Raw genomic sequence first — 144,179 nt, 5'->3', positions numbered from 1 at the left:
GAAATTTAGGACCGTTTTTAAAGTATATGTTAAAATAGTTTATCAGGCCATTTCTAATATTTGCTAAAATCACTGTAAAAATATATTTGGACATTTGTCACTCAAAGAATTAAGCTAGACTCCATGGGTGGACTCAGGGGGCTGGTGACCCAGCCAGGTGCTTTTGGTAAAAGGGAGGTAACAATGTGTCTAGTACATACATATTGTGGGCACACTTCAGCTATTCAAACCCACAGAGGAAATGGGGGAATGGAGGCGGAGAAGGGATGGGGCTTACAAAATGAATAAAAGGAGAAAATGGCCCAAAACCCTGCTATGTCTCTTCATGTGATGAAAGCCTCCATTGTGTGAAGCTGTGAGTCAAAATAAGAAGCTTATTCAGCTATTGCAGACTGCATCTAAAATATGAAACAGTTCTATTCCAGCCATTTAGTTTCTCATACTACAAAAAAAAAAGTCCTCCTCATTAGCTACTACTTTTTTCTATGGCACAGCTTCATTTTATACTTTTAGGGGGAAAATTATTTTTTAGAAAACATCACTAACTTCAAGTGAATTTGCATGTTTCAGTGAATTGGGGTGAACATTTAGACCTAACTTTATGTTTCCCAAGGGTCCTCTGACCCTCTAATAAGTGTCCATGTATTATGTGGGGAGCAGCCCTCACCTCCCCTTCCCTTCTCTAAAACAGCTTCACTCTGCTTCCGTCCCCACCCCCCACCCCACCCCCAGTCCTTCACCACCATCTATTTTCCTTGGATGAGAGCCTTACAGTGAATAGGAAACATTTTTAAGAGAGGGGAGGAGGAGTTATGAAAGAGATTTAGAGGCCAAATGGGGTCCTTGGAGGAAAATGAATTCGGAATCGCTGATATAACTCAATGGCATTCAGTGTTGCAGAAAGTAATGAATGTTTTACTTAGTTAGCAGCAGTTCATCCAGTGTCCTAGACTAATTGGAGACCATTTTCCAAGAAGAAAAGAAGGGTATGTAGTTCACAGCCACACATCTGTGTGTAGTGCTGAGAGCCATCCATCTTTTCTTGTGTAGACTTTTGTGTAAGGAAAAGAGTCTTATCTTTGTTTCTCTGCCGGGTTTCTTGCGTGGCATTCTTTCACAGAAATAAACACAAGAGGAAATCAGAGAGTTAGTAGTCCACTTTAGAAAAGGTAAAATTTGTGCTATAACTTGATTATAATATTCTACATCCAAATATCCTCAGACCTCCGTGAGTGCATATAAAATATCTAAATATGGATCCTGAAACTGAGTCCTCTATCAAATTAGCTGAAAGTGGAATACGTTGAAAAACCATGGAGTCTCTTTTCTCATTTCTTCCAGATTAATATTAATGCTTGACCAGCAATAGTAATTTTCATTTGTTGTATGAAAATCTATAAATTATTTCTCCCCAGATATCGCCTTTGAATAGGAGGCACATTTCTTTCAGGGAAGGGTCAGCCACCAGAACATGCGTGCTGGAGGGTGACATTTGTGCTTCCTATTGTTCTTGTCTTCCATGGAACTAGATGTTATGTTGCTTTATACAGAGGGTGCCAAAAAATTATACACATTTTAAGAAAAGAAAAAACTATATTAAAACTGTAATACTCAATATATACTGATAACAAAAGATGAATACAAGTCATGTTTGACTTCTGCAATTATAAAAGGTGCTCAAAGTGGTTACCATCAGTGTAATATAATGCACTTTTTTCCTTTCTTAAAATGTGTATACATTTTCTTGGCACCCTTTGTATATTCAAAAGCAAAGTTATGAACTTATAGTTTTAATTTGGTTAGATTGCAGGACTTGAGATATCAAATTTCTTTTCTCTGTTTTTGGTCTCCCTCTTTTTGCTGGTATGAAGACTGTAACTGTGAGCAGTAGCTAATGATTTTGGTTTCTAGTTTGAACCATTTATAAGTAAAAAAATCAAAACTCTCTCCTTATTTAACTTCCTGACACATATTCTTGAAATAGTACTGTGAATTTTGACTGCAGCAGATAGCAATTAATCTAAGATCCTACTTGGGTTAAAATTCTATTCATTCATTGGCCATCAGGAAATTTCTCCCAATTCAGGAAATATTATAACTTGCTCATAGTAGGTGCCTAATAAATATTTATTAATTTGATTTAATCTAAGATGATATCTCTACGGACTATTTGGTAGCTAGATTCTTGAACATTCCTGCAATGTTTGTTCCTAATAGCTCAATTCTCAGAGGTGGAACTGAGATTGGCGAGTTTGAAGTGATTTCTGGCCCTGGATCCCTTTCCTATGATGTCGGAAACACAGCTTTCTGAGTTGACTTCAGGTCAGAGCCCTGGAGAGGCCCTTGCTCAATGAAGCCACCCTAAGAATCTGAAAGAATCTATTCAAGAATTCTTGGATGGCTCCTGATGGCTCAGCTGAGATTTATACCTCTGATTTCAGTGGGGCCCTAGGCGCCTTTTGGTCTTCCTCATCTCCATGCCATTGAAAAGTCACATAGTCTGGTTGGCATCTTTCCAGACAACTTCCTCTGGTGAGAAAAGAATAAGGAGACTTTATAACAAAGAAGAAAACATGCTGTCTGTCCTGCATCTCCAGCCTAGGCAAGAACAGTATCTAGATAGGTTCATTAAAGCCCAACAGGAGGATGTGGAGAGAAGCCTACGTGGGAAGAACAACAAGAAGCACTAATGTCCCCCATGTAAGTGAGTCTTCTTGCCCCAGTCAAGCCTATAGATGAAAGCATCATCATGATAGACTCTGAGTCAGAACTGCCCAGCTAAGCCATTTCTAAATCTCTGACCTACAGAAACTACGAGATAATAAATGTTTATATTATTTTGAACTTCTAGGTTTGGGGTAATTTGTTGTGTGTCAATAGATAACTAATACACAGTTTCTAAGTGTCAGAGCCAAGATACCAATCCAGGGGTCTGAAAGCAGAGCTCATAAGTAACTACTATAAAATTCTGTCTCTGCTGATACAAAGGATATTATTTGATGAGACTCAAATTCTGGGGGGAAAAAAGGGAGGTTCAAAAGTTATAAGGACTATTTCATTCAAGCTGCAGGAAATTCTGATGTGATTTTAAACACTGAGAAATCCAGTGACGGCGATGCATACTCCTTTCCTTGGATGTTTTGAATGAATGCAAGTTGAGGCCTTTTGCTCTATCCTAATTTTTCTCGACTCCAGGCAGACACTACCTTTCTATTAGCATGTTACTTCAGACAAGCCTGTTACAATATAATTAATCAGATTAGAGCTCCCTTCAGTGCCATTTGTATCCTGAGAATAAACCATAATCACCTTAGCAAAAGTGGGTATCTATCAAACCTGCTGACCTCATGTATTAGTCCTCATTTATAATCTATTATTTTTAGGCTGGGAGGAAAATATAAGCATCTCATCTCTCAGATAGGATCACTTCTGCAAGTGGTGATGGTTATTTACTGACAACTGTCTAACAATTTCCCATTATGTATTGATTAGGACTACTTAACTCTCAGAAGGTTGACTCTTTACTGCCACCTTGCTGATAGAATAAATGTTTATGCCCATAACAATAGACTTTGCGCAGAGTGGGTGCTCAGTGGTGTTTTTTTCTCTCTCCCATCATTCCTCACATATGCTGTTAAGAAAAAGTTAGTTCTCCTCAGAAATTGTTAGACAGCTGTCAGTAAATAACCATCACTTGACTTAACCCCACTGGCTGCAGTAAATATGGGTTCCCCCCTCCCACTTTTCAGTATCGAGGTACCTAGAACATCCATTCAGAGAGTCAGAGGTATTTGGTAAGTAACTTCCTAATTACTTAGTGTCAAGGGAGACAGATGGCCTTAAAGATATTCCAACCAAAAAGAGCTAAGCTGACCCTGGAATCCTGACACTCATTGTCTCGCATCTGGACAGATGCCATGGTCACAATCTCTGCCTCCATTCCTGTACGTTTCCTACATGGTAGCCATGGCAGTCCTCTGCTTAGGACCCAGAACAAAGTGCAAGTTTCCCACCAGGTAATACAGAACTTTTCAGTCTGACTCTGACCTACCTTATTCCCCAACAATCCTCATGTTTTTCAACTTAATAACATTGAACTGTATGTAATTTCTTGAGCAACCACCCTCTCAAACTCTACACCCCCCTTATAACTCCAAGGATTTGGCCTAGAGTTCATCTCATCTGGGATGTCATCTGCACAATCTCCCTGACCTCTTCCCTGGCACCTTCCTCTTCACTGCTGGAGTGGACCCTCGGCCTCCAATAACACTCCGAAGAGAGCCCAATGCACTGAGTACGTTATGTGGACATTATCTGTTTGAATGCTTGTCTCCCCCAGTACATTATAAGCTTTTTGACAACAATTGTAGGATCATATTTAACTTTGCATTCTTGGTGTCTGGCAAATAGTAGATGCTTAATAAATGAGGTAATGCATGTAAAGTATATAGCACAACACCTGACATAGTAAGTGATCCATTCACATTGTTATTGTTAACTTGTTGAATGAAACCAATGGTTACTGTTCACCTACCCACAAGAGAAAAAAAAAACGTTTTGCTCTCTTCCTGGCAACAACTAAAGAGAGGAAAGCCAAATAAAAAGGAACACAACACACATAGAAAACAATGACGCATCTAAAGACACTGAAGAAAAGCAATTAAATAAGCTGAATCAAATGAGATTAATTAGAAAATTAAGCCAAGCAAGGGGAATTTGACAAACTTTCCTAGCAGGCCAGATAGTCTTTACTAGGAAAGTAGCTTTGAGGGAAGTGGTAAATTTCCTATCACCTGAGTCACTACTAGACCAAACAAGCCACTTAGTAGTTAGTGTACAGTAGCAGACATTAGGGTACTGGCTGAGTTAGTGGGTTTTTTTCATCTTTAATTTCTCTGATTCAGGAAACATTCATAATAAGGCTGTAAAACATTTGTTATATCTTGTCCTATTTGTTCATCCTCATTTTTCTGAGGGAAAAGTGCACAATATTAATATTTACTTAATTGACATTACCAAGCAAGTTGACTGTGTAAGCCCAGAGTGGCTAATATTTAACAATAACATTGGAAAAGATAGAGACAGGAGTTTTACTGGAAAGTTTTTTTGACACAGCCTGATTATTTTGATTAGGTCTATGTTGGGGGGAAAAATTCTTGGGGCAGATTGCTACGGGTGTTTGTTGCTTTATTCTTTGAATAAAATTGGTCAGAATACATTTTCTTAAAATAACAACCATCCATGACATACAAATTGTACTTTATTTCTCTTCTTCCCTCACCGGCTCCTCTTCCTTCTCCTTCTGCTTTTGCCTCTGCGCCCTCCCCTCCCCTTTTTTTTCATCTAATAGTTCCTAGAAACAAAGCCAGGCACTAGAATGAAAGAGTTGATACTACTATTTACTTGTAGTTGTTTTCTTTAGCTTTTCAAATATAGCCGTATTTTTCCAACTCTTTGTTGGTCAAACTTTTGCCTAAAAACCATCTTTCAGAAGTAGCTCTGAAAGATTGTTTTAGAATATTTCCAGGTTTCACTTTAGCTGGCATTTGGACACCATATCTTATTTTGATGTATTAAAATGTGATACTACATTAAAAAATAACTCAGTAACTAGAGTTTTTGACACACTTGAGCACCATCTTAGGATGGTAGATGTGAATGCAAACAGGGAGCCTCTCATTCTCCTGACCTTCATCCCCAGATGTGAGGGTCACAAAGCGAGTGAGTCAAAGCCAGGATGGAACCCAGATGTCCTCATTCTTCACCTAGAATGTTTTCCATTATGACCAGGATTAAGTGGGTAGAGACAATTGATTTTCATCTTTTTCTTCTTTTTCTCCAGTCTAAATTTCAGCATTATAACTATAATGAAAATAAGAACTAATGAATGCTTATTTTGTGTCCTACATTATTCTACATTTTTTTTATGTATCTTAGCTTATAAGTCAGAAGATCATTATCCCCAACTTACAGGAAATTGAGCTACAAAAAGGCTATGTTACTGTTCCTGGGTAATCTACTTTAGATAACAGATGACAGACAGGATGGGACTCGAGGCCTGGGAGCCCGTACACCCACACATTATACCCAATAGCCTCTCAGCGAAGTAGACTTCATTAGGTCTGGGAGAGCAATGCAAATGCCTGTTCCTATGTTGCTATTTCTTTGATATTTCAATGTCATTCTTGTGCCTTTGCATTTTGATAGCCCCTACTTTAGATCATTATTAATAATTATTTGTGATCTCACTCCCTTGGCAGTTTCTGAATATAATCATATTGATTTCACAATAACGTGAAAATATAAACTTTGCAAATCTTTCACCTTTGTAAACTACCTAGATGTAAAAATATTAAAAAGTTTGCCTCAAACTATTGATAGAAGTAAAATAATTATATACAAGATTTACAAAGAAACCAGAGGTGAAAAGCAATTTCTTAATACCCAAAACCACAGATCAAATATCATAAAAGAGTTTTTGAGTGAAATGTTAAGTTGTACCAAACACTAAATATATTTTCAGATTTTTTTTCAAAACCATATGTAATGAGTATCTTCTATTTTGTTCTAAACACCAGAAACAACTGGCCTAACAATTTATTAAAAGAATTGTTTTCTATTATCAAAAGAAAGCCTTCAAAATGTACACCACATTTATAAAGTTTTAAAATTATATGAAGTTTGGGAAAGAATAGATAATACAGAAGACTTTAAAAGTCATGACTAAAGTTTCCTTTGGCAGATGACCTCGGGGCTTATTGGTGGACATTCTATAAATAGTGTGCTCTCATTTGCCCTGTTAATACAGTCAGGGAAGCAGTTGTCTGGGCCCTTTTGTGCAATTGGACAATCCCACTCTGTGACCCGGGGGACCTTAGAGCTTGTGCACTCAGCACATACATACACACATGGGTTTCCACCCAGCCATTTTACACTAATCTGCCCAAACTTCTTACAACCGTCATGTTCCTTTGTGTGATTAATTTTTAGATTCATTTCAACCAATAGTTAGATATTCTGGAGCAACCAGAAATGTCAATGGATTTATGATTTCCATTCCCATCTGGACTAATTAGCACAGCATGATGATTTTACACAGGCTAACATGGCATTTCTTATTCTAAGGAGTATATTTACTTTTAAATAATATGTGGTTGATTATTAGATGGATGGAACTCAAGTCATAGGAAAGAATTAACCTATTTCCATAAATCTACTAGCCTTAATAACTCCCTGATTGAAGTCAGGCCAGTGCAGAATTTCTACATTCCAGAGACTCCTCTACTCTGGATACTGATAAGTGACAGTGGCCCAGCTCTTTTACTGACTGAGCACTCTCTATCGAAAATCAGACAAACTTCAGTTCAGAGTTTCTGTTTTGTTTTCCTCCTGTTCTAATCAAAGCAGAGGTAGAAATAGATAAGCAGCTGCTAGTTATTGAAAATCATGGTGTCTTGGCTTCTTTTGTTGTTAGTGGAAAATGTATAAACGGCATAAAATCTCTTTCTTTTTGTCTATTAGAAGTCTCACAATCTCCAGTGCTCAAAGCTCTCACTGTTGAGGGAATCCAGATCACATGACAATCTTTCCCTTCAAACAGTCATGGAAGTCCACTTGGAAAGTGCTTTTTGCTGCTTTAATCCAGCCCTAAGCCTCTTCCCAAGAAACAAGGACAGTTGACCCTTGAACGACATGCGTTTGAAGTGCACAGGTCCACTTATCACAAATTATTTTTCAATCAATACATATAGTACTATAAATATATTTGTAAATGTACTGTAAATGATTTTCTTAATAACATTTTATTTTCTCTAGCTTACTTTATTGTAAGAATGTAATATACGGTACATATAATGTACAAATATCAATTGTTTACTCGCATGTTATTGGTAAGGCTTCTGGTTTACAGGAGGCTATTAGTAGTTAAGTTTGGGGAGAGTCAAAAGTTATACATGAATTTTTGACTGCACAGGGGTCAGCATCCCTAACCCCTGCATTGTTCAAGGGTCAACTGTATATGTAAATATCCCAAATGAGCTGTACCCTGGGGAGACCAGTCTCCTTCCTCTGGTTGCCTTGGAGATGGATATGCTATTTTTCCCTTCCTGGCATTAGGATGGAGGGAGAATGGAAAGGTAAGAGGAGCACAGAGTGCACCGAACTGGCTTTGATCCTGCTCTGCCACTGGAGAAAGTTCCTCAGTCTCTCAAACTTTCTGGATTCTCATCTGAAAATGCTAATGTCTGCCTTGTGGGGCTGATGTGAGGGCAAGACATAACATATACAAGGTGCCTGGCCCCAAATGGGTGATCCAAAATGGCAGGTGTATAGAAGGAAGAGAGTCCCTGAGACAGTAATGGAGTGAAAGGGGTCACCTGATAGTCACTGCTCTGCGACTAGAGCCTCTAGCTAGAGTATTTGAATGCTTTGGGAAACTCTTCAGCTCCTCAACAGAGGCAAGTGAGCTCAAGGTAATTGGAAGAGGGACATTTTTCTATTTTCTAAAGAGACCAGAAGGTGAATCAGGTACTTCTTTACCGATCCTTCCGTACAAGGTCAAGGATGCACTCTCTCATCAGGAAGGGGCATCTGAGAAGCGCCCAGGGCATAGGCGACAGGTGATGTGACAGCACAGTTCCAGGGATTAACTTTAGGAAAGTCTATTTCAGGTGTTTATTGAGAACACCTATAACTTTTAATGACTAAGTCAGTTCAACTAATATTCAGAGGCTGGTGTACCTGCAAAGAACACAAAGGCCCAGCTCCTGCCCTCACACAGTGGCGAGCCAAGGACATAATGACTACAATTTCCTCAAGGGCAGGAATCAAGTCTATAAGGCAAGAAAGGGCCAGAATTTACTCCCTCAAAGGAGCTAAGTTGGGGTGACATCATGACTGTCCTCCTGCAGAGACCAAAACCTGGACTAATGCACTTCCTCAACTCCATGCTCCAAGGTGCAGTCAGTCACAAGGTCACCGTGATGACCAAGTGAAAGGACAGGGCAGCAGGGCAGAGTCTCCCTGGGAAGACCTGGGCAAAGTTTGAGGCCCATCCCCACACTATAACTCCATTTAGGTGTCTCTGGAACAAATATATCTGGCTGTTCTTGTCTATCATAAAGTAGTGTGCAAAGAAATGCTTAGAAGTCTTGCAGTAGGACTTGAGTGGGGCAAGGGCCTTGCAGTATCTGTGGTAAATAAGCCAGAAAGATTGTTGGATCTATTGGGCCCATCACAGGATGGGCCCTGAGTTGCTGGGAATCAGGGTGGTTCTCACCCATCAGCCTTCTGCGGAATGACCTCAAGTAGTGGCAGCATTTTCTTCTTGTTGGCCTCGTGGGTGGTGGCACTGTGCAGTAGAGCCACATCTGTGCCTGCACCAATTGGAACAGCCACTACTTGACATGAGGAGCGGTTAATGAGAAGTAGCTAATGCTCGAGCCCCAGAGAATGCAGAATTTTTTTGTAGTGAAAGCAAACACTGAAAAGATCATTAATGTTATCAAGTGAGGTCTTATATGCAGTGGAAGCTCTTGTGAAAAAGCCTCCCAAACAATAAAGAGTACAGTAACTGCCCGCTTCAGTTGCTACGAAAGTTTTCAGTAATTAAACTTGATTGGGAGAAATTAAAGCCTGGGACTTAAGCCTTTCTCATTACAAAGAAGGCTTTCACAATTAATTCTTGAACTGTTCCTCTTCAAGCAAACATGACAGTGAACTTTGCTCAGTATTAGAACTAATGGCTGTAACCACCTCTGGAGACACAAATGGATTTCCTTCTATTTTTAATATAATCAAGTGGCTTATATTAAATAACATAGAAAGGAAAAACAAATAACCACATACTAGGGAGTATAATATAGTAAAATAGGATGAGGTAGTTGGGGGGAAAAATTGGATCTAGTGACAGACTTGGGTTTGAGTCAAGTTTGTGTCACTTACCTAAGACAAGTCACTTAATTTTTCTAATGCTCAGTTTTCTTATCTGTAAAAAATGGAAATAGAAATAATACTTAACTTTGAAGACCTTCATAAGGAGGCAAATATTGGATCACATGCTTTGTAAACGCCCATACTAATATTGCTGCCCTTAGCATCACTATTGGCTTTCTCTGAGGACAGCTCCATCAATATGAGAAAGCCTTGGTGTAGCTTGTGCCATCATACGGGGCACTGAGGACTGTGGCATTCCACCAGCAACCCAAAGAGAAGCCCAACTAACAAGCCTAAGATAACAGCAGCAGTGGTGGTATTAATTAGGTAAATTACCACCTGTGCTACAAACCAAAAAATGGTTATACCTTCTGGTATCTTATTAACCTCTCATTTTCTGTGCAGGACAGGTTTAAATTGTGGATGGTGCTAAGAAGCAAATGTCCTAAACAACAGCACAAGGAATTTGGGTGAGCTGCACTGGACCCTGGGCTGCTAGGAGATGCTGCACTTCCAGAAGGAAAGAGTTCACCAACATGATCACTAGAGATTAGGTATTGGACTCAAGTATTCCCCCCACTGTTAGCGCTGGTTTTCACATACAATAAGCCTTGTGAATAGTTATTGGACACTATTGTATGCCCAACACTGTGCTTAGGGCTTTGCATAAATAATTTTAATTCTCACAACAAACATATGTAATGAATAACATCTACTTTACAGATGTGAAAACTGAGGCTTAGAGAGAGCAACCAACTTTTTCAGGGTCCCACAGCCAAAACCTGGAATTCACATCTAAATAATGCTCTTAACCATTATGTCACCTTGGATAAAAACCTCTGTGGGAACTGGAAACTTGCAAAAGATACTGCCTGGCTGGAGGGCTATGAGTTGGTTCAGCCACTTCGGAAAACAATTTTGCACTCTCTTATACACTTTAACATTCTCATATTTTAGAACCCAGAAATTCCACTTTAAGGCAGAGAAATTCTCACGCGTTTGCACTAGTATGCGTGCACAGGGATGGTGTGGAAGCATTGTTCATAGTTCAAAACAAAAAGAAGAAAAAAAACCTAGAAAAGCCCAGAAGTTCATTTGACAGGAGGATACCACATAACAGGATATTATACATCGGAGAAAACAAATGCGTTACAACCCTACACATTTACAGAGATGGAAGTTTAACATTATACTGAGTGGAGAAGAGTAAGTTATAGAATGCTCCCTATAGAATGACACTTCAGTAAAACTCAAAGCAAGCGAAACTAACAAATAATGATAATAAATAGGGGTACAGACATATGTGATAAAACTTTTAAGAAATCAGGTGAAATGTAAGGACAAAATCCAAGCAAATGGCTCCCTCTCAGGGTATGCCAAGGTGGGATAAATAACCCACAGGCAGATGCAAAAATATTGGGAACATTATAAAGTTGGGTGGTAAGTCCATAGATGACTGATTTGTTATGCTTCGTGGCTACTGTATAAATCAGATATACTACTTAGAATGAAGTAGACATCTCATAATTAAAACTTTTTTTTTTTTTTTCCCCTCTTAAGTTACCATTAGGACTAAACTGCAAAGATAGGATGGGCGTACAGGAGCCTCTACCTCCCATCCCCACCCCTAGGCACCTAAAGCCTTGATGTCTAAAAAGAAAAAAATGTCAGACCAAGTTGCGTGGCTCTGATTATCCAATTTTATCTTTCTGGCCCCTTCAAACTAGATGGCTACCTGGGGCTCTGGGGCCCAGATAAACAACCCTGCCAGCACAGAAAAGCACATGAGAAAGATCTAGGCCACCCACACAGCAATCAAGAGCTTCATTGCCTGGGCCAGAAATTGCAATTGTCCCTGGCCTGTGGCAACACTAAGCCACCTGTGGAGCACAGCAGGGCCAGTAGGAGTGTCAGCATTTCAGTGTTCTGGTGCCTAGCAGCCCAGATGCCCCCGGGGGCCAGCAAGTGCGTGCCAGTGAGACATCAACACCAGGCACTCCAACTGAAGCAATTTAAGTGAGTGGATAATTGCACATAATAGAGTTAAAATATAATTGCCTCATTAAAATGGGCTACTAAATCTCACTGTGTGTGAGTGTGAAAGAGATAGAGATGTGTATTAAACTACAAGAAAACGAAATTGCATAAATAAGTGTGAGCAGGAGTGATCTGAGAGTGCCCAGCTGTATCACCTCCATAGAAGGAGACCCTGGTGACTAATGGAGGCTTCCAAACAACTTATGAAACCCACCACCTGTGGCTGCTCTCATGCAATAATGGCTCAGGGTTGGGACCGACTAATGGTAACCAGGTCTCAGTTCCAGCCAAGGGGTCTCCATTGTGGAAGTTAAAACTCTAGTTTTGTATGAGAAAGATCTTTTCTGTAGCTTTATCGTCTCCGGAGTTCATCCTGGCATGGCTATCCAAGCAAGCTTTACAATTGGCACTTTTCATGCCTGGTTGCCTTTATGGCAGAATTCAGAGTTGGAATTGGAGCTGTCTGCCTGTGGGACAGGGAAAGCTAAAAATCAGAGAATGACTACAAGGGGAATAGTCCCAAGCTGCAGCACACATTCTTGTCAACCTGAAAGGGAACCCATCCAAGTGACACCTTCCCCTGTTCTGTAGAAGTGTGCACACAACCATACTTATAGTTAGATTCAGTAGATGCTCTCACCACAAACACACAGAGAAATGATGCTTTTCTTTCTTCACAGGTGTGCATCAACTACACATCCTGCCACCTCTATTTTCACCCCACAAATCACCAATAAACCCACATAAGAGCTCCTAAAGGGAGAACATCCCAGCTTTAAGAAAAACCCCAGTTAAAAACAAACAAAAAAATCCCTGAGCCCTGATTACCCCAAGAGCCACAAGTGGCCATGCCTCACTTCATTCTCAAGTTTCTAACATGCACTAAACCTGGCAATTAGGATAACTTAGTCTGGAAGAAGCAAAGTTAAGTTTTGTCTCAGAATCCTCACACATTAAAATGTCAGAACTAATGAGTTATTTTCTTTTCAGTATTAGAAAGCAGATAAATGTTAACAATCTGGTGTCACTAACGAGACCCAAAACCTGCTTCAGAAGCCTGCATTCCAGGAGTATTTATTGTAGGCACAACTTAGGCAAGGAGTTGGAGACAAAAAAGAGAAGATGAAGAGGAGAGAGAAGAGGGTCACACGTCCCAGCCATAACCTGTGTATAGGACACTGATTGTGCCCCATCTCCCGGACCAGTTTGCATAACTCATCTCTGCTGGTAAGCCCCTGACTTCAAATGCAGATTTTCATTTATATGGACAGATTTGTTTCTATTAATGAATACATACCCTCCTGATTCCTCAGATAAGTTCAGAAGTGCAAAAAATGAGAAGGATACATTTTTAAATTACAAGCAATTCAGCCTGGCAAGTAGAACTCTCAACCTGTCCAAGTCTTGGACTTCTGAACTTGCCAAGATCCCCATCTGCTTCTTCTGTGGGGGCTTGGGGAGGGGGTGGTGATTCAAGTTCCCACAGAATTAGAAAATCTTGGACCCAATGCATAGTTCTAGCAAATAAAGAGCCTCAGTTCTGGATAAAAGTCAAGCTGTTAAGATATTCCACTGCTCTGGTGTTTTGTTTTGTTTGGTTTGGAGTGAGGGCAGGTTGTGGGATGGGGGTAGGGGAGGGAAATGACAGAACCAGATTTCAGCTCATCTTGATGAAATTTTGAAGTTATAAAGGCTACTGTTGTTCTCCCAGGTGTTTTTGGGTGCAGGCCAGGGGTGCCTGGATGTCCATAATCCCTTAAGTGGATCTCCCTATGCCACCCCCATGCCCAGTTTCCTTGTATGCCAGGAGACTCCAGAAGCCTCTGAATTGAGCCCCTGAAATGTTATGAAACAGGAATTGGCAACCCTTTCCTTTTACGCTGCCAAGATGAAGAAGAGGCTGCAGAGTGGAGGCACAGTAAAGGTGAACACAATGTGTCAGCTGGATGTCATGACTCAACTTGTACGGTGCCCCCGGTGGTGCACCCACCGCTCAAGGGGCAGGCAGATGAAGGGCAGGTGGGCAAGAGAGGTGGGGGCAGAGGCAGCAATGGGGAGAGGATCTAGACGCTAGCAGGGCCGGCTGGCAGCTGCTGAGTCTCAGCCAGGCTGGCAGAATATCAGGAAGCCTGGAGTGCCACCCTCTGGTAAGTGAGCCAGGGGTTGGTGGCTAAATCCTGTAACAGAACCCTTCCTACAGGCGCTTGGCATTTGAGCATTAATGGTTTTGGCACTTGGCCTAATTGCTCGGTTAGAGTAATTCCTTCATCATACTCAGTAAGTGTCTGCACACAGCACAGAAGCTGTGATCTTTTTTTTTTCCCAATAATTCATTTGTCAACCACCAAAATTCTATGAAAACTTCTCAGAAGCTATTGGATATAAACCTGAGTTTTACGTTAAGTTTATGCTTTAGATTGTGGATGGTTTTGTAAACAGCAGAATATCCACCAAGCAAGAAAATCGCCTTCTTATTCTGTTCAAGAAATTATCTAGAAGGAATGTTGCAACATTCAGTTATAAAAAGGATTCATATTCTACTATCTGGAAAAACTGGAACTTGGAAACCAATCTGACATACTTGCCTATACTTGTTAACGTGATTATGTACCATAACTTACTTTGAGTAAGGTCATTTCAGTTAATGAAATCAGATTACCTCTAGTATAGAAGATACCAAGATCTCCTAGATATTAAAGTTATATTATAGTAATTAAAAACCAGTCAGAGTGAACAGAATCAAAGTCACAACATCCAAGGTTTGAGAGAGCAGGATAGAAGTGATCGAAGTGAACAACATAAATGGTACTTCAACGTGCTGTGAGGATTTAGCTTAATTTATCTTGGAACCAAAGCAATTGGAGTTGCCAATAGCTCATACATCAGTGCTTGCTTAATTGGTAAATCTACAGTTTATTTTTATAACTGTGGAGTAGGAAAGAGAGAGAAAAAAAGAGAAAGAGACAGAGAAAATGAGAAAGAGAGAGAGACATCAAAGGGACACAGCAGAAGGAAATCTATCTTCATCACTGAGTATTCTGTTAAAGAAACAAATTTTATTTGCCTCATATCCTTGCTAAGAAGCGTAATAGATGAAATACAAATAAAATATTTCTAAATAACTAGTGCTCCGAAGAAAGTCACAATAGACATTTAAAATACCTAGAAATAGCCTCAAAATACATAAAGCAAAATCTGACAGAACTAAAAATAAATTTAAATAAATCCACAATCATAGTTAAAAATTTTAATGAATATCTTCAGTAGCTGATACAACATGCAGATCAAAAGCCAGAAGGGCTGTAGATGATTTGAACAAAATTTATCATCTTAACATATGTAGAACACAGCACTCAATAAGTATAGCAACACATTATTTTCAAGGATAAAGGAAACATCGTTTATAAAAATAGATCAGATGCTGGACTATAAAGTAAATATAACAAATATAAAGGGATTAGCATATATTTTCTGGCTACAGTGGAATTAAGCTTGAAGTCAATAATAAACATGATAACTAGAAAATCTTCATATTTGGAAATACATTTCTAAATAATCCATGTGTCAAGAATAACAATGAAAGTGAGAAAATACTTTGAAGTGAAATATAAGGAAAATATGACAAAAATACTTACAGATATAACCACGTCTGTGTTTAGATAGAAATACAGATGAACATATTAAATGAATATGTTACAAAAGAAGAAATCTGAACATCGATGATATAAGCTTCCAAATACCTACCTAGTGAAAGCTTTCTCTCCTTCCCCTACATTTTGGAAAAAAACAAGGGTGACCACTATTACCACGTTTCTTCAACACTGTAACATTACACGGGTTGAACGTTATATAGTGCCAGAAAGCCAGAAAGGGATAAAAGGAAGAAACAAAACTGTCAGACTACTTTGACTGAATCTATAGTTTAGAAAAGAATCTACATACAATGTTTAGAATTAATAAGTGAATTTGGCAAAGTCTTTAGTCAGTATACAAAAACAAAACTAAATCCAGTGATTTATATAAAAAGAGAAAATAATATGATCAATTTAGGATTATCCCAAGAATGCAAGAGGGGTTTACCATCAGAAAAAAACTGCATTAACAGGTTTACCATCCAAAAAAAAAAAAAAGAAATTAACAAGTAAAAGAGAAAAACCACATGATCATCTCTATAGATTCTGAAAGTCGTTTAATAAAATTTAACAATTATTTCTAATTAATAACTAAGAGTATATAAGAATAGAAAAAAACTTCCTTCTGCTAATTTACTGAAAACTTCTGCAAACATAGTTTTTAATGATGAGATATTGGGAATATTACCTTTAAAATCTGAAGTAAGAAAAGTGTTATCACTGTTGTTAGTAACATTTTGCTAAAGGTCCCAGCCAGAATATAAAGACAAGAAACAGAAATAAAGTGTATATAGATTGCAAAGAAACAAAACTGTTACCTAGTCTCAAATAATATAAATGTCTCTTTAGAAAAGCCAAAGCAAAATCATTGAAAATAATAAGTGAGTTAGAAAGGTGCTTGGATCTAATATAAAAGTCAATTCCATTTCTATATACAGGAACAAATAACTTCAAAATGTAATTTGAAAATAGATACCCTTTCACTAGGAACAAACTTAAACTTTCTTTGGAATAAATATACCAAACTTTTTTTTCAGATTTCTATGGAGAAAATTATAAAAATGTTTTGAAGGACATTACTACCTTAATTAAATAGGGAAGTTTTAACATGCTGATGATTTGAATTATTTAATATCATAAAGATATTAATTCTACACAAATTTACATGTAGACTCAAAATAATCCCAATCATAGTCCTAATTGCTGTTTGAGAAATATAAGTGATTCTAAAACCTAAGTGGAATAGCAAAAACCAAGAATGCTCAAGGTACTCCAGATGAAGAAAATAAAATGGAACATCCTACCAGATATCGAGACTTGTTATAAAGCTATAATAATTAAGACATCTGTTATTGGTGCAGGAATAAATAAACCTATGAAAAGAATACAAAAAAGATCCAGAAATGTATCCAAATATATGGAAAATTGATTTATGACAGAGATGGCACTAGCCTCACCCCATTATCACACACAGAAGGTAGGAAGCAGTATTAATTCTGCACCATCCCCAGAGACCTGCAGTTACCAAGATCCATACCATGCCTAATGATTTACCATTTGAGAGAATCTTTCAGTAAATCCTGAGTGTATTTGCACATTTTCTTGGTTTCCGCAAATTTCGTTATTGTTTATTATTATATGATTCATTACATTAGACCTGTTAATACTCAGTGGATAAGTAATTTTCTTCTTTGTAAGATTCAGGATAAAGGCAGGGTACTTTGATATGGTGTTTTGGGGTTTATTTTTGTTTGTAACAACAAGCATTTTGCCGTTGAATGCATGCTTTGTTTACACGTTTATGAAAAGAACTAATACAGTTTTTAAGCAGACAATTCCTGGTCTGCTATTAAATACATATCACGGAACACTAATCAAAGCTTAGGTTTCCTTTTTAAGACTTGGCTTCTAAGGCAAATGCATTTTTCTACTCCAGTTCAATCCTCATTACCATTTTATATCCCATCTGAGGCCTGGCTGGCAAACAGTAGGCAGCTCTTGTCTGAATTCTGCAAACTAGACTCATACAGATAATACCCTTAGAAAGGCTTGCGGAATCTCAACACAGGAGACCCAACCTTTGCTTGTGGCTTGCACAAGAAAAATCACTCTTGTTTCTTGTAATTTTGCTTTTAGCAGGAAAAACAACAACAAAAAACTAAAGCTTGCTCCAGTGGAATTTCAAATCTTGATATTGATGGAAATAGAATATTTAAGTCAATTAACTCCCTGGTAGCAAAGCTATAAACTTTGAAAATCCTAGATTGGCTTGGACTTTCACTGTTTAAAATATTCAATGACAAAACAATTTGTCAAAAAAATGACATATTCCCTAAAAGCAAGCAGATATTTCATATGGAAATTTTTGACCGTATCAAAAATTTTCCCTAATTCAGCTCATTTTTATCAGTTTAGTACCATTTACTTTTACTTAATAAATTACAGTGCTAGGAAAGTTTTTATTTTTAATACTCACTAGCATTAATGTTAGTTGATTTGATAGACTAGACTAGCATGATGTTATTAATGTGATTATTGTATTCATAGCTAATTTATAGTAATTTTACATTTGGATCTGTAGAAGTAAGTAATTATATTATCTATCTCCAAATGCACATTCTCTTTGAGGAGAAATGAATATGTATTTTCAAGATTGTTGTGCTACATAAAATTATAGCCTCAAAGTAACCATATGCAAACCTGTCTATAGTATTATTTAAACAGCATATTTAACTAAATATGAAAACTGACTTGCTTCCAAGTATTCAACATCAGTACGTGACTCTCTTTTTTACTTATATGTTTATTTTAAATACATATTTTATAAAATATGAAAATTGATTGCCTAATACAAGGGCACAAAGATTTACACTTTCATTTCCTCCTGAGAATTTTAGAGTTTAACTCTTATATTTAGATCTTTTATCCATTTTAAGTTGTTTTTTGTATATGGTGTAAGTATGGGTCCAACTTCAATCTTTTGCATGTGAATTTGTAGTTGTTCCAGCACCATTTGCTAAAATGACTATTCCTATCCCCATTAATGGTATTGGCAGCTTTGCAAAGAATCAACTGACAATAGATGTATGGGTTTATTTCTGAACTCTAAATTCTATCCCATTGAACTATATATTTATCCTTATGCCAGTGTCACACCATTTTGATTACTATGGCATTGTTACAAGTTTAGAAACTGGGAAGATTCAGGATTGTAGTCACTATTCATATTCCCCTATATGTCCATATTTACTTTAGAATCAGCTTGGTCATTTATGGAAAAAAAAGGCAGATGAAATATTGAATTTTGATAGAGATTGAATTGAATCTGTATATAAGTTTGGGGAGTATTGCCATCTTAGCAATATTACGTCTTTCAATCCATGACAATGGATTTCCTTAGTTTCTTTCACCAGTGTTTTTCAATAGGTTTCAGTGGATAAATATTTCACTTCCTTGGTAAAATCTGTTTCTAAGTATTTTATTCTCTGTGGTGCTCCTATAAGTGGAATTGTTTTCTTAATTTAATTTTCAGATTGTTCATCACTATTGTATGGAAGTACAACAGATTTTTGTACTCTGATCTTCTATACTGCATTGTTGCTACACTTGTTTATTGGTTCTAATAGTTTTTAAATTATTCTTTAGGATTTTGTATATGTTTGACCCTATTATCAGCAAATAGACGTAGTTTTACTTCTTTTCCAATTTGAGTGCCTTTTTTTTTCTTACCTCACTATCCTGACTAGAATTTCCAGAACAATATGGAATAGAAGTGGCAAGAGTGTACATCCTTATCTTGCATGTGATCTTTGGGGAAAAGCTTTCAGTCTTTCACCATTAAGAATAATGTTAGCTGTGGATTTTTCATAAATGTCTTTTAATAGTTTGAGTAAGTTCCCTTCTATTCCCTTATTTTAAAAGCTGGTAATAAGCAAAACACAAACAAACAAAAACACTAATAAATAACAACAGTTTGAAATAAAATACTTAGGGAGAATTCTGGAAAGATTAGTACCTGATGTTCCTGACCTCCTCACTTCGTCACCCTCCCAACTTGCTAAACTGACACAACCAATCAAATGTGTCATCTGGAAAAGCCTGAAGTAAATCCCACTGGGGCTGAGGCAGTAAGTTCTCCTGAAGAAAAAGCAGATCTGTGCCAATGGAGAGAATGGAGGACCCAGCAGGGTGTTGGTCAAAGATTTCAGGTTCAGGAACTGCCTAAGGAGACCCAGCTAGCAGAAATGACTTATATGTGCTCACCTGCTTTGTGCTGTCTTTGGGGAAGCCATCTAATGTTAATGGAAGCAGAAGCCACAGAAGGGTCCCACCCTGATGGGTTGAAGTATTCCCTAGTATTCCTTAGTAGAAAGGAGTCTGCTGCTCCCTTTCTCTTACCAGTACAGGCCTGCAAGTCTGGAGGTGTTCCTTCTATTTTACACCAGAAATTTCCCTCAGTTTTACTATTTTGTTTGTCAACAACACAGTACACTACTAACTGTGCTATTGCCGTCTGAATGCTTGCCATTGTCCAAGTAATTCCAATAGCTGTGCCCTCCCCATAAAAAAAACTGACAACTGATTTAAAAGAGGTCAGTAGGTTCTAAGAGGAAATCCATCTGAATAATCAGAACAGGTATGTTTTTCTGAGATAACAGTATTGAAAGACACAGAGTACTATTTTTTTCTTTTTCCAGTGAATGCCCAGGAAAGTACAATTGGAGTCCTTACTTCCTAGACTTACTAGTAGTCAAAACAAAACAAACAAGCAAACAAACAAAAAAAACAGACAAAGAAGAAGCAAGTTGTGCAAATGTAAACATTTAATGAAAAAGTTACTGATAAGAACCAAATTAGTATCTGAAAGGAAAAATGGAAGAAAACTAATACAGAAGAAACATCAGAGGAATAAAGTGAAAAGATTTTAAAAGAAATTAGAAGACAGATTCAGGAGATAAAGCCAACTAAGGACAGGAGCTTCAGAATTTAAAAAGTAATCAATGAAGAAGTAATAATTAAAGAAAATAGAAAACTTTACTGTGCAGAAGAAAGGGTTGACTCTTCAGATTGAAAGGGCTCTGAAAAGTCCAAGATGAAAATAATGGAAAAAGAAACATACCAAAAAAACATCTAGAGGAAATATCTGAACTCAAAGGAATATCCTTACAAGCTTCTAGATGAATAAAATAAGTTGCTACAAACAAAAGAGAATCAGACTAGTCGACTTCTTACTTGAAACACTGGAAGAAGCTAAGTAAGAGTGGAAGAAAATTAATAGGATTGATAAAAAAGGTCTGAAAATCAAGGATCTTTTATTCAAAAAGGTAAACTATTACTTAGTAAAAATTAATAAATATGTTAAAGGATTTTATTAATTCTATATAAAACAAAACATGTTATGCAAAAAAGGAAAATTGTACTTCATTTTATTTCTTTTTAAAAAAGGAATTAGAAATTAGAAAATATCACAAATTTAGACGTATCAAATCATTCCTTGGAAAACACCAACATTTTACAAATCGATTTTTACTATAGCTAATGTCACAGTGCTTATTGCTTGTGATAACACAGAACATTCAGAGTTTTTTAAAAATTATATCTACCAAAAATTACTATTTTAAAATTAGAACCCAAGTATCTGATAAATTTTATAAAAGGCTTTGTTTTAGCCATTTTACAAACACTTAAGTTATACCATTTGGTTTAAGGTCTAGAGTGATTGGTATAACAAATTGTAATGTTTTGCCTGACACTGGTTTACACATAGATAAAAATATATCTGTCCTCTGTAACACCTTCTCACTAGCTACACAGCTTGAAAAATATAACCTATTATTCACAGTTCAGAAACTGAAATCTACATACAGAATAATTGTTCAAATTAATCATAAAAACTTCATTCTACCATTACATACTATGGTTTAAATACAATATCTTACCCATTACATATTCTGACTTCTCCAAAACACAACTGACATATTGAATGTGTGTGTGTGTGTGTGTGTGTGTGTGTGTGTGTGGCCTTCCATAAGACTATAACAAGGGATTTACAGAAATTAGGTCATAAAGTCAGTAACTGAGATCACTTATAGAGAAGAGATTCCATCACAGTGAGCAATAATTTTATGGCAAAGTTAACTTGAAACTATAATATTTCCAGATATCTGTCAGTAAAGAGCTAATGTTATCTTCATCATATATAGTAAATTGACCATGAAAGTGGCCATGTTAGCTGTGCCTAAACTGCTTGCTGAAAGCATACATATCTGGAGGAGAGGATCCAAGACACCTGATAAAATCTATAAATGAAAAATAGAATTAAATGTATTCTTTATTTCCCAATCAGTGATACAGGTTTGGGTTAAAGGCACTTCAGAATGAATGCCAAACTAATTTGAAGGGAGCCAACTTACAGTATATGAAAAAGATTAAATGATGTAATAATGATTATAGTTTTTAAGATGAGCATCACTGAATAGATGCTTTTTAAATTAAAGAGAACTGACAATATTTGAAGGAAAAATTAATGAGAGGGATTGTCAAAATATGTGGGTCATAAAATGCCAGCATTTCAACAGAATGTACAATACAGGAGAAATAAGTTATAATTAAAATAAATTTACAACATACCTACACAAAATCAGCTTGATGGGCATCTAATGGTAGAACTGAAGAATCATAGATGACAAAACTTCATGCAACAAAATGAGTATCTGATTTAATGCAGAACTTGATCCAAGATCAGGTGATAGGATTTCAACCTAAAATCGAGTAGGTTTATCCACTGCCTATATTTTCCCACTAAATTTTAATGTATAAATAAATACCAGTTCACAGTAAAATAATACATACAAAAGATGTAAAGATTGGCTGACACATTAGAAAATCAATAATTTATCAATAGTTTATTTTATATTATACTAATTTGCACAGAAAGTGACAGAAAAGGTTTTTGTTAGATTAACTCAGAATTGATATATCACAATTAGAAGTAAAGAATTTGTAGTTCTAAAATTCAAAAAATTGTGAGGTAACTTAGTGGTCTTTGAATTGTAGAATTACAGTTTCATACAGATTTCAAATGGCCAACTTTTTTTTTTTTTTAGCCCAAGTCATAACAAAAAAGCAGTCCAGAGACCAGCACTTCCCCAGCTATAATATAATTAAGAATCATCACCCACCCTTAGGCTCAAATCTCAAAAATTTTGGTTCAATGTATACAGGTTGGAGGTCTAAGAATCCATCTTTCAACAAGCACCCCAGGTAATTTTCAGGAGATTTGTTCATGGGTCACACACTTCACAGAAATAGTATAACACTGCCACTAAAATCTTGGGTTATGGAGTTAAAGAGATTAATTTTACATTTTGGATTAATTTTACATTGATTTACTTCACAGACCTTCAGAAGAATTCTGTAAAGATTAAATGGGATTGTTGCATGTGAACTACTGAGTAGAGTACCTGGCACTAACTGGAATGTATGCCAAGTTCATTATCCTACTTGCTGGCATCATGATAGCCGAGAAGAGGTGGCATAAATTTTTCAAGAACATTTTTCATAGTGCTTATAACATTAATAAGTCAGATTTTGTACATGAAACAAAGTCTGGTACTTAGAAGTCTTTTGTCGGGTAGATAGAAAGGCTTAATAATTTTAAATTGTCAGGATTTATATTAAGAATATTTTATGTATAAAAGTTTATAATAAGTGACACCAGCAATAATAGCAAAGCACGGACCTCTGAAAATACTCCCTCCTTCATAAAACCAATGAAAACAAAAAGTTATGAGACATGCGAACAAACAAAAGTTATGGTCCCTACACAGAAAAAAGCAGTCAACAGGAAATCCCTGAGGGAGCTCAGACACTGGAATTACTAGACAAAGACTTTAAACAAGCTGTTTTAAATATGTTCAAAGAACAAAAAGGAACCATGTTAATGAACTAAAGTATGAGAACAATGACTCACCAAATAGAAAATATCAATAAAGAGATAGAAATCATAAAAATGGAATAATAATAACCAAATAGACATTTTAGAGTTGAAAAGCACAATAACTGAATTTAAAAAAAATCACTGTATGGAATCAATAGTAGATTTCAGCAAGCAGAATAGTCAGTGAACTTGAATATACGTCAATTAAGATTATCCAGTCTGAGAAACAGAAAGAAAAAAAAAAAGAAAGGTGACTAACAGAGCTTCAGAGACCTGTGGGACACCATTAACAACATTAGTGCAGTGGGGATCTCAGAAGGAGGGGGTGCAAAAAGAGTATTTGAAGAAATAATGGCAGAAGACTTCATTAATTTGATTTAAAAAGTCTATCTAAACATCCAAGAAGTTCATGAACTCTGAGTAGAATAAACTTAAATAGATCTACACTGAGATACATCATAATCAAACTGTCAAAAGACAAAGACAGAGAGAATCTGAAAGCAATAAGAGAGGGATAACTCATTACAAACAAAGTTTTCTCAAAGATTAATAATGGATTTCTCATTGGAAAAGATGGAGGCCTGAAAGCATTGGATGACATTGGATGATTTCTGAAAGAAATAGACTGTCTACCAAGAATTCTATATTCAGCAAAACTATTCTTCAAAAATGAAGGAGAAATTAACACACTCCAGTAAACAAAAACAAAAGTTCTTCACTAGGAAGACTGCTCTACAAAAAATATTAAGGGAATCCTTCAGGCTAAAATGAAGGAACATTAAACAGTATCTCAAATTCTCAAAAAGATATGACAATTATAAACATATCTGTGTCTAACAACAGAGCCCCAAATCACACGCTCAAACAGTACAATTAAATGGGCTTTGTTATTTAGACAATCTATAAAAAGTTGTAGCAATTGTTAAAAAACAAACCCCTATGAACTTCATGTATATCAAAAATCACGATACAAAAATTCCTATCAACTTTCATGTTTGCAGCAAATACCAATTTATTCACACTCTACTTTCTTGGAAACCAGTCAGCACCAGCAAGTGATTGGCAGATGCATCCTCAGAGTGATGTGAGTGGGAGAAAAGGGGTGTTAATATTATCACTGCTACTTGGGCCGGACTCCAGCTAGGTAATGATAGAAATTTTACACACTGGTGGAAAAAATTTGAAGAAAATCTGAACTTTTGCCCTACAAATAAAGATCTCCCTCTTATTTTACTCTATGTTTGATCTTTTCCTCTGCTTCTGTCATGATTTTCCTTTAACTCTCAGAAATCTTCACCTGGCCACACATGCCAAACACACATTGTTTTTGTTTGTTTTTCCTGGAACAATCTGTAAGGCATAATGTAAAATCTATGTATTTCTTTAGAACAGCACTTCTCAAACCTTAATTTGAATATGAATGGCCATGGAATCTTGCTAGATTGTATATTCTGTTTCAGTAGGTGTGGAGTGGAGCTTGAGATTTTTGCATGTGTAATAGGCTCCTACCTGATACCCAAGCTGCTGGTCCCTACGTGCTTTGAACAATATAAAGAGATTCTAAACAATAACCATATCCTATAATTTAAATCACAATTTATTTAAAGGACCATTTAGAGTTGTTTTATTTTTGTTTTGTTTTTTTCCAGAGGGCTGGGCAAATTAATCCTGTTATTAATTTGATATGGATTTCACATACCATATCTTTTAAATTAGAATTGTACTATTAATATAGTGAAAAGAAGTTTAGACAATATCTGTCTAGCTTAAAATGATATGGCATTGTGTCTTTTGCAGTATAGATACATTTCTCCTTAGCCTTTGCTGGATTTGTAGTTGTGAATGTTTCAGGAGAGGCTGACAAGGAAAGGCGTACACTTACTTGAAGAGTCAAGCGTTTCAAACTGCTTTGTTAGGGAAAAGGAGCATCTTTCAATAAAATCATGTCATTGAATTTTCATACTAGATAAAGAATTAGCTTCCAAAAAGTCTTTTTAAAAGCACAGAAGAAATAATATGACAAGAATTCATCTACGGTTATACCTTTATTTTAAAAGCTATTCTTCTTAATAATTATATTACCTATTAAATTTCTATTAACAAAAATTTCCACTTGGGTGCTTTCTAATGAAGACTATTCTTTAGTAAGCGTTTTTTTCATAAGACTAGAATCTCTTTTCTCAGAAGTGAATGGTTTATAAGATGCAGAATAAGAGAAAGATATAATTAATATAAAATATAGAACATTAAAATTTGATAATTCTTGGAAGAAACCTGAAATGCTTGTAGATATAAGCAACATGTAAACTGTAAACAGTATCATATTCCAATCTCAATTGAATGTTTAAAAAACTCCCTAATAAGGGCCCAATTCTTATCGGAGAAAAACACTTCAGGGCACAATTATTGATAATAACAACAGTAAACAATAAAAATAGTCAAAACCTATTTACTGCTATAAACTCACATAGACTGCAGTAACAATTGGTACTTAATATATTCAACTTGCAATTACTTTCTTTCCCTATTTTTACCTTATGCTGTTCTCGGTTTTAATTGGAAGATGACATCCTGAAAACCTGCCCTTTATTATCCATTATATTTTCCTATTTTCTTGCAAGTTTCATTTTAATTTTATAAGAGTAATAACATATATAGAACCTACGGGGATTTTTGTGCAAAAATAAAATAAAATAAATGGATAACCATTTGGGAAAAATAAATAAGATCCTTCCTTCCCAGCATAGACAAAAATAAACTTCATGCAGATTAAAGATTTGATATAAAAGTGAAACCACATAGTGGATAGGGGGCGGGGGGTTCACACAGTGTGAGGGATATAAATGATAAACGTCTAAGTTTTGCTTTGTCTTGTGCACCTGAAACTAATAAAATTAAAAACAAACAAACGTGAAACCACAGAAAGACCAAAGAACACAACTAAAATGAATTTATTAAATAATCTAACATTTTCCCACTGATAGCTGCTAACATGAGCATATATTAAATTCTAAATGTATTTTCTTGTTGTGGGGAAGTTTTCAAGTCTGACATGCTTCCAAGGGAGAAACAAAAAACAAACAAAAACATTAGAATTTATTATGTAAAAATTAAAAGTGGTACGTCAGAAAATACAATAGGCAAATTTAAAAGGCAAATAATGACCTAAAGAAAATAACTGTAATATATATGGCAGTTAATATACCTAATGTATAAAGAATATCAAAAAATGACAACAAGAAGATACAATCTAGTAGAAAAAATGGCAAAGAACACGAGCAAACGATTTACAAACAGCCAATAAACATGTTTTTAGTATATGTGCTGCCGAAGCAAGCACCAATAAACATGTTTTAAACATTCACTCTTATTAGAAGCTAAATCCAAATGAAAAAAAGTCCAAATTAAAAAAAAAACAATATACAACTTTTTTGCTCACCATATTGGCAAAGACATTTCAAAATGTCTACCACCCAATATAAGCAAAAGTTGGCACTTCTCGTAGGAGGTAGTACGGTAGAGTTGAGGAAATGGGTGAAAGGAAGTGCATGTAGGGCTGCTGGACATCATGGAGGCCTTTGCTGATGCTGGAGACAGTGAATTTTAGTGACTCTAGTCTATGTGGTTATATGATTTTCTTTAGCAGTGCTCAGCAGTCACAGTATACAAAGGAGAAATTGAAACGTTATGTTAATAAAAGGTGGTTTTGCAAATTAAGTATGATAAAATAACAAGGGCACAAGAGATTTAAAGGTAATGGCAAGATAATGATAAAGCATATGGTAACAGAAAATGAAGTCATTCATGTAACCAGTATTTATGGAGTCCCTTGTGAGCTGGATTGTAGGAAATTTATTTATTTAACCATCATAACCATTTTTAAGTGTACAGTTTAATGGCACTAAATACATTTAAAATGTTGTGCAACCACCACCACCATCCATCTCCAAACTCTTTTCATCTTATAAAGTGAAAGTCTATACCCATTAAACAATAACTCCCCCCACCTCCCTCCAAATTCCCAGTCTCTGGAAACCACCGTTTTACTTTCTCTCTAAGTATCTCATATAGGTGGAATCATGCAGTATGTCTTTTTGTGATTGGCTTATTTCACTTAACACAATAGCCTCAGAGTTTATTCATGTTAGAGCACATGTCAGATTTTCCTTTCTTTTTAAGGCTGACTAATATTCCACTATATACCATATTTTGCTTATCCATTCATCCATTGATGGCCACTTGGGTGGCTTCCACATTTTAGCTGTTGTGAATAATACTGCTATGACCATAGCTAAGCAAATATCTCTTTGAGACCCTGCTTTCAATTCTTTTAGATATAAACCCAGAAGAAGAATTTCTGGACCATAGAATATTCTAATTTTAATTTTTTGAGGAAACTCCATACTGTTTTGCACAGCAGCTATACTATTTTACATTCACCACCAACAGTGTACAAGTATTGCAATTTCTCCACATCCTTGCCAACATTTGTTATTTTATGTTTGTTGTTGTTTTTTTGTTTGTTTGTTTGTTTGTTTTGCTATTAGCCAGCCTAATGGGTGTCTTATTGTAGTTTTGATTTGCATTTACCTAATGATTAGTGATCTTAAGCATCTTCTCATGTGTTTATGGGCCATTTATATATCTTCTTTGGAGAAATGTCTATTCGAGTCCTTTGCCCATTTTTGAATCAGATTGTTTTGTTGTTGAATTTTAGGAGTTCTCTATATATTCTAGATATTAATTCCTTATCAGATATTAATTCCTTAACAATATTTTCTTCCATTCTGTGGGTGCCTGTTTATTCTGTTGATAATATCCTTAATGCACAAAATCTTTTAATTTTCATGAAGCTGGAATTGTCTACTTTTTCCTTTGTTGCCTGTGCCCAATCATCGCCAGATCCAATGTTGTGAAGTTTTGCCCCATATTTTCTTTTAAGAGTTTTACAATTTTAGGTCTACATTCAAGTCTCTGATCCATTGTGAGTTAATTTTTGTGTATGATGCTAGATAGGATCCAACTTCATTCTTTTGCATGTGGATATCCAGTTTTCCCAACACCATTTGTTGGAAAAAAAAAAAAGAAAGAAAACTGTCCTTTTCCCACTGAATGGTCTTGACACCCTTTCAAAAATCATTTGACTATATATAAAGGGTTTATTCCCAGACTTTCTATTTTATTCCATTGTTCTGTATGTCTGTCTTTATGCTGGTACCACACTGTTTTATTACTGTAGGTTTGTAGTAAGTTCTGAAATAGGGAAATGTCAGTCCTTCAGTTTTCTTCTTTATCATGATTGTTTTGGCTATTCAGGGTCTCTTAAGATTCCATATGAATTATAGGATGAGTTTTCCTATTTTTGCAAAAAACAGCAGTGACATTTTGATAGTAAGTGTACTGAATCTATAGATTGTTTTAGGCAGTATTGACAACTTAACATTAAGTCTTCCAATAGATGAACATATCTTTCTATTTATTTATGTCATCTTTAATTTCTTTCAAGCAATGTTTTGCAGTTCTCATGGCACAAGTCTTTCATCTCCTTAGTTAATTCCTAAGTATTTTAATCTTTTTGTTGCTATTGTAAATTGAATTGCTTTTTAAAATTTCTATTCGTGATGTTCATTGTTAGTGTATAAAAATGCAACAGATTTTTTGAGTGTTGACTTTGTATCCTTCTAATTTGTTAAATTTATTTATTAGTTTTAAGGGGATTTTTTTTTTTAGGGGGTGAAACCTTTAGGGTTTTCTAAATATAAGAGCACATCTGAAAACAGAGATAATTTCATTTTTTTCTTTTCCAATTTGGATGGCTTTTATTTTTCTTTCTTAACTAATTGCTCTGGCTACAACTTCCAGTTCTATGTTGAATACAAGTCGTGGAAATGGGCATCTTTGTCTTATCCCTGATTGTAAACGAAGTTTTCCACCTTATGCTGAGTGTGATGTTAGCTTTGGGTTTTTCATATATTGTGTTTATTATATTGAGGTAGTTTCCATCTATTTCCAGTTTGTTGAGTGTTTTTATCATGAAAGGGTGTTGAATTTTTTCAAATGCTCTTCTGCATCAATTGAGATGATAATGTGGCATTGTTCCTTTGTTCTGTTAATGTGCTAATTACATTAACTTTCATATGCTGAACTAACTTGTGTTCAGGAATAAGTCCCACTTGATCATGGTGTATAATTTTTTACTATGTTTCTTTATTTGGTTTGCTAGTATTTCGTTGATAATTATTTTCATTAATATTCATAAGGAATATTGGTTTTAGTCTCCTTTTCTTCTAGTGTCTTTTTCTAGTTTTGGTATCAGGGAAATGCTGGCTTCATAGAATGTTAATTTTTTGAAAAGGTTTGAGAAGGACTGATACTAATTTTTCTTTAAATGCTTGGTAGAATTCACCAGTGAAGCCATGAAGTCTAGAACTTTTATTTAGGGAAGATTTTTGATCACAGATTTAATCTCTCTAGTAGGTATAAGGCTATTCAACTCTTCTAATTATTCATTGCTTCTTTGGTTTTTGGAATTTCTCCATTTTATCTAGGTTGTCCAATTTGTTGGCAAAGAGTTGTTTAATAATACTCTCTTAAAATCCTTTTTATTTCTGCATAATTGATAGTAATGTCTCCTCTTTCCTTTCTGATTTTAGTAATTTGAGTCTCCTCTCTTTTTTTCTTACTCCATCGAGCTAAAGTTTGTTCATTTTGTTGATATTTCAAAGAACCATATTTTGGTTTCATTGGTTGTCTGCATTGTTTTTCTATTCACTAATTCATTTATCTCTATTCTAATTTTTATTATTTTCTTCCTTCTGCTAAATTTGGGTTTACTGTGTTCTCCTAGTTCCTTAATTTATAAAGTTAGATTGATTTGAGATTTGGCCTTATTTATTTATTTGTTTGTTTGTTTGACTTATTTGCTTCAGATCTGGAAATTTGAACTGCTTATTACACTTCTCCTTTTACCCCCTTTAAAAAATTTTCAATTACAGTTGACATTCAACAGTATTTTATACTAATTTCAGGTGCACAGCACAGTGCCCAGATATCCACACAATTTAAGAAGTGTGGTGATCAGACCAGCACCTACCCGGCACCATACATATCCATCACCATACCATCGACTATATTCCCTATGCCTCACTTTACATCCCCATGACTACTTTGTAACTATCAATTTGTAGTTTTTAATCCCATCTTTTCACTTTGTTCCCCAACGCCCTCCTGTCTGTCACCCAGATAAATCTAGTACCCATCTGACACCATACATAGTTATTACAATATCATTGACTATATTCTTTATGCTATGCCCTACACCGCCGTGACTACTATGTAACCTCCAATCTGTGCTTTTTGTCCCTTCCCATTTTTTACCTCCCAACCTCTCCCATCTGGAAACTATCAAAATGTTCTCTGTATCTATAAGTTTGTTCCTATTCGTTTGCTTATTTTGTTCTTTAGATTCCACATATAAGCGAAATCACATTGCATCTGCCTATCGCAGTCTGACATACTCCACTCAACATAATACCCTCCAGGTCCATCCATGCCACTGCAGATGGCAAGGACCCATTCCCTTCCATGGCCAAGCAATATTCCATTGTATATATGTACCACCTCTCTTTATCAATTCATCCATTGACAGATACCAAGGTCCCCTCCACATATTGGCCATTGTAAACAATGCTGCACTGAACATATTTGTATGGATGCACATGTCCCCTTGAGGCAGTGTTTTGGGTTTCTTCGGAAAAATACCCAGAAGTGTGATTACTGGGTCCTTCTTTGTCTCTTGTTACAGCCTTTGTTTTGCAGTCTATTTTTGTCTGGTAAAAGTACTACTACTCCAGCTTTTTTTATTTATTTCCATTTTCATGAAATATCTTTTTCCATCTCTTTACTTTCAGTCAGTGTGTGTTTTTTGATCTGAAGTGAGTCTCTTGCAGCAACATATATAAGGGTGTTGTTTTCTTATCTATTTAGCTACCCTATGTCTTTTGATTGAAGCATTGACTCTATATACATTTAAAGGGATTACTGATAGGCACATAGTTATTACCATTTTATTATTCATATTTATGTTCTTCCCCACCATCTTCTTAAAAAAGTTCCTTTAACATTCCTTATAATACTGGTTTGGTGGTGATGAATTCCTTTAGCTTTTTCTTGTCTGAGAAGCTCTTTATCTGTCCTTCAATTTTAAATGATAGCCTTACTGGGTACAATAGTCTTGCTTGTAGGTCCTTGCTTTTCATCACTTTGAATATTTTGTGCCAGTCCCTCTGGCCTGCAAAGTTTCTGTTGAAAAAACAGCTGACAGTCTTATGGGAACTCCCCTCTAAGTGATAAAATGCCTTTCTCTTTCTGTTTTTAAGGTCCTCTCTTCAACTTTAACCTTTGACATTTTAATTATAATGTGTCTTTGTGTGGGCCACTTTCGGTTCATCTTGTTTGGGACTCTCTGTGCTTCCTGGACTTGTATGCCTATTTCATTTGTCAGGTTAGGGAAGTTTTCAGTCATTATTTCTTCAAATATGTTCTCAATCCCTGTTCTCTCTCTTCTCCTGGTGGTATCCCATGATGTAAATGTTGGTACACTTGATGTTGTTCTAGAGGTTCTTTAAACTACTTTCATTTTTCTCAGATTTATTTTTCTTTTTGCTCTTCCAGTTGGATGTTTGCTGCTATCTTACCTTCTAAATTGCTGATTCAATCCTCTGCTTCATCTAATCTGCTGCTGATTCCTTCTAGTATATTCTTCATGTCAGTTATTGCATTCTCTATTTCTGACTGGTTCTTTTTTATGTTTACTATATCTTTGTTGAAGTTCTCACATCCTTATTCCAGTGTTTTGAACTCTGCATCTGGGAGATTGCTTGCCTCCATTTCATTTAGTTCTTTTTCTGGAGTTTTCTCCTCTTCTTTCTTTTGGGACATGCTTTTTTGTTTCCTCCTTTTGGCTGCTTCTCTGTGTTTGTTTCTATGTAGTAGGCAGGGCTGCTAAGTCTCCTGATTTTAGTAGAGAGGCCTTATATAGTAGGTGTCCTGTGGGACCCAGGGGTGCAGTGTCCCTCATTACCTGCACTGGGTGCTCCAGGTGTGTCCCTTGTGTGGGTTGTGTGTGCCCTCCTATTGTATTTGAACCTTGATTGCTGTTGGCACATTAGTAGGTGGGGTTAACCCTCAGGCTTACTGGCTATGAGGATTGGCCATGACCACAGAGTATGAGCTGCTGTGTAAGGTCTGATCACATGGAGCATGTTTCACCACAGTAGGCTCTGGTGCCTGCCAGGATGACCCTTTGGGTCTGCCACTTGTGGGGCTAATTGGATGTTGTTCTGTTGTGTTTTGAAGCTGGCCACTGGGTGCACTGGTTCTGGAAACTCTTGGGAAGGCCTCCTGTGATGGTCAAGGTCAGCTGCTGCCTGTGACTAATCCAGGGCTAGTTGATAGGAGATACAAAGAGAACTATAGTTTTTTTTTTTTTTTTTTTTTTTTTTTTTGCTGCTTTTGCTGGACCTGAAAGTGTGTGGGAGAGGCCATGCTGGAAACCGAGACTGGCCATCACCATCATTGAGCCTAGGGCAGGTCAGCAAAAGGCCCAGGCACTTTGAGGTCTGCTTATACCTGCCAGCTATCCTTAAAGCTCAAAGAGCCTCAGTGGTACAAGAGTTGGGTAGGCCAGGGTCTTAGGAAGTCACCAGCATGGAGCGAGTAGTGTTCAACAAGTAAATGAAGATTCAGATTTGACCCCAGTTCTGAGCCTGGGTCCTCTCCACAAACATCTTGAAGTACACCAAGGCTTGACACCACACATCTGAGGTCCATGGACCCTGGAGACTTGCCCAAGAAATACTGGACTACAGGCCAACACTGACTGCCTGCCAGCCATGAAAAAGCTCTGGATTTCACACGTTGGATGGGGCAGATTCCCAGGGAGTCACCAGGATGGAGTGAGTGGAATTTACCAGGCCAGTAAAAAATACAGATTTGGTCATGTGTGGGAGAGCTTAGCACAAGAACAATGGTGGCTTTCCCTTCAGTCGTCGCCCTGAAGTCACACAACTCAGTCTCTTCTTGTATATCTCTAGCACTTCCCAAGCTGTAGTCCCTCTGCCAGAGACCAGGGTGAGTACCTGAGAGTGAGAGCCTGTGTGTAGGCCCTTTAAGAAAATGCCTGAGTTTCCAGCTGCTTTCCATTTCACCTTGTTGGAAGAAATCCCCACTGATTTTCACAACCAGATACTATGGGGGCTTCCTCTTCCCAACCCCGTTGTTACATGCTGAGGAGTCTGGTGTAGAGCTGTGACCCCATGCTCTTCAGGAGAGACCTATACAGCCAAGATACCCATCCTGATTCTCTGCCAACACACGTGGGTGTGTGGCCATCCCATTTTGAATCTCCGCCCCTCCTACCAGTCTCAATGTGGCTTCTTCTTTATATCCTTAGTTATAGGACTTCTGTTCAGCTAGTCTTTGAATGGTTCTCTTCTAACCTTTTTTGACTTGACTGTATTTTGTCTGATATTAGTATAGCCATCTCTCTTCTCTTTTGGTTAGTATTTGTATGGAATATTTTTTTCCTTCCTTTCATTTTCAATCTATTTGTTTCTTTGGATATAAAGTGAGTCTCTTATAGACAGCCTATCCAGCCTGTAGTTGGATCATGTATTTTTATCTATTCTGCCAATTTATGACTTTTGATTGGAGAGTTTAATTTATTTACATTTGAAGTAAATACTGATAAGTAGGGATTTACTTTGTCATTTCCTATTTATTTTCTATATAGCCTTTTCTGTCCCTCATTTCCTGCATTATGGTCTCCTTTTAAGTTGACTTGTTTTGTATTGAGTGAAACACTTAAATTGCTTTTTCATTTCCTTTTACATATATTCTTTAGCTGTTTGTGGTTATCATGAGGATTCCATTAACATCCTAAAGTTATAACACTCTAATTTGAATTTATACCAACTAACTTCAATCACACACAAAAACTGCTCCTTTATAGCCTGTTCCCACTTTTGTTGGTTACTAATGTCACAAAATTATAACTTTACATACTGTGTGCTCAGAAATACAAACTATAATTCTTTAAAGGTATTAGTCTCTTAAATTATGTAGAAAACAAAATATGGAATTATAAACCAAAGTTCAACAATATTAACTTCTAGACTAATAATTTTTAAAAAATATATATTACCCTCTTAAATCATGTAAAAAAAAAAGTAGAATTACAGACATGTTACAATATTAGCTTTTAATTGCCTGTGTATTTCCCTTTAGTGAGATGTTTATTTCTTCATACAGCTTGAGTTATGGTCTACTGTCCTTTCATCACACCCTGCAGGACTCCCTTGAACAGTTCTTGCATGGCAGGTCTAATGGTAATATACTCCCACAGCTTTTGTTTGTCTGGGAATGTCATAATTTCCTCCTCATTCTTGAAAGAGAGTTTTACCAGATATAGAACTCTTGGTTGACAGATATTTTTCTCTCAGCACTTTGAATATACCTGCCACTGTTTTTTGGCTTCCAAAGTTTCTGATGAGAATCCTGCTGATAATCCTGCGTGATGAGTTGCTTTTCTCTTGCTGCTTTCAAGAATCTTTAACTTTGTCTTTCAAATTATAATGTGATTATGATTAAAATGTATGTTGGTGTGAGTCTCTGAGTTCATCTTATTTGGAATTCTTTGAGCTTTGGATGTTTATATATACTCATGTCTTTCCTTGAATTTGGGAATTTTTCATCTATTATTTCTTCAGAAATTCTCTCTTTCCCTAGTCATTAATGTCTGGCTCCAAAAAGGGAAAAAGAGACAAATTACAGAAGTGGAGAAAACACACTGGCTTTTGAAATTTTCAGGAAGACACTGTAGCCAAAGGGGAAAAGTGTTTGCAATAACAGGAGAAGTGAAAAACAATGATCACCCTCTTCTTCACATCTATACGATCAGAGCACAGATCCCCCTGAAGTTTAGAAAACAATGTCCTTTCTGTCCACCATGGCTCTACAAGCTGTGTGCAAGGTGTTCCAGGAACAACTGTACATCTATCTGCCTTGAGGCTGTGGTGGGGGGCAGGAGGGGAAATATGGGTAGTTTCTACTGTGCTGAGAGTTGAAATTGACCAAAATTGATTGCAATTAACTATGTAAGCCTTCCCTTAGAAATTTCAAGACTTCAATAGATTCTAGAGGTCCAAAATAGTTAAATTAGACAAATTCTGCCAGTGCAATTACTGTCTAGGTGGGAAGACAGTTTCTGGTGTTTCCTACTTTGCCATCTTTTCCCCTACATTATTTATTTTTGTATATTGATGTTGTCTCCAATCAGCTTTCTAAATCATTTACTAGTTCTACATTTAATTCTCTTGGGTTTTTGAAGTAGAAAATCATAGCATCCACAAATAATATAATGCCTCCTACTTCTAAATATTTGTCTCTCATTTCTTTATCTGGTCTTCCTATTATTCGAGGGTGCTATCAGCAAGCATTCTTGTCTTGTTCCTTCTTAAATAGAACATATCACGGAGGCTTCTATGGTAAACATGGTGTCGTCTTTTAGTGTTATTTATGTTTATATAGTTAAGGAAGTATTTTTACTGTCTTAATTATTCAGATCCCTGCCCCCTGCCAACAATTTAATCAAATATAATAAGAATATAACTTTTTTTATTTGAAAGTTTTAATATATTTCCTAACACTGGAACATTTGTGTATTCCTGGGAATAACCCATACTTGGTTTTAACATAATGCTGGATTTGAACTAATATTATTTTAACTTTTTTTAAAACTTAAACAGTGACTGGTTGGAGGTTTTAATTTTTGTACTGTCTTGAAAAAGCATTTTATATCAATGTTACACCAACTAAAAGTAACAGGGAATCTTTCCATATCATTCTGTATTCTGGAGAATCATCTGTTCTTCACAGATGTGAATGAAGCTATCTAAATAATCTGAAGTAGGCCTAGCAGCATATTCTTTAATAATTTTTCCTTCTTCCCTAGGTATAGTCAAGTTTTCCACTTCTTTTTAAGTCATTTTTGTTAATTTATATTGTCTTAAAATCATTCCTTTTAATCACATGTTCAGATTATGTTAGCATGATTGATAAATTTTAATATGGTATTCTGTGTTTTCATCCTCACCTCTAGTTATTATCGCTCATTTCTGATATTATAATTTAAAATTTTATTTTTTTCTTTGGTGAATGACTTGCTAGAAGTATCAATTCTGTTGATGTTTTTAACAAATAATCAATTTTGTTTTTCTGTTTTCTAATTTATCATAGAAATTTAATTCCAGCTTTCCTTCAACATTTGGTTTTATTATTCTCTTTCAAATTTCATAATAAGAATGCCTGCTACATTTTATTTTCAGTCTTTATCCTGTATGTTTTCCAATTGGTAAAGCTTTAGCTAGTATGCTCATCCATGTGCCTTTCAAATAAGCAATCTGACTCTTGTCCCCACTATACCTATGACTAAAATTGTTCTCAGTAAGTAATTGATCATCTGTATATTGACAAAGAAAGCATACCTGGTGTCCTTGTTTTACTACAACTCTTTATATAGCATCTGTCATTAACAATGTCCTCCTTTGTGAAACTGTTCTCTTGGCTTTTCTGATAAAAACCCTCTCATCGTTTTTCTCCTGCCTCTCCAGTCATTCTCATTCAGAATATCATGAATGAACTTCTTTTCTTCTCTTAAATGTCAGTGTTTCCCCAAACTCTGTGTTCTGGGGGCTCCACTCATATTAAACATGATTCATAGTGACCTCATACAAACCCATAGATTCAACTAGCTTTAATATGCAAAACTCTCTAAATCTAAATGTACAGCTTCCTACTACATTAGATCAATCACAGAGGAATAGCACACAAGCATTCTAACTTGTCTAACTTAAATAATATCATCATCTTTATGCCCCAATTTTACCCTCTGTCTGTATTTTAGATGTGTGTGATTTGTATCAATACTTCCAGATTGGCAACCTAGGAATAATTTTATCTGTTATTTACATTCCATCAGTCACCAAGTTTTGAAGATTTACCTTTAACCCTCAAGAATCTGTCCCTTTATGGCCCTTCCCATACTTTCTGCCTTAGACCGTGTATTTTTATGAAAACTACTTTGTTACTCCCCGAATTTTCCTATTTGCAACCTGACCTCTCTTCTATCTATATGCCACACAACTTTCCAAGTAATATTTTTAATAACAAAATTTGTTTATTGATAATTGACAGTTTGTCTTCTTGCATATTCTATTTGTTTCCTCTTCTCAGGATGACCTCGACCCAACCCCTTTTTTACATATCTAAATCCCCTACGAGTATGTCCTTTGTAGTTCAATTTTTGTATATCTCGCTCTGGAAAGCAGTATATGAAGGCTACTGCATACACTCGGCTACTACATATACTTCTTGTGTTGTGCTAGCATAGAATCTTGGGCACACATATTTTATAAAACATATGATTCTGTGGTAATCACTGATTTATTAGACTGTTTTCCACAAAAGGAGAAGAAACCTGAGACAACAGACCTTGATTGTTTGTTTTTGTACTCTCATCAGCTAGCACATATGTTCATGTTCAAAGTCTATATCATGTACAAATGATTGTTTCAAAATTGTGTCTAAACAAAAATGCATATAAACATATACATAACCAGAATTGACTGACTCTTAGTAAACTTCTGGTGCAAACAGAAATACATAAAACAGGAAAAAATAAGATAAATGCTCCAACTCCACAAATTCACGTTGTTTTTCCAAAAGACTTTGAGTCATGCATGGGGGTCAGAAAGCAAACTTCTATTAAGGCTTCTCTGAATTTAGGAATGACTGTAAAAATTGATCAGGTACTGTAGATGGGATTGTTGCTGACTGTTCTACACTATATTACAAAACCTGTGCCTAATATAACCAGACTGTTAGATACAGCAGTATGACAGAAGGAGGAAAAAGAAGGAGGAGGAGAAAGGGGGGGGGCGAAGAGAAAGGGGAGGAGGAGGAGGAGGGAGGAGGGGGAGGGGGAGGGAAAAAGAAGAGGAAGAGGAAGAGGAAGAAACCGCCAGCATGGTGACTGTGATGCATCCTTTAAAAACTTCAGTCCTTAATAACGAAACAAAAATAAAGAAGGATTTGATCATTATAAATCATTATTTTCAGTCCTGCCACAATCCATTGCTCAATTTATAATATTGGTTTCATAGGAATCTTTCAGGTTTTTGTTGTTGTTTTTGATTTGGTTTTATTGGGGGGGTGTTATCTTGTCTGCTTTCATAACTAATTATAGTTTTTAACTCAAAAGAGCATAAATGCATAAGGACAAAGCTGGAACATCAGAGAATAAAAATATAGGTAAGCTATTTAGAAAAAACATTTAGCAAGAGTTCCAGTTTTCCAATCTGTATGTATTTTAGCCCTAACCTAAATATAGTAAGGTTAATTTTGTTACAAATTTTTGGTTATAGAAAAACGATAGTGAAACTCAGTGTTGATAGTCTATCTCCAATTATGACTCAATGTTATACTGTTCCAGGAACACAGAATATAAACCTAGATCCAGTAAGCCAACTCAAAATGAATTTTATTGTTCATAGGAAGAATTCAAAAGAACATTGTATAGAATGGGACAAAACTGTCACCAGTGTAAAAACAGCAAAACAACATATTTAAATGTGAAAGCTATATATTTACATAGTTTAAGAAATACATTTTTCAAACATTTCTAGTCCAACAATTTACTTACATGAAGATTCAAGCTAGTGAAGAACATTTTTTGGTTTATCAAATGCATTTCTTCAACGGCAGTCAACAATGTAATTTTACTACGTCTTACAATGCCACTAAAAGGAAAGAATATTTCAGGTTGCAAAACAGAGTGAAACAATTCAGTTCTATAACTGAGTAAAATTTATTGAAAAGATCTAGATTTAAATAAAAATTTTTATATAGAATGTGTGTGAATTAAAAACAATTACTCTAGTTTCATATAAAAAATAACAGTTCTTTTTCCTTTTGAGTTAGGTAATGAACAAATGAAAACAAACTACTATGTTTTCAATTCTTCACAATCTCTTTTAGAAAAACAGTGAGTTAGAACAGAGGCTCATAGTATGCAACCCACATTTCTATTTTTCCTGTATTACAATAAATGCATGTCATGTTTATCAAAGAATATCTAATTTGAATTTTAAGGAAGGCATTCCATCAATAGCTCTACTGATAAAACATTTACATTTTATTAATAGTTATTCTTTTAATTGAAACTGTTATACCATACCAATAGCACACCTATAAATTATAAAGTTTCTCAATTTTTATACAGCTGTCTAAATAGCAATATTTTTAGACTGATTATGAAAAACCTGATAATATTTTGAAATAATTTTTAGCACATTCTGTAATTCTCAATTTGCTGTTTCAAGCATATTTCTTAGATCCATTCAATGAGGTTTCACATTTTTGCCAGGATGTAAGACAAGCATGTATATAAGATGATTCCCAGTTTTATTTTCCTAGTTCAGGTACTGAAAATGATTTGAAAACGCATTTTTAAGGGAAAAGGCTTTTGTCAATATGGAAATATAATGTAATCCATAGTAAATCATGATTTATAATAGCACAATAACATCTTACTTACTGTACCTAAATTTTTTTAAATTGCTGAAGATAAATATAAGGGTATTAATAAATAATGGTAAACAGTAAGCAAAAAATACAGCAAATTTACCAAAAATTGATATGTTACGTATTACATATTGTAAGAGCAAAAACAAATACTAAATACATCCTGACATGAAAAGATATTGGAATAAATTCTTATATTGTTAATACAGACAAAGCAAATTATCAATTTAAAAAAAATACATAAAGCAAACAGCAAAGCAACAGCAAATTCCTAAAAAGGGACCCATAATATTTGTATTTTCTTTAAGTATCTCAGTTAAAAATATTATAAAGTAAACACCAAAATAAATTGGAAGGAATTCCCAAACATGCCTATCTATACAATAAAATAAATATGCTTCTGAATAAAAGTACAAAACATCAAGCAATAGGGGAAGAAAACCAAATGAATATAAATAGAAACTGATATGTTAGTAAAATATTTGGATATCAAGATACATTTACATCGTTTTTAAAAATTTGAGTTATCAGCCATGTTTTGCAGTTATTCAGATCTAGAATTTACTGTTTACTGAGTACTTACAAGGTACCAATAACTGGGCTAGATACTTGTAGATACTTTTTCTTTTTGTTTATTCTTTAGGCTCCCTTCCTAATTTTTTTTTTTGGACCAAAACCCAATTTCCATTGAGCCCATTCTGGTTCCTTTAAAGTCATAGATACAAAGGCCAGTTCTTATCATCATTATGGCTCAATCATTATCTAGCTGGTTATATTCTGAAGATCATTTCCCAGTTCCTAGTTTGTTTTTCTTTTCATTTGTGTATTTATTTATTTATTTTAAAAGTATAGTTGACCTACAATATTATATAGTCCCAGCTGTAGAACATTGTGATTCAACATTTACATACCTTACCTTTTTGTATTTCACTTCATATTACTACCCAACTTGCTTATACTTCTATTACTTGATTTTTCAATTTTTGGTATTGTATATACAAATCCCTGACATTTAAAATGAGACTTTAACTCTCTTACACAGTGCTCCTCTCCCACCTCAATATATCAAACTTCATCTTCCCAGGCTTTCTAATAGTTATATCACAGGGTTCTGGTAAATAAACACATTATTTATTTCATCAATGTTTACATTATTATAAGCACGTATATAATATCCAGAGTTACCCAAGGAATCAGGGAATCCAAAACAAGGGAATGAGCAGGCCTGTGAAGAAAGCAAACCCCAGTGACAGCCTCACTGTAGTCTACAGAGCAACTAGTCTGGATTGGACGAGGGAAATGAAGGCTCTGAGGAAGGGAAGAAGGGAGAGCAGTTGGGAGGGATTACTTGATATGCTTGACTATTTGGTGAGAAAATATAGAGTCTACTTTACAGTTTCGGTCTGAAATAGTGATAAGAGTGTAGAAAAGTAAGCAAGTTCAAAAGCAAGCAGTTATTATTAATTACACAAAGAACAAGTTTTACAGGAAAGGAAATGCAGTCAAAGTATGCTGGAGTCCCTGTTTCCTGGATTCCACATCTTCCCTTTTTTGGATTACTACCGCATTTTTATGGAATCTATCCTCCAGCAGTTTTAATGTATAGGAGGCAAATATTTTTGAGAACTTGAGTATCTCCTATTTTTTCCAACTTCACTGGCTATTACTTCACTGGCTATTCAGTTTTCTTTGTGGAGTTTCTTCTCTTCTCAACCTCTAAATGTTGGAGCTTCTCAGTACTCAATCCTTGACACTATTGTTTATCTACCCTCACCTCCTAAGTGATCTTTCCTAGTCACGATGACTTCAAATATCAACTAAAAGTGCGAACTACCAAATTTATAGCTTTAGCCATGATTTCTCTGTATGATCTGCTCACCCAACATCTACTGTATGTTCACAGGTTTATCAAATTATACATGGCCCAACTGAACTGAATTCTTCACTACCCACCCACTCCCATCAACCTGGTCCTCTCCAGCATTCAGCATTTCAGCAAATGACAGTACCAGTCATCTACTTGTTCAAGCCAAAAGTCAAGAATTCATCCATGACTCCTTACATCTCACCCCCATCTAGTCCATATATACAAGGTCAGACAACTAAGTTCACGAACTCGTCCTAGAAAAAGTACTACATACTTCATTGCTGAATATCTCCATGGTCAGCTTCAAAGTACTCCCCTTGGGAAGCTATGCACCAATGCCAGAGCCTAGTCCACTTTTCAAAGCATTTTTGGAACTGTTTTTCTGGAATGGCCATCAGAGCTGCTGTATTACCTTTGATGTCGAAATGTCTTCCTTTCAATATTTCCTTTATCTTCGGGTAAAGAAAGAAGTCATTGGGGGCCAGATCAGGTGAGTAGGGAGGGTTTTCCAATACAATTATTTGTTTACTGGCTAAAAACTCCTTCACAGTCAGTGCCATGTGAGCTGGTGCCTTGTTGTAATGCAAGAGCCTTGAATTGTTGGTGAAAAGTTCAGGTCATCTGCCTTTTCATGCAGCCTTTTCAGCACTTCCAAATAGTAAGCTTGGTTAACTGTTTGTCCATTTGGTATAAATTCATAATGAATAATCTCTCTGATATCAAAAAAGGTTAGCAACATCGTTGCAGCAAGTTCGCAAACTTAATTGCCAGACCTCATATGTCCTATTGGCTATAACAAAAAATATCTCCAGAACCAACTACGTTTCACCACCTCCAAGAATATCCCCACCAGTCTAACTCATCGTCGTTTCTGTTCAGAACCACAAACTGCTTCCTAAATACCTTCTTTGCCCCCCTTTTGCCCCACTACATTACATTGTCCACATAGTACCCAGTGTCACCTTAATCATAAGTCATCTCAAGTCACTCAAAACCCTCCCACATCTTCCCCAACCCACTTAGTATAAAGTATAAATCCTCATCATGGCCTACAATGTCCTACATGATCTGGCCTCTGCCTACCTCTGCGATTTCATCTCCCCCTATTATACCTTCCAATTCATTCCACTCCAACCACTGGCCTTCCTTCTGGTGCTCTATGATGCAAGCTTTTCTTAGTCTCAGAGCCAGAGATTACCCCTACTTAGGACACTTTTCTCCAACATCTTTTCAATTCCAACTCCTTCACATTATTTAGGTCTCTGTTTAAATATCGCTTCCACCAAAAGCCTTTAAAAATAGTTGCACATATATACACCTACTCATTCGTGGTCACTCCCTATACTTTCTACATCCTTTCTCCTGCTTTATTTCTCCTTAGTGCCCTTATTGCTCTAAAATTATTTTATGCTTGTTTGTCTCCACATTGGAATGTAAGTTTAAGCTCTGTCTTGTTCACTGCCGTTTCCTAGAAGAGTGACATTTATTCTTAGAAGAGTGACATTTAAGAGTGACATTTAGTCAATTAAAAAGTTGACTGTACTTTTTAATAAGTACAGTCAACTTTTTAATTGACTAAATGAAAAAATGTGTGAATGAGTGGAAAATGTACATGCAAAAATGTATTAAAGGATCTTAATTGTCATCCTCAAAATTATCACCTTCAAAGATAGAAAGATTATAATTCTTGTATCCTAAAAAACCTACTATCATGTTCAGAATCGAAATGATTTTATTCTTAGCATTCTCTACATTAGAAACTGAATTATTGTCTCCAAATAATAAATTTCATACAGTACCATTATGGGCATTATTAAATAGATAACTTAAAAATTATTTTACCACTATCATTGCATAATAAAGTATTAACTATGTATGTGTTAGCTGCTTTCAGCTCTTGTGTTTTCTAAGTATGTGTCATTCTCTTATTTTAGGAAGCCTATATCATTACAACTGAAACAAATTTGTTTCTGAGTCATGGTAAGTGATAATAAATTTATATCTAAAATTTTAGAGGACTAACCCAAATCCTATCTCTGATTAGTTTTGTGGCTTCTTAGTTTTGCTTGAAAATCTACCAGTAGGATGTGAAATCCATCTCTTAGCTCTGAAGTTGTGAGTGGTTAATCTCAGCCACTAGGAGGTAGGTAAGTTCATTATCATAGTCTTTTGTGCTGTACAAACTTGTGATCCCTGCACCTCTCCCGGACCTGTTAGTTATAATCATTTTCTTGGATTTTAACAACTGGTCTTCTGTTCCTGATACTATCATATTGGATAAAAAGTAATTTTTAAATCATTTTTAACGGACTAATATGGAAACTATCAGAACCAAATCTTGAAGAAACATTGTTTTAACACAGCTACACATATAACATCATCTTATGGTGACATTTATAATATAGCTCAAGTGTATGCCAACCAGAGATATATGCAAAGTGAAAATGAATGCAAATTTGGAGTCAAAGATTATATTTTAAATAAGACAAGTGTTTCCTAATCAGACAAAGTAGCTTTTGTTTCAAGACACTAAAGTAGCTTTAATTTAGAGAAGATAAAGCTGTGGTGCTGTTTTGTCACTAACAGAAAACTAAGTGTTAAAGAAGAATTTATGTTATTGACATCCAGAATAGGACATTTCACTTATGATGCCTTATTCTGAGTATAATATATAGTTGCTTTAGATGCCATGGGTCTCTTTTACTAATACTTTGCTAATGCATTATAAACTTATATTGTTATATAAGTGTGTGTGTGCATATGTGGGTATGTGTGTGTACAGTTATGTTTGGAGAAGAAAGGCAAATGGAAAGGATGGACCTCAAAGAATAGTACATATAATACATATATAATGATTCATATGGTTCATTCATTCATGTAGAGGTTCTGCCAGTTATGCATAGTCATGCAAACAGTGACACCAAGCAAACAAAAAAATCTTACACTGGGTTCTAAAATGAGGTGTCACATAGAATTTAACAAGCACATTTAACCATTCCACTTACCTGATTGTATCATGGTAAAATTTAAGGAGGTTAGAAATTTTGTGTAATAAAACTGCCTCAGGTTCAGCAACTATTACTTGTTCAATTCAAGCTATTAAAACATGTGAGAAAAACATTAAACATTTGTTAAAAGCATAACTTTTCTTCATTAACCGGGTGTTATAAATAGCATTAAAACGATAAAAATTTTATTATTGAAGAAATCACAAAATTCCTTCTAAATAATTTCTGAATGTTAAATCATAGGGGATTATAAAACAACAGAAACATTTTAGCACACACATATACTCTACAGAAAAAAAAAGATCCATTACCTATAGAATTTGGCTCAAGGCAGTTGTTACCAGAAATAATATAACAATGAGATTGTTTTGAGGGTTTTTTTTACCAATGGATAATGGAATTTCATTCAGCACTAAATTGCAAAGCAATTGTTACATCCTTAAAAACAGATCAGTGAAAATGTACTGTACTTTCACTAAATATTCAGGAAAAAAATGAAAGAACATTTATCTTTAAACTATTATACCCAGTTTCTTTTTACAGTAATTAGAGAATAAGAAAGCAGACAAATCTTAAATTAGCACCAACATATTTGTCTAATTATAAGACTACTATGGCATTATCAGATCTAGTTCAAGATTAACTTGATCTGTCTCAAGATTAACTACTAGAAATCTTTTCTAGTTAAATTCCATCCCTCACTGACCTTTCTCTTATTTTATATTCCCTAATTAATGAATATAATCTAAACCACACAGATATGTGCTTATTTACACATTGTGTTATATCTATTCTTAAACTATTGCTTACATCATGTCTTATTTCCTAACTAGATTCTAAGCGCAGCCATTGTGTTTTCTGCTGCTTTGACGTCTCTGCGGTATCTGGCAGAACAGTCCATACACAACAGGTATTTAATAAACGCTTCTGAAATTTGAAGTACTTAGATTTTGGAATATGTCATAATGCCAACAAATGTGGCTTCCTAAAATAAGATTTCATAAGTGTTTGTATATGAATGAGCATACAAAACCCTCTTAGATTATAGAAATTAATTGACCTTTACATTAATATATTTATGAAGCTGATACATCTGTTGGCATAAGGTATTACTCCAGCTAACTATCACAATATTATCAATAATAAATAGTATTTGAATTTAAAAACCAGAATTTTCATATTATAATTTATTTCTAAATCTAAGGCTTCAGTAGGAATTTAATTATACATCATATAAGAAGTGATGGTCTCTGAATTTTAATAGATTTATTAGAGAAAAATATAAAGAATATTAATTGTAAACAGACAGCTCTTCCTTAGTAGATTTATAATACCACCTTAGCTATCTGGTAAACTGCCTTCCAGAATTTTCAAGCATCAGGAAAATACTCTTTATTCCAACTCCCTTGAGAAAGAAAGTGGGAAAGGAGGAGAGTGGGGTAAGAAGAAAGAAAAAAGAGGGAAAAGAGGGAGGAAAGAAGAAAGGGAAAAAAAACAACAACAGCATTCGTTTGTTTTCACACACACAAAGGTTTTCAGAAAAGTGGCCTTCTTTCAAGTTTCAACGAAAACAACAGAGAAAGGCTGAAAAATCAGGAGATTTATGTATGATACACCAAAATTGGTTATTTTGCCACACTGTCTTAGGAAGGTTAAATAAAGGCTAATCATATTCAGCAAAAGCCAATAGTCATAGGAAAAATAGCAGGAGATAAAAGGAACAAAAACAAGGAAGTAAAAAGGGTACAAGAGACTAAAGAAGTGCTGGCAGCAGCTGCTAACTGGGAATTATAATGGTGATGAGAGTGGAGAAAAAAATCATCAGCAGAGCTTGAAAATAGTGATGGGAGTAATGGCTCAGCTATAAAGGGCTTGGAACAGTCTCTGGCACATAATAAGCACTCAATAAATTGCAACTATAGTAAAAGTGGCATGGATGATAAAGGTAGAAATTAAAAGTAGCAAAATGGGCTGCAGGCAATCTGACAATAATCTCCAGAAAAGATAAAGGACACAACAGTGGCTCTCCATTCCAAAGTCAGAGAGAAACCTAGAGTAAAAGCAAGAGTGAGAGAGCACAAGAAAGAGGGAGAAATTGTGTTTCTAGGGATGGGTACAAGGGGAGAAGGGAGGTCTGAACGGGATAACGACAAACCTCTTTTACCTTATATTTCAGATAGCTGCTTAGGGTAGACATTTGTTCCCATGTATACATCAGCAACCTGAGGGCACTATGATTCGACCCTGCAATATAGCATTCAGCTCTATTTTCTATGCCATCTATCTAATAGGTATATACACCTATTTTCATAGAATCCACCATAATTTGAGAAGGTCGGCGCATGTAATACATTGAAGTTTTTATTAAAAGAGATACAATTTAAATATTGGCTGGTAATATCTCACCAATCTAGAGCATTCACATAAAAGAAGGATCATTTTATCTATGCACTTGAAAAACAAAGATTCATTTTATTAATTCTGATGTTTCTAGATACAGCTTTGGAGTAAAGATACCTGCAAAGCAATAGGCTTGACGCTGGTGACGTATAATGCCCTCTGCACAATATATGTAATTTTAACTTTAGAGCATCAATTTTTAAAACTGGAAATAACTTTAGAGATCATATCTTACTGCATACATTTACAAATATGTAGTCCACTGCCTATGAAGTTTCACTTTATTAACACAAAGAAAAATTGAAATACAGAGTAAAACAAATATATAGTTTCGCAAGGGTATTTCCTACTATCATTACAACATGTTCTTTATGCTTCTAAAAATCAAAATCTCTGCTTCCCTAAAAAAAGTAATTCCTACAAAGTAAAAACATCGAGGAACAGAAATTTAAACAAAACATCCAATATCTTATGCCATTATGAAAAGTTTAGCTGCCTGTCAATTAGGAGGAGAACTTTTTATATTAGTGGATCGTAAAAAGTGGATAGATCACTAAGAAAACCATTCCAAATTATAATTGCAAAAGAAAATAATAGTTTTTTTTCTCGACTAGAGATCAACTTGATCACTAAGAATATTAGGTAGCCAAATAAGGTAACATAAAAAGAGAATTCTTAAAACAATGTAACATTGTCTGTGAATACATAAAGGAAGGGAAGAGTTGTTGGATCATGTAAGACATCACCACCACACTAATTTGATGTTTTAAGAGGTGTTTACAAACACCTCTTAAGTATTCTCTGGAGTATGCAATGGATATTACTATCATATGAGTAAGATTTAAGGTTTCTGTTACTTATGAATCACAGGATTTCTGTTCACTTTACAACAAAAAGATATTTGCTTGTTTACTAATTTTCTTCTTCACCTTTTGATATCTTACATTAAAATTTCCCAGGAAATCACAATAATGGCCCATAATTGTTATAAACACCTCTCTGGGCATACAAATTTTAGAAAGATGAAATTAGAATTTCTAAGTACATTTTAAAACAAAGGCAGACTTCAGTATATAATTCCTTTATATAAGCAATGGGCATTATTTTAAACATAATATATTTCTTACTCAGACCAGGACAGGAAACAGTAAAGTCCAATCCTAGGATTTTAGAATTATATTTTATAGAGTTTACTTTTTGAAAAGGTATAATAAGGAACATAATACCATAAGTAAGGAGGGAGGAAGAAAAAAGTAAGGCATCCACCAAAGTGACTAGGAATTTCATTTAACTATATGTAGTTATAAAAATGTATGAAAAATGTATGCAACTAGGGCAGAGGCTGTGGATGATTCATACTTCTAATTGGGGGGAGGACTCATTTGGTCTTATAATATCGAGCCAACCAGTGACTATGGCTCTCGATCAGAATCAGATGGAATTTAGCATCTTTAGCCTTTCTGTTCCTCTCATGATGTTTTCGAAAGGCAACAGCTTTCTTAATTAAATGGTAGAGATCCTCAGGAAGATCAGAAGCAAGTCATTTGGACTTAAGAATTCTCAGGATTTTATTGCCTGTCACAAAATCTACTTGTGCAAAACCATGCGAATCTCTCGGGGATAAAATTATTGTTTTTTGTGGTTTTTTTTTAAAGTATGGAAATATAAAAAAAGAAAACATTTTTATTCTCCCTTTTCTTCTTTTATTTTTCCAATAACTGCTAGTATACAAAACAAGGAACATTTATATGAGTTTAAATGTCTGAAAGCCAAACTATGCCAAGTAAATTTTTCATTCTGGAGAAATAAGTAAAATAATTTCAAAATACTTTGCTATTTATTTACTGAATATGCAACCGAGCCCTAAGATAATTAAGTTATAGTAATAATTAAATTTCTAAATAATGATGACATTTACAATGGTAATAGCTAAAATTGTCACCAAGTGTGTCATCTGAGATTTCCTTGCCTGGGACAAAATACTAAAGAGAATCTTAGAAACAAACAAACAAAAGATTTAGTTTTAAAATTTAATTCTTTGCAAGAATAAGTCGTAAAACTTCTGAGTTTCATTTTCTATAGAGTAAATTGAAGTCAGTCAACAAAGAAAAGTAAACCAACAATTGCAAAGTATTCTGGAAACATAAATAAATAAAATAGCATCTGTTGCAGGCCTAGTAGATGCCAGAAACTATGTGCTTCATCTACACAGTTTTCTCAGTTAACCCCTATAACCCTTGATGGTAGGTATTTTTATGTACAGTTTCAACATGAGAAAATTAAGGTGCAGAAGAGTTAGGAATTTGAACATCTGAACACAATTAAGTGGCAAAGTGGGAATTCTAACACAATTTTGACTTCAAATTCTGTTCCCTGTGCTATAAATAGTGTCAATAATAACATATATAATTTTATCCTTGGATTTATCCCTATTGCTATATCAAAAATTTACTGTACTTGAAACAATAAAGTAAATGGAATATGTTCTTAGTAAATCTCTGTTAAGGGTTCATAGATTAGTTACTTCAGTTTAATAGACTTTTTCTCAACTGATTAACAAATTATTATGGGAAACAAAATAGGTAAAAAGTCAATATAGGCAAACTGAGAATATTTTAAATTTTCTTTCTTAGAGAGAAAATTGACAACAATTATTTTCAATGTGTCTTATTATCCTATAACAATGTGTTAATTTGACAAAATTACAGCTTTAATTCAAGCTGTTATTAGTGTCTTTAAATTCATAAGAAAAAGGCAGTAATTTAACCAGATACCATTTAACCTATATAAAAACAAAACATTTTACCTGTATTCCCACCCTCAGTGATATGCCCAACAACTTCTTGAATATTTTTTTCAGCACCTACAATTAATTATAACATAACTGAACATTTGTTTCCCATATTACACTTTGCTTTACAAACGTTCAAAAAACTAACAAACAATAATACATGATTAATGGCACTAATAACAAACATTTAAAATAACCTCAATAATATTTTATTAAGTTTAATATCTTTGAAGACATTACGAATTATGTTCATATCTGAATCCAGAGCCCTGTTAATTCATTTGACTGTTGATTAATAAAGTGAACATTATTCCTTTGTGAAAAAGTAAATATATGAGTCACAGGGAAATACATGGGTCATACCACCTTTTGCCTTTAAAGTGCCGTGGCATGGAAGACCTGAGATAATGTACGCTAAGGCACTCCAGAAATGCCGTAAAAGTGAAGCAGAGGAGGCCAGGCTTGGTATGGAAGCTAATAAGAGTTCACTATAAAAGTGTGAATAGTTATGGGACAGATGAAAGTGATGGAGAAGAAAGTGTGCAGAAAAAGGGGGAACCTGGAAGAGGAAAATGAATTAGGATGCTTATTGTACATTGTAGGTGTGAAGAGTTTATCTCCATGAAGAAGACAACAATAAGCATAGAAGCAAAGAAGCCTTGTATTATTTTCTACATTTAGGCATTAGCAATAACAATCAGGGGACCCACCTTGTGTACTTACATGCTTTAAGGGTGTTTCAAGGTGTTCTTTTCCAAAAGCAGTAGCTGGGGAGCCAAGCCAACATATCTCCTACATATCTAATTTTTTTAAAAAAACAAAAAAACTAAATGTTAATAAATATTTCCTTCAGAAAAACATCAAACACTCCAATATTGTCTGATTTCTATACCTCAGAGTACACTTCAATGGGTCTAGTTATACCTCCTGGGCCCCCTCTTGTAAGAGCATCAGTAAATACACAGTAGTTCTGTGTATTTACACATACTTACACATACACATACGTACATATTTACACTAAATACACATACTTCTTCTGGGTGTTCCAAATTCATCTAAGGTATATATAGAAGAAACAAGTTATATGAAAAATAGTTGTTTTTCTTCTTAATGGTTATATCAAACTATTTATGCAATTTCTAAGATAAAACATCTAAAAATTATTTTCACACTCTCTCAAGCAATAATGTTTTTAAACCAAAAAAAGTGAAATAAGTTATCACAATAAAAATTCAATCTAAAGATACATATTTTCACTCCTCATAAGAAAGAATACTGGGATTTGGGTTCAATCACAGGGGCAGTGGCAATAAAAAATTAAAAAGCAGTGGATTTGATAAAAGTAAAAATCAAGATAAGGAGGAAATCGTGGACTCTGCAGCTTTCAGTACCTACCTGGTCCAACACATGGTGCTCCACTAGTCACATAATGCCATAATATCTAGTTTTCAGAGGCTAATTACAACTCTGTAATCCAAAATATAAGAATTTTCTTTTCACATTAAAAAACTCTTCTTTAAACATATTATCACAATTTACCACCAAAATTTGCCCAAGACTTAGTATCCATATTTAAAAGTTTATTTTGACTCCAATGTTAGACATATCATGTTTCTTAAATTTATTGACCACCTAGGCATACAGAGCAAATAATTTTCTTTTACATATACTTAGATGTCAGCTGTGGTTTAAAAGAAGGGAAAAAGGCTTTCTAAGGTGAGGAAATCTTTAGGGAAAGGAAGCTTTGAACTGGGGGATCAGACAATTTGGGGTGAAATGATAAAATGCCTCGGAGTTGCCGCGAATGCCCATTTCTTTGACCAAAATCACCCTTTGTTTCCCATTATCGCCACTATTCCTTAAATCTGTTGGAAGTTCTTTCTGTTTTAAAGTACACAGGAAAACAAAATTGGAAATTTGTGAATTTTGTGGCAGCAGAATTCCAGTGGCAGCAGAATTCCAGTGGCAGCAGACTCTAGACCCATTAATTTTTAAATCTCTAAACAGTATTGTAATAGACTAAATATTAAGAATTATTTCATTGCTGTACATATAAATAAAAGTTACCAAAATTTCTCAAAGGTTTCCAAAGAAAAAATTTCTTAGGCTATACTGATTTCTTTAATATGCTACTGATTTTAATAAAAAATCCAGTTTTTAAAACACAAGCTGAAAGAGGATATATTTTTAAATAAAAGGGAAAGAGAAGTGACGTGGTCAATAGCTATACATTTTTAGGAATTTGACCTTCTTAAAGGACTGTTCGCTAGAAACCAGATTGTGGTTTTTTGTACGTGTTTTGTTTTCAGTTAAATGGAAATGATTTTGAAATTCCCTGCAGTGACATACTAGTAATATGGTAAGATGAAAGCACAATATCAAGCTAAGTTTTGCTAAACAGCACAATTGCCTTGCATTCACTTTCTATGTTTTTAAAATAAATTAGAACCAAAATGCTTACCCCTGTTTTATCCTTCGTGCTCTCAAATTATAAATGTTTAGTGTATAAAATGCCTTCCTTTAAATAATCACCAGTTCTATGAAATGACTTTTGATAAAATGACTACCACAGAACAAAATTCACAAATTTCCAATTTTTAAAATATGTAAAAGTAAACCTCACTGTCAGGACCAGACCCACCACAATAGACAGAAACAATGTAACTTCTGTTTCTAGAACTGTTCATTGTGACCAAAAGTTATATTAGAAACCACTGGCATTTTTAAATGGCAGGGTGGGGGAGCCTGGCAAACAGTGGAATTTAATTTGTATAATACTATGAAATACCAATAAACACTAGTATTAATATTAATCCTATTGCAATAACATGTAATTTGAAGCAAGAACAGTATGAGCTACAATAAACCTTCAATGAGATCTATAGACATGAAACATCTCTTCCCAGAGATAGAAGAAAATTTCTTTGACCAAAACCAGATTCTTTTCCAGCAAAGGTCAAAAATTCAAAATACAGGATGTTGAAATTATTTAAATATTCTAAAACGCCTCTAGTAAAATAAAAAATTAAAGTCCCCATGTTTTAATTACTTTTAGCTATAGTAAAAAAAAATATTCTGGTCAAAAATCAAATTAAAAGATGAAAAATTTGGGTCATAAACAATTTAAAATATAAAAAAATAGTGTAAAAGCCTCTCTAAGAAATTCAATGCATACATAAAGAATAAAGAAAAATTAGTATTGTACGAGGTAATACTACAACATTCTTTAATAATTTATATTCTGAATGTTTACCAAAGGAAAGAAAACATCATTTTTTTTTCATCTCCAATTATAAGTTTCTTTTAGAAGGAATTTCTATACTTGATTTATCAAAAGTTAATAATGCATTAGAATTCCAGTTGTATACTATCTAATAAAAACTGAGTATGACAACTTTCCCCAAAGACTTCAATAATCAACTTTTTTCTTGTACGTGATACTACACGTCTGAGACACAAGGAACAGTGAAGCTAGTCCACATTACTTAAATAAAGTTCATATAGTGCCATCTCGTGGTTAACATAATACATTAAGTTTTTGCTAAACATACGAAAAGCCACCCCTTTGAAAATAGATGATTACTTAATGAAAGTCCAATTTTCTCATTTTAAGCATTCATCTTATGCTAATCAGCTGGTCTTAAAATCCTCCTTTCTCACTCATCTTCCAAATGCCTCTGACAGTCGTCCAAACCACACTAATGACACCCTAATCCCTGGCATCTGCCTTTCAGAGATAACTCTTCTCTCCTTTGATTATAGTTGTAGTCTTTGTCTTTCAAGCTTTTGCCTGGCTATCATGCAGACCCTAAAGACATTCCTCTTTAGCTGACAATTCTCCAGCATATCTCTTTTCAAAATAAAAATAATAGTTAATATATAGCAACAACCAAAGCTTTGTGCTAAACACCTTATGGGAACTATCTAATTTAATCTTTACAAGAACCTGCAAGATAGGCACTATTTTTATGCTCATTTTACAGCTAAGGGAACAGAGCTTAGAACACCTTCTAAGTCATCATGCAATAGTGCTCCTTTCCAAGTGTTGATCAAAAAACAAAATTAGTGAAAATATATTTACATGGTAGAACTTAGTTGACCTTTTCAAATGTCCAAAACAGACAAAGGCATTGTTTTCAAAATAAGTTAACCTTGTGAATAAATATGAATCTGTGGACAATGTAACACTTTATTAAAATCAAATACCAAACGGTTTAAGTACAATAAGACTCTTATACCTTAATGTGCAGAGGCTAGGAAAGACATTTCTAAGTAGATTTACTCTGCTGAGCTCCTGGTCCATAGAGAATATTAGCTGATCATATGTACACGCACAACATGTAGTGCTATTGTCATCCGGTTCTTACTATTAACCCAATAGATTGCTCAAAGGCACATGTTCTCTCTCTCTCTCTCTCTCTCTCTTTAAATTAGTTTCAGGTGTACAAAGCAATGTGATAGTGAGACATTTACACCCCTCACAAAGTGATAACTCCCCCAATCTACTACCCCTCTCAGATCGTATATAGCTGTTACAATACCATTGACTCTATTCCCTATGCTGTACTCCACATCCGGTAGTCATATATATTCGTGTGTGTGTGTGTGTGTGTGTGTATTGAATCACAGTTGACATTCAATATTATTTCACTTCAGCTTCTGTTCTTTCTCAATCCACATCTTTGCAGCTGCTTTTCCCTCAACCTGGGATGTCCTCACCCCCCTTTCTTCCTAGAAAATGCCTATTCAACCTTCAGAACTCACCTACTTCCCAGAGGAAACTTTCCCTTATGATCATCCCTTTCCCTTACCATGGATACTTGAGCCACACAGCACCTGAGGCATGACCTCTAGAATAACAATTCATATACTCATTAAAATGGATCTGCTTATATCTGTTTCCATAAAACAAAGCAATTTGAGGGCAGTGTTATGTTGATGTTCTGTCTCTAGCTCTTATAACTCTGCTTAACACATAGTAAGTACTCAGTAAGTAGCACTAGAATGTTATTTCTACACAACTGTCTCAGCGTGTGTGTTCTAGAACATTGCTACACTAATGTTCCAATCAGAAAGCAGAGTAATGAGGAAATTCTCAAAAATATGAGTGGCATCTAGAAGACATAACTCAGAGGAAGATTCAATGCCTGCTTAGAAATATCCTGCCTTTCCATTACCCGAATTATGACACCCCACTTGGTCTCCCTATTTTCATATTTTTACAGGCATTAAAAAAATAAAAGAAAATATTTCTTTTGTATTTTATATGAGAAATAAAATAATAAAATTAAAATACAGAATAATAAAAAATATGTAAACAAGTTAATAATGCATAGATTCTTATCCAAAACATTATCACATATTTCTTGCTGGCATAACTTACAGGAACAAAGACGTAGACCTTTTCTTTCTTGAGTCTTATTAATAGAATACTGATTTAAAATTTTCTTTTTTCATCTCTGCGTAATTATATTTCTCAGTCCTCAGTCCTCCTTCCCACAAGGGAAGGGTTGCTATAGGCTTTCTACTTGTAATTCCAAGGTAGGTAGTAAGATGATAGATTGGGGAAAAACTTCTTAACCTCTACATAAGTTTAAGGGATAGTCTAGGAATTTTATGTAATATGCAAATCAATTGGTGGTAGCATTGATATAACATAACATGAGATGAAAATATCACTGTAAGTTGTTATAAATATCACTCAAACATCTGTGTTTCATAATACTGAACATTGACATAAAAAAGAAAAAGCAGGGTTTTTTTTTCAATTAAGAAAAAGTCACCAGTGCATATGAAAGAGGACTTTGCTACAGGGCTTCCATTGCCTTAGTTAATACTGAAGATATGTCGCATGATACTTGTGTCAGTATTCTGCATTTCCAGAAAAATAATTATCCTTATAACACCTATTAAACTGAAGTTAGGTTTTTATTATGTCCATTGTAAACTCACTGTCTAACTTCTATAGCACATATTGCAAACAAATGCTTGGAAAAACCAAGATATAATGCCAATCAAAAACTAGTTTGTATTATCAACCACACTAAAAATTTAAAGTTAAGTATTTACATAACTTGAAATGCCCACATATGCTGTTCAGTACATAACAAACTTCTATTGCACTATGAGAATTGTCTTGACAGCAGTCAGAGCTTTTCTTCTGTGACAGAATGAAAAGAGCCTGGGACTGACGTGGTATCTTTGACGGCATCACCAGTCATTCTCATATGGAGAGCTTGTAGGAGTTCAGTGCCCATATCTGTAAGAAGACACAGTACTTTTGTGTCTCTTGGGGTGGGATTCAGGAATCCTCACGTCTCTGACAACTCACCACAGAATCCAGTGTGGACCGAAGAGAGACTAGGGCAGTAGCCAAAGCTCTTCTCATTTCAACGTAGGTAAGATTCGTGAGCATATCGCCAATATGCATATATTGACTCAGTCCAGCTGGGTGCACCTCAGGTTCTGAATTTCTAATGAGCCAGCGGCCCTACCAAACTCCCCTGTACTCTCTGTTAAATAAGCTTTGAGGAATAACCATTGTTTTGAAAATGATCGGAAACGCCCACAAATGAAAACCATGCACACAACTGGTCAGATTTAGCAAATTTTTATTAATAAGAAAAGGAAATTATAAAACACAACTCCAATATGACATTTTATAACCAAAATGTACAAAGCCATGGAAAGACTGCCTGTTCTGATTTCCACCGAAATATCTCCACAGAAATAAACAGTCTCATCTCCGGACAGGCACTGCTGAAAGCAGATCACACAGGTGGGCCCTTACCCACTTGCCCCATAGTCAGACAATTGCACACCAAATACAGTCATTATGCAGCTTCTTATTGGCCTTAGAATTTAAAAGCTACTTCTGCAAATTGACTTAGTTTCCTATACGAAGGATTAAAGAACAAAACAAAACAAAAAATACTTCACATGCCAGTTCAGTAAGTCCAAACTTCAGTTTACTTAAAAAGTACTATTTGAAAGATAAAGTCCACTGACATCAGTAAAAAGTGCAGTGTTTGCTCATGTGTGTCCCCAAGCATAATCTGCAGTTCCCCCACTGGTACACCCACCACAGATGGGGAATTGCTGGTTCATCAGAAACAGCCTACTCCTAGTAAATTTCCCTCACCAGGTCAACAGTCACATCCAGGTCACCTCAGGCTGGAGGACAAGTCTTTGTTGTCTTGGGCTGACTCACTGACCATCACTCTCTTCAGAGGAAGAGGAAACCTGAAGGTCATCGTATAGGACACTCCAGGGGACACGGGTCCAATGACCCTCTGATTTCTCTGAGACGGGAGGGCTCTGACCAGGAGAACTTGACTTCTGAGCAGGAGAAAATGAGGGAGCTGTCATGAACCTGCAGCTCCACTGGCCTCGGCCTAATCTTGTGAAGACCATTCTGAGGGACTGGCCTGGAACCTGATCAGTGGGTGGTGGCTGGGGCATGACGCAGGCCTGGACAGTCTTCAGGAGAGAGCCGTTGCGTGGTGGCTGGAAGTCAATGCTGTGCTCTTGGGCAGGTGTCATCACGGTCACCTGAGGTGCCACTGCCGGTCTAGGTCTAGCTGGAGGATGGAGAGTCTGGAAAGCCCTCAGATCTGATCTCTCTGTGCTCTTCTGGGGTGTGTCCAAGGGGCCGATTCTGGGTATCTTTTGGGGGCTGTGGCACATCTCGATGGGGATCTGGGCTGCTCTCTTGCCTGGTGCCTTGACGCAGCGTTTGGAGTCATGGCCCCAACTTTGTGCCTCTCCATACCCGATGGTATGTGACTTCACTTCAGGAAACTTGGGCTGTGCCTGGGAGATAAGGGCATGGCCCAGGCCATGAGTCTTGGAGGCAGCCTGTGGATCACCAAGGGGGACCAAGTGGGGCCTGTTGTCTCTCTGCTGGACAATGTGGTGAGGATCCTGGAGAAAGTGTTTGTCTGCTGGGTGAGGCATGCCACTGAGAGGCACTCCCTGTCCTGTATACAGTCCTGGGCATGGCAAGATGCTCCGTTCAGGTTTTTTGGTGGGAGACGCCATGGAGGTCATGTCAGGTTTCCTGGTAGGTGGAGAGCTACTTGTGAGATCGGCATCCAGGACACCTTTCCTCTTTGTCGTGTGGACGGGCATTGGCCTGGTTGGATGCTGTGGGAGGACAGAACACAGAGATCACATGTTAGAATTTTCTCACCATCACATACACATTAGAGAGAAACAAAGAAAAAACATCTACAACCTTAAAACAAATTTAGAACTGTAAAAGACATACCAGCAATCAATTTTAAGATAATAAGGTGTTTGACCTCAGTGCTGATCAGCACAAAAGAAGTTGTAAAATCCCCTTGATATCTTTTTTGATGTCAGATAGAACAAAACAAAACAAAACAAAACCAGAAATATTCTTACAAAATGCCTCCTGTTAATGAAGTCGAATCAAGACCTTTCTTACACTCTTTGAGGAATGGATGCAAATCATGTACTTTGGAAAGCAGTTTGATGACTAACGAGTTTGGATGGGCAATTTGAAAGTGGGGTACTGAATTTCAAGATGGCTATTTTCCCCTATAGGACTCTACATTTGGAAGCATCAAATAAAATCCCTCCCACACCTTCCACCACTACATTGTGGGCACACATGCCCATATCGTGGAAAATCAATGACTCTGGGGGGAAATAGCATCTGAAAACCACAGTAACAGAAACCACATGGGCAAGAATAGAAGTTTTAGAATTCCCTCATGCAGAAAATCACTGAGGTAAGTCCCGGTTACCCCAAAGAGGAAAAAAGACTGGAAATGGGGGACACTCACCCTCACGTAGTCACAGTATTCTGTTGATTCCTTCCTGTTGTGCTGGGGCCTTCCTTGGCGACTCGTGGGAAATCTCTGGAGTCCAGCCTGTCCCTGCTGTTGCTCTCGCCTGCAGAAGAAAGCGTGAATTGGAAGTCACTACATTTCCCATCCCCAATGCAGACAAACCTTCTAGCGCCCAGCGCTTTCCCACTTTTGCTGTGATAGCAATAGTGAGTGAAGCCCTTTGCCTTTGCCAAATTGGCCTTTCCCTCATCTCAGATGCTTCCCCCACTCCAGGGAGCCCTCCAGGTTTTTCCAGGAGGGACTTCCATTTCCACTCCATTGCCTTTTCATGTCATTTGCGTAGTTGCAGAATGCTCCCTGGCCCACCTCCCCCACAGTGATTCTACAGGAGGAGAATGTTCTGAATGGGAGCCCTGGAGGACACTGCTCCTTTTTCTCTCTTCCCATGTCCCTGTCCTTGCCTAAAGATGGTGCTGCACACTATGCCAAGAAGGGGAAACAAAGGCTTCATAGATTTCAGCCCAAAGATTGACTCCAACCTCCCACAATAGTCACCTTGGATTTGGCTCGTTCAGTCTCTCAGCTCTGGTAAAGGACCCTGGGTTTCGCAGGTCCCGGGGAGTACACGGTTTCAGATTCTCCTTCATCTTGCTGGGGCCCAGGGGCTGGGGGACTAGAGCCCCTTGCCAGCACTTCATGGGGCATCTAAAGCTGCTCTCCCTGTGGCCAAAGGCTCCGCAGTCCTTGCACTTCACCTGTGGGGGGAGGGGGAAGAGGAGGTCAGTGAGTCAGCACAAATCCCAGGTGAACAGGAGGACAGATTCATGGATGTGGAGTATGGATTATGGAGAACGGACAGATACATGGGGCTTTCTATGTGCCAGGAGATTGATGATTGCCTGGTGTTTCCCAAAGCCCGGGTTAGTTTTGGGGGGATGCGGGAGAAAGGATTGGAGGCTGAAGTGTGAAAACAGAGACCCAGATGGAAAGATCTGGACACAAAACAGCCTGGACAGGACACTAACTAGCAAGTAAGTTGTTCCTCTGCATCTGAAGGGACAAGGCTGCCTGGTGAAGGAGTCCCAAGGCAGATGATGGGAAGGGACAACTGAGTTATGGACACAGAAGTGGCCCTGTCCAAACCCTGTCTCTGGAGTCAAACCACCCCCAGGTTTGGGACAAAGACAAGCCTCTACTTACCCTGGGATCCTCCTTCTCTGCTGGAAGAGCCCTGTGTGCCACTGGTGCCCTCTGTTGTTTCTTCCCTTTCTGGACTTTCAAGATTCCACAAGGCCCGCGCTGTCGTTCACGACCCGCCATCAGCCACACCTCCTGGGAGTTTCAGGTCCCTCTTTCTCAGCTATGGATTTGGGGAATACCTGAGGGAAAAGACAAAGGCATCTTTCAAATTCACACTCACATGAGAGTCCTCATGCACCTTCTTCTCCCAGGGGCTGTGTGGTGACCTAGTGACCAAACACAGAGTATGTCTGTACTAATTCTAAACAAATTCATTATTTCGGCTTTAAATGCCCTTAGCCAAACCCACCAAGTGGCCCTAACTCTTCACCCTCCAGCTCACACAAGTCACAGTGCTCGGGTCCATTTCCTTTGGAATCACTCTTGGAGCAACCATGAGCCTTTACTGAGATGGTCTGAGCTAGTCTGTCTCTCTGCTGAGATCCGCTGAGAAAGGGAAAGCCTCCCTCCCCCACTGCCTACCTCCACATCACTACCTAGACTTCCTAGTGTCTCCTTTGTCTGAGATTGAATCTAAGGACCAAGTTCAAAGGAAACTCACCTGAAACTTAGCTGTGCTCCTCCTGTATGTCAGCTGATTCTCAGGAAGGTTGGTGCTGGAGAAGCTCCACTGGACGGGATGCAGCTTCCAAGGCCACTGAGGAAGGGTCACTGAGGGACTTTCTGGTCCTCAGTGGGCTTTTATGCTGTTTCAAGGTCACATGACCTTTAGAATATAAACATCAAATTAGACAATCTCCATGGATTTGAAGCTTTGAAGGAATGTACTTCTCATTTTGCAGTTTTAGGGTTGCACATTATATTCACTGTGTAACAATACATTTTTTGACCTGTAAGAAAATTAATCATCTGTGTATTCCCATTTCCTTCTGCAATTTGCGGTTTTCTAATGCAGTGAGATGCATGAGATGAAATGTCATTTCCTAATGCTTTAGGGCATCCAGCACAGTCATACTGTTGAGCAACCATTACCATTGTCCTCCTTCCTGTTTTTTTTTTTTTTTTTAATTTTTTTTAATTTTTTTTTTTTTTTTTTTTTCCATTGGTGAAGGGGAACAGGACTTTATTGGCGAACAGTGTGTACTTCCAGGACTTTTTTTTTTTTTTTCCAAGTCAAGTTGTTGTCCTTTCAATCTTAGTTGTGGAGGGTGCCGTTCAGCTTCAAGTTGTTTTCCTGAAAGGAAGTTTTGGAGGACACAGTCTCAGTTCTCAGTTCCAGGTCAGTTTCAAGTTGTTTTCCTGAAAGTCTTAGTTGTGGAGGATGCAGCTCAGTCCCAGGTCCAGTTGCTCTTTTCTAGTTGCAGGGGGCACAGCCCACCATCCCTTTGTGGGACTTGAGGAGTTGAACCGGCAATCTTGTGGTTGAGAGCCCGCTGGCCCATGGGGGAATCCAACTGGCAGCCTTTGGAATTAGGAGCACGGAGCTCTAACCGCCTGAGCCACCAGGCGGGCCCAACCTTCCTGTTTTTAATTTTTCACTACTGCAACTCTGATTCCTCATATTAAACAGTAAGTCTTCTGCCGTTCCTCAGTGCAGAGCCTGTCCACCGCCCTTCTGTTTTCCGTCTCTGGAAGCCCACTGCTCTAGCAAACTCATTGGAAAGGAATCCCGTGATATTGGGCCCTTTGGGACTGGCTTATTTTGCACTTTGTCTCGTGCCTCAAGCGATTGTGCCTGAGACGTCTCCATATGGTCACCTGGAGCTGTATGTCATTTAGTGTCACAGTCCTTTCCTACGGGTCGATGTGGATGAACTGGGACTTCCTAGTTTAGCCTCTTCTCCTATTGCTGGATATTTGTATTCTTTCTACCGTTTCTCTTCCACTAGCCATCTGGCCATGGACACTTTGAGGCACATGTCCTTGTTTTTATTTAAAAACGTAGAGAATCAGAAATGCGAAACACCGCATTGGGGCATTTCCTACTTCAGTCCAGGGAACACCCTGTCCTCCAAAGCAATTCAACAAACAACCCGCGCTGGAATCACCTCTTCAATATTGGTGCTCACACAGGTGGGGAAATTCCATTTTTCAAATATGTTGCCCCTGTCGGTGGTTTGCTACAGTTTATGATTTGCATGTTTGAAATCCCAGTGCCGTTTTCATTTGCATCTCATTTATTATTGATGAACCCTCCCCCATGGCGAGCCTCGTCAGGGCCCTGTAGCTCTGGGCCCGCCCCGTCTGTTCTGGTCCTTCATCCCTGGGCAGCCAGGCACCACCGGGATTTCCCGCAGCTGCGTCGGGCCACAGCCTGGTCTCCCAGGCTCCCAGGGGCTGCCTACTCTCGGCTGGCTTCTCCTGCCGCTAAGGGCCCTTGCTCAGCCTTCTGCCTGGACCAGGCGGCACTCTGCACTCTCAGGACGACCCTCCCAAGGCCGAGTAATCTGTCCCCTGTCCGAATAAAAAAAATACCATTTTTCCGTGGTAATTCCATATGTTTTGGTCCCGTCGTTTTCATTCATATTCATTCTATTTTCTCCCCATCTTTTCAGATAAAATCTGTTGCAATTTTGAATGGTAATAAACGTGTGTTTTTTTCCATTTTTTTCCCCCAATTCTGGATATGTGTTAACTACCACTTACTGTTAGGTCATATCATTTCAATTTAGGGCATTTTAGGTGTTTTTCGTAAAACTCTATAAGTCTCTCATAGATTGACTATGACGAGCTATTTATTTGGGGGTGGGTGTATTGTCAGTAATCTCTTTTTTAATAATATGTGTGTGTGTATGTGAGTGTGTGTTTTCTATTTAGGTTGAATTGATACTCAATATAATATTAGTTATGTTAGTATCAGGTCAACAACATACTGATTTGACATTTTTATACCTCACAAGGCGATCGCCCCATTTACTCTAGTAATTATCTGTCTGTTAGCAAGTAGCACAATAGAATTGATTCCACTCTCTTTCCTTTGACCTTTTCACCCATCCTCCCACCCCTCCAAACTCTATTTCAATTTTTTTTAATAATATACTTGTATTTTGTTTGCGTTTTATTTTATTTAAGATTTTATTGGGGAAAGGGAACAGAACTTTATTGGGGAATGGTGTGTATTTCCAGGACTTTTTCCAAGTCAAGTTGTTGTCCTTTCAATCTTAGTTGTGGAGGGCGCCATTCAGCTCCATGTCCGCTTGCCATTGTTAGTTGCAGGAGACGCTGCCCACCATCCCTTGCGGAAGTCGAGGAGTTGAACAGGCAACCTTGTGGTTGAGAGCCCATTGGCCCAGGTGGGAATCGAACCAGCAGCCTTCAGAGTTAGGAGCACCGAGCTCCAACCGCCTGAGCCACTGGCCCGCCTCTATTTCAATTTATTGAAAGTGTGTAGGCTTGAAATATATTTTTGTGGCATTGTGTGCAGCAGGGTGTAGAAAAGAAGCAAGCAAGGGGCTCCTCATTTGTTCATCTTTAATGCACTGAAGTTTGTTTTAAGGCATCATGTCTGGTACAGAAATGTATAGTGACTTGAGGTCTGTATTTCTATTCTTTTCTTAGACATTATGGTTAACTTCATCAATTTATAAAATGTGGAAACTCTTAATTTCAACATATTTCCACTATAAATTCCTAGTAGTAAGACTTTCAGTCATGGACTTTCTAATATGGTGGGTAAAATTGGCTAATACAGTGAGTATGTATGTCTTATGATTTCCTGTCACACATAAACACAAAGGTGTGTGAGGGGATATGATGTGATGGAAGTGTTAATGGCCTTGATTATGGTGATCATTTCATAACAGATGTGTAGAGTGAATCACCAGATTGTGTACCTTAAGTGTATACAATTTTATTAATTAGTTATAATCTCAATTGACCTGGGAAACAGATTTTCTATTCTGGAAATATATCAAATGAGACAATAAGGGAATCAATAAGACATTCTTGCATTGCTTGCTAATTGTGTTTATAATGTTAACTTAAATCTACTTCTGTTTTCATTGAGATTGAAGATATCACGATTTGGTTCAGACATTCATAATTAAGATTGGATTATATATTTTATTTTAGGTGCACCTATCCTTGCACAGCTATTTCAGAGTTCCACCTATCCTTTCATAAGGGGGCAAGCATAAGACAGAAGTGTACCACTTAGGTACTGATTGTAAATTCTGGAAGTAATATAACGTACACTCCACTTTAAAACTGACATTTTCAGTCACTTTTTTAAGGATAACATTTTTATAAAGGAAGCTATCTTAAAATGATTTTTTAAAATTGGATTAGCTTCTGTGATTCTTTTTCTGGAGGTTTTAGAGAGAACTCAGTCTCAAGTAAAGTGGACGAAGAGGCTTGGTCCTTTGCAGATTCTGAAGTCGTGCTAGTTAGGCCCTGCTCCAAGGAAGGGCAGAGATTGAGGGGTCCTGAGAAGGTGCAGTTAGGCTGCTGAAGAATCAGAAATACAAGGCATGTTAGGAGGGTGAAGCGCTAAAGGCTTCTATTGCAACTTTGGGAGGGGGTTCTGGCCAACTGAGAGGAAGGGAATATGCAGAAATGTATAGGTGATATCAAAGCTTTGGAGGGGTTAGCCCATGGTAGGTTTACTGAGACAGGAAGAGTAGGGCCCTTTGGCAGGATTCAGGGGGCTTTGCCCTGGGCAGAGAACAGGAAGAGAGTCAAGAAATAGTGGGTAAAGGGAGGGTAAGTAAGGAAGAAAGAAGGGGCCTACAAGAGCACCTGGGACCAGACTTGATGTGAGGGGTGGGGGGAGGGGAAGGGGCAGGAGTAAAGGGACCTGTGCCTGGGTGTGAAGGAGGGAATATGGGGGTAACTGTTGGGAATGTGACCATGCCTATTGCCCAGTGGAGATCAAAGTCCAGCATTGGGCTGTGAGGATAGAGTGAACAGGAGTGGGGGAAAACCACTGCAGAGGAACCCACTGAAAGTGAAGTGGTCAAGAGAAAAGAGGGGGCCAGAAGCTGGGCTTGAGAAGAGAGATTTTCTACTCATCATCAGAAAACCAAACACCTCCGTACCAGAAAAGTCTATTCAAAATTTTACAACAACCACAAAGATAATTCCTAGCATAGTTATATCCCCCCAAAAAGAAGTGACAAGTAACCATCATAACAAACAGGAACAGAAATAAATAATTTTAATAATTATTGTAATAAACTCAGTAGATGTGAACTAGAATAGAAAACCCCCTAAGTGGATGAGAATGGCTCAGTAAGGTTCCTCGTGAGTTAGTTAGAATCAGTGGCCTAGGATGCACCATGTCCTGTGTTCTGTGATGGCAGCAGGAGAGAAGCAGCAAGAGGGAAGAATCTGGCCCTGGAGAACCTGTGTGATCAGGAAAAACCCTGTGTAAATCCTCTAGCAGATGTCTAGTGCGCAGAGGTGTGGGGATTCATTCCTGTCCTGCCTTCCACAGTACACCCAACAGTTTTTGGTAGTTCCCTAGCTGTGTCCTTAGGCAGGAATCCCTGCAAGGCAGGCAGGTCTCCTAAGCTATATCCCACCATAATCTCTGGACTCTGCAGTTCCCCCTGCATTGCTTATTAAGGGTCCAGAAGTACATCATCACTCACTGTCCAAGTGTTCTAACATCTGGTCCTCCTAAGGTCCTCATAGTCTTCTTGGTTCCCATATCTCAGCCAATTGCTATAGCATGTGGCATCTTCTGTGCTTCTGAGAGAGTGAGTACCAGTGGATCTGGGCCTTTTTTGGTGATGAAAGGAATGTCTGAGATTTTTCAGTGGGATTTACAATTGAGGAGATTAGCTTTCCATAGACAGCTGAGGGGATTGAGAAAATCCAGAGGTACAGACAGCCCTAGGACATCCTTTGTGCACATTATTTGCAAGAAATAGCAGCTCCTATGCACCTGAACTGATTTAGAACATTTTTGCAGGCCCTGGGGAAAAGTGAAGCCTTCCCCTGCTACTTTAGGTAGGGAAGATCAGTTCCTTCATCCCCAAGGTGTTTTAGAAACATGTCTGGAGACTCAGAAGGGCCACAGAAGCCATTCACAACAGCTCCAGGGTGGCCTGAATGATTTCCAGACCCCTGAGGCAGTTTTGGGAGGGAAAAAAAAAAAAAAAAAAAAAAAGGCCCTCAGCTGGTTTTGTAGGCCTCTATATATGAGTTCTGACAATTAAGCTCACGAACTCACCCTAGAGAAAGTGCTACATACCTCATTGCTGAATGTCACTATGGTCACCTTCGAAGTACTCCCCTTGGGAAGCTATGCACTGATGCCAGCACCTAGTCCACCCTTCAAAGCAATTTTGGAACTCTTTTTCTGGAATGGCCATCAGAGCTGTCCTCGTATTACCCTTGATGTCCTGAATGCCATCAAAATGTCTTCCTTTAATATTTCCTTAACCCAACCATATGCTGTCTCCAAGAGACACATCTCAGCTACAAGGACAAGCATAGACTCAAAGTGAAGGGATGGAAATTGGCACTCCAAGCAAATGGTACCCAGAGAAAATCAGGTGCAGCCATAATTATATCAGATGAAACATACTTCAGGGTGAAAAAGATAACAAGAGACAAAGATGGACATTTCATAATGGTAAAGGGGACTATACAACAAGAACACATAACAGTCATCAATATTTATGCCCCCAATCAGGGAGCACCGAAATATACCAAACAACTACTAACAGAACTAAAGGGAGAAATTGACCAAAACACAATTATACTAGGGGACTTAAATACATCATTGACAGCTATGGATAGATCATCCAAACAGAAAATAAATAACGAAATAGCAGCCCTAAATGACACATTAGATGAAATGGACATAATTGACATATATAGAGCACTTCATCCTAAAACATCAGACTATACATTCTTTTCTAGTGTACATGGAACATTCTCAAGGATAGACCATATATTGGGACACAAAATCAGCCTCAGCAAATTTAAGAAGATTGAAATCATACCAAGCATATTCTCTGATCACAAGGCTTTGAAATTGGATATCAACTGCAAAAAGAAAGCAGGAAAAAACACAAATACATGGAGATTAAACAACATACTTTTACAGAATGACTGGGTCAAAGAAGAAATTAGAGGAGAGATCAAAAGATACATAGAAACAAATGACAATGAAAATACATCTTACCAAAATTTTGAGGATGTAGCGAAAGCAATTTTAAGAGGGAAATTTATATCATTACAGGCCTATCTCAAGAAACAAGACAAATCGCAAATAAATAACCTCATGTTACACCTTAAAGAACTAGAAAAAGAAGAACAAGTGAAACCCTAGGTCAGCAGAAGAAAGGAAATAACAAAAATCAGAGCAGAACTAAATGAAATAGAGAACAAAACGACAATAGAAAAAATTAATGTGACAAAGAGCTGGTTCTTTGAAAAGATTAACAAAATTGACAAACCCTTGGCTAGACTCACTAAGATAAAAAGAGAGAAGACACTAATTAACAAAATCAGAAATGAAAAAGCGGAAGTTATCACGGACACCACAGAAATACAAAGGATCATCCAAGAATACTATGAAGGACTATATGCCACCAAATTCAATAACCTAGAAGAAATGGACAAGTTCTTAGAAACATATAGCCTTCCAAGGCTGAACCATGAAGAACTGGAAAATCTAAACAGACCGATCACCAGTAACGAAATTGAATCAGTCATCCAAAACCTTCCCAAAAGCAAAAGTCCGGGACCAGATGGCTTCACTAGTGAATTCTACCAAACCTTCAAAGAGGATCTAATACCAATCCTGCTCAAACTCTTCCAAAAAATTGAAGAAGAGACAGTACTCCCTAACTCATTTTATGAGGCCAACATTACCCTGATACCAAAACCTGGTAAGGACAACACAAAAAAAGAAAACTACAGACCAATATCTCTGATAAATACAGATGCAAAAATCCTAAACAAAATTCTAGCAAATCGAGTACAACAATGCATTAAAAAGATTATTCATCACAGCAAAGTGGGGCTCATCCCTGGGGCACAAGGATGGTTCAACATCCGCAAATCCATCAATGTGATACATCACATAAACAAAATAAAGGACAAAAATCATATGATTATATCAATTGATGCAGAAAAAGCATTTGACAAGATACAACATCCATTTATGATGAAAACACTTAATAAAATAGGTATAGAAGGAAAAATACCTTAACATAATAAAGGCCGTATATGACAAGCCCTCAGCTAATCTCAATAATTAATGGGGAAAAACCAAAGTCTTTTGCTCTTCGTTCAGGAACACAACAGGGCTGTCCCCTATCACCTCTGCTTTTCAACATAGTGTTGGAAGTCCTTGCCAGAGCAATCAAGCAACAGATAGAAATAAAAGGCATCCAAATTGGGAATGAAGAAGTTAAATTATCACTCTTTGCAGACGACATGATGCTATATACAGAAAACCCTAAAGACTCCACCAAAAAACTACTAGAAATAATCAACAAATACAGTAAATTTGCCAGCTACAAAATCAACGTAAAAAAGTCCATTGCATTCCTATATACTAACAATGAAATCTCAAAAAAAGAAATACAAAAAACAATTCCTTTTGCAATTGCAGCAAAAAGAATAAAATACCTCGGCATAAACTTAACCAAGGATGTGAAGGACCTACATGCTGAAAACTAAAAAAAAAAAAAAAAAAAGAAGAATATTTCCTTTATTTTTGGGTAAAGAAAGAAGTCATTGCGGGCCAGATCAGGTGAGTCAGGAGGGTGTTCCAACATAGTTATTTGTTTACTGGCTAAAAACTCACTTTGCTTTTGTTCATTGGTGAGCTCCTTTGGGACCATTTTTGCACACACCTTTCTCATGCCAAGATTTTCAGTTAAGATTTTCCTAACTGTTTCTCTCTCGATGTTTACTTGGTCTGCTATGCTTCTCACAGTCAGCCAATAATTCTGACACACAATTCGATGAATTTTTGCAATGTCTTCATCAGTTCTGTTCATTACTGGCTGCCCTGACCTCTCTTCATCAGTGACACATTCTCTCCTTTCAGAAAAACGTTTAATCCACTTGTACGCTGCCATTTTCTTCACGGTATTATCCCCATAAACTTGGACTAACATATCCCTGATTTCACTTCCACTCTTGCCAAGTTTAACAAGAAATGTAATGCTTGTTCGTTGCTCTAATTCAAGCTCAGACATTCTTGCAACGGCACACAAAAACACCCAACAACAATAATGAATGCCAATCAGCAAGACACTGCCACACGTCGACACGAACACAGCTGTGAGACACCGATATACCAAGATTATGAAACCTCACGGAGCTGTTTGTACAGTGCTGCCAATGTAAGTGCACGGTGGCAAGTTCACAAACTTCATTGCCGTACCTTGGTCCCTTCAGAGGGACCAAGATCTCGTGTTTAAAGTTTTTCCAGAGAATTTCAGGAAGCAACAAGAATATCCTGCCTGAGACTCCTGGGCCAGCACGATGTCACACTTGCATCCAGAGAAAATTTAGAACATTTCAGGCATGAGTTCTTCAGTCAGCCTCCAGGCAGAACAGTGCCAGTCTAGGACTTGCTGTGTTCATGTATGTGAAGAGGGGATCCCTCTTGATCATCCTCAGTATAACTGACACCCTTCATGAATAGAGAAAATCTACTTTATGTTATATAACACCAACCTCAAAAATGATCCATGAAAAGAAATGTAATAATAAATACAATGATGAATAACAATAGAGACAATGACATGTTCGTATCACATAAACAGAAATAATTTTAACAATGATACATACATTACACTAAGGGGATTAAGATTAGACCTGTATTCCAATGAAAACAGAGAAATGAAATCACACACTTTGATAGTTTTATATTAATTTGCTTCTGATTTTTGCAGATTATTGTTTTGATTGTAAGAATAAATGAGATATTCTTTACATAACTTAATTCTAAAGAGAAATGTATTATATCTGCACAGTTGTCAGCACCAGTATGCCATTCCCATCATAATTACTCAACACAATATACTGTGTACAGGAAGTTGCTGAAAGTAAATTTGTCAAAATTCAATTTCCCAAATGCAGCAAGCTTCCGCAATATCACGTACTACCAAACACTGATTTTTGTCATTGATAAATTAATTTTAAATCAATTTGTAATTGTAAGTGATAGCTATTATTTTTAAGTTCATTAAGGTTAGGACAGGATGGTTGACTAGTTTCCATTTTGTTTAATGAACAATTAGGTTATTATTTGTTATTGTTGGAATGGCTTATTATTCTAATGAAAACATATCTATCTATTAATGTTTACTTTGTTATTAGTAAACCAAATTTAATTAAACACTGAGGTGGCAAATGAGACAAAAGTTTAAAAAGGAACCACTTCAACTAAATCAAGCAAATTCTGGCCTGCTGGTTGGAAAAATAAGATAAGGAAAACTACATGGCCAATACTTGGCTATAACCAAGAAGAAAGGATCCCTTTACCAGTGAAACACCTATGAAAATATATGGTAATTATGAAACTAAGAAATTCTGAGTGATCAGAAACACTGATGGAGTCTTCAAAGAATTAAACCAAGGCAACATAGGATTCCAATGGACACATTGAATCTTTAGTCTCAAAGGGATATTACAGCTAAATGGTATTATAATATGGGAACCTATGTATCATTATGTTAAAATATTCACTAATGTGTATCTTGTTTTCATTAGAAAAAATGTTACATATTACAATCTCTTCATTTATAAGAACAACTCAGGAGATATACGCATGCTGCTTCTGATTGCAACCCTCTTCTTTCTAACCACTAATATCTAATCTTCTGTCTCCCATCTGCTGTCTCTGAGAAAAGCCCTCTTGCTCTTCAAGAATCACAGAAGCCATCCTTTATGTGATCAAAAATGGGATGAGATAATCCATATGGAAACTTAGAAACAAGTACATGAATCAATTTTTGTAACAGAAATTATAAATATATAAAATGCCTCCTGGTGATGAAAATCTTCTGAAGTAGATATCACACATGGAGAAATAATGGTATCTCTTAATATTTGTAAGTAAAAATAAATGTAAACAAAGTACAGGTACAGTCCATACTGGATTGGGGACAGGGGTGTAAAAAAGAAACTGAAGGCACTGTCCCTGAGGAAGTACAGTCATTAGAAGTAGGACAAAAAGGCTTTAAAACAACAATATCAATGTTCAAAAGACTAAAGGATATGATGGAAAAATAACTAAAAGAACCCAGGAGAACTACGTTTTACCAAATTAAGAGTTTCTCTAAAGAGATATAAATTATCAAATGGAATTCAATAGAAATTCTGGAGCTAAAAACCATAGTAACTGAAATGAAAAAAATATGTATATATAATAGAGGGCTTAACATCATATTAAATCAGGAAAAAAATAATCAGTGAACGTGAAGACATATTATTTATAATGATCAATCACAGTTTATAGTTGAGGCAAAGATGGCCCCACTTATTGGAGATGGCCTCACTTATTTACTTCACAGCAGACAGGGCCATCAGCTCAAAAGGCCATTGTCACCAAATGTCCATTTTTTTCCACACTGAATTGTTTTAAACACAACCTAAATTAATAAATTTTAAGCCATATATAGCCTGTTTACTTGGCATACCCTGTGAATCTTCACCCAAAATTTGCCAGCCATAAATAAGGTTAACTATGATTATAAATGCATTTAAGATCCTGCTTTCCATTTGCAATTCTCTGACCTCAGAGACTCTTTATCTTGGTGTTGAGAGATCATTTCCACAATTGAACCCCACCCCAAACCCTCTCCTCTTACAAGTTTCTTTGCCGTCCTAGCTTGCTAGGTGGTAGCCCCACATTGTTGCCACTGGAAGGCATCATCCCGTGAGGGACTTTTCCACTCAGTCAAGCTGTCACTGTGCCATCCAAATAAAGCTTGCTATGAGATTCTGCCACCCTGTGCTCACATACTCATATCTGGCCAGACTGAAATCCCATCGTCGCATTACACATGCCTGACATACATGCCTAGGCTGATGTAGACAAATCCCAGTGAAACCCAAGCTCCTCTGAGAAGGGACTGTGTATGTCAATCTAGGGAGAACCAGCTCCAGCATGGGCACTACCCCCAGCAGACGTCAGGACCTGTTCCTTCTCTCCTGGAGACAGATTAGGGCAGAGGAGGTGATTCCTGCCTAAACCACCAGAATAGATCTCATATAATTCTGGTTGCTCAGAATTACAGCTCAATTCAACCACTGCTGGGGCATAAAGCATGCATTGCCTTAGGCAGACAAAAATTAGTTGCTCATCATCCTCTTACATGACTTGATAATTTTCCACCCTGACTCTACTATAGAATCACTTAGGGAGATTAAAAAATTAATAATGGTATATTCATTTTAACCAGGGATATATTCACTTATTTGGTCTCAGCCGCATGGTTTGTGAACTAAGCTAGTTTGGCAAGAGCACAAGTCAGCCCAGTGGGTCTCCTGGAAGCATTTCCCCTTGATGTTTAGGTTCAATATCGGTGTTCAATATTGAAGGACAACATTTCCATCGCTGGGGACAAAATTCCCTTTGTGAGCACCTTCATTTTGCTTGGGGAAAGCAGATTGCATTAATTATAAAAAACAGCCTATGTGGTGGCTGATAGGGTTAGGGATTTTGTCTTACTGCAGCTTTATTTTGGGGGCCGCTGTGAGGAAAGAACAGCTATGGTCCAATCTGGGGTGACTCGTGGGTGCATAAATCAGGAATTATCTAAATAAGATGGTAATGAAATTCACTTTTCCCCCATGTAGCTCAATTCAGAGATTTTGGGACAAAATTCAAGATTTCTGTGGTCCAGGTGGGCAGAGTTACCCATCTCCCGGGCCCCTGGTTGCTTGCAGTGGCAGAGACATAGGCCAAGGGGCCCGTGGAAGAGTCTAGACCAGATGTCTTTGATACTGCCCCCATGACCTTGCCTGAGCAGGGTAATGACACTCTGAGACATCTGGCAAGTGGGGCTGAACATGCAATTGTGTCATCACCAGGGCTTGAAGAGAGATGGGTGGAATGAGGGGAGCTAAGGTATGTACACAGAGCTGTTAAGGAAAATATTGTGCGTACCTCAGGTCTGGATATCTGGCCACGTACCGAAGAGTGCAGACATGAACTTATGTGTTCAAAACTACATACAACATTTAGCTTTTTCAGCAACAGGTTTTATTGTTTCAGTATCTGCCGTCACTGATATATTTTTAAAGTTTAATTCCTTACAAAATTCTACATTCAATTTTGCTAGATCATTTTTTTCTCCACATTTCATGCCACAGCTTTTGTAAATAGGTATCTCCTCAAGTTAATTATTTGATGAAGTGTGTGATAAAGGATTCTTTTACAAGTTTACACACATGCACGCACGCACACTCACACTCGTTTTCTGATATAATATCTAGCTGATCTTTTCTCCACATTGATTTTAGGATTACTAGCTCCTCCATGTGAGAATCTTCAGGTTGACTAAGAAATAAGGGATCAACGCAGGACTTCCCTTTCTGACACAGAGTGTTTTGTGCAGTCTGAATCCACACCAATATGGCAAGTATTGCTCTGCAAATAAAGGATTTCTCATGATTTTGAATAACTTGGCTGCGATGAATAATTTGTAAAAAGTATTTGGCATTCATCAAGAGACTTCATCTTCTGATTTCCTGTTCTAGTGTTTATTCTTTCAACAAGTTTTCTTCTGCACACCAAGCCTGGTACTTGGCTGAATGTTTGTTCAAAGTGATTAAAGACCTAGGGGTTCTCCCATATGAAGTATGTTCATTTTACCAATAATTATAAGTGAAGAATTATGGGTTACCCTCTGCACACATCATACAGTGTCTTTAAAGTTTAGAGCTGTTGCTGAAAACATCTGTGTGAAATCTCCCATGTGACCGAAGATTAGGCCAACGACTAAAGGCTTTGATGTATAGATACCATACACATGGATCCACTCATAGAAAATGCTTTTCTGGACTGAGGAATATGATGGAAAGATCATCCATACTGCTTACGTGTATAATGCCACATCATCTCAGAAGAGAATATTTACTGAAGGCATTCATGATTTTCTCTTTAGTGTTGGGTTTCCTCATGTCGTTTAAGGGAAGAACGATGACTGAAGGCTTTCCCACATAGCTGACATGTGTATGGCTGCTCTCCAGTGTGGGTTCTCTCATGTCGTCTAAGATTAGCATATTGACTGAAGGCATTTCCACACTGGTGACATTCGTATGGTTTCCTTCTAGTGTGTATTCTGTTATGCCGTGTAAGTTCAGAACTTTGACTGAAAGCCTTCCCACATACAAGACATACATGTGGTTTCTCTCCCGTGTGGATTCTCTTGTGCTGGCTAAGGCCAGAGCTTTGACTAAAAGCTTTCCCACATTGATGACATTCATAACGTTTCTCTCCAGCATGGATTTTCTCATGTTGTTTAAGGTAAAGACATTGACTGAAGACTTTACCACACAGATGACATTCATATGGTTTCTCTCCAGTGTGGATTTGATTGTGATTTCTAAGGTCAGAGCTTTGCAGAAAGCCATTGCCACATAGATGACATTTAAATGGTTTCTCTCCGGTGTGAGTCGTCTTGTGCTGTCTAAGGCTAACGCAATTACCGAAGGCTCTCCAACATAGATGACAGTCACATAATTTACGCCCAGTGTGCATTTCATTATGTCCACTAAGGGATGAATCTGTACTAAGTGGTTTTCCACAATGTTGACTCATAGTAGGCTTCTTTCCCATGTGAATTAACAGATGTTGAGTCAGTGCAGATGTATGAGTAAATTCATCTCCCAAATCAATATGTTCAATGGGATCCTCTGGAGGGCAACATTTCTGCTTTGTGGAAGGAGATCAAAAGTGGTTAACGGTTTGCTCACATACATCCATACATTCATATCTCGACATATAAATCCTAGAATATCAGTCAGTAATAGGCTCCTATGAAAACATTTCCAATGTTAGTTATATACACATGTGATGCTACTCCCCTGCAGGCACAAGTATTTTCTCTTTCATAGTAGCCCAACTACAGAGTATCAGACTAATTTTGAAGACTTTAGTATGTTTCAACGACCAAGTAATGAGTAAATTTTACGATATTATCTTTTTTAAAAAAGATCTCAGGTGATTGTTTTGGCTCCTGTGAATGTCTTTACTAATTTCAAAGTATCCAAAATTTTTGTTTGGAAAGGACTTAATCCCAACTTAATTACATAATTACACTCAGGAGATTGTGCTCCATTACTGTCTTATCTCATTGCCAGGTATTTAATTTGGATGACTAGTGTTCACACCCATGAAACTTACTATTGGCTTGGTGAGGGGTATGCCCTTCTTGGCCATCTGTTGCATTAATATTATTTCTTGTTTTTTAAGGTGACTTCTCACGCCTAAAGTGATTGAAAAAGTATAAATTGTTAGAATGGCATTAGAAGAATGAAAACGTAGAATAGCACAAAGAGCCCTACGAGTATGTTTTAAAATCTGGCACTTAGATAGGGAAAGCTTATCAAATGAAATATTTTAGGTAGTAGAAAAACTTTACAGGGTATTGCCAAATAGGAAAAATATCGGGGCTGAAATATTGAAAATGTAAATTGGTGAAGAGATATTGGGTCAGCATATGGTGGAAAAACCTTTCAATGGGATGATCAGGAGACAGAACACTATGTGAGAGTTTAACTGCAGTAAGTACACAAATATCCTTTTCCTAAAAGGGAAAGAAAATGGCAGGAGGACACATGACTTGTGATTGACATATGCAAAGAATGATAACAGCATGAAGGATTTTGCCATAGTGTCCTCACATTTTAGAATATATCATGCCCTTCACAATATCTTCACTTGGGATTTCTAAGGATGTACTCAGTCACTGACCAAGCACCTCCTCATATTGAAGCACTGACCCCTGCCTCTTACCTGGACTCTGGTCTTGCAGAAATACAGTTGCTTCACTCCACAGCTCTTTTCCTTGCTCCAACTGGAAAATCACATCTGACTTGCAGATCTGATACCCTGGTTGTGGAAGAAAGGAATGTGTAATTTGAGTTCTGTTCAATTAACCTTTGCTATTACCAAATCCAGGGTAGATTACTGAGGAGGAATAAAGAGATGATTGAAGGTCGGCCCAGTCATCAATACCTTCAACAGAGAACATTGAAGGTCCTTCATCAGACCAGGAGGAAATTTAGACCTGTGGCAAAAACAGTGAGGACTGCTAGATGCAGATGCCCAGGAGTGAGTTAAAAGATGCAATGCAGAATACTCAGATTTTGTTTTTTGTTGGGAAAGATTGATGTCTCCACTGTGGGTTGAATATTGTTTTCAAACAAAATCCACACAACACAAGCTCCAAAAGCATAATAAAAATTATCTTATTTTTACTACTCTTGTCTTAAGCCTCCAAGTAATGACTGAAACAGAAAAAGTATTTTAAAATATTTCATCAATTATTTATGGATTAATATCCCATTAATTTCACCATTCTGTTCTGCATGTTGGAGACTGAATAACAAGAAAGATATTAAATATTCATCAAGATTACATTCTAGTATGATGATGAAAATAAAATGTAAAGAAATATCTTTTAAATAACTATGAAGATTATGAAAAAATCAGGGTGGCGACTTCAGTGGGATAGTGTAATCTGTTCTATATACCTGCTCAATGAGTGAACGAATGAATACATACATACATACATACATACATACATACTTACATACGTACATACACACATACATAGACACATACATGTTTTAAAACTCACCTACAGAGACCAAATGATCGATAGTTTCCAGCATCACATCTCTGAACAGTTTTCTCTGGAATGTGTCCAGCAGGGCCCACTCTTCCTGGGTGAAGTCTATTGCTATATCCTTGAAGGTCACCGATTCCTAAAACGTCATGGACATTCCAGGTTAAACAGATCAATGTCTGCCCATGTTTAGCATAGGAGAGTTGAGATGACAGCACTGAGGAAATGATGGGGTGCTGGGTATATAGAAAGATCAATCTGTGTTTGGGGTTCCACTCAGTTCACTGTCAGTACTGACCTGATATCAGCCTTTCAGATATATTCAGAGAAACATACACACTCTGATTTCATAATTTATTATAAAGAAATATCACATGAAGTGTGGTATAACACAACTAGAAGTTTTTCAGTAGCCTTAAAGTTAGTATTTCCAGACAAGTGATTATAAATATTCACTTGAAAATTCATAACAAAAGAAACACTATAGATTCGTCAGAAGACACACAATAATCACGATGTGATACTTTTAAAACATGGCCATTGGCTTAGATTATTTCCCTAGGTGCAACTCTGATTCCTCATCTATGAACTGGTTTAACATTTTGTTGTGAGTGTTGGAAAATCCAATGTACTAATGTATGAAGGGTTTCCCATCTAGCAAAGCTGCATTAAATATAAGACATTACTCTATAAATCATTAAAATGTCAGAGAACCTTAAATGAATCTCCAGCATTCCTCAGAACTCAACAAGATCTACACAAAACTTGATACCAGTAGGCGTTGTCTGTCTTAATGCTACAGGACTCAGGTGTTTGTAACAAACTCCCAGGTCAGAAGGTTCATTTTTTCTCAAGATTGCTTTGGCTATTTGGTTTTTGTTTGTTTGTTTGTTTGTTTGTTTTTGGTTCCATACAAATCTGCTGATCTTTTTTGTTCTATTTCTTTAAAAAATGCCTTTGGTATTAAGATGGGGATTGCATTAAATCTGTATATTGCTTTGGGTAATATGGCCATTTTAACTATGTTGATTCTTCCAATCCATGAGCATGGAATATCTTTTCATTTCTTTGGGTCTTCTTCAATTTCTTTTTAAAATGTCTTACAGTTTTCAGCATATAGGTCTTTCACATCCTTGGTGAAGTTTATTCCTAGGTATTTTATTCTTTTTGTTGCAATTGCAAAAGGAATTTTTTTTTTAATTTCTTTTTCTGAGATTTCATTGTTAGTGTATAGGAATGGGTAGTGAACACAAAATGTGAGATATAGATAATCTATTACGAATTGTACACCTGAAATCTATAATTGTCACCAATAAACTTTAATAAAAATAAAAAAAGAAGGTTCAGCAGCACAGGCCAGGGCCCTCTGACAGGGCTGTACTGAAGGACAGTGCTAGCCTGACCTTGCCTGTCAGGAGGATGACGCCTCCCATTCCCAATTGTCTCTGGGACCTCAAACCAGTTATCTCTGTTTCTCTTGTAGCTTTTCCTTGTCTCCACGCTAAAGGATAAAAGAAGCCTCATTATTGGTTTTGGTTTATCTAGTTTTTCAAATATTTACACAGGACCCTACTTTTACCCTACTGTATTCCTTCACCTTTATGTGCAGCACAGCTAAGAAAATACTACTCCCTACACTTTCCTTTCCTAAGAGGTAATAAGTGTGATTGGGGGCAAGATAGATAATGATAATTTTGGTTATATATTTTAGAAATTTTCAAAAGTGCAAATATATTCTAACAATTGTAAGAGATTTATAATTGGGGACAATGACATTTCATTCCTCCTTCTTACTAAACCTCTCTCCTGTTCCTTTCCACACTGAACCCTCATGCAGGTCTTGTAATAGTAGGTTCTTTGTGCTCACGTGCTAAATCTGCTGCCTCCCTGATGGGCAGTGATGCCCTGCTCCTCGCTCAGCTGTATCATAAGCAATCACCATCATCCTAAACCCATTAAACCCACAAATAGTTAGTGTGTCATTTATGGGTCAATGAGACCATGGCTGGATGAGAGAGAAAACTCTTGTCTTTTCTGTAAATCAGTAAGGTTAATGGAGGCTATCATAAATCTGTGCAGCTTTAGGAAGGAGATTAGTTATTGATGAGTTCCTGACCCATAACTGTCCCAGAGTTCTGCACAAACTTAATTGGAGCTCAGATGCCTGAACACCACCTGATTGCACTTAAAACATCCATGCCGATAGGAAAAAATTTGCCCATTTAAAAGCTCTAGGGGTGTCATTTCAGTAGAAAGACATATTCCCCACTCACCGGTGGCTGCATTGTTAATAACTCAGTTGCCAGCTGTCTTTCTCTGGTTTTCAGTCACAGGCAGTCCAAGCACTAACCAGGCAAAGCTGGGGACAGAGAAAGAAGCCATGAGACTCCAGTCTTGTGCACAATTTTCAGTCCCACCTGTCATGAAGCCCCAAAGTTCCCCTGGCTCTGTCCTCCCCCCACACCAAACTGAAACAAGTGGTATACCCTAAAAATAATATGCAGAAGTCTCTCCCCTCCCAGGGTCAAATGCCAGAAGGACGTAGCTGTGATTGCTAATAAAGAAGGTCAAAATACAGATATCTCACAAATAAGAACATGATAAGTATTGTGTTTCCTATGTGAACGAGCCTGTAGCATCTACAATTATTTAATTGCCTTCCTGATTTCCAAGCATAACAATCTCTGACTCATGCCACATGTAGATTTTGGTTTCCACCTACACATAAATACTGTGGAATTTCTCAGGTTTCATTACTCTTGCCTTGTGCACTAGCTGTGGTTCTCCATCATCCAAGGAGCCCTGTGGACTCTTTCACCCTTCCTGCTCTCAAGTCCTCGTCGACTTGGATAGCAAGCAACTAAAGAATCTATTTTATGATGGGAGTTAATCAATTAAATGACTTACTCCATCTAGAGGGGTTAATGTCAGTGTGGTCCTTAAAATCTCCTGCATCAGAAAGTAGCAGGAGTACATATGTGAGTCACAATGTTACTGTCATGTACTACCTCAATCCTCTAGGTCAAGGATGCCCAGAGAACACACTCATAGAATGACTGAGGGTTAGGAGGAAATCTGGTGGTTCCGTATGATACCTTAGTCAAGTGGTAGCTGAAATTTTCCAAATCCTGTTTTATATTAATCCTTATTAGCCACAACATTCCCTTTTCACTGTATATACATACATGTATTTATGTCCATGCAGATACGGGTATGTACATATGTGTCTGTGAGACACAAAGCATTTGCAAACTATAATTTCTTCCCTAATATATCAATAATAATTAAATGTATTGCATGGACAAATAATGAAAATGTATCATACAGAGATAATTAGTTCCCCGATTTGTACCTGAGGTCTGGGGTGGGGGAATTAAATTCGTATTAAATATGACTGTATGTACAGATTTATATATATCTGCTTATTTAATTTCTACAGTAACCAGGCTAATTGTAGTTTATTTACCAATTTAACAGATGACATAAACAGAGATTACACAGCTAGAAAATGGAACAGATGTCATTTAATTTTGCTCAGTCTGTGTCTTATGCTCAAATTCTTTAGGGTAACACAGCACAGCTAGCGTTTATTTGGAATAGTTCCTCTAACATAAATAATCAGAAGAAGCACCCTGTTACTAAAACGTCTTTTCTTCTTACATTTTCACAAAATTACTCCTACTCAGGTTTTCTACCACATGGGAACCTCCAGTGTATCGACCCCACTTCCCAAACGTCATAATCTTTCTTCATTTTATTGTTCAGTTCAATCTACACTCCCTCCTTTCAACACACATTTACCAAGACCAGCATGTTTTCTTATCCCTTGGACTATTTGTCACATACGTTCGTTAAGACCCCAATAGCAGCTGAAAGTACATGACTGAGATGTTGATCTCAGTCTCAACACGTAATCAGTACTCCAAGTGTCTTTCAGTGATATGTGAATATCATACTATGTTCTGCTAAAAAAAAAAAGAAATTGGCGGCCGGCCCGGTGGCTCAGGCAGTTAGAGCTCCATGCTCCTAACTCCAAAGGCTGCCGGTTCGATTCCCACATGGGCCAGTGGGCTCTCAACCACAAGGTTTCCGGTTCAACTCCCACCAAGGGATGGTGGGCTGCAACCCTGCAACTAGATTGAAGGACAACTACTTGGTGCCCTGGAGAAACACACTATTCCCAAATATTCCCCAATAAAAAAAAAAGTTTAAAAAAATTATTCCAATATTAGTTACTCTGACTTAAATGACAAAAAATTATTTTCTCATTATTCTCTAGGCTTGGAAGCCTGGGCTCAGATATAAACAGGGTTGGGTTTTTTTCTGAGACCCCACTCCTTGGCTTGTACTTGGCCATCTTACTCCTGTGTCTTCACATGGCCTTCCCTGTATATGTTTGTGTCCTGATTTCCTCTTATAAGGACACCAGTCATATTGGATTATGGCCCTCCCTAATTACCTCTTTTTTAATTAATTATCTTTCTAGTGACCTTATCTCAGAATAAAGTTCCATGCTGATGTACTAGGGTAAGGATTACAACATATGAATTTGGAGGGCCCACAATTCAGCCCATAACACAGATGAATTATATAATATAACAAAGTAACTCAGTTTACCACTACAATATCTGCAAATATTCCTGCATTCATACCTAGTGGTTACCCCTTTTCTCCTAGTCAATTCAATAGTCAAGCTATTCCTGGCTAAGTCCAATGTCTACAGTTGAATTCCTTTCTCTCCATTTTTGTTGGGAACTATGTTGATTTGAATTAAATCTCTTTTAAGAGAAACTACTCTATATATTCACAATCAATCCCTTCATTATGTCTTTTCTATCTTGAAACAGAAATCTCTTCTGAAGATATTTTCCCTGAAGTTTCTGTTCTCCTTCACAATCAAACTAAAAGGTCAGTTATCAGTTTCAATCAGATATAAAACAGAAACCCCACATTAATGCAGGATCTGCTAATTTCATGAATGTATCCAGTACCCAGGAAAATTCACAATGCCCAAGGACATGCAATTGATACAGTTTAGTGATTGAATTATCCAGAGCATATGGGAGTATCGAAAATGGGAAGGAAGAACTAGGAAAGTTCATCAGGAATTGGCCATGGGATTATGTTTTGTTTTGACTTTACGGTAAATTCAGATTAAAATGAAACGTTATTATTTACCCTTAGTTTTCTTCTGTACAAAGATAGGAATATGTAAATCTCTGGATATTTGATATCCAGAGAACACTTTAAACGCATGCAACAGGAGGGGCCTATGAGTAGAAAGCAAGATTAGACCCAGGCATCCCTGTGCTCTGTTTCCCTATACGTAGAAGGCGTGGAAGGAGGTCACTGAGTGGGTGACATCTGGTTGAAAAGATCAGGCCCTCAGGAGCTGGTCTTCCTTAGATTATGGAAAATCCCAAACATGTCCCCCATACTCTTCATAATCCATGTATAGCTATATAGCCATTATTTTGAAAAAGGGACATTTTCTGCTACTATGGACACGTGTTTACCTCCAAAGTAAGACCATGAATCTATGTTGTTTATGGAGAATTAACCTCTGTGATAATGACTTGACATAAAAATCATTGCAATAAACTACTAATAAGGATAAAATATAAAATAGGTAGGAGTGAAAAGTAATCGAAGATTGGTATTCAAAGGACTCTTTGCCATTGATCAGAATTATCCAATAATTTTAGGAATGAATTGATTACAAATTACTGAAAATATTAATTAAACAGCCTTTAAAGCTGAGTAATAAGAATGAAAGTGGGATGTTAAGGGAAAAAAATGAAAGTAAGAGATTTTAAGATAAGAGAAATAAGAAGAATAACTTGGCAAAGCTCCAAACTTTCTAGAGTAAAATGAAATTATTTAAGAGAAGAAACCATACTAGGAAACAAAGAAGGAAACAGGCACTGCTCAAATGTTACATCTATGAATGACAAGCTTCAAGAGACGGGGAAAAAAATTTTAAAGGGTAAAAATTATGAAAGATTAGAGAGAAAATGAATGCTATGAATGACAAGTCCATAACCTACAAAACCCATGTTGCTTCTATAACAAAGGAAATGATATGAAATAATTATATTATTTAATTCAATAAAGAAATAACACAAAATATGAAACAGAATTTTAGATTTAGTGAGGATCTATTAAATGTTTGTAAGAATATATATAAAACAATAAAAATTAACAAAGCTCCCCACCCAACCTCGTAGAGTCTGTAATTCAGAGGTGAAAAATAATTTGAAGATCATCATACAAATGAAAGCATAATATGGGATGAGATTCACCCAACAAAATGGGGTATTGAAGAATGCTTACAAAGCCTTCAGGGAAAACAGCTGTGACCCTTTACCTTATAATCCAGTAAACCCTTTCTCAAATTTTATCACAACAAGAGAGACTTAGAGAAGACATATATATATATAAACAATAATTTGAAGACTCACATAGAAACTGTGCCAGGAACGTAAAAGGACACATATTATGAGAAGGAAGTCAAACCAAACCTATTTTATGATAGACTCCTGTGTGGAATCACTGGAAACTACCTCAGGAAATGGAATTAAATTTATTTTAAAATCATAGCTACACGAACAATCTTTTGAAGAACTAACCAAACTAGTTTAATGGTTCTAGACTATTCATTAATTCAGGCAAAAAATATTCTGACTGGCTTCTCCCTAAAGTGGGAAGAGGGACTTACGTCTTTGGCAACTTTAGGGTGAGTGATTGTACATAGGTCCTTCCCCCTGCAGATCTCTTAAAGAGCCAAGTGCAAGGAAGTACTTGCTTCCTCAATATCATCTTCATGTTTCCGGGGCTTGGCTAACCTTTAAGAGGCAGACTTTTAATTTTCCTGCCGTCCCAGAGCCATTTGGACATAGCTGCTTCGTTCTGACACGCAGTTTTAAGGACCTTCATCCATCCACATCAAAACTATGTTTTCTAACAGATCTGTCCATAAAAATAACTGATATCCATTCACCTGACCTTTCCTTTCCTTTCAATTCAGAACTACAGTCTGCAAAAGTGATATTATTAAGTAAGGTCTCTCAAATTTCCACACTAATGATGGCTAGGCACTCTTCCAGGTGTTAAGGATAGAGCAGTTGACAAAACTGAGATAGCTTTGCCTTCTTGCCTCTTACTGTTTATCAAGGCACAGATAGGAAAGGAAAGACAAATCATGGAGTACAAGAAAAGAGCCTTATATATGAAATATGAAATCCAAACCAATTGACATGAAATTAATACTGAAAATGGAAAAATATGTTGTCTCAAACAGGATTTCAAATCAAAGCTCAACTTTTTGTGACTTTCAACATCCAATATATCCAAAGCAATTCAGGAACAGTGAAATTAGAATTAAGTTTACAGTTAGTCTAGAATTTTATGTATGAAAGCACCATAACCTGAAACAGAAAATCTATTTGTAAAGTGCATAATGAACCCTGCATATGAATGGTCTGTGCACCAAGGATGCAGGAAAATCTTATTAAAAAAAATAGGCAACAGTCTTATAAACAATGAACTGAAACCAGAAAATAATGACAACCGTAGAAGACACAATCTGTCAACTAAAAATTAATGGGTAAAAATGGTCTTTTAATAATGTTGGCACACATTTTTAAGTACATTATGAAAAATAGCATTTTAATATACAGTTATCTTACATTTAAGTACAAATGGAACAAAGCTAAAACAATATTCACAGGAAATTATTTGCCTTAAATATATATCAATTTGTAAATAATTAAAATAAATATAAGCACCTATCTCAAGATATTTAAGAAATAAAATGAAGAAAATCACTTAGTGAAACACATAAAGGGAAATTAATTCAGAGAAGCAGAAAATGAAGTATTTACAATCACAAAAACATAATAAAAAGCATAACCTCCATATCAAAATGCCAATAACTTTCCAAGATGAAGAAAACGATCTCTGTCTGCATTGTAAGAAATAGTCACTGCCAGATACATGCGATTACAGAACACTGGGGATTTGAATAGTGCTACTGAGGATATGAGGTTTAGCTATTTAATTTCATTACCCGAAGTTTTATAGTCACATGTGTCCGGCAGTTACTGTATGGAACGGTACAGATCTAGGATCTTAGGTTAAGCAGTTAAAATTACAAATAGTTTCAAGACAAAAATGGAAAAGAAACAGAAATCCTCAAATATTAAAAATGACAGTTGTGAAATAAACGTTGACACAATAAAATATAAAGATTACCAGAACTGCTTTGCTATGACAAATGTCTAAAAGAGATAGAATTTATATAACTTGAAGCGAATGAGGCCAGCTCACATCTCACTGTGTAGAGAACTCACCAGAACCCCAAACTAGAGGAGATGGTGAAGCCAAATGGATTCTAAGGCTGGTTTCACAGGAAGAAGCCAATGCTTCTTCCAATGTCCTGAACCCTTCAATTTCTTCTTCTAGGGGCAAATGCATCCATCCTGGGTTTGACTTCCTTTACCCTGGAAGACAGTTTGTAAATCTAATCAGGGCTACATTCCAAGGACACACCCTGATTGTATAGACACTAATTAAACTAAACAGAGCTTCAGTCTGTGGGACACACCCTGTTCAATTTGATTGGATTTGCAGATTAATGGAAAGTCATGCCAATTTGCAACACAAAGAGGCTAGGACATTGTGAAGGGATATTAAGAAGATCCATTCAATCCTTTATTCACTTACAGGTATTTCACTTACATGCATTCTATGTACAGGAAACATTCAATGTCTTGGATATAAAACAGGGCGGCAGACACAATGGGATTCTATGGACATGGAGCTAGAATTCCCTGTAGGAAATGTGGACTTAAAAATAAAATGAAAGATGAAGAAATCTGAAAATACAAATAATGTTGGGACAAATAAGACATATTAGTGGGATGGAGAATTTGAGTGTAAAGAGAACTGGCCACATAATAATACTTTCAAAAACATGTTAAGAATTTATTAACTATCCGTAAAAAATGAGAAGATGATTTTATATTTTATTTCTTGGTTAGTGGGGAAATCTCAATGTTACATAGTAAAATATAGTACATAATTTTACTTCCATGTCATTCACAGTTAATTTATACATTTGAAAGAAATTCTTATGGTTGTGGGGATAGGTAGTTCTGGCTTAAAATTCCTGGATCCCAAGAGGAAATCGTTAAACCAGGGGATATACTAGTAAGTATTGCATTGTATGAGAGGACACACTTCTCCAAAAATGCCTGGCAGTTCTGTTAGGTTAGGCATGTCAATTCCTTCTCCCACACTCATTAAAGAGCGTTTCAAACCTTTGACATTAGCATCCATTCTTCAGAGAGTCCTCTTTTCTCTCACATTCGTCAGATGGTTTATAAATGAAATACATCACAAATGAAATACATAATTTTGGATGTAGATACTTTCAACCATGAGATTTCGCATATTTCTGCACTCTTATTCATTGTTTATGCCATCTCCCTCATTATAGAAAAGGAATTACTTTTAATCTCAGCCAAGTTATTTATTTCTACATTTGAGTTTGGTTCCTATTCTCTCCTACATATCATGAATTTTATGTTATATTTTAACATGTATACACTTTATCTTAAAGTTCTTCCTCTCAATCTGATCCATCGTCTTAACATGTATTCGTCTTAGGGCATAACCCAACCTGAAACTGGAATTTAAAAATTTTAATCCCTTTGTACTTCCTTTATTTCCAGTTTCCAGTTGCTGCCCTCTCACTTCCTTTGTTTAACATTCAAGTTGAGGGTACAGTCTATTCATCAACATTTCTCTGTATCCCACACCAATCTGATGTTTTGTCCCCATTAATTCATGACATTATTCTGGCTGACGATGATAATGTTCTAAGCAACACCAAAAAATCTCATGAGATTTATATTACCTTGAACCTCAGCTGAATTAGAGTCCTTCTGCTTTGAGCCCTATTTTCCCTGGAATCTATTTATGGTTGTCACAGTTTTGATTCCCAAACAGCAGACAAGATTTGGTGGAAATTTATTAGTGAGTTATGTGCAATCATGAAATTTTCTAAGTCTTCTAGGGATCCCAGGAACCACTCTGTAGGTCATGCCCTTTCTGCTGTTAAGAGAACATTAAGGGTGACACCCTCCTATGGCCGAGGACCACCTGATCCTCTGCAAATATTTTAAGTGACATTAGAGATGTGAACTCCAGGGGTCTGAGTGGAAAAGATGCAGGAGGGATGTGGGCAGTGGGGACTGAGATAGTGATGGTGACTTGACTGTCCATCCTAGGCTGGGCCTGACTCTGCCAGGTGTAGACATGGAATCCTGCTTTGTATGTACGAGGCCAAACTCTTGAAATCCGGTGTGTGTCCCTGTTGCCGGCAGGCCCCTGACCAGGCTCCCACTCCCTCTGCTCCACAGGCCTGTACTCTGTGGGTTCGCACACAATTTTCCAAGTTGTTCCAGATCCTCCCCAGGCTGTTTGTTTTTTTCTTTTCTTTTCTTGTTCATTTTTGCCTTATGTAACATATTTCATGTGCAAACCTAGGGCTCTAGCCCCAATCTACTCCATAAGGCCTGATAGAGTGACCTCATCATTCACTTAGGGTATTCTGTACTCTAACTTTATTATTTATTATTATTTTCAATATTAATATTAGTAGAATTGATATCATCATTATCAGTGACCACTGTTTTAATTCATAATTTTTCTAGTGCATTTCTTATCATGAATTATTTTTGTTGATTTCATACAGTATTAAATAGTTTCCCTTTTATGAAGTGGGTCAGATTTCCTGGAGGTGATGATGGAAGAGTCCCCAACAGACATATTGTCACACACTCATTCTCATGTCTCCACAATACGAGTCGGAGTCTGTTCTTCAGAGGATCCTCCCGAAATATTGCAAGTCCCTCCCTAGAGCTATTGACAGGTCTGTGATGATAGGGGAGCCCTGAAGAGGGTTTCTTTTGCCAGCCAGATCCTCTAGTAAATTGTCTATCTGTTTCGGATGATTTCTTTGACAAAATGGCATCATTCAGTGGAAGTAGTGGACTTGCCTCATCTTCTTTCCTCTTCTCCCCCTTCTCCATTTCATCTGGGCTAACAATTTGTTGTCATGCATGTAGGTGGAGAGTTCCAGTCATCACTGTTTAACAACCCTCTATCCCTTTCAAAACTTCAATACATATGATGTTTCTTAGTTAAAACCACAGGCTAGAGATAAACTGATAAGCAAAAGGTGGTGTAAACATGCAATGGAATGTTATTCAGCCTTAAAAAGGAAGAAAACTTTGACACATGCTACAACCTGGAAGAACCCGGAGGACCTAAAGCTAAGTGTAATAAGCCAGTCACAAAAAGACAAATAATGTATGGTTCCACTTATGTGAGGTACCTAGAGTAGCCATCTTTATTGAGACAGTGTCCCCACACGTGGCATGGCTGAGTGTGGATTACGGATTGCAGAGAGGCAGACTGCAGTTTGCAAGTGAGGTTGGTTGACAGAGACAAGTGGATGGTAGGTTGCGGATCGTGTGGCTTCTGCCTCCTATGCCGCCAGTGAGACAATAATGGTATGACTCCCCGACCTATTTCTCCATGGGTGTTCCTTTTCGGCCTCACCATATCCTGCATTCCTATCTGGGGAGTGGGACCAGAGACCCCGCATGACATCCCGCATGACATCCCAGAACTGGGGAATCACAGCTCCTGCCTTCCTGTGTGGCCCCCTGTGGGGACAGTGTCCCAGAAACCAGTTTCCAGGCTCTCAGCCTCATGTGGAAAGGTGCTGGCTCTGTTATTAGATGGCCATCAGCTGTAATCAGATGGCCATCAGCTGTGGCTGGGTCACCATCAGCTGTTACTGGTTAGACATTAGCCACAAATATAACTGTTGTGGCTATGCTAGGGGGTTGGTTGGTTGGTTGGTTGGTTGGTTAACAGAGAAGCGGAAGGCAGATTGTGGATTGTGTGACTCCTGCTTCCTGTGTCTCCAACCCAGCCGCAGCGAGAATATAGTGGTATGACCCACCCCCATCCGTGGTTCCGTGGGTGTTCCTTTTTGGCCTCACCACATCCTGCGTTCCTGTGCGGGGAGCGGGAGCTGAGTCCCTGCATTACACCTCCCCTAATGGAATGGAAACACCAGGCTGGCAGAAAGTGACCAATTCTGTAACCTGCCAACAACCCCAGGCTCAGAAGCAGAATTGCCTAAGTCCTGATCTGAAAGAGATAGGAAAGAATGAAAGAAAGAAAGGACAGCATGGAAGTAGTGCTGAAAAAGTACTGTAGCCTTGATGTTAAGTACAGGCGGAGCTTCAGAGGGTGGAGAGCAACGTGATCTCTCTGTGTGTGACCTTCTTTTAAGGAAACCCATCACCCTGAATGACACACATATGCTCCTAACTGAACTACTATTAGGAGCTGTCCTTTAATGACAGATGGTTTTCCAGATGTATTTTCATGTCCTATCACTATTTCCTCATCACTATTTCATGTGTTATTTTGGAACAAATAACATATATAAATAGAAATCTATTTATTTTCAAATAAAATGCAGAAAAGAAGAGTTTTCTACATTAAATTTGATAGTTCCCTGATATCACTCAGCCAGTTTGACAGAAAGCAGGAGTGCAATGTGAATTAGAGCTGCCCATAAATCCATGTTTCTAATGTATGCTGCTAAATAAGATATTAATATTGTCTAGCAGAGTTTTTATGACTCATCATAAACTTTAAAAGTTATTTTTCATAAATGTTGATTTTTCATAATATCTCAGGTAAGATATTAAGCATTTCACAAATATCATCTCTTGAAGAGGAACCCTATAAAGTTGGTATTTTATTTAAAGATATCACAAAGTCATTAGTGAGGTTAAATATTTACCAAATGTACACCAAAAAACATTAAAAGAAGAACAATGGATATTAAACATTCGTAGCAAAAATTAAACTAAAAATAGAATATTCACAAATTTGTATGTAGCTAAAAATTTTACAGTGTAAGATACAGTGTAAATAGAACCACAGAAATTGAGAAATTGCTAAATCCATACATTTGAATGGGAGATTTAGTTAACAAAGCGCTTTGCAATAATTATGTCTATAATATAATATGCACTAAATATAAAAATATATGCAACCAAGTAAACACAAATTGAACCTTTATCCTAAATGTAAAGACAATTTATTCTGCTTCAGCACACCCATGGATCTATCAACTCTGACTGGATAGTTGGCCAGAGAGAAACTTTCAGCTAATTGCAAAGATTAAATCCCATAGGCCAGAGATGTTCACAACAGTAAAATCAAAATGAAACTAAACGATAACCAGGTAGTGCAAACAATATTAAATAATATGAATTGAAAACAATGTGGTTACAATATATTCAAAGGAGCATTGCCAATTAGAGTCACAAACACAATGAAAAATGAAAGTCACCAAACCATGGGGTAGGGACACAAGTGTTATCTCAAGGAAATGTGTAACTTTAAAAACATTTATTTGAAAACACAGGGCTTGAAAAGAATGAACCAAAGTTATAGACTGAATTGTATCCCCCACGTGCAAATTCGAGTGTGGAAGCACTCACGTTGAATACAGCATAATATGACTTTATTAGGAGATAAGGCAATTAAAGCAGGGATTAAGTTACAGTGAAGCCGTTGAGGATGGCCCTAATCCAATCTGACTGGTACCCTTAGAAGAAGAAGCAACAAGAAAATGCCATGTGAGGGCACAGAAAGAAAGCAGCCATTGGCAAGCCAAGCAAAGAGCCCTCAGTAGAAACCAAACCTACTAACACTTGATCTTGGAACTTCTAGACTCTAGAATTGTAAAAAAGTAAATTTCTGTTGTTTAAGCTACCCACTGAGTGGTGTTTTGTTATGGCTGCCCTAGAAACCTAACACACTGATTTAGCAACTTTATAAACAAAGAGAAATGAGTAGAAAACTGGAATAAATTGACACCATAAATTGTTACAAATTAATTAAATGTATTAATAAAATTAATAAAAATTAATTAAGTTAATAGAAATAAGGGTAAAATATTAAAGACTGGCAAGATGCTTTTTATTTGATAGGTAAGTCAGGACATGGTACATCGTCATAAAGTGGAACTTATTCCAAAAATGAAACGGTGATTCAACACTGGAAATCTTTTTACTTTTTATACAATAATTTGATGTTTAAAAATCATTCAAAATCTTTAAAAAGCATGCCAAATGATAGAAAGAGTCTTTTTAATCAAAATTTCGGTAACCATACTCAGCAGTAAACAGCAGAAGCATTTCCACTACATAAGTCTGACAAACACCAGGGCCCCCAACCCCTCCTCAATTTTACCCTCTCTCTCCCTGACTCTGTCTCTTTGGTTCTCTCTTTATCTTTTTTTTCCCTCTTCATCCACCTCACCTCATAATCACAAAAACAGAATGAAGATGCCGGCTGCCCAGGAAGAGCATTTTCCAGTGGGACATTGGGAATGTAAACACAGCCTGACACGCACATCCAATGGGATGGGATTTGGGACACAGGGTGTCACAGAAACTCCCTAGGTGAAATTCCCCTGCACGGAGGTCCTGGCATCCCTAAGGCAGTGATGTGAAGGGAAGGCTTAAAGATGGCAGGGCCAAGGCTCCAGATGTCCCAATGATGGAGAGAGGGTCTCAGGAGAGGACAGGGTCGGAGTGCCAGGGCCAGGACCAGGGTGCAGAGACACTGTGCTACCTACAGGGGGAGAGAAGGTCCAGAATCCCCTTCCCCAATGGGGACTGGACCTGGTGTGTGGTGTAGAGGGAACAACACTCTGTGGAAAGAAAAAGGCAGAAAGCCTAGTGTGGAAAGCAGCTCGGACAGAGTTTAAACTCCAATAATGACCATGATGAGAAAAATATAGAATTTTAATAGCAATATTATAATTAAACTATGTAGGTGGAAATTAGATTGGAAAACCCCCTAAGTGGTAATGGCCCAGTAAGATGCCTCCTGAGTTAGTTGGAATCAGTGTCCTAGGATAGCACCATGGCCTGTGTTGCATGGTGGCAAAGAGAGGCAGCAGGAGGGAAGAATCAAAGTCCTGAAGAACCTGTGTGGTCAGGGCCAGTGCTGTGCAAATTACATTAGCTAAGTTCTAGTGGCCACAGGTGTGCGGACTCATTCGTCCCTGTCCTGCCTACCATAAGACACTCCACAGTTTCAGCATTTCATCCAGACGGCTAGTTGGGCCGGTTTCAAACAGGTGAGCAGAACCCCACAGCCATGCTGGAGACACCCCCTGGGGCTCAGGAGCCCCGATTGTATGGAACACACTGTTTCTGCTCTGCTTCAGCCCACACAGCCAGGCTGCCCACCTGCCATCTGTTTCTGCTACCTACTAAACCTTGAAACTCTAACTTCCCACATCTCCTCCCAGGGTTCAGTTCAGGCTGAGTCTATTGATGTCTGTGCCCAGAATTGACTTCAATAACTTTGTATTGGACAGGTGTATCACAGGTATATTGCCCTTTAGTTACAGGCTTGAATGTTTCATTTCTAGAATCATGAGTGCACTTCTAGATTTTTCCACATGCTCAGAAATGGAGACGATACCCACCTCAAATCTTCCAAGCAAGGCTGCGAGAGTCCCTGCTCCAGATGACACATGGAAACACCAGAAGAAGATCAACCAGGAATAAAAGACCATGTGTTCTATCATCTCCCTGGGACTGGCTGTGTCTATGTGTGTCTGTAGGTCAAACCTCCAAATCATTGTCATGAAATCAGACACCCTTTAAGAATGCAGATACAACACTGAGTGACAACCACCACCACCATTATCCATGACAAGAAGGACAATAATCATCAAAATCATGATGGAGAGTAAGCATGATCAAAATGATAATCATAATGACATAAACACTGAGAAGCGTAGTAGTGATAGTCATTACTACCTCAAGAGATGTCCATTAATGTACAGATTCCCCTAAGTGTGCAAAAATGCAGCCTTCTGGATATTCTTGGGGATGTTGAAGTCAATGTCCCAGGGTTGTACCAGGAAATGTTTCCCTGAGGGTAGGAGGATGGAGCTGTTCTGTGCTCTTTCTGAGCAAATCCTCTCTACAGAGCTCTAGGATTTGTCTTCACACTAGTCAGAGCTTTCCCACCCTTAGAGATACCTCAAGCATGTGACTGAGGTCATATCTTTGACTCACATCTCCAGTGGCTTACAAACATGGCGGCGTGTTATGATCACCTGGAGAGCTCAGAGGAGCCTGATGCCCAGACTCCAGGAACACACAGTACTTTGTGTCTCTTGGAGGGAGAATCAGGAATCCTCATGTCTCTGAAAAGACACCTCTGAATCCACTGTGGACCGAAGAGAGACTAGGCCAATATACAAAGCTCATTTCAACCCACGTAAGATTCGTGGGCATATCGCCAATATGTATATATTGACTCAGTCCAGCTGGGTGCGCCTCAGGTTCTGAATTTCTAATGAGCCAGCGGCCCTACCAAACTCCCCTGTACTCTCTGTTAAGTAAGCTTTGAGGAATAACCATTGTTTTGAAAATGATTGGAAACGCCCACAAATGAAAACCATGCACACAACTGGTCAGATTTAGCAAATTTTTATTAATAAGAAAAGGAAATTATAAAACACAACTCCAATATGACATTTTATAACCAAAATGTACAAAGCCATGGAAAGACTGCCTGTTCTGATTTCCACCGAAATATCTCCACAGAAATAAACAGTCTCATCTCCGGACAGGCACTGCTGAAAGCAGATCACACAGGTGGGCCCTTACCCACTTGCCCCATAGTCAGACAATTGCACACCAAATACAGTCATTATGTAGCTTCTTATTGGCCTTCTAAAAGCTACTGCAAATTGACTTAGTATCCTATACGATGGATTAAAAAAAAAAAAAAAAAAAAAGAACTTTACATGCCAGTTCAGTAAATCCAAACTTCAGTTTACTTAAAAAGTACTATTTGAAAGATAAAGTCCACTGACATCAGTAAAAAGTGCAGTGTTTGCTCATGTGTGTCCCCAAGCATAATCTGCAGTTGCCCCACTGGTACACCCACCACAGACGGGGAATTGCTGGTTCATCAGAAACAGCCTACTCCTAGTAAATTTCTCTCACCAGGTAAACAGTCACCTCCAGGTCACCTCAGGCTGGAGGACAAGTCTTTGTCGTCTTGGGCTGATTCACTGACCATCACTCTCTTCAGAGGAAGAGGAAACCTGAAGGTCATCGTAGAGGACACTCCAGGGGACACGGGTCCAATGACCCTCTGATTTCTCTGAGACGGGAGGGCTCTGACCAGGAGAACGTGACTTCTGAGCAGGAGGGAAGGAGGGAGCTGTCATGAACCTGGAGCTCCACTGGCCTCGGCCTAATCTCGTGAAGACCATTCTGAGGGACTGGCCTGGAACCTGATCAGTTGGTGGCGGCTGGGGCATGAGGCAGGCCTGGACAGTCTTCAGGAGAGAGCTGTTGCGTGGTGGCTGGAAGTCAATGCTGTGCTCTTGGGCAGGTGTCATCACGGTCACCTGAGGTGCCACTGCCGGTCTAGGTCTAGCTGGAGGATGGAGAGTCTGGAAAGCCCTCAGATCTGATCTCTCTGTGCTCTTCTGGGGTGTGTCCAAGGTGCCGATTCTGGGTATCTTTCGGGGGCTGTGGCACATCTCAATGGGGATCTGGGCAGCTCTCTTTCTTGGTGCCTTGACGCTGCGTTTGGAGTCGTGGCCCCAACTTTGTGCCTCTCCATACCCGATGGTATGTGATTTCACTTCAGGAAATCTGGCCTGTGGCTGGGAGATGAGGGCATGGCCCAGGCCATGAGTCTTGGAGGCAGCCTGTGGATCACCAAGGGGGACCAAGTGGGGCCTGTTCTCTCTCTGCTGGATAATGTGGTGAGGATCCTGGAGAAAGTGTTTGCGTGCTAGGTGAGGCATGCCACTGAGAGGCACTCCCTGTCCTGTATACAGTCCTGGGCATGGCAAGATGCTCCGTTCAGGTTTTTTGGTGGGAGACGCCATGGAGGTCATGTCAGGTTTCCTGGTAGGTGGAGAGCTACTTGTGAGATCGGCATCCAGGACACCTTTCCTCTTTGTCGTGTGGACGGGCATCGGCCTGTTTGGATGCTGTGGGAGGACAGAACACAGAGATCACATGTTAGAATTTTCTCACCATCACATACACATTAGAGAGAAACAAAGAAAAAAATCTTCAACCATAAAACAAATTCTGAACAGTAAAAGATATCCCAGCTATCAATTTCAAGATGATAAGGTGCTTAGCACAAAAGAAGTTACGAAATCCCCTGGATATCTTTTTTAATGTCAGATAGAACAAAACAAAACAAAAACAGAAATGTTCTTACAAAAAGCCGCCTATTAATGAAGAGGAATCAAAACCTTTCTTATACTCTTTTGAGGAATGGATTCAAATCATGTAATTTGGAAAGCAGTTTCACAACTAATTTGAATGGGCAATTTGGAAGTAGGGTTCCTATTAGACTCCTATTTTCCCCTATAGGACTCTACATTTGGAAGCATCAAACAGGATCCCATCCAGACCCTCCATCGGCACATTGGGGGCACACATGCCCATATCATGGAAAATCAAAGACTCCTGGGGAAAATCGCAGCTGAAAACCACAGTAACAGAAACCACGTCGGCAAGAATAGAAGTTTTAGAATTCCCTCATGCAGAAAATCACTGAAGTAAGTCCCGGTTACCCCAAAGAGGAAAAAAGACTGGAAATGGGGGACACTCACCCTCACATAGTCACAGGATTCTGTTGATTCCTTCCAATTGTGCTGGGGCCTCCCTTGGCGACTCGTGGGAAATCTCTGGAGTCCAGCCTGTCCCTGCTGTTGCTCTCGCCTGCAGAAGAAAACGTGAATTGGAAGTCACTACATTTCCCATCCCCAATGCAGACAAACCTTCTAGCACCCCAGCGCTTTCCCACTTTTGCTGTGATAGCAATAGGGAGTGAGGCCCTTTGCCTTTGCCAAACTGGCCTTTCCCTCATCTCAGATCCTTCCCCCACTTCAGGGAGCCCTCCAGGTTTTTCCAGGAGGGACTTCCATTTCCACTCCATTGCCTTTTCATGTTATTTGCATAGTTTCAGGATACTCCCTGGCCCATTTCCCCCACCTCCCCCACAGTGATTCTACAGGAGGAGAATGTTCTGAATGGGAGCCCTGAAGGACACTGGGCTCCTTTCTCTATCTTCCCATATCCCTGTCCTTAACTAAAGATGGCACTGCACACAATACCGAGATGGGGAAACAAAGGCTTCATAGATTTCAGCCCAAAGATTGTTTCCCATCTCTCACAACACTCACCTTGGATTTGGCTCGTTCTGTCTCTCAGCTCTGGTAAAGGGCCCTGGGTTTCGCAGGTCCCGGGGAGTCCATGGTTTCAGGTTCTCCTTCATCTTGCTGGGGCCCAGGGGCTGGGGGATTAGAGCCCCTTGCCAGCGCTTCATGGGGCATCTGACACTGCTCACCTTGTGGCCAAAGGCTCCGCAGTCCTTGCACTTCACCTGTGGGGGGAGGGGGAAGAGGAGGTCAGTGAGTCAGCACAAATCCCAGGTGAACAGGACAGATTCATGGATGTGGAGTATGGATTATGGAGAACGGACAGATACATGGGGCTTGCTATGTGCCAGGAGATTGATGATTGCCTGGTGTTTCCAAAAGCCCGGGTTAGTTAAGGGGGATGCGGGAGAAAGGATTGGAGGTTGAAATGTGAAAACAGAGACGCAAATGGAAAGATCTGGACACAAAACAGGCTGGACAGAACACTAACTAGCAAGTGAGTTGTTCCTCTGCGTCTGAAGGGACCAGGCTGCCTGGTGAAGGAGGCCCAAGGCAGATGATGGGAAGGGACAACTGAGTTATGGACACAGAAGTGGCCCTGTCCAAACCCTGTCTCTGCAGTCAAACCCGCCCCCAGGTTCGGGACAAAAACAAGCCTCTACTTACCCTGGGATCCTCCTTCTCTGCTGGAAGAGCCCTGTGTGCCACTGGTGCCCTCTGTTGTTTCTTCCCTTTCTGGACTTTCAAGATTCCACAAGGCCCGCGCTGTCGGTCACGACCCGCCATCAGCCACACCTCCTGGGAGTTTCAGGTCCCTCTTTCTCAGCTATGGATTTGGGGAATACCTGAGGGAAAAGACAAAGGCATCTTTCAAATTCACACTCACATGAGAGTCCTCATGCACCTTCTTCTCCCAGGGGCTGTGTGGTGATCTAGTGACCAAACACAGAGTATGTCTGTACTAATTCTAAACAAATTCATTATTTCTGCTTTAAATGTCCTTAGCCAAACCCACCAAGTGGCCCTAACTCTTCACTCACCAGCCCACCAACCCACACAAGTCACAGTGCTCGGGTCCATTTCCTTTGGAATCACTCTTGGAGTAACCATGAGCCTTTACTGAGATGGTCTGAGCTAGTCTGTCTCTCTGCTGAGATCCGCTGAGAAAGGGAAAGCCTCCCTCCCCCACTGCCTACCTCCACATCACTACCTAGACTTCCTAGTGTCTCCTTTGTCTGAGATTGAATCTAAGGACCAAGTTCAAAGGAAACTCACCTGAAACTTAGCTGTGCTCCTCCTGTATGTCAGCTGATTCTCAGGAAGGTTGGTGCTGGAGAAGCTCCACTGGACGGGATGCAGCTTCCAAGGCCACTGAGGAAGGGTCACTGAGGGACTTTCTGGTCCTCAGTGGGCTTTTATGCTGCTTCAAGGTCACATGACCTTTAGAAGGTAAACATCTAATTAGCATAATCCCCATGGATGGTAGCAAGCTTTGAAGGAATGTACTTCTCATTTAGCAGTTTTATGTGTTTTCACATTATAGGAAACCATGTGAAAACACATTTTATGAACATGTATTTTCTGTAAGAAAAATAATCATCTGTGTGTGTGCCCGTTTCCATCTGCACTTTGTGGTTTTCCAATGTGGTAAGATGCATGTGAGATGAAATGTCGTTTCCTAATGCATTGATTTATATAGCTTTTGGGCATCCAACATTCATACTGTTGGGCAACCATCACTACTGTCCACCTTTCGTGCTTCTTATTTTTCACTACTGCAACTCTGATTCCTAATATTAAACAGTAAGTCTTCTGCCGTTCCTCAGTGCAGAGCCTGTCCACCGCCCTTCTGTTTTCCTCTCTGGAAGCCCACTGCTCTAGCAAACTCATTGGAAAGGAATCCCGTGATATTGGGCCCTTTGGGACTGGCTTATTTTGCACTTTGTCTCGTGCCTCAAGCGATTGTGCCTGAGACGTCTCCATATGGTCACCTGGAGCTGTATGTCATTTAGTGTCACAGTCCTTTCCTACGGGTCGATGTGGATGAACTGGGACTTCCTAGTTTAGCCTCTTCTCCTATTGCTGGATATTTGTATTCTTTCTACCGTTTCTCTTCCACTAGCCATCTGGCCATGGACACTTTGAGGCACATGTCCTTGTTTTTATTTAAAAACGTAGAGAATCAGAAATGCGAAACACCGCATTGGGGCATTTCCTACTTCAGTCCAGGGAACACCCTGTCCTCCAAAGCAATTCAACAAACAACCCGCGCTGGAATCACGTCTTCAATATTGGTGCTCACACAGGTGGGGAAATTCCATTTTTCAAATATGTTGCCCCTGTCGGTGGTTTTCTACAGTTTATGATTTGCATATGTTTGAAATCCCAGTGCCGTTTTCATTTGCATCTCATTTATTATTGATGAACCCTCCCCCATGGTGAGCCTGGTCAGGGCCCTGTATCCCTGGCCCCGCCCCGTCTGTTCTGGTCCTTCATCCCTGGGCAGCCAGGCGTCACCGGGATTTCCCGCAGCTGCGTCAGGCCTCAGCCTGGTCTCCCAGGCTCCCAGGGGCTGCCTACTCTCGGCTGGCTTCTCCTGCCGCTAATGGCCCTTGTTCAGCCTTCTGCCTGGACCAGGCGGCACTCTGCACTCTCAGGACGACCCTTCCAAGGCCGACCCTCCCAATAAAAAAAAATGGTATTTTTTTCATTCGGACAGGGAACAGATTACTCAGCCTTGGGAGGGTAATTCCATAAATTTTCGTTCATCATGCACCATCTTTGTTCCGTTTTTTCAATTATAAATTGTTCTGTTTTCTCTCCATCTTTTAGATAAAATCTTTTGGGATTTTGAATGGTATTAAAATTTTTGTTTTTGCGAATTTTTCCCCAACTTTGGGTGTGTGTTAGCTACCACTTAGTGATGGGTGACATCGTTTCAATTAAGGGTATTTAGATGTTTTTCATAAAACTCTGTAAGTCCCTCCTAGATGGAATATGACAAATTATTTGGATGTTGGGTATTGTCAGTAGTCCCTTTTTAAGTTATATATGAGTAGGTAGATAGATAGATAGATAGATAGATAGATAGATAGATAGATAGATTCTATGTAAGTTGAGTTGATATTCAATATGTTCAATATGATATTACTTACGTTAGTATCAGGTCTACAACATAGTGATTCAACATTTTTATACCTTACAAGACGATCACCCCATTTATTCTAGTAATCATCTCTCACTTTACAAATAGCACAATACTATTGACTCTCTTCCCTTTGACCTTTTCACCCATCTTCCCACCCCCTAAATTCTATTTTAATTTATTGAAATTATGTAGGATTGCAATATATTTTGGTAGATTCATCAGAGATCCAGTTTTTTGTTTGTTTGTTTGTTTGTTTGTTTTGCTTGTTTGTTTGTGTTTGCAGCTGTGAGTTTGAAGAGTTCTTTTCTTTTTTCCATTTTGAATGGATTTGCTATGTATACAATCATATCACCAGCCAGAACAACAACAAAATGTCAGGGTGTATTTCTGGTTGTGCTCAGCGCAGTCAATTCTCTGGCTTCAGAGCCCTGGCGTTTTATACAGCACATTGTTGAAAAGAAGCAGGCATGGGGGCTCCCCATCTGCTTAACTGTCTTTAGAGCACTGCCATTTATCTTAAAGCATCATGTCTGGTACAGAAATGTATAGTGATTTGGGGTCTGTATTTCTGTTCTTTATTCGTAATTATGGCTAACTTCATCAATTTATAAAATGTGGCATCTCTTAATTTCAACATATTTCCCCTATAAATTGCTATTACTGTGAATTACAGTCATAGATTTTTAATCCTATGCTTAAAATTGGCTAATAAAGTATGTCTTGCGATTTCCCGCCACATACAAACACAAAGGTGTGTGAGGTGATGTGATGTGATAGATGTGTTAACAGCCTCGATTGTGGTGATCATTTCACAATGATGTGTAGAGCAAATCACCCTATTTTATGTACCTTAAGTATAGACAACTTTATTGGTCAGTTAGAATCTCAGCTAACCTGGAAAAAAGTTTCTCTAATTTATAAAGTATACCAAATGAGACAATAAGGGAATCAATAAAGCATTCTTGAATTACTACCTAACTGAAGATTGCATGATTATGTTCAGACATCCATAATTAAGATTGGATTATCTATTTTATTTTAGCTGCGCCTACTTTTGAGCATCTATTTCATTGTTCCATCTCTCCTTTCACAAAGGGACAGACATATGACAGAAGTGCTCCTCTGGGTACTGGTTTTAAATTCTGGAGGTAATATAAACTACACTTCATTTTGAAACACATTTTTCATTCACTTTTTTAAGGATGACATTTCTAAAGGAAGCTAACTTAAAATGGATTGATTGATTGATTCATTCATTCATTCATTCATTCATTCATTCATTGATTTTTAGTTGGATTAGCCTCTTTGATTCTTTTTCTGGAGCTTTTAGAGAGCCCTCAGTCTCAAGTAATGGTAGAGGAACAGGCTTGATCCTTTGCAGATTCTGAAGTCCTGCTAGTTAGGCCCTCCTCCAAGGAAGGGCAGAGATTGAGGGGTCCTGAGAAGGTGCAGTTAGGCTGCTGAAGAATCAGAAATACGAGGCATGTTAGGAGGGTGAAGCGCTAAAGGCTTCTATTGCAACTTTGGGAGGGGGTTCTGGCCAACTGAGAGGAAGGGAATATGCAGAAATGTATAGGTGATGTCAAAGCTTTGGAGGGGTTAGCCCAGGGTAGGTTTACTGAGACAGGAAGAGTAGGGCCCTTTGGCAGGATTCAGGGGGCTTTGCCCTGGGCAGAGAACAGGAAGAGAGTCAAGAAATAGTGGGAAAAGGGAGGGTAAGAAAGGAAGGAAGAAGGGGCCTACAAGAGCACCTGGGGCCAAACTTGATGTGAGGGGTGGGGGGAGGGGAAGGGGCAGGAGTAAAGGGACCTGTGCCTGGGTGTGAAGGAGGGAATATGGGGGTAACTGTTGGGAATGTGACCATGCCTATTGCCCAGTGGAGATCAAAGTCCAGCATTGGGCTGTGAGAATAGTGTAGACAGGAGTGGGGCAAAACCACTGCAGAGGAAACAAGGAACCTGAGGGTGAAGTGACCAAGAGAAAAGAGGGGACCAGAAGCTGGGTTTGAGAAGAGAGATTTTCTACTTATCATCAGAGTAAAAAGTCTGTACCAGAAAAGTTTATTCAAAGTTTTTTCTATGTACCAGAAAAATTTGATTCAAAGTTTTACAACAACCACAAAAATAGTTCCTAAGCACAGGTATTTTCCCAAAAAGTGATAAGTAACCATCATAACAACCATGAACAGAAATAAATAATTTTAATATGATTATAATAGGAAACTCAGTAGATGGAAATTAGATTAGAAAACCCCCTAAGTGGATGGCAATGGCCCAGTAAGGTGCCTCTTGAGTTAACTAGAGTCAGTGTTCTAGGATTGCACCAGATCCTGTGTTCTGTGATGGCAAAGAGAAGCAGCAGGATGGGAAAGTCAAGTCCCTGGAGAACCTGTGTGATCAGGGCAAGTCTTGTGCAAATTCCCCCAGCAGAGGCCTAGTGGGCAGAGATATGGAGACTCATCCCTGCGCTGCCTTCCACAGGACACTCAACAGTTTCAACATTTACACCAAATGGCTGCCTGGGAGAGTTCCCTGCAAGAGGAAAGGATCCCCCAGAATCACACCAGGGCCTGCCCCTGGGGCTCAGGAGCCCTGATTATATGGAACATACTGCTCCAGTTCTCCACCAGCTCTTACAGCCAGGCTGCTAGGCATGCCCGGTCACTTAGGGAAATCTCCCTGGGGTGTTTCTGCTCAGGGCTGTGGGAGGGCCTTGTCTTTGTGCTACCAGCCAGCAGATGGCACCATGGCTGCAGCTCTCATTGGTGGCTGTGGAAACTGGAGGATGCTGGGGAGGCAACGGGTGGGGATGACTGCTCCGTGTTTATGGATAGCTCCAGCCTTCCTTAGCCTGAAAAGGTATACCAAGTGTAGACTATGACACCTTAAATTATTAGCATCCTGCAAATGTGCATGACTGGAAGTACTTATAAACCACCCCCACACAAGCACACACATACACCCACACATTCTATATATCCCCGGATTTGTCTGTGTCTCTCTTTTGGAAAGGCCAAGACACATGTATCTCCATCATTCCAACTAATTTCCGTTATCAGCTCGTTTAAGTACCATGCTAACAAAGAAGTTCCTGGTGTTCTAGAAATACACAGTATTGAAAGGTGTCCGTTGGTCTCTCTAAGGAATAACAGTGACCACACCCTAATCCGTAATTGAATCAAGCCCTTGGAGTTGATTGGATAGTGGAGGTGGACTAGTTTTTAGTCACGTGGGTTGTTGCGTGGGCTATAAAAATGCGGATGAGATCGCCAATCCCGTCATTTGGAGACCTTCTCAGTCTGGAAGCGTCGTTCTGCAACTTGAACTTTGGTATACTAAATCTCATGAAAGTTATTTCTGGAGACATGGAGGCTACTTCTCTCCACTGGGAAAATGAGTCTCGTTTCAATGTCTCTCCGAAACTAAAAACGGCTTGGTCCAATGATCGTTTGTCTCCTGTGGCAGCAGAGCCGGCTCCCACAAAGAACCTTCGGAGTTGGAAGAGACCCTCTGTGGTTGGGGCAGGGCTTCAGAATATGGGCAACACCTGCTACATGAATGCAGCCCTGCAGTGCCTGACGTACACCCCGCCCCTTGCCAGCTTTATGTTGTCCCGATGGCACTCAGAAACCTGTCAGATGCAGACATCCTGCATCCTGTGTACGATGCAAGCTCACGTCGTCCGGGCCCTCCTTAGTCCTGGAGATGTTATCCAGCCTTTGAAGGAACTGGTTACTGGCTTCCACAGACACAAGCAGGAAGATGCCCATGAATTTCTAATGTTCACTGTGGATGCCATGCATCAAGCATGTCTGCGTGGGTACAAGCAGCTAGACCGGCACTCTGAAGACACCACCTTAATCCGTCAAATATTTGGAGGGTACTGGCAATCTCAAATCAAGTGTCTCTACTGCCACAACGTTTCCAATACGCTTGACCCTTACCTGGACATTACCCTGGATATCCAGGAGGCTCAGAGTGTGACCCATGCTTTGGAACTGTTGGTGAAGCCTGAAAACTTGGATGGTGAAAATTTGTATCATTGTAGTTTTTGTCTCAAGAAGGTGTCAGCTTCCAAGACACTTACTTTGCACACTTCCTCGAAAGTCCTTATCCTTTTATTGAAACGGTTCTCAGATTTTACAGGCAACAAAGTGGAGAAGGCAGTGCAATATCCTGAGCATCTCGACATGCAACAGTACCTGTCTCAGCAGAATGCAGGACCGCTTGTGTATTCGCTCTATGCTGTGCTGGTCCATGCTGGTTGGAGTTGTCACAGCGGACATTACTTCTGTTACATCAAAGCCGGGAATGGCCAGTGGTTCAAAATGGATGACGCTAAGGTAACCACCTGTGATGTTTCTTCTGCCCTGAGCCAACAAGCTTACGTTCTCTTTTACATCCAAAAGAGTGAATTGGAAAGAGACAGTGGGAGTGTGTCCCTAGGTGGGGAGCTGAGATGCCTCAAGGCTGAGCACCGAGACATGAGAGCAACCCAACAGGAGCCTGAGAGACACTCCAACAACCAGGGTCCTGAGTCACAGGTGCCTGAGCAAGAGACATCAGTCAAGCAGATCACCTTTGAGCAGTGGAAATTGCTCCAGGAACAATCCCGACCTAAGCCCGAGTTCCACCTCAGGAAAATCGAATGTGCCCTGCCTGCCAATGCAGTCGTGATTCACCAGTCCAAATACAGAGATGGGCTGAAGAAGAATCATCCAGAACAGGAAAACTACCTGCTCAACAATCCAGCCAGGGATATCCCCCCTCAGGGGGCAGAGAACATTTGCCATGTCTCTTATCCTAAAAGGAGAGCCAGAGCTACCAAGAGGAAGAAGAAGGGGCAGAGGTCCCAGGATGTAATCTCAGCATAAGCATAGCTGCACTGCCTGCATACTCTCACTCTCTCACATGTAACTCACTGTCACTTACAAATACAGTGTCATACATAGGAAATGTGTTGTGTGGTGCGTGTAAGGGATCTCGATATGGGAAGGGACTATCTCTCTGCATGTGACCATGGTATATGGCATTCAGTATGAACTTGAGAATGCTGATTTTGAGGGGTAGCTGTCCATGGTGAGGTTACTGGAGAGCATCAGATTGATGACTGGGTCTGAGAACTTTCCAGTGAGCTGTGTATGTGACCTGTGCAGAGAACGGGAAGAGAATCAGGGGAGGGCAGTAATTAGAGGGGAGGAAAGAAAGAAGGGGTGCTGGGCTTACAAGGGGTCCTGTGGCTAGACTTAGTGAGATGTGGGGAGAAGGTCAGAGGGATCTTGAGCTTGGGTGTGGAGGAGGGAAATGGGGGTAACTCATGGGAAGGTGACTATTCCTACTGCCCAAGGGAGATAAAAGTCCATCATTGGGCTGTGAGGATCGTGTGGACAGGGGTGTGTGTGTGTGTGTGTGTGTGTGTGTGTGTGTGTAGGGAACCAGTGCAGGGGAAACTAGGGACCTGGCTAAAGAGGCCAAGAAAATGGAGGGACAAGAAGCTGGGGCTGAAAAGAGAGAACCACAGAATGACTGAGGCCAAGCAGGGCCCCAGGAAGCAGGCTCCTGCTTTTAAAGCCGACCGGATAGCAGAGGCAGCCCGGATTCAGCTGCATGCGGTTTGCCTGTATGGGAAACTTCGAATCATTGTCAGAAAAATCAAACACCTCTCTCCCAGAAAAGTCTATTCAAAACTTTATAACAACAACCACAAAAAATGATTCTTAACACAATAATCATCAAAATAATGATTAGTAAACAAAATAATGACCATGGTGAGAGAAATAAATAATTTGAATAGTGATATTAAAATTAAACTAACTAGATGGAAACTAGAATAGCTAACCCCCTAAGTGGATGGCAATGGCCCAGTAAGGTGCTTCCTAAGTTAGTTGGAGTCAGTGTCCTAAGATGGCACTCTGTCCAGGAGGGAATAATCAGGCCCTGGAGAACCTGTGTGATCAGGGCAAGTGCTGTGCAAATTACTCCAGCAGGGGTCTAGTTAGTGGGTGGAAGCGTGGGGACTCATCCCTGTCCTGCCTTCCACAGGACCCGCCACAGTTTCAGCATTTCCAGCAGATGGCTGGTTGGGCAGCTTCCTTGTAGGACGGTAGTACCTCAGAACCACACCAGGGTCTCCCCATGAGGCTCCGCCTGATTGCATGGAAAATGCGGCACCAGCTGTCCGTCAGCCATCACAACCCAGCTGCCCGCCTGCCATCTGATTGCCTGGAGTCCTCATATGGAGACTTGTCTTTGAGTGTGTTTCCACTCCAGGCTGTGGGAATGCCTCATACTCTTGCTCCCAGCCGGGAGGGCACACCATGGTTTTCATTTCCCTTTGAAGACTAGGAGGTTCCTGAGGATGCTCTGTTTCAGGAGAGCACTCAGCCCCTTCCTCCATGTACATTGTTTGCTGGAACTGATGGGCCTAAAGGGACATAGAACATTTTTGAAGGGGAAGCCCTCCACTGCCATTCCAGGTAGAAAGAACCGATTTCTTATCACCTGAGGTAATTAGAAAAAACACAGTCTCAGGAAGACCAAGGACACCATTTGTGACCCCCTCCAAACCAGGAGGAGCAGTTTTTGGGCTTGAAAATTTTGTATTAAACAGGGGGTCCTCTCTTTGGCAGCGGAGCCTGCACATATGTTAGTTAGGGACAGGAGCAAGCTTCAAAATTTTTTCTTGGGCTCAAGAAGGGGCAGGATCTCCTCCCCAAATCTCCTTAGCAAACAAGGGGTAGTTCTTGCCTCCAGAGGGGACTTAGAAATGTCCAGAGAAACAATCTTCAAAGGACACCATTAGTATAGTGACACTTGGGACTATCTGTGTATTTGTGTCATTAAATGAATCTTCCTAATCAACTTTATGAAATTGGACACCCTTAGTGAGTAGAGAAACAGATCAATGTTGCATAATAACCACAAAAATTATCCATGATAAGAACAACAATACAAATAATGAAGAATAGAAAAAATAACAATCATGTTCATGATATAAGTAGTAATAATTTTTTAACAGTGATATTAATATTGTCCTAAGAGGATAAATTCGTGTGCAGATTCCCCTAAATGTATGAAAATGTACTCGTATTGGGCCTCATGAGGTAGTTTGCAGTAACTTACTGGGATTGTTGTACCATGAAATGTTTTCATAAATCATGAACAGCAGTAAGGGAAGAGGAAAACAAGGCACAGGAGAGCCTGGGTTAACATGGGTTCTTGTGTGTGAACCCGTCTCGGAGGATAGTACTGGCAGGAGAAAGAGTCTCCAACGTGAGCCTTCCCTGCAACGGGACACTCTATAGCTTTCTCTGGTTCAGGCAGATGACTGGTTGAGCTGGGACCCTCTGCAACAAAGACAAGTCTCTCTAGCCACACCCGCCCCTCCCCCTGGGGTTCAGAAGCCTTGCCTGCACGGAACATCAAGCATCAAGCACCTCAGTCCTCATGGTCCAGTTGCCCTTCTGACAGAGGGTTTTTCAGGGCCCCTAATATTTGGGGCTTCGTGGTTTCCATAAATCCTTCCAGGACTGTGGGAGAGCATCATGCTCATTGCTCTTTGGACAACATATGTTGAAAGGGGACGGTACATGCAGATGCCCTAGAGCAGCTCTGTACTCAGATATGTCACCAAGGTGTCTGAATCTCAGGGGTGGGAAAAGCAGATTGGCCTGTTGTTAGAGAACATGATTAAAAAACAAAACAAAACCGAAAAAACCTCATTAATCTGAATGTGCTCATTGCTATAGGGGAATGCTTTTTTCTTGGCCTCTCAGCTGATAGTGTGAGGAAATTTATGTGGATCTTAACCTGTGTACATTCACCTCAGTAGCATCTATTTACCTATCTATCCATCCATTGATCAATATATATAAACATAGATTACATTTCTGTAAGGAACAATCCTCAGTTGTATGAAGGTAAACATAGCTTAATAGGCCATATCGATGTCTCCAACTCTAAGCCATTACCCCATGGGTCATTCTAGCCCTGTCCCCTCACTTAGCTCTTCTCTCTCACTCCAACTGTGAGGGCCTGTAAGGGCCTCATGCCCTCCAGGAAATAGCAAACCCTGAGTGCCCTGCACTGCACTCAGACCACTGACAGAGAGCACCCCAACCCACCTCTTCTCGCCTAATGCCTCAGACCCACGTGGAGCGCATGTGTGTCCCGCCCTGACTTGGACGCTGTGTCTGGAGTGAGAACAGGAGCCTCGTTTTCTCAGGACGGACGGAAGCAACTCCGTGGTTTGGGGACAACCAGGCCGCATCTACTGTGAGTAAATCCTTGTGGCCAGACGAGGGAGATTTGCCAGAATTCTCCCAGATATTTTTCTTAACTAGAGAGAAAGAACTTCATTTTCTAGACTGTCCCCACATGTTTTATTCTTTACTTTCTCGTGCAATATTTTAACCAGACTTATTTTACAGAATTAACTACTTATTGGGGTAGAACCATAGCATGTTGTAGTATGCATATATTTTATTTTACAGATTCAAGATTGTTTCTGGGGAGAAGTCCTGATGCAAATTCATAGAGAGGGAACCGCATAGACATTCTTTTCAGGAATGTACAAAATGCCGGGCGTTGATCAGTGGAAGGAAATGTCCATCAGGGGGCGCAGGAAGGTCCTGGTCAGGACACATCCAGTCCCCAGGCAAAGGCAGAATGTTTGCAACTCCATAAGTGGTTTTAGTGATGGTTAGTGGGTAATTTTTCTCAGAAAGTGAAAGTAATTGAACAAATACTGAAAAGCTGAATAGTAGGTGTATGAAAACTCACAACAACGGTTTAAATGCCAATATTTTATTTAAATTCAAACTCGAATTTATTATAATTTAAGTTTTGTAGTTGTAAAGGAAATTGCCTCATCTATAATACATTTAAAGTAATGCTCCTCAGCTTATCTCATTTTCAAATCGAAGTATTATCATGATTAATATTTTCTCATGACTCAGTGACAGCCTTAGATAATTTTACATTAATTTAAGCTTCCTGAAATATCTTTTGCAGAACCTCACTTTGACAGGTATTATTAAAATAAATAAATCTAGGACACATCCAAATTTATTAAATTGTTGTAAAAAGACAAAGGAGGAATGCTGAATTTGAAACAAAAGCTTAAAGTAAAAATTAAAGTATATTAACATTTCTTCAGAATTATTTATTCTTCTTTTGCAGAGATATCCTGAGGTATCTAAATTCTGAATTTTATTTTCAAAAAATAAGTTAAAATACATTTTACTTATACTCAAATCATTTATAAATTGTGGTTCAACTATTCTGAGAGGTCCTAATATTTGTAAATAATTTTGTAGTAGTGATTTACAAATTTAGGACATCGCTAAATATCCTTGGAGAGACACAGACTGGGTTGGTTTCCTCTTCCTTTTTATTAAAATAAGCACACTCCAGAACCTCAAAATGTTTTGCTTCGTGACAATATCATGTATATGAGAACAAACATCTCTTCTTCTCCAATGCCACTTTTTTATTATTATTATTACTTTTATTTTGGAAGTGTCACCAGGATGTTTCTATCTAAAATGTTTTTTAACAAGTTCAAATTGGGCAACTGCAGACGAGCTAAAGGCTCAGGGGTGCTATATAAAGACTAAATTTTTGTTTTACTTTTTAAAGGTACATCTTACCTTGTTTAACATCATGTGGGGTGACGCTCAATGGGGGTATTGAGATAGGAAGGAAGTTAGGAGTAGCTTATTGAATTAGCTCAGTTTTCACAATAGTGTTTGAATTAGCCAGTCACCCTCCTAAGCCCAGAATACGGGGAAGAATTGGTCCTCAAGTGCCAATGACAGCCAAGAAAGGTCTGCAGTATGAATTTTGAGGTGAAAAGGGGGCTTTACAGGCTTGGAAAAAAAGAAAAAAGAAAAAAAATTGACCTGTTCTGACCCGTAAGGGGAAAAGTTAAGATTCACTCTGGGAATTTAACTGAGGAACTTAGGAATTTAACTGAGACCAAAGAACTAGTTAGAGATGAACTAAAACTAGAACTCAGTTTTAGCCTCCCTCTCAGACTTGCTTTTCCTAAAAAAATTAGTATAATAGTTTAATTTTTATTGAGGTATAATTGACATATAACATTGTATTAGTTCCTGGGATACAACATAATGAGTTGATATTTATATATATTGCAAAATGATCACCACAATAAGTCTAGTTAATACCCATGACCACATAGCTACATTTTTTTTTTCTTGTGACGAGAAGTTTTAAGATCTACTCTCTTAGTAACTTCCAAATATATACAATACAGTATCATTAGTATAGTCACCATACTGTATATTATATCCCCATGACTTACTTATTTTATAACTGGAAGTGTGGACCTTTTGACCACCTTGACACATTTCTCCCATTCCCTTTTATTTCCCTGAAGGTCTATTCATGTTGTCTCAAATGGCAGGATTTCATTCTTTTTATGGCTGAATAATATTCCTCTGTGTGTGTATCCCACATTTTGTTTATCCTAAACAAACATTTAGGTTGTTTCCTTATCTTGACTACTGTAAATAATGCTGCAATGAATGTGGCATACAGATATCCCCTTCTAGATAATGATTTCCTTTCCATTAGATAAATACTCAGAAGTGGAATTGTCACATTGAAGACCACAGCCTGAGAATATTTTGGTAGCATAAACCCATTAAAAAATGAAGACTGATTATCTTGCTGCAATTCCCCTGCAGTGCTTCCCAGAACAGGACAAACCCCATAAAATAGTCAGGCTTTTGGATATTTTGGGAAGACCATGTATGTCTGTCCTTAGAGAGGATGACGCTCTGAGTTCATATGTGTGGTGACTGCACACACAGGGACACACAGTGTCACAGGTTTTTCATCTACTTAGGTTCTGGTGAGTAGTGGAGAGTTTCCCCAGTCAGACGACGAAAAAAGGAAGAAAAAGGTGAGCATTTGTGAGATTTGATAGGCACAAGGAATGGTAAAATATTTATGATGCATGACAGAATCGTTCTATTATTAAGCTATAGTAGGATGTCAGATATTTAGGGAAAGCCTTTGGGAGATTTGTGACACCATAATTAGACCAGCTCAAAACCTAATCCTGAGCTGTGACAGATGCAGCTATGCAAACGGGAGATATTTCGAGTCATCTGGGATGGGTCTCTTCATCAGCACATATAGGGAAAGTGTAAAGGGCATGACAGTTGTTGGTCTTGTATGTATATTTTTAAAAGAGTGGCTGTGTATCACTGACCAACAAAAACAAGGAGAAGTGAGGAATGTTTTTGGAAATTGGGGTCGATGAACTGGAGGTTCCCACGTACAGTAATAGAAGAACTTGGGCATGGGGAGTAATTTTGTGAAGAGGCTGAAAGGAGGAGGCTTTTGAGAGAGAAAACTCTGGTCAGTGATCTGACAGGTCACATACAGGTAAAAACCGGGTTCTGGTGTCCGCCTCTAAAGATGAGAATGTTTAGTTGACATTCAGTGATAGGCAGAGCTAAGTTTAAATTCTAGCTCTTTCAATTTCTAGCCATGCAATTTTGTCATATAAATAAAGCTTTCTGAACCAAGTGTACATCACTTGTTAAATGTGTAACTGATCTATAAAGGCAGGGTCATTGTGGGTGTTCAATGCAATATATATACATATATATGCACATATGTGTAAATTCCACCCACAGAGTCTCAGTTAATATTAGCAGAATTTTTTCTCTTTCCAGGTTGTCCAGGGACCAAGGATTTTAATCATATTCTGCTCTTGACACATTATCATTGTTTTTTGATGCAGAATATTTCGTTATAAACATTGTTTTAGGTAGTAGTTTAACATTGACAAATTATGTCATATACTTAACTTGTGAAACGCAGAGATAATCATATTGACAAAAATAACTAGAACTCCGAGCATCATTTCATTGAGATATACTAAGTAGTCAGTACATTTCCTCTAAAACTAAGCCCTTTTGGTCTATATTTTAGGAGCCTGTCGCCCTGTGGGGATTGTGTAACACGTGTTCAGTGACTCTCGTCAGGCAACCCCTTGCACAGGAAAGAAGCCTGTGATAGTGCTACAGTTGTGTTGGGTCTTTGAATTGCTCCAGCCCAATGTTAAAGAAATTCCAAAGTTTCTTGGCCACATCTAAGGCCGTGAGGTTTACAGGTAGGGTTGAGGCACAAACATGGCCTGGATCCCACATGTGGAGGAGCTGAGATGACTCAGGGCAAGAGTATGTTGAGGGAGGGTACGGGGCATTATTGCGCTGAGATGGGTGTTGGAAAACAATGCTAGTGGACCTCACCAAGAATTATAAAACTAGAAATTCCAGAATAGTATCCTGGGTTATGGACACAAGAATCTCCATGTGATAGGGTCAGATTCTCCTAGGATTCGGGGCCAAGGAGTGGAGCTGTGGAGGGAAGGAAAAGAATTTCCCCAAGGCCTGAGTCCACGTGCGCTCCAGGCCCAGTTGTGCTCAGCACCAGGAAGGTCCTGATCCTGGGAGAGCAAGACCTGGCAAATGTCAGCTGCAGATTTACTTGAGTGAATCATGTTTTCAGAAAAGTAGTGGCCGCTGGGGCCTGTGTTCTGTCTTGTGTATTTTCTTTTGGCCTCAGTAAAGGAATGTTCACCTTGTGTTGGAGATAAAGTTTTGCGTAGTGTCCTTTGTCCTGTTTCCTTCCCTTTGAGAATTGTTCTTCTCTTTACCTTACCAACAACCATTCTTGATTTCATTTTTTTCTCTTATTTCAATCCTGAAAATACTTTCTAGTTTTCAGTTTCCTGAAATGTGTTTCAACTCACTGATATATACCTCCTTTTCACATTGTTTCTCTGTGTAAGGGTATTTGAAACATACTCACAGAGGCCTTGCATGCTTTCAACATTTTTCACACTAGCAGTTTATTTCTTTACATGTTTTAGATGAAACATTGGCCTTATTAGACAAGAAATAATATTCATACAAGATATCTGCAGAAAGGACCTATTTAATTGCATGTCAGTGGTAAATTTCAAGGGGGTGAACCCTCTCTTCCACATTAAAGATGTGGGAACTGAAAGATTTTATAATGCAGCACATGACTGTTACTTGAGTTGAGCATAAATGCTGCCCCAGCAAAAGGTTTTGGGTAAATTTGAATTTAGGGGAAAAAATTAATGTGTGCTCAAAACCATAACTTATAAAAGTCATATAAAGGACAATTACATAAACATCACTCATACATCTAATCTTTAAAAGCAATGAAATCTTTAAAAGTAAATCTCATAGCTCTGCAGTTGAGATGTTATGAAAAAGGAAATCTCTTTGCATTGTAGAAAATAGCATGCATTGCATATGTAAATAACACAGGGAAGATTTTGACCAAAGATATACACGGCGTGATCAAACTAGAAGTCATGTGTAGAGAAAAGAATCAATGAAAGTAAGGTATGTGAGAAATTCTTTAACAGCCTCTCATCTTCAAATAGCAGATCTCTCATACTAGAGAGGATGCCTATGAATATAATGAGTACGAGAAGTTTTTTATTTGCAGATCCATGGTGACTCAACATGTATTCAATCACATGGGGGGGGACCTATAAATGTAATGAATGTGGGAAAGAGTTCCGATGGTGCGCTCAGCTTTCTATACACAAAAGGACACATACTGAGTCAAAACCCTATAAATATAATGAATGTAGGAAAAAGTTCAATTGGAGCACTCAGCTTTATACACAACAAAGAACACACTGCAGAGAAATTATAAATGTAATGAATGTGGGAAACACTTCAGTCAAAGCACTGACATACATTCATACCAGAGAACTCACACAGGAAAGAAACCCTTTAAATGAATGTGAGAAAGTTTTCTGTTATCCTTCATCCTTTCATCAACATAGGTAATTCACAGTGGAAAGAAACCATTGAAATTCTTTGGTCAAAACTCGGGCCTTATCATGAAAGAATTCACACTAGAGAGGAAGCCTATACAGACCCTTGAACACTGCAGGGGTTTGGGGCACCAACACCCACACATTCAAAAAGTCTGTATAACATTTGACTGCCCCCCAAACTTGGTCATCCCTCCATATCTGCAGAGGTGTTGGTTCCCCCTGTGAGTACCAAACTCCATGGATGCTCAAGTCCTTTACATAAAATGGTGCAGAACAATGTATATAGTTGGCCTTCTTCATCCTTAGATTCCTAAATTCTGATCCAAAGTTCTTTTTTTCAAGCCTTGCTTGGTTGAATCTTCTGATGCAAAACCTGGGCACACAAACCTGGACATATTAATTGAAAAAAATTCACATATAAGTAGATGCTTGCATTTTAAATCCATGTTGTTCAAGGGTCAACCTATACATGAAATGAATGTGGCCAAAATTCCAGGCATATGTCTTACCCTTTCCTTAAAGAAAATAATCGCATGACATGGACTGAAATTTTGTCTAAATTTTGACTAAAGTCTCTGACTTTAGTTGATGTGAAAGAACCCACATTATAAATGTAAGGAAGAACTGTCTCCATGCTCAGCTCTAACATAATACGCCAGAGCTCACACAGGAGAGAAATTGTATACACTCGTGTACAATCAATGTACCTTCGCACTGTGTCTTCATTTATAATCTATCCTTTAAGCACCATAAGCAAACTCTATAGCAGAAACTACAGAATTCTACTGAGAATCCTTTAACCCACACTTCATCCAAGAAGCATTTGGACTTTCATCAAATGACTTATTATAAACAGTATAAGATGAAAATGCAGATTTGTGCTATGAGCCAGGAATGTGTAATGAATAATTTTTAACCATAAAAATTATAATAAATTATTTCAATAGATTAGTGCTTGTAATCATATATACAGTAAAAGTTGTTCCTCAAAAAATCTAATATGTTGTTCAGTTTATATGTTTGTGCATCTCTAAATGTAATTATAGAGACTTGGGTCAGTTATAAAATAACTAAGTAAACTGAAGAATCAATATAAAATAGTGTGATTTGACTATTATATCAGTGTTTAAAATGTATATACATGGTAAAAAATAATACAAACATGGAAGAATAAACACAGTTTGTGAATAAAATTCAATATTAAAATAAAACTCCTCTTTTTAGAATGTTAAACATGTCCACATTTTCCTATCTACAGTGCCACAATCATTCCTGTCTTGAACAGGTCAGAGGAAAGAGTGAGACGGGATGGGAGGCCAGGAGAGCTGGGCCAAGTTGAGGTAGGAAAAAAACTAAGAGAAGTGAGTACATGTGGGTGAGGGGCATCTGTGCCCAGGTGTGTGGCTGGCATCTGAGGCACAAGGTGTTGCTGGAGCAGGGATAGATTGAAGGGTGCATTCGGTGACCTTAGGGTTTCACAAAAGCATAAAGGAGGGAGAGGCATAAGCAGGCAAGCCACTTAATGAGGGTATAGAGGGCGGGTATTGGAAGGTAGGCTCAAGATCATGAAGAGGCTAAGCCACTGGAAGTGACGTGAGCAGGGGAAGAGCAGGGCTTTGGGACAGGTACTGGTGACTCAGGATATACATGAACCTCGGGAGAGGATCCAAGTAGGGAGGGTTAATGTGGGCTAAAGGACAGGATGGGGGGAGACGGGGTACACTGAGGGGACCTAGGAGTCTGAGATGAGGAACAGGGACAAGCACAGAGGGTCTGGGTTGAGTCTCTAGGTCTTCCTCTTCTCTATTCGTGCATTCGGTTAACCCCCAAGCAGGTATTCCATATAAATGAGAACCTCAGATTCTGAGTTGGAAAGGGACTGACAGTAATTTTGCTCAGCAGTATTCTAAGTTTGCTCCCAAGATTCTCCCCCTAGCATTAAGCCCTGTATAATCTCCTCCTTTTACTTCTGTTTTGGACTTTTGACGATGACAGAATATCATTCTCCTAATTAGGTTATATTATATGGCAATGGTGAAGGTGTTTTGCAGATGTCATTCAGATCCCTAATCGGTTGATTGTAGGTCATTACAAAGGAGTTTTTCCTGAATGGGCATAACTCAACCAGGTGAGCCCTTTAAAAGAGGGACTACAGGTCAGGAACAGAGGATGGCAGAGAGCTGTGAAGCCACAGGCAGTCTGCTGGTGTTGAAAAAGCAATCGAAGGAAGGATAACCCATAACTAATGCAAAAAGTAACATGGAGAGGGTAGAAGGGAATATTGAAGAAGTAGTATGAGGAGTGACACATCTGAGAATACCTGTTTGTATGATTTTGGTCCTGGAACTTCATGTGTACTGAAAAGTGAAATTGTTTGTATCAACAAGGATGGGCAAAAAAATTGAAAAGGAAAACATGAGCCACATTTTATGACTATCACAATCACACAAAAGAAACAACAAAAAAATGCAAGTAATTTTTGAACACTGTTTTTACTATATACTCTGAAGTGAAATACAAAAGTACCGGCAAATTATTCTTACAGCTACTGGATTCCCCCCCCCCCACCAATGGAGCGGGTGTAGCAATTTTGGAAATGTATTGTGTGAATAAGTACATGATTAAACGTACTTAGGATTTTCAGCCTAGGTTACTGTGGGGACAGAGTCCCAGAGAGCAGTTTCCATGCTCTCGGCCTCACGTGGAAAGGTGCTGGCTCAGGTAGTAGATGGCCATCAGCTGTAACTAGTTGGCCATCAGCTGTAACCAGTTAGCCATTGGCCACTGATATAACTGCCGTGGCTGAGCTAGCAAGTATGGATTGCAGTTAGCAAGGGGTTGGTTTGTTGGCAGGAGCAGCAGTCAGCGGATTGCAGATCATGTGGCTCCTACCTCCTGTGTCTCCAACCCAGCCATGAACGAGAATATAGTAGTATGACTCCCCTATCTATGGCTCCGTTGTTCCTTTTTGGCCTCACCATGTCCTGCGTTCTTGTGCAGGGAGTGGGAGCTGAGACCCCGCCCCCCCCATGACATTTGCCCAGTAATGGAAACTGGGAAACAAATACTTAGGGAAGAGGATAAATCTCAGGGTACTGGATTGGAATTAACACTTATTAGCATGAATTCATGATGTGTGTTCTAATGTGTGTATAGGTGGACATGTGTGTGTAGATATGTGCATGTGTCTGCTTCCTAACCCTGTCCACTGAAAGGGCCTGGAAGCCATGATACTTCACCCACAATGCCAAATACCACGCAAATCTTGGTTTCTAAAGTTTATTCCTCAATTTTAGGAACTAAGTTTCCTTGGAGAAAGTTGCTTGAGGCAAGCAAATACAAGATTGGTATTGGGGGAGGGAAAGTACAAGATGAGCCTAAGATGTCTTTTGCCGAAAAGTAAGGAAGTACAATAAAAGGGGACAGGTGATGAGGAAATAGGAGGCAGATTGAAGCAATCTCCATACCCACCTTTGGGAAAAAGTTTATCATCAAAATAAAGAATGACAATAATGGATTTTAGCACATTTAATAATATAATCCAGGAGATCATACTGTCAGTAAACTAACATATTCATACACACACACATATATGCCTTTTTATGTGGAGGGAAATGAAACAGACTCCCTTACAGTAGAATATCAACTAAAAAAAAAAATGCAGAAGGAATGCTAGGGGGAAAAATCACCATTTGAAACTACTAAAGTGAAAAAGTCAACAGTGGAGACATTAGGTAAATACTAAGCATGTAATTGAATTTTTACCATCACTGAAAAAAAAAGTGGATACAATGAAAAATATTGACATTATATGACTCCTAATGTAAATCACCGAGAAAGACCAAACATCACTTGTGCAGTGTTCCTGAAAAAAAGAAATAGAACACGACCACATAAACTAAATCTCACCATAAGAAAACAGAAGGAAACACCATTTGGGGAGATTCCAATAAACAACTGGCTCATATTCTACAACAATGACAATTTCATGAAAGACAAAGACTGAAAACTGTTCAAGAACACAGGAAACTAAAAAATATGACAACTGAAAGCAATGTATGATCCAGGATTGGATCCTGGAGAGTGGGAAATTAATAGCATTTATATTAGCACCAAAAAGAATAAAATACATAACAAATATATTTAACATAATACTAGGTAGATTTGTACTCTTCCTTATTTGGGAGGTTTTGTCCATGTGTAAATGTGTGTGAGGTAATGGATCACACCAGGGGTAGAATAACCTGGTTCCCATGGGTCGTGTAAGGATACAGCTAGGTGACAGGGATGGTTACAGATGCACAGTAATGAACGTACTATACAACAAGAATGCAGATAATCTGTTCTAACTAGATGATTGTTAAATATTTTTAACTGTCGTGAACTGATCAATCAGCTAGTGTCCTCAAGAGTGTCCCAACCTCTGTCCTCTGGTGGCTTCTGCTATAATGCTGGGGAAGATGGAACTGACTGCTGGGAAGAGGAGACCAGCACTTCAATTGGTGCCGCTGTGGTGGTTACAACTCTGAAACTGACCAATATACTTGGACCTTTCACTGGTCAACTAACCACAATTTACAGAGATGTTTCAAGTTGTGACATTGTGCAGCAACAGCACTGAGGGCGGTTTCCATTTCTGTGGCAAACAAGTCAGAGGCCTCAATGCAATTCCCTTGTGATAAGCACAGTGAATGAGACTGGTTTATTTCTGTTACATGAGCAACTTCCTTTAAAAAAAATGTTCTAAGATGATATATGGAAAGGTTGGGAAGATGTTATCCTTTAAAATTATTTCAAATTTTTTATTTTGGAGATGAAATGACTGGATTTGACTTTTTATATGATCATGCCCATCAATGAGGTATGACAAAAATAATTCTAAAAAGAAAAGACTGAGGGGTGACATCAGCAATGGAGGGCTTGGAGGTCCCAACTCTCCTCTATTTACCATCTACAGAAACAATAAATAGCTACAAACTGACAAAAATAGCTCTATGTAAGTAGCAAAAACCCTGCAGAGCTCAACAAACCAAGGATGGCTGCTTAGAAAAGGACAGGAAGCATTTTATATGTGTCACCTCATCCACCAATCCCTCAGAGCAGCTCAGAGCACAAAGGATCCCCTCAGAGGAATTTTGCCCCAAGGGTAATGGAAAAGAGAACAGAACCAACCCCAGCATGCCTCAGTGCTGTGGACATCAGGTAGCCTTTGCTACCGAGATCTCCCGGTCTTTATCAACACTGACGCCAGCTGACAGCTACTTGGAGTCTCCCCACGGCATCTACCCCACCTCCCACCCCCCACCCCAGGAGCTGTCACTGCAGTGAAACCTGCCCCCAGCTCAGTCTCTGCTACATCACACTCCAGGATCAGGATGCCACAGTGCCTCACCTTCTGCTGTACAGGAGCTGGCACTGCTCCAAACCCCGCCCTCAGCCCCAGGTTGGGCTTTGTCCCATCAATATCAAGGCATCCTCCTCTGCCCTGAGTCCAGCCCCTTGGGTCCCAGGTCACGGGTCTGACTCATCATTGCCTGGCCACCCTGCTGCATCATGACACTGAAGCCAGATTAGGACACTACAAGAAAAGAAAATTGCAGGCCAACATTCCTGATAAACATAGATGTAAAATCCCCAGCAAAATACAAAATTGGGCACTGGAGTTGATTGACAGATGCTGTTTATATCTGTTTCCTAATCTGGGTTCCCACTTGTAGTAGATTCAGTTTGTGAAAATACTTCAAGTGTTTGTATATTCTATTTTAATGCAAGTTTTTGAAGAAGAGGAGACAAGTTTTCCAAATGCTTCAAAGAACTCAGTAGTGGCATGAGGCTGCAGACAGGGTTATAGAATGTCTGAATAGAAATGAAATCCAGCCCACTGTGCGCTGTGATGACACCAAGATCTTCACATCACAAGGAGGCGCCACAGACCTGGCGCTCACACCTGTGTGAACAAATGGCCAAAGAGGACTCGCCCTGATTCTTCTCCCCTCCATGGGGCTCCAGAGGTGGGCCAAGGTCTTTCTCTGGCTGCCTCCTCTTCTGAATGGGGGTCATAGTTATTCATGTTGAATAAAATTCCACCCTGCTAAAAGCAGTTTTAAGTGAATTGATTCAAAAATATATAATGTCAAAACTCATTATTGAATTAGATAATAATTTCTCGAAGATTTTGATTTTTAAAAATTTAGTGTTTTCTGTTGTTTTTTAGTTTCCAGTGTGTCCTCTTAATTTACGGCCATGTGAGCCATCGAATAAGGAACTGCTCTGAATTCTTCCAGTAATTTCTCCATTAAATTGTAGTGTCTAAGTAACTGGAGATCATGGCGCACTCCTGGGGGTGAGCTCCTGTAGTCTCATTTTCTCTCTCGTTTTCACACTTTGCTTAGCTCTCAGCTATCTCCATTTTCTCTGGCCTACAGCATCATTTCTTTAACCAAGAAATCCTTTTCGTATGAATGTAAAGTCTGTGTCATTCTCTATATGAGAATTCATTCCTTGGCTCAGTCAGTCATCATAACATCCATGTTTTTGATAAAGGGAATTTGGGACCACGTGATTGTGTGCATGGATCAAACAAGTGATGGAGCCCAGATGCATATCGAGAAAGTGAGGTAATTGTAAACTAATTTCTTTGCATACTCCTGGTTTTAATGTGATGACTCATGAACTCTATTAATAACCAAATATTTTTATTATTTATGTTTACAGTGCATTCTATGGGAAGAAAATGATTGAAAACAGAAAAATCTATAACCCAATTCACTTTTTCTTCTAACTTTTAACCTTCTTTAGGTTAATTCTTCCTTTCTTCTCCAAATCATGCAAACCTTCAAAAAACTGTTACTATTTGAATAAAAAGGTAATTTAAAAATTAAAAGCAGAGTTTAAAATGGATTGTTGTATTACAAATAACCTTCCAAATGAGGGGTAACCTTTAGAGATACCACAGGCCACTCTGTACCTTGAAAATGATACCTATTATTTCATTATCACAAAGGCAAGAATTCACAACTTAGGCTCGGCATGAAGGTATCGCAACAATCACTGACAGCAAACTAGAACCAAGAATAGTAACTATGGGGACAGAGCCAGGAGTGTGGTTTCCAGGCTCTTGCCCTCGCGCGGAAAGGTGCTCACTCGGGTAGTAAACGGCCATCAACTGTAATTGGATGGCCATTAGCTGTGGCTAGTTGGCCACCAGTGAGCCATTGGCCACTAATATAACTGCCGTGGCTACGCTAGCAGCAAATGGGGGCTAGCGAGATGGTGGCTGAGCTAGCAAGCGTGGATTGCAATTTACACAGAGGACTGCAGCTAGCAAGTGAGGTTGGTTGGCAGAGAAGTGGACGGCAGGTTGCGGATAGTGTGGCTCCTGCTTCCTGTGTCTCCAACCCAGCTGCCAGCGAGACAATAGTGGTATGACTCCCCTATCTATGGCTCCGTGGGTATTCCTTTTTGGCCTCACCATGTCCTGCGTTCTTATGTGGGGAGCAGGATTAGAGACCTCGCATGACACCCTGCGTGACAGCAACTATAATATGGATATTTTTTTTTAAAGGCTAGATGATTTTTTTCCAACTTTGCCAAGCATGCTTCTGATTGTATTAGGTATCACCATGTTTACTTCTTCCCAGCAGACCCAGCCCAATAGCTCAAAAGCTCATCAGTGCCCACCTCAAATGTTTACACTGAATTGTTTTAAACATAGCTGAATTGTTTTAAAAATTAGCATATTTTAACCATTTAGATCCTGCCTGCTGTGTATACCCTGTGAAAATGCCCCCACCATCTGCTAGCCCTAGATAAACCATGGACTATACAAATCTCTAAGCTGCTGCTAGCCCTTTGTGGTTCTCTGACCCAGAGACACCCCGTCTCCTGGCTGAGAGACTTCACCTGGACAGTGAAGAATGCTCTCCCCCAAGAGTTCCCTTGCTCTTTCCTTCTGGGTGGTGGCCCCACACAGTTGCCTCTGGAAGGCCTCGTCCTATCAGGGATTTCCCTTCACAGGCAAGTTGTCAATGTGCTACTTAAATAAAGCTAGTTGTATAATTCTGTCACTTTGTAGTCATGTAATTGTCCTGTGGACAACACCCCCAAATCCTTTGCTCTCAAAACGGCTCAACATACTTATGTACACATAGGTCAGTGGAGACAAATGTCACGTGCACGTGAACTTCTCTGAGAAGGAAGAGTGTACAGGGATCCTGGGAAGCACCGGCATCGCCCCCAGCAGGCAGCAGGACCCTCCGTCCCTCCTGGGGACACCCTGGGAAGAGGGGTGACCCCTGGCTAAGCCACCGGACAAGTCTCACATTTAGTTGTTGCCCAGGATCACAGCTAAAGTTAACTACAGCTTGGGGTTAAATTATATATTGTCTTAAGCAGATTAAATGTAGTAATATAACCTTTTAGAAAATGATTATGAAATATTTCAATATAAAAATAAGAGTGGTGTACCCAGATCTCAAGTTAATTTGTAAAATAGCCTTTATTTGCAAACAAGCCTACTTACTACCTGTAGTAACTCGGTGCATACATACAGTATCACCACAGTAGGACCCATAACAACTCTCAAATAAAGGCACTAAGCTACTTCTACCTTAGAATTAAGGACACTGAGTCACAGAAAGGTTCAATAACAAGATCTCATGGGCTGTGACAGTGGAAATTAGAACCCATGGGGTCTGTCTCCAGGATCTGAACTTCTAACCACTAATTTATTAATTTGTTCTCTCTAGCCCTTGTTCACATGTCCATGTGTCCCTGGCTGATTACAACCCCTGCCTCTCCAGCCAAGGGGCTAAGATGTTGAATTTTAGTTGCTCAAAATCCTCACATGACTTGACTTTTTCCCCCTGGGTGGAGAGTAGAATCACTTGCGGGGATTTAAAAAATATAATGATGTATCAGTTTCACCCAGAGATGTGCTCATTTCATTGGTCTCAGGCTATGATTTGGGGATTGTGCCAGCTTGAGAGCACGAATCAGCCGAGTTATCTCGAGCATTTTCCCTTGAGGTTTAGGTCCAATATTGGGGCTTGCTGAAGGATAATATACTTCGAAACCCTGGGCAAAGAAAGGGAGACTTCCTTTGTAAGAACTTTCATTTTGCTTATGGAAAAATACATAAAGTTAATCATAAGAAGAGCTTATGTGGTGCCTGACAGGTTAGGGGATTTTATGTTGCTGGAGTTTTCTTTTCAGGACAGCTGTGGGGGAAGCACAGCAGTGGCTCTTTGGGGAACGAGTAGGTGCGTAACTCAGGACTCACCTGATAAGATGTGGGATGGGGCCATGGGAGGAACTCCTGCCCCCACTTAGTTCAAGTCAGAAGCATCATGGAAAAAAACCCAAGGAAAGTTCTTGGTCTGGAAGGGCAGAGCTACCTGTCTCTGACCCCACAGAGCTCCTCAGGGGCAGAGACAAGGCTGGGGACTATCCAATGGTTCATACTAGATGTCTGATACTGCCCCCATGACCCTGCTAGGCCAGGGTACTAGCACAGAGAAACCTATCAAGTGGGCTGAAGCTCCCTGTTGTGTCACCACCAGGGCACAGATGGAGATAGCTGATGTTGGCAGGAATAGTGAGGCTGAGCTGTGTGAAAGGAGCTGTTGGAGAAAGGGAAGACTCAGAGTTAGGCTGAATCTCTAACCCACATACCACGGAGTGCACTCAACTGTATGTGTCTACAACTACGTAAAGAACACTAGAATTTCACCAACAGATTAGATTTTTCAGTAACAGGGTTTACTGTTTAAATATTTACAAGCAATAACCTATTGAAAAAGTTTAATTTCTTACAAAATTCTGCATTCTGTATTCCCAAATCACTCTATCTTGCATTTACATGCCACATTTTCCTCATGAAGTTATTTTCTCAAAATTCTGAATTATTTGCTAAATAGCATGTTAAAAGGCTCTCTTAGAGAGTTCCCCCCACCCACAGACTGATTTTTCTGATGCAAAATCTAGCTGAAGGTTTCTCTACTTTGATTTTAGGACTATATCCTCAGGGTGAGAACTGTAACGTTGACTATAAAATGAGTGATCACTGAAGACTTCCCTTCTTTCATGATACCAGAAGTATTTTGTACAGTCTGAATCCTCACGTGCCACAAGTGTTCCTGTATGAATAAAGGATTTCTCATAATTTTTCATTGAATCACTTCTCAAGGATGAATTATTTGGTATTCCTCAAGGTTTTATCCTCTCACACCTGTTCTAATGGTTATTCCTTCACTGAGTTTTCTTATGCACACCATGCCTTGTGGTTGGCTGAGAGTTTGTTCACAGTGATTACAAACCGAAACGTTCTCCCAAGTGGAGTTTGCTCATGTTGTTTAACCATGAATTAGAAATGAAAGCATTCCCACAGATTACATACCTAGGGGTTCTCCCCTGTGCAAATTCATTTGTGTATTTAAAGTTTAGAGGTGTTGCTGAAGACTTCTGCATTCCTTATTTTCCCAGTGAGTTCTATGTCATCTATGATCAGATCACTGACTGAAGGTTTTGCCACACAGATGTTACACATACAGATTCTCCTCCATATAAACTTACATTATGTCAAATGATGAGTAAGGATGACTGTAGGATCTTCCACATTGATTACAGTGTTTCTTCAATGCGTCTCTTCCACATTCACTACATGTATAATACCATGTCATCTAATGTCAGAATATTTACTGAAGGCATTCATAATTTTCTCTCCATTGTGGGTTCCCTCATGGCGTCTAAGGGCAGAACACTGACTGAAGGCTTTCCCACACAGATGACATCCATAAGGTTTCTCTCCAGTATGAGTTCTCTCATGTCGTCTTAGGGCAGAACATTTACTGAAGGCTTTCCCACATAGATGACATTCATACGGTTGTTCTCCAGTGTGTGTTCTTTCATGCTGTCTGAGGTTAGAGGATTGACTGAAGGCTTTCCCACATAGATGACATTCATATGGTTTCTCTCCAGTGTGAGTTAGACTGTGTTTTCTAAGGTCAGAACTCTGAATAAAGGCATTCCCACAGATATGGCATTCGTATGGTTTCTCTCCAGTGTGAGTCATCTCGTGTCGTCTAAGGCTAGAGCAATTACTAAAGGTTTTCCCACACAGAGGGCACTCATATGATCTACCTCTAGTGTAAATTTGCTTATGTTGGTTAAGGTATGACTGGTCACTAAGGGATTTTTGACACTGTTTGCTGATGTAGGGTTTCTTTTCCATGTGAGTTAACAAATGTTGAGTCACTGTGGAACTATGAGTGAAATCTCCCAAATCATTGTTTTCATCAGGATCCTCTGGAATATGAGATTTCTGTTTTGGGGGAGGAGATGAAAGGCTGTTAATGGCTTGCCCACACAAGTTCATACATTCATTTCTCTACATATGAATCCTAAATTAATCTTTCAGTGAATGTCTCCAATTAAAATTTTTCCAATGTTACTTGCATATACATGGTGTGTTACTCCCCTCCACACAAAGATTTTCTCTTTTGTAACATCCCAGAGCTTATAGATTCATTTTGAAGAATTCAGTACATTTCTTTAAAGAATAGGCATATGAGCAATGTACATGCAGTTGTCCTTTTTACTAAGATCTCAGGATATAGTTTTGAGCTCAGGTTAATTTCTTCACCAAATTCAAACTACCCAAAAGTTTTTGCTCAGAAAAGGATTAATCCAAAATTAACATAAATTGGGCTCTATTACTAATATTCCATTGCCAGGTCATTAATTTGGATGACCAGGGTCAACATTCATGAAACTTACCATTGGCATGATTGTAAATGTGTCCTTCCTGCTGATATGTTGTGTGGTTATTATTTCTTGTTTTTTAATAGTATTTTGCCTGCCTAATGTAATTGAAAAAAAAAAAAAATTAGAACAGCAATTGAAGAATGAAAATATTGAAAAGCACCAAGACCCACCCATGTGAATCTGTCTCAAAAACTGGCGTTTTGATGGGGAATACTCTAGGATGTAGAAACACATTGTGGGGCATTGACAATTTATAAAGATTTTCATGACTGAAATATAAAATAAGTAAAATGGAGATGAGATGATTGGTATGTAAAGAGGGAAAATCTTCAAAGGGGAGGATGAGGACAACAGTTATGTGAAAGTTCAACTTCAATATACATGAATATCCTTTTCCTTAAAGCAAACAGAAGGAGGACTCATGAATTGTGATTGATATATACAGAGAATAATGACAACATTTGAAGATTTATGCTTCAATGTCCTTATCTACAATTTAGAAAATATCACTAACTTAACAAACTCTTCACCTGGGATTTCTAAGGACATAATCTCACTGACCAGGCACCTGATACCTTTTGCTCACCTGGACTCTGGCTTTGGAGAAATTCAGTTCCTTCACGCCACAGTTCTTCTCCTTGCTCCAACTGGAAAATCACATCTGATTTGCAGTGCTGATACCCTGTTCATGGGAAAAAGGTACATGGATTTTGAGATTCATGCTAATAAAAGTGCATTATCATCAAATCTAGAACAGGCTACTGAGGAAGAATAAGAACACGGATGGTCAGCCCAGACAACAATACATTGAACAAAGAAAACATTGAAGGTCCTTCACCAGACCAGGAAGAAATCTACATCATGTGTCCAAAATAGTGAGGATCTCTGGATGTTGATGTCCATGTTCACTCAAAGACACAATGCAGAATGGAGAAAATGGAGAGATTAAATGTCTGCACAGTGGGTTGAATATTATTTTTAAACAGGTACCAATAACATAAGCTCCACAAGAATAATCGATTTCTGTTATTTTCACTACTCTGGTATCAAACCTTTGCATAGTGACTAGAACAGAATAATTATTTAGAAAATATTTAATCAATTTATGCATTCAGAAGTTTGCATTGAGTTTCCAGCTCTGTTTTGAGTGTTAGAGACTGAGTAGCAAGAAATACATTAAACTATGATCAAGATTACATTCTAGTCGGTGACACACTAGATGTAAGTAAATGAAAAGAAACAACTCTCTTTTGTGTAGTTATAAGGTCTATGAAAGAATCAGGGAAGAGAGGAGAGTGGGTGTGTGGAAGCTATTCTAGATACTCGTTGATTCAAAGAATAAATGAATACCCACCTACCTACCTATGTAAATATGTGTATGTTGACAGACTCACCCAGGGAGACCAGATGACTGATAGTTTCCAGCATCACATCTCTGAACAGCTTTCTCTGGAATGTGTCCAGCAGGGCCCACTCTTCCTGGGTGAAGTCTATAGCTACATCTTCAAACATCACTGATTCCTAAAAAAAGGAAAGAAAAAAAAACGACATCATGGATACTCTGGTTTAGACAGAGAAATCTCTGCCAATGTCCAGAGTATGAGGGTTGAGAAGAAAACACTGAGGAAGGGAGCCAAGGAGCTGGGTATACAGAAAGAGCAAACTGAGTTTGAAATTCCTGTCAGTTCATTCTCAGTGCTGAGCTGGCATCTGTGTTTCAGATACATCACAGAGATATACACAGTATGAATTAACAAAACCTTTATTATAAAGGAATATCACAAATATGTTGTCATATAACCTGGACAGTTTTCGATAAATGGCAATTATGACTTCCAGACATGTGACTATAAAAATTGCCTTTAAAAATTAATAACTAAAACTCTCTTCCTAATAACATCAAGTAACTTTACAGACTTATCATTAAGGCAAACAATACCATGATTTGCCACTTTTGAAGCATGACTATGGTTACATCATTTCTCTAGCTGAACCTCAGATTCCTCGTCTATGAAATGGGTTTAATAACATTTATGAGTGTTGAGAGATCCAATATATGAAGTTCATCCTAAGTAAACATGTATTAAATACAAGCCATTAGTCTCTTACTCACTGAAGTGTCCAAGATCCCTGAAGCAATCTCCAGCATTTATCAGAAATAAGTGAGTTTCATACAGAACTTAGTATCAGTAGGTGTAGTCTCGCTCAACTCTACAGGACTCAGGTGTTCGTAACAAACTCCAAGGTCAGAAGGTTCAACAGCACAGGCCAGGGCCCTCTGACAGGGCTGTACTGAAGGACAGTCATAGCCTGACCTTGCCTGTGGGATGATGCCTCCCATTCTCAATTGTCTCTGGGACCTCAAACCAGTTATCACAGTTTCTCCTGTAGCTTTTTCTTATCTCCATGCTAAAGGATAAAAGAAGCTTCTTGATGGATTTGGTCTATCGAGCTCCTCAAAAATTTCCATAGGGCCTTAAATTTTACTCTACTATACTCCCTCTCCTGTATAAGCAGCCACAATTAAGGACATAATATTCCCTGTATATTAATTCCAGTTACCAAATATGAAAAAAAGGTTAATTACAAAACGTAAACTGTGTGACTAGGGACAAGGATGATAATGAAAATTTTAGTTATCTTTTTAAGAAGTTTCCAAAAGTACACATATATTGTATCAAAACTCTAAAGTTAAAATTGAAAAATAAATAAGTGATTCCTCATGCTTCCTCTGGTCTAAACTTCTCTCGTACTCCCTTTAATACGTCACAGCCCTCACCCAGGACCCGTAACACTGGACTGACTGGCCTCACCTGGTGAAACCACTGCCTCCCTATTGGACCCTAATGTTCTGCTCCTCGCCCATCTCTATTAGACACCACAGCCCTCACACCATTACAGCCAATAATGTGATTAATGAGTGAATTATTTCCCAATGTGGCCATGGGCTGAACTGAGGAAGAAACCTTCTTTTATCTCCTCTGTAAATACACAATCTGCTGGAGTAAATTAGTATAATGTTAGGCAGAGTATTAGCTAGTGAGGGGCTGTGACCCATTATATCCATCTCGGAGTGCTGGGGAAATTTCACTGGGCTCAAATCCTTGAGTACTTCCTGATTGCACTTAGAACACTGATGCTAGTGTAGGAGAAATCTGCCCACTGCTGTCAACAGTGGTGTCATTTCAGTAGAAAGAAGCATTCCCTACTCACCAATGGCTGCATTGTCAATAACTCAGTTGCCAGTTGTCTTTTCCTGGTTTTCAGTCACAGACAGTCCAAGCACTAAGCAGGCAAAGCTGGGGACAGAGAAAGAAGCCATGAGACTCCAGTCTTGTGCACAATTTCCAGACCCTCATGTCATGAAGCCCCAATGTTCACCTGGCTGTGACTCCCAGTCTAACCAACAAACATGCAGTGTACTCTACGAGAAATGCAGTGGACTCTCCTCCTCCCCCAGGGTCAAAAGAAAGAAGACAATGACTATAGTTGATAACAAAAACCTCCCAGAAATACAGATATCTTATGGATCAGAATATCGCAAGTTTTGAGTTGTGTTTGTTAATTAGGCCACAGCATCCAGTTATTCAATTGCCTCCCTGATTTCCAAGCACAGCGATCCTTGACTCACGCCACATATAGATTTTAGTTTCCACCTGTAGATAAATACTGTGGAATTTCTGATTTCATTATTCTTGTTTTGTGCACTAGCAGTGGTTCTCCATCATCCATGGAGCCCTGTGGACTCTCACTCCCTTCCTGCTCTCAAGTCCCGCTGGACTTGGACAGCAAGCAACTAAAGAATCTATTTTTGATGGGAGTTAATTCAACGACTTACTCCATTTGGAGGGCTCAATGGCACCCATGCGTTAGTCCAGTCCTTAAAATCCCCTGCATCAGAAAGTAGCAGGAGTACATGCATGAGTCACAATGCTACTGTCATGTAACCTCAATCCTCTAGGCCAAGGATGCCCAGAGGACACAGAACGGCTGGGGTGTAGGAGGAACTCTAGTGGGTCCATCTCATGTTTTAGTAAGGTAGTAGCTGAAATCCTTGAAATCCTATTATATATTAATGTTCATTAGCTGCAGTATCCCTGCATTTCATTACACACACACACACACACACACACACACACATATGTATGTGTATGTGCATATATAGGCAATCTACACAAATGTGTGTTTAAGACACACACACAGAAAGCACTTATAAACTGTAAATTCTCCCCTAAATTACCAATAAAATGTATTTCATGGAAAAATGATGATAATATGTCATAAACAAAATAGGATTAACTCACCCATTTGTACCTGAGGTCCAGAAAAAGAAAAAGATAAATTTGTATCAAACAGGACTCTATGCTTAGATATTTACATATATTCATGTATGTAATCCTCACAGTAAACCTGATTAGTTATTTACCAATAAATGACATAAACAGAAGAGGTTCAAAAACTTTAGTAATATAACAGTTACACAGCTAGAAAATGTCACATGTATAATGTATATTTTGCTCTGCCTGTCTACTATGCTCATATTCCTTATAAAGTACATACCATAACTAGGTTTTACCTGAATATCTCCTACGACAATAGTAATCCCTGTTCCTACAACCTCTTTTGCTTCTTACATTTCCAGAAAACTACAGAGAACTCAGGTTCTCTGCCACATAGGAACTTCCAGTGCACTGACGTCACCTCTCAAACATTAGGCTGTATCTCTCTTCATTTTTCTTGCCCAACTTTATGCACTTACTCATTTCAACACATACCAAGATCAGCACTTTTTCTTATTTCCCTTGGACTATTAACCACATTTTCGATCCCAAAAGCAAGTGTCTCCATGTTCCTGCCTTTTTCAGGACTGCATTACACACACACACACACACACACACACACACACACACACACACACCACTAAGGGGTTGATCCCTGTCTAAGCACAGAGTCATTACTCTTACTGGTTTTCAAATGTATCTGGGAACTCTACTATATCCTGAAGTAAATCATTCTTCTATACTCCATAATAAATAATTCAAGTCTTCTCCATGCCTTCTGAATCTACACAGTCTCATCTTTCAGCAAATGAGGATATCTACACACAGATTGTATTAGTTTGCTAAGGCTGCTGTAACAAAGTACCACAGACTGGGTGGCTCAAACAACAGAAATTTATTTCCTCACAATTCTGAACCTATGTTCTCTCAAGTTCCTGCTCTTCTATCCTCCACACAATCAAACTGGAAGTGCAATTATCATTTCCTCACCCTTTGATTTGCAAAGACCACCAATGATTATTTTATAAATACATATTGTTAATATTGCCAGTTATCTCCCTATTAATAAAACCTGACTTGGAAACAAATACCTCTTTTTAAGGTATTTTCCTAGCCTTCCTTATAGGACACCTCCATCTCATCAATGTCTTCAGTCTCTTCTATAACCAGTCCTACTCCCATGCCATCTACAAAGAATTCCTCAGTGCTATTGGAAGGTCTCAAGACTCCCCATTTTCTTTTTATACAGTGTCCTGGCAGACGCACGCACTTATGCAATTGCTGCAATTTCTTCTACTGCTATTTCTAAACTGAAAGTGACCAATTTCTTGTCTGGATTCCACTTCGGAGCTACCACCGATGCTTGCAAACTTACACCTAAAATGAAATATTTCTCAGGACAAAACCTCCACCGCTCCAAATATAAAAACCATTCTCCTCTACTCTCCAATTTTAGTTAATGGCTGCATCAGACATCTGACTATTTTACATGACTTTGCTGAACCAAAAAAAATACGTTATTATCTCTACAAAGGTCACTATTATCAGCCTTCATTTCCACCCTAATCCACATACACAAACTTCCCACCCCACACACATTTACTTCAGTTTCAGTTTAAATCTCAATTGCACAGAGATACTTTCACTGAACTACAACCAGAGTCTTTCCCTTTCCCTCTGCTTTGAAATAAATAGAACTCTACCATTCTTTCAGGCTGCTCATCTAACTTGTCTTTATACATTTATTTATTTATTTATGCTCTACTCCCCCCACTATCTAAATGCAGAAAAATCAACAAAGGAATGGTAAGATTAGGGAAGTTTCCCTTGACATTGATAAATTATAAATACAGAGGAATTCCATGTCCACAATAAGGAAAACCTGTCCGCAAGGTTGCCTGCCCCCTAATGCCTGCAGTCAAGCAATTATTTTCCGATTGTAAATTCCTTTTTGAAATAAAGGAGTCTGTCTATCCTGGTAAAAATTCTCTCCAGTACTTACCAAAACTTAAATAGATGGAAAAGCCAGTGAAGCCACCCTTTATTGATGCAGTCACCACATGAAGGACCCCAGAGCTTCTTTCTTTCTAGATAAGTCAGCCTTTTGATGGTTGATCTATCTTTATAAGCAGTTGATAACCTCATCAATCATATAAATCTAAAGGTGCACCTTGATTAATCTGGATGCCAGTCAATATAAATCTCATCAAGGCATGCCTTTTTTGAACGTAACATTTTCTCACTAACTAGGTAAATCATATAGATGCAATTAAGGAAAACAGATTATGTCCTTTCATTCTTTTTCTGAAAACACTTCATTTTTGAGTCATTTTAGGTTCAAAGCAAAATTGAGGGGCAAGTACAGACAGTTCCCATATACCTCCTGTCCCCACAAACAGTCTGCCCCATTATCAACATGCCCCGCCAGAGTGGAACATTTGCTAGTCAATGAACCAACACTGACACACCATTATCGCCCATAGTCCCTAGTTTACCTCAGGGTTCCCTCTTGGTGTTCTGCACTGTATGGGTTTGGATAAATGTATAAGGACACATACCCACCAATGTATTATTGTACAGGACAGATCCACTGCCCTAAAAACCCTCTGTGCTCTGCGTATTCATTCCTCCCCACCACCCCACTGATCTTTTTACTATCTTCATAGTTTTGACTTCTCCAGAATGTCATATAGTTGGAATCACACAATATGTAGCCTTTTCAGATTGGTTTCTTTCACTTAGTAACATGCATTTAAAGTTCCTTCATGTGTCTTCATGGCTTGATAGCTCATTGCTTTTAACTGCTGAATAATATTCCATTGTTTGGATGTACCACAATTTATTTATCCAAATAAACTGTCCTAAGGAAGGACAGCATCGATGCTTCCAAGTTTTGGCAATTATGGATAAAAACGCTATAAATCATTCATGGGCAGATTCTTGTCCCCATGTTTTCCAACTCATTTTCATAAAGGGCAAGAAACATGACGGAAGGATCGTATAATAAGAGTATGTTTAATTTTGTAAAAAAACTTCTAAACTGTCTTCCAAAGTGGCTGTACCAGTTTGCAATCCTACCAACAAAGAATGAGAATGCCAGTTGCTCCTCACCAGCATTTGGTGTTCTCAGTATTGTGGATTTTCTAATAGGCATCTAGTGATATCTCACGTTTATTTTGATTTGCAAATCCCTAATGACATAAGATGTTGAGCATTTTTTCATATGCTTAGTTCCCAGCTGTATATTTTCTTTTCAGTTGCCTGTTCAGATCTTTTACCCATTCTCATGGGGTTGTTCGTTTTCTTATTGCTCAGTTTTAAGAATATTTTATACATTATGGATAACAGTCCTTTATCAAATATGTTTTGCAAATATTTTCTCCCAGCCTGTGGCTTGTCTTTCATTTTCTTGACAGTGTTTTTCACATAGCAGAAGTTTTTAATTTCAATCAAATCCAGTTTATCAATTATTTATTTCATGGATAATGCCTTTGGTATTGATCTAAAGTTATTGTCAAACCCAAATTCACCTAGATTTTTCTCCTATGTTTTCTTCTAGGAGTTTTATAGTTTTTTGTTTTATATTTAGGTCTATTACATGTTTTCAGATAATTTTTAAAAAGGGTGTAGCGTCTGTGTCCAGATTTATTTTTTTGTATGTGGATATCCAGTTGTTACCCTCCCTTTGTTGAAGATTTTTTTTCCTCCATTGTGTTGTTTTCGCTCCTTTGTCAAATATCAGATATACCCACACAAAGACTATATTTGTGTAGGTTTATTTCTAGGCTCCTTCGTATGTTTCAATGATCTATTTGTCTATTATTTCACCAAAAGATTATGTCCTTTAATTCTTTATTTTTCTAAAAGTCTCAAAGGCAACCTTCATCTCTTTTCCCAGAAGTCTCACTATTTTGTGGATGTTGGTTGTTATGGGCAATACTATAGAAAAGCTAAGAGATTGATCCTGCTCTTTAAGAGGACTTATAATCTATTGATATCTTTCATGCTGTGAGCATTAGGGCAACTCTATATAAGGAGAAACGCTTGTGCTTAAAATATATATTCAAAAGACATATTTTTCAGGTATCTAGAGTATACATAATTTACCACCAAGAAATAGAAAACCATTTCACTGTAGGTCTCTTCAAGTCAGATTTAGCTAATGATTAGGGACTGTAAAATACAAGTTTCAAAATGTTAGGGCTTCACACAATAAATAATTTAGCTTTTCCTATAAATAGGATGTGCTTTAACTATTCTTAAAAATATTAAACATCTGAAAAACTAATAACATCTCAAGATATATGGAGATACAGAGATATAAAAGAACAAATTGTTTTTGAAGAAAACCATGAAATATATATTCATTTAAGTACAAGCATTTAATTTTTAAAAACCTGCCATCATCATCATCACTGTCACCATCATCATCGCGACGTTCTAGTGCTCTGAGGCCAAAGAATGTGGAACTAGTTTCTCCTGGAGCTGGAGAGCTGAGGTCAAGGGCCAGGGCTATGGACTCAGCCTACCAGGGCCCCAGCCAGGCTTCCCCACATGTTGGTGATGTACAAATGGAAAGATGGCCCCTACTCCTTCATAGGATTGTTGAGAGGTAAAAATGGATTAATGAGTGTAAAGTGCTCACACTTGGAACACTATGAGTTGTTGCTGTAATTACTTACATCTTCTTGCCAACTTCCTTGATTAACGCAGGAATTATTCTAGAACCATTTATACCTCCGATCAGGTAGCCTCCCACCCTCAATGACTGGAACCCTGATCCCATGTACCTCTAGAAAAGATGCCTTATAACAGGGGCCTCTCCCTGCAATAGCCAAACATTCTGATGATTAAGGGACTAAAATCAACTGCCTTCAACTTGAATCAGGAAGTGGAATGATTGATGTTAAATGCCGTTGGACAATATCAGAGCTTCAATGAAACATTATGTATACCCCCTCAAGGAGCCCGGGATGGCTTGTGTGTGAGAACTGCCATCCCAGGTACACCACAGAGCCCCTCAAGCATTTTCCCAAGTAGAGTCCATACATACCCTGCAAGGTGTCAGGTACACATCTCCATAGTGCAGAATGTTCAACGAGCATCTTCCAAAGCCTACAAACTCTGCGGAGGGAGAAAACTGACATTCATCTCTAAAACAGAGGGGGCCCAAGGTTCTACCTCTGAACCCTTGCTGTCCTCCTCCACGGCTACAAGGCCAGAAAGTGGTTGGATACCCTGCTCCAATTGTGTCCTGAGCTCTTATACAGTGTTTTCCCTTTCAGAGCGCTTGGACTGGGCCCTATACTCTACACCCCTCAAACACCTGCCTCTACCATGAGCTCTGAGGTACCTGCTCTTCTCATAATAGTGAGAACACCCCTCCTCCTGCACATTGGTCCATACCTGGAAATTTGAATCTTCTCTGTAATGCACAGGAAGGAGAATGTCTTCAGCATCACAGAAACAGGCAATGTCAAGGTGGTTACCGAGCTTTGCTCTCTGCCTGTTGTATGCATGTACTGTGATGATGAATTTGAATCCTTTGTCTCCAGGGTTGAGTTATGGGGTCTGAGCAACTGGAGAGTTGTTTAAATGTCTGGGAGACGGTGGCTGGATTCTGGGCACTCTTTCCTCTTATTTTCCTCTGTGAGTCACCCAACAGGGAGGACAGAGCTTTCAATCAGATCTGAAAGAGAAGCCCCAGATTAATGTAAGGATCTGATAACTGGGGGGAAGGTAGACAATATCCAGGACAGTTCACAATGCCCCAAATATATTATAAATATGGTTTACCAATTTGAGTTACCCAGAGAATATGAAGGAAGATCTAGCAAAACTAATACGGATTGACTATCGGATTATGTTGGGTTTTGACTTGAAGGCAAATTTAGACTGAAATGTAAAATAATTTTTTACCTTCAGAACTTTTCTTCTAATGAAACATAGGGATATCCAGGGAACCCCTAAGCACATGAAACAGAACAGCCCTACGAGTGGGAAGAATGTATGTAGGTATTACTTTGTCCATGCTTCCACTGGCACACATCGAAGAAGGTCATGAGTGGTTAAGAACTGTAAATCGGAAGCAACCCCTCAAGAGCTGATCTTTCTTAGATGACGGAAAACCCCAACAAGGTCCCACAAACTTTCCAAACGTCCTGTGTTAAATAATCATTATTTTGAGCCAGGAAGAGTTCCTACTACAGCACAATCCTGATACATATTCCTTTCCAAACTATCACATGAATTCATCATGTGGCTTAAGGAGAATTCAGTGAAAATTACTTGAAAAAAAGGTAATCAATGCAGTAACTATTAAAAAAGCTAAAGTATCAAAGAGGTAGGAGTAAAAAGGTAATTAAGTATTAATATTCAAGAAATCCTTTGCCCTGGAGCAGAATATCATTTAAAAATTAGCCAATAACTTTAGTAATGGATGGATTACAAAATAATTAAAAACATTAATTAGAACTTCAAAGCAGAAATACAAGAATAAAAGTCAAAGATTTACAAGAGAAGGAAAAATGACTTTGCAAAGCTCCAAAACTTTCAAAAATGTACTAAAAACCATTTAAGAGAAGAGACCACATTGGAAAATAAGAGAAAGGAAAGGATACAATGTGAAAAAATCTCTCATTCATGTGGATGACAGGCTTTAAAATGAGTGAAAGAAAAGGATTAAGTGAAAACTATTGAAAGGATGAGAAAGAAATTGAAAGCTGTGAAAGACAAGCCCACAACTATAAAATTCATGTTACTGGTAAAGAAAACAAAGGAATGATGACAAAAATAACTTTATGACTCAATTTAATAAAGACCAGAACATAATGACAACCACAGAAGATACAATGTCAACTGAAAATTAAAAGGTAAATCTCTTTTAAATAATCTTGTCATAAAAATTTTTAAATGTACATTATGAAAATTAATACTTGAACATATTATGTAAAAGTACCAATGGAACAAAGCTAAAACATTATTCAGAGAAAATTTTGTCTTAAATGTTTGTTAATTAAACAAGGATTACAAAAACGGTATAAATACCTATCTCAAGAAGTTAATAAAATGAAAAATTCACTTGAAGAAATCCATATGAGGGAAGTAACATGGAGAAGCAAAAAACAAAGATAAGCCAGAAAAGTAGAATAAAAATGTAAGATGGAGACTAATGGAACTTTCTGTGATGAAGGAAATGCTCAGTATCTGCATTGCACAGTACAGGAGCTACCAGGTATATGTGGTTACAAAACACCTGAAATTTGGCTAGCATTACTGAGGATATTAAGTAGTTATTTAATTTTAATTAATACAAATTTAATAGCCACATGCAACTGGTGGTTTCTGTATTAGACAGCACAGATCTAGAATCCTAGGGAGGTAGTTAAAATAATGAATAGATTCAAGACAAAAATAGAAAAGGAACACAGTCAAATATAGGACATGAGACTGGTGGAGTAAATGTTGACACAATAAAATTTAAAGATTGTAAGATATTACTTTGATATGACAAACATCTAAAGATAAATATAGCGGAGAACCAGACACACTGGGATTCTATGGACATAAAGTTCAAATTCCCTAGAGGAAATCTGGACTTAAAAACAAAATGGAAGATGAATAAATAAGAAAATTTGCAAGATACATTTTGATGTGACAAAAATAAACTATGTTACTAGTATGGAGGGGAGTGCTACATAGTAACATTGGCCACATAGTATTTTCAAGAACATGTTAAGAATTTATTAGCTATCCAATTAGAATGGGAAGACAACATAACTTTTTGCCTAGCAGGAAAATTCAAAACATGTAAATTCATAGCACAATGTAGTAAAGTTATGTCGTCATCATACACAATTGAATTACACATTTAAGTGCAATCCCTATGCGCTCAGAGATAAAATCTTCTGGCTCCCAAAATGAAGTAATTCTACCAGGGGACACAGTAAATATGCCATTAGGTAATTTTGGTCATTTCTCAAAAATGCCTGACAATCTTATTAAGGCCTGCATGCCGGTTCCAACTTCCATGCAAAATAAATAGTATTTCAAACCTTTGGTATGACCGATGGATTTTCACAGATCCGTCTTTCCTCTTACATTCATTAGACGGTTTGTAACTTACTTCTCAAATGAAGTGGATAATTTTGGAGGTGGATTTTCCAACCATTAAATTTTAAAGTATGCCAGTATTCACAATCCATTGTTTATGCCATCTACCCCTTAACAAGTGAGAAATTGCTTGTAATCCCAGCTACGTTCTTTATCTCTACTTTTATGCTTGGGTCCCATTATTTCCTGCCACATCATGAATTTTGTTATCACTTATAAAAATACACTTTATCTTAAACTATTCCCTCTCAATATGATCCGTCCTCTTAGCAATTAAATATGTTACAGCATCTCCCAGTGTGAAATTTGAATTAAAAGAAAACAAAAAACACTCTGGACTTTTATTTCTAGCTGCTGCCTTCTCATTACCTTTTTAATCCAAGGGTGAGGGTAGAGTCCCTTCATCAGCAGTTCTCCTAATCCCACCCATCTAATCCCACTCCAATTTTTGGTCCCTGTTAACTCCTGGGCATCATTTTTGCTGACATCAGTTCACAGATGAGTCTCCTGAAATACTTCTGAAGGTACTGACAAGTCTGTGCTGCTAGGCAGACCCAGGGAGGCTGTCAGAGGCCTGCCTGATACTCTAGAAAAAATGTCTTGTCTCTATAAGAATATTTCTTTGACAAAATGGTGTCTTTCAGTGGAGGTGAATTTATCTCATCCTTCTTCCCTCTCCAACTCATCCAGGCTAACAAGCTGTCATGTACAGAAGTAGAGAAATCCAGTTATCAGTCATCTTTCAAAACTTTCACACTTTGAAACACTTCAATAAACATTATGCTTCTCAGTGAAACCCACAGGCTAGAGATGAATGGATGAGCAAAATGTGTCATTAACCAGACTGAAAAATTCTACTTCATATGAAGATGAAAGAAAAGTATCCTCATACATTTCAGATAGAGCCAGGAAGTATGCTACATTTGGGGTTTAGCAACCAGGCAATATCTGTTCATTTTGAAAATACAGGAGCCCACAACTAGCAATGCACCTTCTGTGAATGTCCTTCAAAGTAATAAACTCATAATTAATTAAGAATGTCAAGCAAAGACATTCATGTTGACGTTACTGTTATGAAACAGAAGAAACAGACTAAGAATTATACACTGAGCAAATAGTTAATAATTTGAGGTTCGCTCTTGTTTCGAAACAATAAAAATTATGGAATTATTATGTCTCTGGCAGAACACTCAGAGAGCATTCCAGCCTGTGCCTTTTTTCCCCAATTTTTTTTTATTGTGGTAAAATACATATAACATTTACCATCTGAACCATTTTCAAGTGTACAAGTCAGTGGTATTAAGTATATTCATGCAGTTGTCCCAACTGTCACTACCATCCACCGCCAGAACACTTTCATTTTGCCAAAACTGAAACTATATCCATTAAAAACTCACCATTTCCTCCTCTCCCTGCCCCCTGGCAACCACCAACCTACTTTCTTACTGTTTGAATGTGACTACTCTAGGTAACTCAGATAAGTGGAATCACGATATTCATATTCATATAATGGAATATTATTCAGCCTAAAAAAGGGAAGGAAATTCAGACACATGCTGCAACATGAATAAACCTTAGGATATTATACTAAGTGAAATAAGCTAATCATAAAAACAAACATCGTGATTCCACTTATCTGAGATACCTAGAGTAGTCACATTCAAACAGTAAGAAAGTAGGTTGGTGGTTGCCAGGGGGCAGGGAGAGGAGGAAATGGTGAGTTATTAACTATTTGCTCAGTGTATAATTCTTAGTCTGTTTCTTCTGTTTCATAACAATAACGTCAACATGAATGTCTTTGCTTGACATTCTTAATTAATTATGAGTTTATTACTTTGAAGGACATTCACAGAAGGTGCATTGCTAGTTGTGGGCTCCTGTATTTTCAAAATGAACAGATATTGCCTGGTTGCTAAACCCCAAATGTAGCATACTTCCTGGCTCTATCTGAAATGTATGAGGATACTTTTCTTTCATCTTCATATGAAGTAGAATTTTTCAGTCTGGTTAATGATAGCAGTCAGAGGAGATTAAGTAAGGCATTTTCAAAAGATTACATCCTTGATTAAATGCTTTGCCTTTCCATGCCACATAGAAAGCTATTCTCCCACATCCATCTATAGCTCTGTGACCTACGTATATAGAGCTGTATCCATTTGTTTTAGCACCTTTGTGTGATGAATATTCATATGCTGTGCCTTTTTTGGAGGAGTTTTTATAACAAAAAATTAATATGAATTTCCTGCTTTCTGTATTTATCCAATACATCACGGCATTTTTAAGAGGATTTTCTGGCTCAGCTATATTTTCTTGCTGATGGGTCACCATGTGTTACTGCATCACTTCTTAAATAAACAATTCTTCTATCATGGAGGATTTCATGGAGTTTTTTTATAAAGCCAATTCCGGATAGAATGGGATCTAGCTCTGACTCTGATATGTTATTTTTGAGGGTCTGTAGTTTACAATTATTCAAAATCTTTCCCATCCTCTGCTTTGTTCATAATTATTACCCCTTTTTTCCTTTGGCGTTTAATATCCAGCTTTCCACACACAGAATTTTCTAAGTTCTCCAGGAACGGTTCCTGCTGGCTGTTCTCTCCACTTGCCAACCAGAGGACAAGGGATGGCATCCCCAGCTGCCCCAGGCAGAGATATAGTAAGACGTGTGCAGATATTGAAGGGCTGAGGAGAGCAGACGGCAGGAAGGCAGCTGGTACTGAGGGCTGAGACAGTACTGGGGCTTAATGTTCCTTGTAGGGGGGCAGGGAGTGGGTCACCAATCCGCCTGCCTTCCAGGGAGGCCCCCCTGCCTGCCAGGATGGGGATGGGTGCAGGGGTGGCAGGCAGGCCCTGGACCTGGGCTCCAATCTTCCCAGCAAGCCTCACCTACAGGTGATCTCCGAGAACTTCCAGTCTTTCTTTTTCCCTCCTGCTGCTTGTCCTTGGCCTTCAGGGAACATATTACAAGGAGCAGACCTAGAACTTCAAGGCGAACCACCCCAAGTCTTGCTCTGGGTATCTGGTCATTCACTCATGGAGGTCTGGATTCTATTCTCCCATCTCCTCAGATTTCTTCTTATTATTATTGCACTCACCACAAAGACCATTGTCATTATTGCTGTTAATTACCATGATTGTAATTATGACAACAATTATGATTTATCACTAGTGTTGTTAGGAAACACTAAATTAAAGTTTGCTATCCACTCAGGCTGTCAGGTTTACTGAAGGGAACTACAGAGGATTCCCCAAAATACACACAGACACCTTCAGGTCACTCCTGGTGCCCTTTCTAGAAATGAGTGTCCACATATTTTCCAAGTTTCCTTCCAGAATCCTGAGTAGCCATTTTGACAGGGGAGACTGGACGAGGGCATCTTGGCCTGCCTGAGCCTCAGGGATGAGCAACAACTCCTGCCTGCACACAAGGCCCAGGAAGAGCAGCCACTGCCTGCCAGGCTCAAGGAAAAATTTCCTAAGATGCCTTGGGGCCCAGAAATAGATGGAACAAGCATGGAAGATTAGACAGGAGGTTCCTGCCCTGTGGAGCCTTCACAGTATATTCTAAGTACTACGCCTCAGAAGCAGGGAACTGCTCACAATGCTCTACAGACCTGCAACACAAAGGAGGGTGAGGAAGAACCAATCCAGTCACCCACCAACAGATCCAGTCTCCCACCAACAGCCCCAGGCTCAGAAGCAAGACGCCAGAAGTACATACCTGAAAGTGGTAGGTGGAACAGAAGTCAGAAAGTGCAACAAGACATTCCAGGCCGAGAAAGTGCCATAGCCTTAATGTTCAGAGTAGCTGGGGCTTTGGAGGGCTGAGGGGCAGGGCATGGTCCCTGAGTCTGGCCACCTTCTGGTAGGCCAGATTCTCTGGAAGAGACAGACAGACACACACACACACACACACACACACACACACACACACACACACACACACACAGAGAGAGAGAAACATATTTAAATGAACTTATATAAGAGCTGACTCTGAATGACAGATTGTTTTCCATATGTATTTTTATATTCTATTATTGTTTGCTCACTTGTATTTCAACATTTTGGAACAATTAACACATTTAAATAAAAGTCCATTTAATATTTTTAAAAGAAAAAAGATGATAGCTGCTATGACATGAATGTGGATTACACAGGAAATCAAAATGCCTGCTTATTCTAGAACATCCTGTTTGAATGAGCAAAACTTACAGTCAACAAATAATCAACCAGTTAAACCCAAGCAAGAGGTGTTTTTTTTTTACATTAAATTTGATGTTTTCATGTATCACTTACCTTTCTGACAGAAACTAGGATTTCAATGACAATTTCTGCTGTCCCTAGATACGTTTGTTTCTAATGTATGCCGCTAAAGAAAATATTAATATTGTCTAATAAAGTTTCTACCACGCACTGGAGATTATGAACTTAAAAAATAACTTTTTGCCATGACTGTTAATCTTTCACAGTATCTCAGACAAGATATCAAGCATGTCATAGATATCATTGCTTGAAGAGAAGCTCAACAAAACTGATATTTTTATATCCACTCTAAAAATGTTACACGAAGTTTAATAAGGTTAAGTATGTACCAAACAAATTTTCTCCGGCTCCTTAGCCTCTCAGTCTCCCTCCAATTTCTGGATCCTTAACCCCCAAACAGCATCCTTACTCCTTCTCCAGGCTTCCTTCACAGAGTCAGTGCCCCTTCCTCCCTCCTCATTGGAGATACTCTGGATGTACACTTAGTTTGAAAAGTCTGGGCCCTCCCCTGTCAAACTGCCTTGTAACTGTGGAGCAGGCAAGGACGTCGGTAGGACAGGCCAGTAGAGAGGAACCAGCACTGTCCTCACAGGAATGACATTGGGACGGGACAGCGGCAGTGTCTGCCCTTCCCACCCCTGCCATTAAAAATTACAGATCATATTTCATACTACTGAGCAAGAGGCACCTCTTTTTCATGGTTTAATCACAATGATCTCAAGTTTTTAATTTCCCTTTTCCAGAACGTCACATTAAACTATCAAACATTATGAATGTCAGAATTAGTACCTAATTAGTAGCACTGGAAAACATGCAAGAAGGTCAGCAATGGAAACAGCTCTGAGCAATCTATTCACCACGACCAGATAAGCTCTCTTCCAAAAAATACCCCACGGTAATCCAGCTCATCCTTGATCATTTTCAGAGCCGTGGCAAAGAGCACACATACTTAGTTGGAAACTTTAGTTCACATCTCATTAAGTTAACAGACGACAAGGGGAGGAAGATACTGAATATCAGTTAAACTAGGTTTTGACTGTTAATGTAAAAAATCATCAATATCCTTACCAAGAACACATTGAAATAGTTTAAAGCTATTTGCTAAGCACCAAAGAATGTCGTGAACATATAATAAAGGCTGGAAAACCATTGCGACCTCATAATCTGAATCGGACACAATACATTTAAAAGGGACTGAAAGTTGGAAATTAAGAAAAAAACTAATGAATTTGGGATCTACCCTTTTTTTTGCCCACTGCTACTGCTGGTCAGAACCCTCCTTCTAGTCTGTCCTCTTTCATCTCTGTGCTGATCGTCTTTTTGTCTATTTCCATTTATTCCACTGTTTTTTTGCCCAGATCACTCTCCTTCACTCTTATGTGTCTTTCCAAGTCCACCGGACCCACCTTCCCCCCTCTTTCTCCCTCACCCTCCCTGACTCACTGTCCCTCCGGTTTTCTTCTGGTCTCTCTTTACCCTCATCACACGCCTCACCTCCGCATTCACAGGAATAGAATAAAGATGCCCCGTCCCAGGAAGAGCACACTTTCCAGTGGGACATCGGGAATGTAAACACACATTGACAGGCACGGCCAGTGGGATGGGTTCGGGGACAGAAGAACAGGGTCACAGGACAGGGGCGGGTGAGCGCCCCAATATGAGGCTCAGGGGCGTCTCCGAGGTGGGGACTGAGAAGGGGAGGCCCAGGGGCAGCAGGGCTGGGCCCCAGAACGACGCCAAGACGGGGAGGAGGACGGCCCTGCAGAACCCAAGGGAGGGACGGCGGGGCGACCCGAGCTGCCCCCAGGAACCGCGAATCCACCTCCAGACACCGCGCGGGGCGGAGAGGGGACACGGTGGAGGATCCAAGGCAGAAAGGTCCGGGCGGCGTCCGGTCGCGGAGCTATTTTACCTGAAACTGACGCGGCTCCGGACCCGGCAGGAGAGCGGCTGCTGACAAGGCGGGGCTCCCTTAGACGGGCTGGCGGGTGCGGGTTCGGTAATATGTCCAGGACACTGGGCTCCGGGTGTGGGGGCCGCGGCGTCGGAGGAATCAACGTGCAAGTTCCAACTAGAAACAGTAAGACTCACCCTAAGGAACCCGGCGCTAGAGCTGGCAATCTGCTTCCGGGTTGGTAGGCAACTGCAGGCTCGGAGGGGCGGGGCCTGGGAGGAGGGCGGGGGTTGGGAGGAGGGGCTTGTGGAGGGCGGGCCTAGCGGCCTTCCGCCGGTTGCCGGGCGTTTCCGGGCCTGGACTTCCCTTTTCATGGGAGACACCATGGGACAGGAGGAGCTCATGGCAGGTTTCTTGACTGGCAGCTGACTTGTGAGAACAGCTTCTAGGACACATTTCTTCTTTCTTGTATGGACGAGCGTCTACCTGC

At 38.6% G+C, this 144,179-nt stretch overlaps 3 protein-coding genes across 4 annotated transcripts; 1 reads left to right on the top strand and 2 right to left on the bottom strand.

The window, feature by feature from the left end:
- Positions 1 to 57,454: 57,454 nt before the first annotated feature.
- On the bottom strand, positions 57,455 to 60,384 carry LOC109456906 (protein FAM90A13). Its single transcript, XM_074331506.1, has 4 exons — positions 60,265 to 60,384; positions 59,620 to 59,819; positions 59,059 to 59,167; positions 57,455 to 58,393 (listed from the first exon to the last, which is right to left on the bottom strand). The coding sequence occupies exons 1-4, from the start codon at positions 60,382 to 60,384 to the stop codon at positions 57,455 to 57,457; spliced, it is 1,368 nt and encodes a 455-aa protein (XP_074187607.1).
- Positions 60,385 to 74,347: 13,963 nt separating this feature from the next.
- LOC109456924 (uncharacterized) lies at positions 74,348 to 143,937 on the bottom strand. 2 transcript variants are annotated; one of them, XM_074329897.1, is made up of 10 exons: positions 142,585 to 143,054; positions 141,254 to 141,411; positions 134,824 to 135,106; positions 134,471 to 134,541; positions 128,351 to 128,436; positions 126,532 to 126,658; positions 125,724 to 125,819; positions 125,150 to 125,232; positions 124,084 to 124,694; positions 74,348 to 74,924 (listed from the first exon to the last, which is right to left on the bottom strand). In XM_074329897.1, the coding sequence occupies exons 5-10, from the start codon at positions 128,360 to 128,362 to the stop codon at positions 74,348 to 74,350; spliced, it is 1,506 nt and encodes a 501-aa protein (XP_074185998.1). In that variant the 5' UTR covers positions 128,363 to 128,436; positions 134,471 to 134,541; positions 134,824 to 135,106; positions 141,254 to 141,411; positions 142,585 to 143,054. The 2 variants fall into 2 exon arrangements, with proteins under 2 accessions (XP_074185998.1, XP_019605032.2); XM_019749473.2 differs by lacking the exons at positions 74,348 to 74,924; positions 142,585 to 143,054 and adding an exon at positions 143,708 to 143,937 and having other exon boundaries at positions 123,112 to 124,694.
- Positions 102,768 to 121,665, top strand: LOC109456903 (ubiquitin carboxyl-terminal hydrolase 17-like protein 6). Its single transcript, XM_019749442.2, has 4 exons — positions 102,768 to 104,259; positions 107,614 to 107,710; positions 119,800 to 119,986; positions 121,525 to 121,665. Exons 1-4 carry the CDS (start codon positions 102,768 to 102,770, stop codon positions 121,663 to 121,665), a joined length of 1,917 nt encoding a protein of 638 aa, XP_019605001.2.
- Positions 143,938 to 144,179: the final 242 nt, after the last annotated feature.

Source organism: Rhinolophus sinicus, linkage group LG04, assembly GCF_036562045.2.
Source record: "Rhinolophus sinicus isolate RSC01 linkage group LG04, ASM3656204v1, whole genome shotgun sequence".
Classification (NCBI taxonomy): domain Eukaryota; kingdom Metazoa; phylum Chordata; class Mammalia; order Chiroptera; family Rhinolophidae; genus Rhinolophus; species Rhinolophus sinicus.
The sequence above is the reverse complement of the archived record's forward strand: the minus strand, read 5'-3'. Positions and strand labels throughout refer to the sequence as shown.

Coding starts and splice junctions, on each gene's coding strand:
- LOC109456906 (XM_074331506.1), bottom strand. CDS start 60,384: ATGGCGGGTCGTGAACGACAGCGCGGGCCTTGTGGAATCTTGAAAGTC. Junction 59,168..59,619: donor CTGAACGAGCCAAATCCAAG/GTGACTATTGTG, acceptor TTTCTTCTGCAG/GCGAGAGCAACAGCAGGGAC. Junction 58,394..59,058: donor AATACTGTGACTACGTGAGG/GTGAGTGTCCCC, acceptor GTCCTCCCACAG/CATCCAACCAGGCCAATGCC.
- LOC109456903 (XM_019749442.2), top strand. CDS start 102,768: ATGCGGATGAGATCGCCAATCCCGTCATTTGGAGACCTTCTCAGTCTG. Junction 104,260..107,613: donor GGAAAACTACCTGCTCAACA/ATCCAGCCAGGG, acceptor CACTCAGACCAC/TGACAGAGAGCACCCCAACC. Junction 107,711..119,799: donor ACTTGGACGCTGTGTCTGGA/GTGAGAACAGGA, acceptor TCTGGCCTACAG/CATCATTTCTTTAACCAAGA.
- LOC109456924 (XM_074329897.1), bottom strand. Junction 125,233..125,723: donor TCTCCAAAGCCAGAGTCCAG/GTGAGCAAAAGG, acceptor CAATTACATTAG/GCAGGCAAAATACTATTAAA. Junction 124,695..125,149: donor CATTTACAATCATGCCAATG/GTAAGTTTCATG, acceptor CCCCCAAAACAG/AAATCTCATATTCCAGAGGA.